The sequence below is a fragment of the Oncorhynchus gorbuscha genome, linkage group LG16 (genome assembly GCF_021184085.1).
Source record: "Oncorhynchus gorbuscha isolate QuinsamMale2020 ecotype Even-year linkage group LG16, OgorEven_v1.0, whole genome shotgun sequence".
Classification (NCBI taxonomy): domain Eukaryota; kingdom Metazoa; phylum Chordata; class Actinopteri; order Salmoniformes; family Salmonidae; genus Oncorhynchus; species Oncorhynchus gorbuscha.
Genome location: NC_060188.1, coordinates 45,608,856 through 45,753,034, shown reverse-complemented (window position 1 = coordinate 45,753,034; position 144,179 = coordinate 45,608,856). Strand labels below are relative to the sequence as shown.

The 144,179-nt window shown below is 42.5% G+C and overlaps 4 protein-coding genes across 8 annotated transcripts in view; 3 read left to right on the top strand and 1 right to left on the bottom strand.

Moving 5' to 3' along the window:
* Nucleotides 1-13,228, top strand: part of LOC124000502 (myelin protein zero-like protein 1) — a 19,433-nt gene extending 6,205 nt beyond the window's left edge. Inside the window, exons 5-6 of one of the 4 annotated variants that reach the window (XM_046306899.1) lie at nt 2,012-2,243; nt 12,053-13,228. In XM_046306899.1, coding sequence (XP_046162855.1) covers nt 2,012-2,243; nt 12,053-12,154 — 334 coding nt within the window. In that variant the 3' untranslated portion in view covers nt 12,155-13,228. Of the gene's footprint in view, nt 1-2,011; nt 2,256-12,052 lie in introns of all 4 variants that reach the window. The other 3 variants (XM_046306898.1, XM_046306900.1, XM_046306901.1) reach the window with 3 other exon arrangements.
* A 38,759-nt stretch (nt 13,229-51,987) lies between these two features.
* Nucleotides 51,988-63,964, top strand: LOC124000450 (transforming growth factor beta activator LRRC32-like). Of its 2 annotated transcripts, none has more exons than XM_046306809.1 (3): nt 51,988-52,127; nt 54,481-54,577; nt 59,380-63,964. In XM_046306809.1, exons 2-3 carry the CDS (start codon nt 54,485-54,487, stop codon nt 61,300-61,302), a joined length of 2,016 nt encoding a protein of 671 aa, XP_046162765.1. In that variant the 5' UTR covers nt 51,988-52,127; nt 54,481-54,484; the 3' UTR covers nt 61,303-63,964. The 2 variants fall into 2 exon arrangements, with proteins under 2 accessions (XP_046162765.1, XP_046162764.1); XM_046306808.1 differs by lacking the exon at nt 51,988-52,127 and adding an exon at nt 52,764-53,102.
* Nucleotides 63,965-100,401: 36,437 nt separating this feature from the next.
* On the bottom strand, nt 100,402-135,190 carry LOC123999765 (BRCA2-interacting transcriptional repressor EMSY-like). The gene is given in 22 exon segments (XM_046305792.1): nt 100,402-101,578; nt 101,715-102,149; nt 102,858-103,019; nt 103,021-103,422; nt 103,692-103,855; nt 104,413-104,571; nt 110,396-110,563; nt 110,926-111,073; nt 111,162-111,254; nt 111,787-111,966; nt 117,294-117,430; nt 122,864-123,037; nt 123,233-123,382; nt 123,573-123,791; nt 129,598-129,841; nt 130,297-130,556; nt 130,796-130,951; nt 131,142-131,317; nt 131,444-131,518; nt 131,654-131,753; nt 131,897-132,005; nt 135,009-135,190. Coding segments are annotated over 21 exon segments (3,873 nt in total). The 5' UTR covers nt 131,967-132,005; nt 135,009-135,190; the 3' UTR covers nt 100,402-101,377.
* A 6,583-nt stretch (nt 135,191-141,773) lies between these two features.
* Nucleotides 141,774-144,179, top strand: part of LOC123998642 (zinc finger and SCAN domain-containing protein 31-like) — a 14,092-nt gene continuing 11,686 nt past the window's right edge. Inside the window, exon 1 of the mRNA XM_046303700.1 lies at nt 141,774-142,043. Coding sequence (XP_046159656.1) covers nt 141,851-142,043 — 193 coding nt within the window. The 5' untranslated portion in view covers nt 141,774-141,850. The remainder of the gene's footprint in view (nt 142,044-144,179) is intronic.

Sequence of the window (144,179 nt, the reverse complement as noted above, 5' to 3'; positions counted from 1 at the left end):
GCTTCTCTCTTTTCTCTCTGCATCACATGATTGGTGTCAAGGTTTTTTCATGACTTAGGCCTAATATAAAGCATTAGTTGACGCACCTCCAAATCAGTAGGGCAAGTGCTGACTAACGGAATCGTAAACTTAGCGAAAGTCGTAGACTAAGACGGACTCCTGATGATTTAATGCAGGAATGGGCATTTGGCGGCAGCTCCCCTTTCCCCCCCCAACTCAGTAGGGGTCTCCGCTTAATGTTGAGAGTTAGAATAGTAGGTGCAAGTTCAAAATTTGATTGTGCATCAGCAGTTTTCTCATGCCAGGCACTTGCAGTCACTCTATTAGCCCATGTCAGCTTATATTTTTAAGATTGGTAAATTTGTCTTGCCAGCTATCTAAACTTGTAGTAATCATGGTCAAATTACTGAAGGGGGACCACATTTTTGATTTTGTTAGTCACTCTCACAACATATTAAAAACTGCAAACATTGCTCTCCGCCCTATGACAAAATCAGTATAATTGCTTGAAATTAATTATACAATTGCAAAATCTTCCCTCAGCCCCATGGTAAAATGTGTAGAATTTCAACAAACTTGCTTTAAAACGGCAATATTTTCTCTACGCCCCATGGCAAAATGTATAGAATTGCAATACTGCCCCCAAAATGCTAGGGGCAGCTCTGACTGCAAGCATGGATGTGGGTACACAGACCCGCAAGCAACTACGGCTCCTCATAAGTTCAGATTTTGTGGCCCCCAATGCCATCAAAGTTGGCCCTCCCTAATTGTAATGGGTATTAAACACCAATGTCTGCAACTTTATTTTTTCCTTAAATTATCTTGGCTAAAATCATTTTGTTTGGGTGGATATCACATTAAATTAAAATAGATAATTTTTTTAACACTGCGATTAAAACTGCATTGACTCAATTCGGGACTTTTTAAAAATAATTAGCCTATCATCCAATCCACCATAATTATTGACAACTATGTAGAAAGACGAGAGAGAGCATGTCTGTCAGTGCCCACAGTGAAGGATAAAAAGCGCATCGTTAAGCTTGGCTTGTCATCTAACGTTCATGTTGTCTGCCACTCACATGTCACTCATCGACTACTAACCACTAATCCCTCCCTCTTCTGTCTCACTGTGATATGTTTCCTCTAACATACCTTCTGAACGACATGCATATGTTCAAGTCTCACAAAAAACTAAATGCTAACAGTTTCAAGATGACCTTTTAGTCACTTACCTTACAGGAGCAATTAGGGTTAAGTGCCTTGCTCAAGGGCACAACTACAGATTTTTCAACTTGTCGGCTCAGGGGTTCGATCCAGCAACCTTTCGGTTACAGGACCAACGCTCTAATCGCTAGACTACCTGCCACCTCAGATTAATTTCTGGAATCATTTTTTAAATGTATAAATTATATTTTATGTATTTTAAATCAAATGTACATAGTTTATCCTACTCTAAGACGCTTAATACATCCCCTGGTTAGATGTGCGCTGAGAGATCTTGTAGAGTGAACAAACTGATCCTATTATTCAAAATGGAGGATATGGGGTTGTGTCTCAATTGGCACCCTATTTTCTATATTGTGTGCACTACTATTGACCAGGGCCTATAGGGCTCTTGTCAAACAGTGCACTATTTAGGGCATATGGTGCCATTTGGGACATATACATGGTCTGTGTGTTTCTTTTAGAGTGCCATGTTTGCTCTTCAGTGTTTAGTGGACGACTGATTGACATTGGTATGTACACATCTGAATGTACACACAAATAATCTCTCAAGTTGGTGACCAGTTGATCAGTTATTGTCTTCCATAGGATGAACGACAACCTTTATTTGAATTTGCTCCTGGTGCCCATACAAATGCTTTGTTAAACTTCCAGTACATTGTCTGTACCCAATGCCTGTCACTCCTGCAAACCTCTCCTCCCAACCACTAGGAGCAGTCATTTAAAAATGTGCCACATAATCCATGCAGAATTTGCCCATTTCTTATTTGCATTTTTGTCCCGTAAGTCTTCTCCTGTGTGTGTCTGTGTCTATCTTTCCATGTCGCCTATTTCTCTGTGCGCCAACGCTTCCTGAACTGCACAAAACAAACCTCTGGTTTGCAAACCCCTCACCCGGCGCAAAAACTAGCTGCACGTCAGTGGAGAGTGTGAGCTCCCACGCCACACGCCCGGGGGGGAAGAAACCAGAGTCCAGCTTGGAGGGCTCCAGGTGTAGCAGCCACTCCACCCCGGTCCAGGTAGGAGCTACAGTGAGTGACAAACCAACCATCCACACCCACTGTCGCCCAGGGGACACTTACAGGGTGGAGAGGGATCCTCTAACTAACTAACTAACTAGAGCTGAGATGCACTATATTTGACATGTTTTGTAATTTAGCCGACACGCTTATCCAGAGCAACTTACAGTTAGTGCATTCATCTTAAGATGGTTAGGTGGGACAACCACATATTACAGGCATAGTAAGTTTCGTAAGAGCTTGGACTAGGAGCTGGTCTCCCGTAGGGGTGGGAATGCCAAGAGACCAGAGGTTGCAGTACGGAGTGCTCAGGTTGGGGTGTAGGGTTTGAGCATAGCCTGAATGTAGGGAGAGGCAGTTCCTCTTGCTGCTCCGTAGGCAAGCACCATGGTCTTGTAGTTGATGCAAGCTTTGACTGGCAGCCAGTGGAGTGTGCGGAGGAGTGGGGTGACATTGGAGTACTTAAGAAGGTTGAAAACGCTGCAGTGGCAGGTGTTTGATGGCACTAGCGTGGAGCCCAGCCAACAGCAAATTTCAGTAGTCCAGATGGAAGATGACAAGTGCCTGGATTAGAACCTGCACCGCTTCTTGTTTTTAGGTAAGGTCGAAGGCAGCAGATAGACCTAGGAGGATGAGAACAGAGGAAAGAGTCGGCTTTGGCAGTGCAGAGAGCCTCTGCGACACAGAGAAGAGCAGTCTGTTGAGTGATCCGTCTTGATGTCTGACTGGTTTGGGTCAAGAAGATCGCTCGCTAAAGTGTTTTAGAAAGAAGGGATACAGGTCTATAGTTCTTGACGTCAGATGAGTCGAGTGTTGGTTTCATGAGAAGGAAAGTGACTCGGGCCATTTTGATGTCAGAGGGAATGCAGCCAGTGGCCCGAGATGAGTTGATGAGGAATGGGAGAAGGTCTCCAGAGATCGTCTGGAGGAGGGAATGCAGCCAGTGGCCCGGGATGAGTTGATGAGGAATGGGAGAAGGTCTCCAGAGATCGTCTGGAGGAGGGAATGGGGTCGAGCGGGCAGGTTGTCTGTCTGGCAGCCAAACCTTGCTAATCGCAGGATTTCATCTGCACTACAGCATTACCCTCACCCAGATCTATTTGTGCTCTTGCCAACTCTATTATCATCATTGACAAGCCAACATTTGACTACTACAGCATAGGGTTTCAAGCTGATCTCCTTGATGGCTTCTTTAGTTTTTCATACATCTGATTTCAGACCTGGAAAACCAGGGTCGTATTAAATACAGGAACATTGTAACAAAATGTTGAAAATTCTATCTACTGAACACAACCCAGATGGACACACTCCCTAACCAATCACAGGTATTAATACACTCAACTGTAATTTGTCATTTGTTTTCAGACCTCAGAAAGTAGTCTAATGTCGAGATGAGTCCATGTCCCAGGCCATGTGTTTTATAGATCCAGCTACAGTGGCAAGAAAAAGTATGTGAACCCTTTGGAAATACCTGGATTTCTGCATAAATTGGTCATCACATTTGATCTGATCTTCATCTAGGTCACAATGTTTGTCTATTGTTGTGACTTAGATGAAGATCAGATAACTTGTTTACTTTATGCAGAAATCCAGGTAATTCCATAGGGTTCACATACATTTTCTTGCCACTGTATATGCCTCAAACTAAAATCAATGGAAAATATAAGCACCATTTTGCATTGCTTGTCTTTCCCATTCATTTGGGGTTGACACGTAGATGGATTTACACAACAATTGGCATTGGATGTGGACTAGAGTGATATGGACATAATATAATCACAGTATTTTATTTTTATGTTGACAGTATGACTATAAAAGTTATACGTTTTGCTTTATGAGTGTGTTACCCTAGGGTGGCAGCACATACATTCTAAGTTAATTTAAGGGGTCTTTATCCAGTCTGATTGTTTTATATAGTTCAGTTCAACTTAAAACAATGAATACATTTCTGCATTTCCTGCACTCATTTGAGATAATTTATGATGCCACGTAGGGCTGCAGGATACGGGCAACCAATCTAGACCTTATTTTTAACCAAATATTGCAATTGCGATTTGACTTCCGATTTAGAGCAAAACACTTGAGTGAACATTGAATGTTTTCTCTTAGCTACTTCATGTAGCTAACATACTTACGTATTCCTCTTTGATTTAGAAATCACTGTTGCACAAACAACATGCAGGTTCTACACCATTACTGGTACTATCGGGCTGTATAGCTAGTTATGTTTACTCTGAATCTACATTTATTAGCTAGGTAGCCAGCTAACTAGCGATTTTAGTATTAGCGGCTAACACGATTTAGGCCCAACTTGCTAAGAAAAGACAAACCAAGCCTTTTGCAGATGTAAGAAACACAAACGTATAATTATAGAACGCTAGTGGATTTATATTAAGAAGCAAAGTGAAAACAGCATCGTCATCAACATTGCTGCTTGTGCTGCATTTACCATGCAGACTGAACCCATGCAGACTGCGTGGAATGTGTCATGGAGATATACAGTGGGGCAAAAAAGTATTTAGTCAGCCACCAATTGTGCAAGTTCTCCCACTTAAGATGAGAGGCCTGTAATTTTCATCATAGGTACACTTCAACTATGACAGACAAAATCCAGACAATCACATTGTAGGATTTTTAATGAATTTATTTGCAAATTATGGTGGAAAATAAGAATTTGGTCACCTACAAACAAGCAAGATTTCTGGCTCTCACAGACCTGTAACTTCTTCTATAAGAGGCTCCTCTGTCCTCCACTCGTTACCTGTATTAATGGCACCTGTTTGAACTTGTTATCAGTATAAAAGACACCTGTCCACAACCTCAAACTCTACTATGGCCAAGACCAAATAGCTGTCAAAGGACACCAGAAACAAAATTGTAGACCTGCACCAGGCTGGGAAGACTGAATCTGCAATAGGTAAGCAGCTTGGTTTGAAGAAATCAACTGTGGGAGCAATTATTAGGAAATGGAAGACATACAAGACCACTGATAATCTCCCTCGATCTGGGGCTCCACGCAAGATCTCACCCCGTGGGGTCAAAATTATCACAAGATCGGTGAGCAAAAATCCCGGAACCACACGGGGGGACCTAGTGAATGACCTGCAGAGAGCTGGGACCAAAGTAACAAAGCCTACCACCAGTAACACACTACACCGCCAGGGACTCAAATCCTGCAGTGCCAGACGTGTCCCCCTGCTTAAGCCAGTACATGTCCAGGCCCGTCTGAAGTTTGCTAGAGAGCATTTGGATGATCCAGAAGAAGATTGGGAGAATGTCATTTGGACAGATGAAACCAAAATATAACTTTTTGGTAAAAACTCAACTCATTGTGTTTGGAGGACAAAGAATGCTGAGTTGCATCCAAAGAACACCATACCTACTGTGAAGCATGGGGGTGGAATCATCATGCTTTGGGGCTGTTTTTCTGCAAAGGGACCAGGACGACTGTACTGTGTAAAGGAAAGAATGAATGGGGCTATGTATCGTGAGATTTTGAGTGAATCTCCTTTCATCAGCAAGAGCATTGAAGATGAAACGTGGCTGGGTCTTTCAGCATGACAATGATCACAAACACACCGCCTGGGCAACGAAGGGGTGGCTTTGAAAGAAGCATTTCAAGGTCCTGGAGTGGCCTAGCCAGTCTCCAGATCTCAACCCCATAGAACATCTTTGGAGGGAGTTGAAAGTCCGTGTTGCCCAGCAACAGCCCCAAAACATCACTGCTCTAGAGGAGATTTGCATGGAGGAATGGGCCAAAATACCAGCAACAATGTGTGAAAACCTTGTGAAGACTTACAGAAAACGTTTGACCTCTGTCATTGCCAACAAAGGGTATATAACAAAGTATTGAAATAAACTTTTGTTATTGACCAAATACTTATTTTCCACCATAATTTGCAAATAAATTCATTAAAAATCCTACAATGTGATTTTCTGGATTTCTTTTCTCATTTTGTCTTTCATAGTTGCAGTGTACCTATGATCAAAATTACAGGCCTCTCTCATCTTTTTAAGTGGGAGAACTTGCACAATTGGTGGCTGGCTAAATACTTTTTTGCCCCACTGTAGCAGAGAGAGATGACTCAAGTAGCAGTGTAAACTATAAAAATGGACGTTGCACACAGTCTATCACATTTAACAAACCAAACATTCAAATACCGTTATAGAAGGTACAGTAAAAACCCAAACCGGTCCGTTGCATCAATACCGGTGTATATAGTAAAATACGGTATACTGCCCAGCCCTAATTTGGATTTATCTTGAAGTTGGATTACTTTTAAGGTCTGAAAACATTTGAAAGCTTTGATTTTGAAGTGTAATGTCCCTTTAAGTCTAAGATGGAGGCCTGTAGACATTGCAGCCTTTAAGTAGTGTAGGTGAATACCCCTTCACTACAGACTGACTTCAGTGGTCACTGAGCCTGGAGCAGGCTTTTGTTCTATCCCAGCAGTAACCCACCTGATCCAAATAGTCATCAATTATTATTGAATTGATGAGGTGCTTTGGTGCTGGATTGATACAAAGGCCCACACATCAAATCAAATCAAATGTTATTTGTCACATACACATGGTTAGCAGATGTTAATGCGAGTGTAGCGAAATGCTTGTAGCTTTCCAGTACTATGATTGGTGATTAACAAGATACAATACTTGTTAATGTACTATGAGACCTCTCATTTAGGTTAAACTCGAAATGCTTATGTCAACAACAGCAGGCCGGAGTGTCACGGCATATTCTTTTTGCGAAGCTGCTGTTGCTGACATAAGCATGCATAAATGTTCATTTAGTGCCTATGAAGGTGTTATGCATTGCTTATGAACGTTCATAGGAGTCCTCTGATTTAAACTGATATTGAAGGATTATGGGGAAAAAATTACCTTGTGCTTTGTGTCTCTCTGAGAGGCGTTTGTTTACGGTCAACTTTGCCAGTCGACTTGTTTCGTTTGCTGATCTTGTGAGGGACGTCATGAGAGGCGCATCTCCCTTATTACATTAAGAGACGTGTCGGGGCAGATCTGTGGTGGCTACATTCCTGTGTACTGTACTGTACTTTTCAGTTGTTTGTGTGTTGTTTCCTCACCATCTACAGTGCCTTCAGAAAGTATTCACACCCCTTGACTTTGTCCACATTTAGTTGTTACAGCCTGAATTGAAAATGGATTAAATTGAGATTTTTTTTGTCACTGGCCTACACACAATACCCCATAAATTCGAAGTGGAATTATGTTTTCAGAAATGTAGACAATTGTTATTTTTATGTAAAGCTGAAATGTTCAACCCTTTTGTTATGGCAAGCCTAAATAACTTCAGGAGTTAAAATTAGCTTAACAAGTCAAATAATAAGTTGCATGGACTCACTCTTTGTGCAATAATAGTGTTTAACATTTTTGAAAGACCTCATCTCTGTACCCCACACATACAATTGTCTGTAAGGTCCATCAGTCGAGCAGTGAATTTCAAACACACGTTCAACCACAAAGTCCAGGGAGGTTTTCAAACGCTTCGCAAAGGACACCTATTGGTAGATGGGTAAAAATGAAAAAAGCAGACATTGAAATTCCCCTTGAGCATGGTGAAGTTATTAATAACATTTTGCATGGTGTATCAATACACCCATTCATTACAAAGATACAGGTGTCCTTCCTAACTCAGTTGCAGGAGAGGAAGGAAACAACTCAGGGATTTCACCATGAGGTCAATGGTGATATTAAAGCAGTTACAGAGTTTAATGGCTGTGATAGGATAACTGAGAATGGATCAACAACATTATAGTTACTCCACAATACTAACCTAAATGAGTTAGTGAAAAGAACGAAGCCTGTACAGAATTTAATATTCCAAAACTTGCATCCTGTTTGCAACAAGGCACTAAAGTAATACTTTTAAAAATGTAGCAAAGCAATTCACTTTTTGATGTGAATACAATGTGTTTGGGGCATATACAAAATAAATATTACTGAGTACCACTGTACATATTTTCAAGTGTAGTGGTGGCTGCATCATGTTTTGGTTATGCTTGTGTAGTGACATGACTGCTATTAATCTGATTTATGTATCGAATCAACTAATTCTGTTTTAATTGTTGCTCGATTTTAAAAATACTTGTGTAAAATGTACTCATAAGGACTAGGGCACCACGGAAGAAGTTGTTTAACGAGTTATAATCTTGAGTTTAATTCGGAAGATAAATCAGTTATTTATTGATAAGTCACTTATTAATCAGTACCTCATATCAGTCTCATTCTGAACGTCGCAGACCTCTTGAATCCGCAAGAACACCAGCCTTTTGTGATTATCCAGTACAAATGTATTTACTTACTAATTAATGAAATAATAACACAGAATACACATACAAAGGTCCGTAGTGGACTGACAAGATGACTGCTTATTACACAGAGGGATGGAGAAAGGGACATTTATCGTGGATACATTTCTATAACTATTCTCACATTAATCATATGCCTTGCACACGAACAACCACCTGCTTGGTAAGAAAGTAACAAATGTATTCATGTGGTGAATGCCTTCTTTCGTCTATCTCGGTCAGAACCAAGCCCTGTCGGAAGGATGTGGGCTCTCCCATGGGTGTAAGGCTCTGATTGTCCATCAGAGGTCACAATGTCCTTAGTTGTCTGTTGCTTTAATGATTCACCAGTGATTGTCTGAGGTGAGCTTCTTTCTGCTTTTCTTCCTCGGGTAGATAGTCAAAGTTCTAAGACCACTTTTACATGCACAGATTAAGGCTGTCAAATGTTTTGGTCTTTATCTTCACCTCGTGTGGAGAGTTAAAGTTCTAACCATTTTCAGCCTGGCTACACATTTTCTGGATTTAGAGTTTCAACCATTTCAACATTTAGCTCATGCTTCACTTCTGCTGGTCCATTAATCCTTAGCGAGTCCTTTTGAGCACTCTGGTCGAAAAGGGTGGTTCCATCACACTGACATGCTCTTCTGACCTCATTCGGGGCGTGGCTTAGTTTTCATGTCCGTTGCACATTAACCTCTCTGGGATCGTTCGGGACGTGAGCATCCCACCTCGCCAACAGCCAGTGAAATTGCAGGGCGCCAAATTCAAATAACAGAAATCTCATAATTAAAATTCCTCAAACATATTATACACCATTTTAAAGATAAACTTCTTGTTAATCCAGCCACAGTGTCCGATTTCAAAAAGGCTTTACGGCAAAAGCACACCATGCGATTTATGTTAGGTCTGCGCCTAGCCACAGAAAACCATACAGCCATTTTCCAAAGAAGGAGAGGTGTCACAAAAGTCAGAAATAGCGTTAAAATGAATCACTAACCTTTGATCTTCACCGGATGGCACTCCCAGGAGTTCATGTTAGACAATAAATGTGTGTTTTGTTCGATAAAGTATATCTTTATGTCCAAAAACCTCATTTGAAATTGGCGCGTTATGTTCAGAAATGCATTGTCTCAAACAAACATCTGGGGGAAATTGCAGAGCGCCACATCAAATTACAGAAATACTCATCATAAACATTGATGAAAGATACAAGTGTTACACATAGGATTAAATATAAACTTCTTGTTAATCCATCCGCTGCGTCCGATTTTCAAAAAAGATTTACGGCGAAACCACACCATGCGATTTATGTTAGGTCTGCGCCTAGCCACAGAAAACCATACAGCCATTTTCCAACCAAAGAGAGGTGTCACAAAAGTCAGAAATAGCGTTAATCACTTACCTTTGATCTTCATCTGATGGCACTCCCAGGTCTCCATGTTATACAATAAATGTTTGTTTTGTTCGATAAAGTTCATCTTTATGTTCAAATACCACCTTTTTTGTTTGCTCGTTTAGTCCAGTAATCCAAATGCACAAACGAAAAGTAAAAAAAAGCTCCATTAAAGTTCATAGAAACATGTCAAACGATGTATATAATCAATCTTTAGGATGTTTTTATCATAAATATTCAATAATGTTTCAACCGGACAATACTGTTTTCATTAGAAAGGGAATGAACCTCGCGCAAGACTAAACTAATGTCTTTCAGCTTGACCACTTGTTGAAACAGCTCTTATTCTCTCCCCTTTCACAATAGAAGCCTGAAACAACTTCTAAAGACTGACATCTACTGGAAGCGTTAGGAAGTGCAATCTGACCCCACAGACACAGGATATTGGATAGGCAATCACTTCAACTACAATCCTCAGATTTCCCACTTCCTGGTTGGATTTTTCTTAGGTTTTGCCTGCCATATGAGTTCTGATATACTCAGACATTATTTTAACAGTTTTTCTATCCAAATCTTCCAATTATATGCATATCCTAGCTTCTGGCCTGATTAACAAGCAATTTACTATGGGCATGCATTTCATCCAAACTTCCCAATGCTGCCCACTATCCCAATGAAGTTAACTATGATCTCGTTAGAAAACTAAAATCACATTCCTATCTTAACAAAAAATAGTTGAATTGTTCTTGATATTTCCTACACAATGTAAAGGATGTAAACCTGACTCTTCAAGTTACAGTAATTTAGTTTATACAGTTTTTAATAGCATCACAAAATAAGCAATATGACATGATTATTCTTTAGATCCTCACTGACCATTCGTAGCTTAGAAATATTGTTTCAAAGTTCACTCTTTGGTCGTTAGAGTTTTTGGGTAGCAAAATGTCTTTGTAACAAAGACATTCCAATCTTGATACTAGAGACCAAAAGGAGTTGTCTGCTGCATACAATTTATGATTGGCGTGAGGTGTCATAAAACGGGCCCAGCCCTCCTCTCCTATAAGAGAGAGGGGTCTGGCTATCTGTCAGCCATTTGCCAAGCTAATCTGAGGCCTTGGATCCTTGACCAGGAGAGTCATGACACTTGTAATCATTAAGGACCTGACAAGTTTTTTCATTTTTTTTTAAGTAAATGTAATGGAGCTAACCACAGGCAAAATTCTAAGAGGAAAACATGGTTCAGTCTGCATTCCACCAGACACTGGGAAACAAATTCACCTTTCAGCAGGACAATAACCTAAAACACAAGCTGAAATATACACTGGAATTGCTTACCAAGAAGACTGTGAATGTGGCAGAGTTACGGTTTTGACTTAAATTTGTGGCAATCTTTTTTTCCCATTTAACCTTTATTTAACTAGGCAAGTCAGTTAAAAACAAATTCTTATTTACAATGCCGGTCTACACCGGTGGGCCAATTGTGCTCCGCCCTATGGGACTTTCAATCATGTCCGGTTGTGATACAGCCTGGAATTGAACCAGGTTGTCTGTAGTGACGTCTTTAGCACTTGATGCAGTGCCTTAGCCCGCCGCACCACTCAGGAGCCACAGCTCTTAGATTTACCCAGGAAGACTCACAGTTGTAATCGCTGCAAAAGGTGCTTCTACAAAGTATTGACTCGGATGTGAATACTTATGTAATTGGTTTCACATTGCCATTATGGGGTCTTGTGTGTAGATGGGTGAGAATTTTGAATTCGGGCTCTAACGCAACAACATTTTGAATACTGTAAGTCAAGGGGTATGGTTATTTTCTGAAGGCACTGTATGTTTCCTCTGATTTTGTTTTTGTGTGTGTGATTCTTAGGTTAGTGCTCAGTGGGGGTTAGAAATTTCACCATTAAGATGACAAGAGCAGCCCAGGTGTAGTCCCGGGGAGGGGGTGGGTTATTTTGTGCTACAATCTGGCGTTGTTACAGGCTTCCATCTGCAGTCGGCCATTTGAACTTAACAGCTGAACCAGTCTGACATGTTTTTTACTAACACAGCCTTCCCCCCTCCCCTTTTCCTGATCTCCCCATCCATCCATATGCTCATCACAACAGGGACCGGTGATATACGCCCAGTTGGATCACACAGGCACCAAGAACCCCAACTCATTCCACAAGATGGAGCCAGTGGTCTACGCTGACATAAGGAAAAACTGAAGAGAACTGGAGACCAAAATGGACAGGCCACCATAGCTCGCTGCTTTGGGATGGGTGGGTGGGGGTTGTTTAAATACAAGGTTAGAATTTATGCTGTTTTGAAAGATTGTTTTTTTGTCATTAATTTGTCCTTTTGTCTGCTGAAAGCATTCATTGCATGTTCATGTGTGTGGTAAAACAGTTACGCTACCAAGGATTAATACAATAATACAACACCGAGATTAGAGAAGCACTGTCTTCAGAAAGTATTCATACCCCTTGATGTCCTCCACATTTTATTCTGTTACAGCCTGAATTCTAAATGGATATGTTTTTTTTGTTTTACCCAGCTACCCACAATACCACATGACAGTGAAAACATGTTTTGTTAGCAAATTTATTGAAAATGAAATACAGAAATTCTCAATTTACATAAGTATTCACACCCCTCTGTCAATACATGTTAGAATCACCTTTGGCAGTTATCACAGCTGTGAGTCGTTCTGGGTAAGCCTCTAAGAGCTTTGAATTGTACAGTATCTGCACATGTATTATTTAAAAATTCTTACATTTCTGTCAAGTTGGTTGTTGATCTTTGCTAGACAGCCATTTCTAAGTTTTACCATAGATTTCCAAGCCCATTTAAGTCCAAACTGCAACTAGACCAATCAGGAATATTCAATGTCGTCTTGGTAAGCAACTCGTGTATATTTGGCCTTGTTTTTAGGTTATTGTCCTACTGAAAAGTTAATTTGACTCCTAGTGTCTGTTGGAAAGCAGACTGAACCAGGATTTCCTCTAGGATTTGTGCCATTGCTTGGCTCTATTCCGTTTATCCCCCCCAAAACTCCCTAGTCCTTACCAATAACAAGCATGTTACCTGTAACATGATGCAGCCACCACCATGCGTGTTACTCAGTGATGTGTTGTCGGATTTGCCCCAAACATATCTCTTTGTATTCAGGCCATAGTTAATTTCTTTGCCACATGTTTTGAAGTTTTACTTTAGTGCTTTAAACAAAATGCATGTTTTTGAATATTTTTATTCTGTACAGGCTTCCTTCTTTTCACTCTGTCACTTAGGTTAGTATTGTGGACTAACTACAATGTTGTTGATCCATCCTCAGTTTTCTCCTATCACAGCCATTAACTGTTTTATAGTCACCATTGGACTCATGGTGAAATCCCTGAGCGGTTTCCTTCCTCTCTGGCAACAGAGTTAGGAAGGAAGTCCATGCAACTTATGTGTCTTGTTAAGCACATTTTACTCCTGAACTTATTTAGGCTTGCCACAACAAAGGGGTTGAGTAAACTCATTGTAAGAATTTATGACAACATAATTCCACATTGACATTGTGTGTAGGCCAATGACACAATCTCAATATAATATTTTTAAAATTCAGGCTGTGAATACTTTCTGAGGGCACTGTCCATTAACTGCATGTGTAGGAAGTGTAAAATACATAGGCTTTGGTTGTTATTTTGTTTTACAATCCAGGGACCATGATAACATGTTAACCATCAGCTCAGTCCCAACACATTGGATGTTAAATTGATGGTTTAGATATAGGATAACTGAAATGCATTGGTGTTTTGTCTGCAATCATGTTGCCTTCACAAAATTGTTACCTTGTAACATATTTAGATTAACTCCATATATCACGCCGGTATACAGCTGTGGAAAGCCTCATGGTGCATTACTTTGGTGTATTGTCCTATAGGTTGGCACATTGCATTGATATATCCATGACTAAAACCCTACCTGCCACTGGCCTAGAAACTGAACTGTTAAATGGAAACATAGACAATGACCATTTTTTTGACATTGCTTTTATTGAATAGATATTATACACTGTTTACATGTAATTTATTAATTAAGCACAACTAATTATGACAAAAACCCTGTTTGACATATTTTCGTTTTGACATCTGTTTTAGATTTCGTGATCATGTGAGACTGATAATATCATGTGCCAAATATCTTCCATTAACAACTCTACTTTGATGTTTCACTGTGCTTTAAATATATTCAAGGTTCACATTATAAGACTTATTTTATGTTACAAAGCCAAATGTTTCTATTCCAATGAGTCAATCATGTTTGATGGAAGAGATGCATTAGTAGTCCGTTTAAAGAGCAACTGAACGTAATAAGCAACTTTCCCTTTTGAGAAGAGGCTATGTGGCGTCTATGAGTCAAACATTTATTTTAGTGTCAGAATTGACTACAAAGTGTAAATAGGATAATTTGGGTCAAAGTCAGTCTCTTACAAAACAGATTTGTGAGACAATTTTTTCCTAATTATATGTCATGGAATGAAGGGTACCATAAACTCAACCCCAGGATAACTGTTATTGCAAACCTGTGCACAGCTGGAAGCGCCCAAGTAATCATTAATTTGGAGCGCAGCTGCACGTGACCTGATTTAATGTTCATGTTGAATTTGGTTTGACATTAGATATCCTTATGAGGGTAGTTGGGGACCATCAGTGAATTACACGATGTACATGGGACAATATTTTTAAATGCAAATAGCTCCAAATGTCAATGACTTGACCTCAAACCAAGTGTAAATTGTTGAAATTCATGTACAAATATTCACAGCAATTAATGAGACAATTAAAAGGTGTGCAACAAGAAATTTTGGTTCCATTTATATAGTGTAATTTATTGACAGTCCCTAACTAGCCCCACAGATGGGCTATCCAAAGTCAAACCAATTTTGCCAAGGTCTCACACCAGCTAGCTGAAGCTAATTGGCAAATTAAGTTGACCAGCTTGCTAGCTAGGCTAGGCTACTTCCAGACGCAATACCTGGTTACACTGTTTCAAGTTATCTAGAAAGGTGAGTGACTGTAACTGTGTACTGTTCCGGTAGAGTGAAAGTGCAAACTCTTCCCATGTTCAAAACACACACTAGACACCCACATCAAAGCTCGTTTTCAGTCGCATTTCCTAATGAGGAGAATTGAAACCAAGTCTAAATCAGGACATTCAACCCCTCTTAATGTTTTCCTTGATTTCTAAATGCAGTTGTCTTACCCCGACCAACATGTATGTATATGGATAGTTTAATGTACGTAAAATATAGTGCTCCTTACTGTAATCCATTCCTTTCTGCTCAATGGTAGTATCTCTTGGTGTTTTAACAAAATAATCAATTATGCGTTTCAGAATTCCAATTTAAAATTGTGTATCTTTTATTTTTATTAAATGCTCTGTCTTGATGCTGAGCCCTCCACTGTCATGTCTTAAAAATTTCGCTGTTGACAAAATGGTTTGATCACCGTAAGAGTGCGAGAGGAAGCGTCATTTCTTTATTCCAAAACTGCCTTATCCACTAGTCCTGCAAAATATAGCAAAAGAATTGACAATTTACATTCCAAAAAATACATAAAATACTGTAACTTATGCAGTATTAGAGGGTGTGTGTGTGTGGTAATAGTTAAGGTAGTATTGTCCTTAATAATGCATTATGAAAAAGCGTTTTGTTTACAGTCCGCTCAGATTCTCAAAAAATGATGGTGTCAAAGTTTGGATAAGTACAGTTTACAAAACGCATTCCACTGTTACGTGTCTTAAGTGTGAAGTCGTACTTTTAGCAATATAGTATGTGTCATTTGGTGCTTGTTTATATAATATTATATGTTGCAAAACCTGCACTATATCCTGCATATCAAAGACCACAAGCACTATATGATTTTTTTGTTCTTCTGTTCGATGTCTTAACTGGAATGTAGTACATTTAGTGCCTTTTGTATTTCATCTACCATCTTGAACACCTGCTCTCGCTCTTTAATTGTTTTCTAATTTATTTACTTCCTTCATTGTATGTATGTTTTTTTATACATATAGAAAAACATAATCCTCTGTATCTGATGTTCAAATGTTATATAAAAGCCATTTCCTGATTTAAATGACTTTGTCATTGTTTACAAATATTGTATTTTGGGTTGTTTACCAGATGGAATTCTGCAAGTCAAGCATTTGAAGTCATTCCAAACTTTGCTGCGGGGTGAAGTTTTCCCTAGCGTCTAGGGGAAACTGTACCCTACTCTTACCCAAACACATTTTGCATGTCAGAGGCCAGCAGCCAGGTAAGTCACAAGTGTGGCCACTGCATACATTATAACCACGTGTTTTAAACATAATTGACAAATCCGAGTATTAAGATACAAGATCTTCCACTTGGAGATTTTAAATGGCAGTAGGAAAAAAATGGCTTCTTGATTGCCCATATGGACAGTGATTAAAATATGTACGTAACCTGCCTATTTGTCGCCATCATCCTTCTGTTCTGGAGAATTATATTAGCCTTACTATCAACATCTGTTCTGATTATGCATGGAAGAGGCCTGTTGACAGCATTGTCACATTTTCACTGTTAAGCTATTACTACCAAAATTAAATCTCACGTAGCCACTAATTGGAGTTCAGAGGAACAGCAATCAGAAATACATTTTGTCAACCACCAGAGTCCTCAACCCAGAAGCTCTGATGGTTATCACGTGACAAACTGTCTTACCACTGATGTTTGAGTATGATAAGAATGTGTGTGTTACTGCTCTAAGTGCTGGAGATATTATTTGTCATCTCAGTTCTCATTTCCATGGAAGAGGCCCGTTTTAATTCCAGTGAAGGCCGGCACTGTTGCACTCCACGGCATTGCTATCAGACCAAATAGTGGTTTTGGATATCTATGTTTACTGCTCTGGTATTTTAGGACTGATGTATGGGAGAAAACAATCCAGGTACCATCTCACTAACTTGGAAGTTCCACAGAACTTCAGAGGGAGGTTACCTTAGGTTTTCTGAGAGAATTATTCGGAAATGGTGAAATGGAATATGTTCTCATGTAGATAGGAATATCTTCTTAAGAAAGTAGAAATGTGTCGAGGCTTAAAGTGTCCATAAGCTTCCAGCTAAAACAGTTCAGAAGAGTTTGTGCATATATTATGACTACATTTTGTGCTGTTTCAGACCTCTGTGAGGGTTTTATCGGCTGTTTTGGCCACATTTTTTCTGAAGACAAGCTGAAGTTCGGACCCGAAGTCTACGCCCCTTTGTCAGTAATTGGTCAACAGTAGGGATTCTTCAATATTCAATAAAGTCTTTGTTGTCATTCCACAAGAGACGACTCATTTTAATGCATGTTTTTTCATTGAGAAACACTGCACCAAACATCTTGGATGTAAAGTTGCGCGACTAAGATCTCGGCAAAAACGTTTCTTGAGTTAGATTCATTCCGTCTATGGCTTCTCAAAATTGACAAACCGTACCCTATGCTGCATTTTAATCGTTTTTCAAGCAAAGGTATTTTAAGGGAGTGTGCGAGTGTAATCTTTGGCTCAGCTAGCCGACAGCCGTGATTGAAGCATGCTGACACTTTTTAGTGATGCGATATTCCCCCCAGAGTATTTCTCCATTGTTCTCTATGCCCTGTCGGATTGTCCCGTTTTGAATATCTATTATGTCTATTACTAACCACTTTTCTATCCACAGTTATGTGAGTAAAGTCGTACCGTATATATATACAACAACAAAAAACACCTGTAAGGGAAACGGGACGTTTCGGTACATTTTATAAATGCAAACAGATCATTTGTTTGTTAGACATGGTGGGATCTTTTTATGTCGGTAAAATGAATTAAGCGAGAAAGGGCGGTGGAAACATCTTTATACTGAAATATTGATATAATAACCATCATATTGAAGTAAACTTGGAGTAAAGCGATAATATGGTGTGTGGTCCGCCCACAACAACTTGGGAAACCAATCACTGGGCACACTGCCTGAATCAACGTTGTTGTTGTTTCTGTGTCTCTAGGTCGGCAGGTAGCCTAGAAGTTAAGAGCGTTGGGACAATAACCGAAATCTATCAATGTGCCCTTGAGCAATTGCTCATGTAAGTCACTCTAGACAAGAGCATCTGCAAAATGACTCAAATATTTTTTTTTACATGAAATTACATTGAAGAACCAATGTTGAATTGACATCTGTGCTCAGTAGGATGCAGTTTATTAGGCTACAGATTAAATAAATTAATAACTTTACAGGGTGGTAAAAGTGCCGTGTGATGAGCTCGATGATGCCTTTTCTGATAAATATCGAAGGTCTTATTCTGCTGACATGATGATTGATGCTTGACTGCCATTTGACAAACAAATATTATTTGTGGTGTGAATTCCGATTTGGGCTCAAGCAAGATTAAACTTAATTGTGAGAAGAAACACTTGAGTCAAGAGAGAAGAACTGTGGTCAAGCAAGCAGAGGATGGGAGCCGTGAGCACAAATGTATCTTTCTCCCTCTCACACCAATTTTCAAATTTTTTGCTATCCAAAATCCATTTTGCTCTCGCAACTGCTTACTATAATTTTATAACGGGGAAATTCTAGCCATTGAACATAGCCTGTAGCAGTCTACTGAAACACAATTGGTCAGGTTTTTGGACCAATCACGGCTCGACTGCTCTCTAACTAGATTTTTGACCATAGAGATGAAAGGGGACTGTGAAAGGTGGCTGACAAAAATAGAGGTAAGTTGGCTATCTTATCGGGAGAAGTTGCGATGGCGGAAGCAGAAGTGTTGTTTGAAGATGAAAGCGAGTCGAGTAGTTTGTGAGAAAGATGAAGTCCAAGAACAGTGAAGTCCAAGAATGGAACAAAAAGGGCTAACATTTCTTGTGGAAAATGAGTCTGATGAATCGTTGCTTGTTGGAATATGTTGTTTGGATAAGGATGTTCATTTGGGAGACCCTTTTGAAGTCACAGGGATAGTGAGGAAGGTGTTGGGAAAAGTGGACACAGTCAAAGTAACCAGGAGTGGTATGGTGTTGATATTGTGTGTATCCCAAGAGCAAAAGGAGCATGCATTGTGGCTCGCAAAACTATCAATGCAGGAAGTGGACAGCTTTGATTTTTGGAGCAGGGCACCGGTAAAAGGTGTTCTCTGGCATCCTGTTGGATATTGAAAAAAACAATATTTTAGGCAAGAAATTCCAGGAGTAGGTAATGCTCGTCACTTGACCCGTATGGGGAAAAGGGAGAAAAGTTTGTATTGATGTTTGAGGAAGAGTATATACACCACCTAATGTAAAGCTGGGATGTATGTGATACACTGTAAGAGCGTTTGTGCAAAACCCAATGCAAGAAGTGTAAAAAGTTTGGCCACATGTCAAGTGTTTGCAGACAGAAAGAATATGTTATTGAAGAGTCTGAATGTAAAATGTTGCAACTGTGGTGGGGATTATATTTCTGAATTCCCTGAGTACTCGGGTTAGGGTTAAATAGACCACAGGCTGTCATTTCAAATGGGAACATATGAGTTATAGTGGGCAGAACAAGCAAGGAGGGGGACAGAGCCAAGCACAAGTGTTACGTACGCTTCTTGGAGAGGGAACGCAACACCCTGCTACAACAGCTCCCCACGGAGTGAAAGAGGTATGGGATTGTAAGTGCATGTAATGATGACAAAAGGCAGAGAATTTACCGTTTACTGGGAATTTATTCCTTCACACAGTAAATTTGGAAAAAAGGGGCTGAACGGAATCAAGCAAAGAAAGTAAATGTCCAAGCCCCCTCTCCTACCTTACCTACCCACTACTTACCACCACCTGGTGCGCTAACCAAAATACAGGGGGTGGTTCACCCAGGTCTTACCTAGTGTGTACTATAGGTTATGCAATACCTCAGGCCTCCTGCCTACACACTCCCTAGGTCTCTTCCCCCCTGGGAATAAATGACAGAATAATCCAAACGTAAGTAAACAATTTAAAGAATCAAAAACACTGTCTTTTTGACCCACACAGGACATACCAATCAGCTCTCTCTCAGCAACAAACACAGAACATAACCATCAGCTCTCTATCAGCAACAACCAACACAGGAGAGAACTGATTAATATGTCCTAACAAAGGAACACTTGCTTTTCTAGCTTCAGAAGGAGACTGTAATAGGATACAGCTGTATCCTCTGACGAGAGGGTGGGGTCAGCTCCAATCATCGATGGGGCCGACCAATCAGCTGCTTGGGGGAATTTCAGGAAGCCATTCTGAAACACACACATACAAACAAAACCACAACACTGAAACTGGGGAACGTAACAACGAGCTAGTGAGATCCTATTGGTGCGTTTAATCATACATTTGCATATTCCATTAGGGAACGACTACTCTGTGAAGTGCGCATGTGCAATAACTCAATTCGCCTTTACACTCCTAATCAACGGGGTAAAGTCTAGAAAACTTAGTCCACACTGTTTGTAACAGATTATAGTTTTGAGAACAGAAAACTAAATTGAGATCAACGGTTTCATCAATGACAAAATTATCAGAATGTTGGGCCAAAATCCATCTTGTTCCATCTTCTCCCACTGCTGGCCACTGGGTTTCCTCTCACTACCATATTTGTGACTTGTATGTCATCAGTCACTACTTCACAGAAAAGGCATTTAAACGTGAAATTTAAAAAAATAATCTAAATTATTTTTGGGGTGCAGCAATTACTTCTGGAACATGTGAACATACATGTGCCAAAATAACAAACTTGTATGCCATCTGTAAACATGAATAAATATGTTCACTTACAAGCCTAGTTGGTTTAGCCACTGAATTCAGGAACCTTCCCGCTTACCATGATTGGCTGAGATAATGGATGGGCTGGACATGAGTTTGGATTGGTCTGCCATGTAGCACGCTTCTGTCTATAACATAAGCTGGGTCAGTATGTGTCGGTAATGCTTTCTAATGCAGCTTTCTTTAAAGATATCACGTAGTAGAACTGCAAAAGTGATGCTCTCCATTTTCTAGAGGACTGAGTTTTGAAATCAGTGGAATTAGAGTATGATAGTTAAGGAGATGGAGAAAATTCTGCCATTTGATTGGAAATAAGCACAGGGGGTCGAAAAGAGAACACACAGAAGGCTGTTATATAATACACCCGTCTCCGGATTACATCTTCAAATTAAGGGCAACCATGGAATCTGTGACAGAGAGGAAGAAGCATCCATCTGTCATGCCCTCATCTGTTTCACCTGTCCTTGGTATTGTCTCCACCCCCCTCCAGGTGTCACCCATCTTCCCCTGTGTACTTTTACCTGATTTTCTGTCTGTTGCCAGTTCGTATTGTTTGTCAAGTTTACCAGCGTTTGTCCTTTCACCTCCTGCCTTTTCCCAAGCTCTTTCTTTATTGTCCTCCTGGTTTTTGACCCTCGCCTCTGACCCTGTACCCGCCCAACCACTCTGCCCGCCCCTGAGCCTGCCTCCTATCCGGTACCTTTGATCCACTTCTGGATTACTGAACTCTGCCTGAGCCTGCCTGCCATCCTGTACATTTACTCCTACTCTGGATTATCGACCCATGCCTGCCTTGACCTGTCGTTTGCCTGCCCCTGTGGTTACATTAAACATTGTTACTTCACACAGTCTGCACTTGGGTCTTACCTTGATAATTTTTCAGCATATGTGGGTTTGATTACAGGCTCAAAATGACGAGAAACAAAATGAGCCTGTAAACAAACCCACAATTGCAGATGCTCCAGATACTCAACTAGTCTAAAGAAGGCCAGTTTTATTGCTTCTTTAACCCAGAACAACAATTTTCAGCTGTGCTAACATAATTGCAAAAGGGTTTTCTAATGATCAGTTAGCGTTTTAAAATTATGAACTTGGATTAGCTAACACCACGTGCAATTGGAACACAGGAGTGATGGTTGCTGATAATGGGCATCTGTACGCCTATGTAGATATTCCATTAAATGAAATCAGTCATTTCCAGCTACAATAGTCATTTACTACATTAACAATGTCCACACTGTATGTATGTTCAAATTGATGTCATTGTAAATGGACAAAAAAATTGCTTTTCTAAGTGACTCCAAACTTTTGAACAGTAGTGTATATTTTATATTTGAGATTCTTCAAATAGCCACCATTTTCCCAGATGACAGCTTTGCACACTCTTGGCATTCTCTCAACCAGCTTCATGAGGAAGTCACCTGGAATGCATTTCAATTGTGGAATTTCCTTCCTTCTTAATACGTTTGAGCTAATCAGTTGTGTTTTGACAAGGTAGTATACAGAAGATAACCCTATTTGGTAAAGATATGCATTTCTATAGGGTACTATCCAAATAAACGCTCTACTCGGTATGAGAATGGCAACTCGAACACTATAAGCAGCACGTTTCAGTCAGACAGTTGTGTATAGTAGTAGCAGAAATGTTGGTGACCTTATTTGACCTTTTCTGCTGCTTTTGAGACACGGTTTGATCCCTCCTTGGGTCACTACTTTTTGAGTAAATAAAAAAACGAAATAATCATAATACAGTAACTATTGGTCACTCAATTATGTATTATTATAATATGGATTAATTATATAATTGTGGCAGTTATTAATGATAAACCTTCTAAGTGCACTCCTCCCTCCCTCCCTAGCCCTCCCCATCTCTATTTCTCAGCTCCAGGTGACAAAACACACACTCCAAGGGTTGCAGGTCTGCCGACTTCCTTTTGGCTATACATTGTATTCGGAGAGAGATACAATAAACTAAAGACATTGCATTAACTGTGAATGTACTTTATTGCATATATTTTCCAAAAATAAAATGGAGCATCCATAAAATAAACAAGTTATTACAATTGGATTCCCAAGATGGCATAGCAGTCTGACGTCCTTTGTCCTCGTCTTGTCGTGTCCCGTGTATATAATATTTACATATTTTCTTTGCATATCTTTTAATATTTTTTCTTTCTAAGAAACTTAAACACTCTCCTGCAACCCGCCTCACCAATTTAAAAAAAATAAGTATTATTCACCTCAAATCTGAAATCCACAATAGAAGCTAGAGAGAAGCAAGCCAGAAGCTAGCCAGTTTACTGGCTAACATTAGTATTCAGCTAACCACGGTTGGTGGTCATCAGCTATCCTTTAGCTCGAAAAGCTATCGGCAGTTTTGTACAACGAGACTCAGACCAGAGCATACAGGACCTATTTTCTCTCCATATCCCCAGATTTCTACCACAAGCTCTGGACATTTACACCTTCCGGCGCCGACAGAGATGGCCGCCTCGCTTCGCGTTCTGAGGAAACTATGCAGTTTAGTTTTTTTACGTTATTTCTTACATTGGTACCCCAGGTCATCTTAGGTTTCATTACATACAGTCGAGAAGAACTACTGAACATAAGAGCAGCCTCAACTCACCATCAGTATCACCAAGAATATGACTTTCGCGAAGCGGATCCTGTGTTCTGCCTTTCACCAGGACAACTGAATGGATCCCAGCCGGCGACCCCAAAAACCGACTTCGTAAAAGGGGAAAACGAAGCGGTCTTCTGGTCAGACTCCGAAGACGGGCACATCGTGCACCACTCCCTAGCATTCTCCTCGCCAATGTCTAGTCTCTTGACAACAAGGTTGATGAAATCCGAGCAAGGGTAGCATTCCAGAGGGACATCAGAGACTGTATGTTCTTTGCTTCACGGAAACATGGCTCACTGGAGAGACGCTATTGGAGTCGATGCAGCCAGCAGGTTTCTCCACGCATCTCGCCGACAGAAACAAACATCTTTCTGGTAAGAAGAGGGGCGGGGGCGTATGCTTCATGGTTAACGTGACGTGGTGTTGCCACAACAACATACAGGACAACATACATTCTGTTCACCTGATTTAGAATTCCTCACAATCAAATGTCGACCGCATTATCTACCAAGGGAATTCTCTTCGATTATAATCAAAGCCGTATATATTCCCCCCCAAGCAGACACATCGATGGCTCTGAACAAACTTTATTTGACTCTTTGCAAACTGGAATCCATATATCCGGAGGCTGCATTCATTGTAGCTGTGGATTTTAACAAGGCTAATCTGAAAACAAGACTCCCTAAATTTTATCAGCATATCGATTGCGCAACCAGGGCTGGAAAAACCTTGGATCATTGCTATTCCAACTTCCGCGACGCATATAAGGCCCTGACCCGCTCTCCTTTCGGAAAAACTGACCACGACTCCATTTTGTTGATCCCTGCCTACAGACAGAAACTAAAACAAGAAGCTCCCGCGCTGAGGTCTGTTCAACGCTGGTCCGACCAATCTGATTCCACACTCCAAGACTGCTTCCATCACGTGGACTGGGATATGTTCCGTATTGCGTCAGACAACAACATTGACAAATACGCTGATTCGGTGAGCGAGTTCATTAGAACATGCGTTGAAGATGTTGTTCCCATAGCAACGATTAAAACATTCCCAAACCAGAAACCGTGGATTGATGGCAGCATTCGCGTGAAACTGAAAGCGCAAACCACTGCTTTTAAATCAGGGCAAGGTGACTGGAAACATGACCGAATACAAACAGTGTAACTATTCCCTCTGCAAGGCAATCAAACAAGCTAAGCGTCAGTATAGAGACAAAGTAGAATCTCAATTCAATGGCTCAGACACAAGAGGTATGTGGCAGGGTCTACAGTCAATCATGGATTACAAAATGAAAACCAGCCCCGTCACGGACCAGGATGTCTTGCTCCCAGGCAGACTAAATAACTTTTTTGCCCGCTTTGAGGACAATACAGTGCCACTGACACAGCCCGCAACTAAAACATGCGGACTCCTTCACTGCAGCCGACGTGAGGAAAACATTTAAACGTGTCAACCCTCGCAAGGCTGCAGGCCCAGACGGCATCCCCAGCCGCGCCCTCAGAGCATGCACAGACCAGCTGGCTGTTGTGTTTACAGACATATTTAATCAATCCCTATCCCAGTCTGTTGTTCCCACATGCTTTAAGAGGGCTACCGTTGTTCCTGTTCCCAAGAAAGTTAAGGTAACTGAGCTAAACGACTACCGCCCCGTAGCACTCAATTCAGTCATCATGAAGTGCTTTGAGAGACTAGTCAAGGACCATATCACCTCCACCCTACCTGACACCCTAGACCCACTCCAATTTGCTTACCGCCCAAATAGGTCCACAGACGATGCAATCTCAACCACACTGCCCTAACCCATCTGGACAAGAGGAATACCTATGTGAGAATGCTGTTCATCGACTACAGCTCGGCATTTAACACCATAGTGCCCTCCAAGCTCGTCATCAAGCTCGAGACCCTGGGTCTCGACCCCGCCCTGTGCAACTGGGTACTGGACTTCCTGACGGGCCGCCCCCAGGTGGTGAGGGTAGGCAACAACATCTCCACCCCGCTGATCCTCAACACTGGGGCCCCACAAGGGTGCGTTCTGAGCCCTCTCCTGTACTCCCTGTTCACCCACGACTGCGTGGCCGCGCACCCCTCCAACTCAATCATCAAGTTTGCGGACGACACAACAGTGGTAGGCTTGATTACCAACAACGACGAGACAGCCTACAGGGAGGAGATGAGGGCCCTCGGAGTGTGGTGTCAGGAAAATAACCTCACACTCAACGTCAACAAAACTAAGGAGATGATTGTGGACTTCAGGAAACAGCAGAGGGAACACCCCCCTATCCACATCGATGGAACAGTAGTGGAGAGGGTAGTAAGTTTTAAGTTCCTCGGCGTCCACATCACAGACAAACTGAAGAAGGCGCAGCAGAAGGCGCAACAGACAGCATTGTGAAGAAGGCGCAGCAGCGCCTCTTCAACCTCAGGAGGCTGAAGAAATTTGGCTTGTCACCAAAAGCACTCACAAACTTCTACAGATGCACAATCGAGAGCATCCTGTCGGGCTGTATCACCGCCTGGTACGGCAACTGCTCCGCCCACAACCGTAAGGCTCTCCAGAGGGTAGTGAGATCTGCACAACGCATCACCGGGGGCAAACTACCTGCCCTCCAGGACACCTACACCACCCGATGTCACAGGAAGGTCATAAAGATCATCAAGGACAACAACCACCCGAGCCACTGCCTGTTCACCCCGCTATCATCCAGAAGGTTAGGTCAGTACAGGTGCATCAAAGCTGGGACCGAGAGACTGAAAAACCGCTTCTATCTCAAGGCCATCAGACTGTTAAACAGCCACCACTAACATTGAGTGGCTGCTGACAACACACTGACTCAACTCCAGCCACTTTAATAAAGAGAATTGATGGGAAATTATGTCAAATATATCCCTACTCACTTTAAACAATGCTACCTAATATAATGTTTACATACCCTACATTATTCATCTCATATGTATATGTATATACTGTACTCTATATCATCTACTGCATCCTTATGTAATACATGTATCACTAGCCACTTTGTTTACATACTCATCTCATATGTATATACTGCACTCGATACCATCTACTGTATCTTGCCTATGCCGCTCTGTACCATCACTCATTCATTTAACTTTATGTACATATTCTTTATCCCCTTACACTTGTGTCTATAAGGTAGTAGTTTTGGAATTGTTAGCTAGATTACTTGTTGGTTACTACTGCATTGTCGGAACTAGAAGCACAAGCATTTTGCTACACTCGCATTAACATCTGCTAACCATGTGTATGTGACAAATAAAATGTGATTTGATTTGGATCTTGCAGCTAGCTAACTGCTATCCGAGTGACTACTGGCTTACGTTGGTCCTGGATCAAACACCAGTTATTCCGGAGCTAGCCAGCTGAAGAGTTCCATCAGCCACTCCTGGGCTACAATCACCTATCCGGACCCGTTTTACTGCCGACGCGGAGCCGCACCGGGCCCTCAGACTGGACTACCGACGTTGTCTGCCCGAGGGAGTTATTCAACTGGCCCCTCCGTTGCGACGTTACCTGAACGCCCATCTGCGGCCTGCTAATCGTTAGCTGTCTTATCGGCTGCTATCTTAATAGGTCTATCTGACAATTTTCTTGGGTCACTATAACTGTTTTGCCAATTGCTTTGGTCCCCTCTACCACACGGAACCCCACTATTCTACTGACAGAAACCCATGAGGTGGCTAAAAATAGACCTCCATCCTCTGCCAGCTTGCTACTGATGGCCTGGCTAGCTGTCTGAATCGCCGTGACCCCAACCAACCTCACTACTCACTGGACCCTTATGATCACTCAACTAAGCATGCCTCTCCTTAATGTCAATATGCCTCATCCTGGCTTATTTCACTGTAGAGCCTCTTGCACTGCTCATTATACCTTATCCAACCTTTCAGTTCCACCACCCACACATGCGATGGCATTACCTGGTTTCAATTATGTTTCTAGAGACAATATCTCTCTCATCATCACTCAATACCTAGGTTTACCTCCACTGTATTCACATCCTACAATACCTTTGTCTGTACATTATACCTTGAAGCTATTTTATATCCCCCAGAAACCTTTTACTCTCTGTTCCGGACATCCTAGATGACCAATTCTCATAGCTTTAAGCCGTACCCTTATCCTACTCCTCCTCTGTTCCTCTGGTGATGTAGAGGTGAATCCAGGCCCTACAGTGCCTAGCTCCACTCCTATTCCCCAGGCGCTCTCTTTTGATGACTTCTGTAACCGTAATAGCCTTGGTTTCATGCATGTTAACATTAGAAGGCTCCTCTAAGTTTGTTTTATTCACTGCTTTAGCACACTCTGCCAACCCGGCCGTGTCTGAATCCTGGCTTAGGAACACAACCAAAAACTCTGAAATCTCCATCCCTAACTACAACATTTTCAGACAAGATAGAACGGCCAAAGGGGGCGGTGTTGCAATCTACTGCAGAGATAGCCTGCAGAGTTCTGTCCTACTATCCAGGACTGTACCCAAACTATTTGAACTTCCACTTTTAAAAATCCACCTCTCTAGAAACAAGTCTCTCAACGTTGCCGCCTGCTATAGATCACCCTCTGCTCCCAGCTGTGCTCTGGACACCATATGTGAACTGATTGCCCCCCCATCTTTTTTCAGAGCTTGTGCTGCTAGGTGACCTAAACTGGAACATGCTTAACACCCCAGCCTACACTCTAAGCTTGTTGCCCTCAATCTCACAAATTATCAATGAACCTACCAGGTACCACCCCAAAGCCGTAAACACGGACACCCTCATAGATATCATCCTAACCAACTTGCCCTCTAAATACACCTCTGCTGTTTTCAACCAAGATCTCGGCGATCACTGCCTCATTGCCTGCATCCGTAATGAGTCAGCAGTCAAACGACCTCCACTCATCACTGTAAAATGCTCCCTGAAACACAACTACAAATACTTAGGCGTCTGTTTCGACTGTAAACTCTCCTTCCAGACTCACATCAAACATCTCCAATCCAAAGTTAAATCTAGAATTTGCCTCCTATTTCGCAACAAAGCATCCTTCACTCATGCTGCCAAACATACCCTCGTAAAACTGACCATCCTACCGAGCCTCGACTTTGACGATGTTATTTACAAAATAACCTCAAATACCCTACTCAATAAATTGGATGCAGTCTATCACAGTGCCATCCGTTATGTCACCAAAGCCCCATATACTACCCACCACTGCGACCTGTATGCTCTCGTTGGCTGGCACTTGCTTCATACTCGTCGCCAAACCCACTGTCATCTACAAGACCCTGCCAGGTAAAGTCCCCCCTTATCTCAGCTCGCTGGTCACCATAGCAGCACTCACCTGTAGCACGCCCTCCAGCAGGTATATCTCTCTGGTCTCCTCCAAAACCAATTCCTCCTTTGGACCCGTCTCTCCTTCCAGTTCTCTGCTGCCAATGACTGGAACGAACTGCAGAAATCTCTGAAACTGGAAACACTTATCTCCCTCACAAGCTTTAAGCACCAGCTGTCAGAGCAGCTCACAGATTACTGCACCTGTACATAGCCCACGTATAATTTAGCCCAAACAACTACCTCTTCCCCTACTGTTATTTATTTATTTTGCTCCTTTGCACCCCATTATTTCTATTTCTACTTTGCACATTCTTCCATTGCAAATCTACCAAGGCCACCATGGCCTTTATCTCCCTTATCTTACCTCATTTGCTCACATCGTATATAGACTTATGTTTCTACTGTATTATTCACTGTATGTTTGTTTTACTCCATGTGTTGTTGTGTGTCGAATTGCTTTGCTTTATCTTGGCCAGGTCACAATTATAAATGATAACTTGCCTACCTGGTTAAATAAAGGTTAAATAAATGTATTTACATTAGGTCTAATGTAGGTGTCTGAGAGTCATGTTTATTGTGTCTGTGTGGGAGAGCGAGAGAGAGAGAGAGTGTGTGTGTGGCATCTTGTTTTCCTTGTCAGCCACCATCTCTCCTAACCATGACTTATCCACCAACTTTGAGAAAGTACAACTGCACATGTCTGTTGTTGGAAATGTATAACACAATCTGTAGGCCTAAATATCTCCAATCCTGAAATAAAAGAGCATACATGCAAAATAAACAAGTAATTAAAATATATTGACATATTTACCTACTAATGAGTGTGTGTGAGAGAGTGTTTGTGTATGTTTTCTTTGTTAGCCACCCATCTATGCTTTTCTGCTTCATAAATAACTGAGCCTGGAACTCCATCCAGGTCATCTCGCTCTCCATTCCTTGGCCTTGGTCGCCTAATGACTCGCCCTGAATGTTAATCGCTATATACATTCATTGTGGAGAACAAACTGAGCGATTTGGATGGGTAGCCAGGGAATGGCTTTGGTACAAAAAACATTTTTTTATGTAGGCAGGTTTGCCAATTTCTTTTTGATAATTCATTTTAATCAGAGAAAAAGACAATAAACCAAACTATTGCCTTAACTCTGAATGTACACAGTCCTCAAATAAAATGGAACATACATGAAATAAACAATGTATTTACATTGGGTCTAATGTGTGTGTGTGAGAGAGGGAGGCATGTTTTTCAACTCAGAAGAAAGCACACAGAATAACCTCACACTGTACAAATGAAGCCATAGTATTTTACAATATTATACAATATCATTCAATCAGATCAAGCATTAACCGGCAATAGCCGACACCCGCATAGCTGATGTTTTGGTGGTGTCTGAGGTGTAACTGCGTTGGATCTGTCAAATCGGTAAGCAGCAGCTCTTGATCATTGTCACAAAACTACACATGTCCTACTCACGTTACAAATTCAGAACAAGAAAGTGTAGGTTATATAGAAATGTAAAATCATTCAATTAAATCATGAGGATTTCTATCAGCCTATCGAGGTGTAGATTACATGCCAAATTGTAAACAGGGCTACATGAGATTTCTGTTAATGCGACTCCATGCAGCCAATGACAATGTCCGCTTTAGGTATAATGCCACAAGCCACTTGTGAATTTGACAGCTCTAACACAGTTCCACCTCAGACACCGCCAAAACAACCGCTATGTGGATGTCGGCTAAAGCGGATGTGATTGAATAGAGCCCCAAGTGAGGGAGAGTGTGCATGTGTGTATACATGCACGTGATAATTACCTGTATCACCTGCCGTGGCCGGTGTAGGAGATGCAGAGGCAGAGGTTGAGCTAATAGGAGTGTCAGATCTAAAAGAGAGAGGAACAATTCTCATGTTAAAATAATAATACAACAAAACAGAGTGAGGGATTGAGTGAGTGTGTATACGTGTGTGTGATAATTACCTGGACCACATCACACTGCTTAAGGTCTACAAGCCCCTGGAAGTTCCAGTTTGCCACTCCATGCCTGGAACAGCTTGGTGGAAAGACAGATACCTGTCACCCACCAAGCAGGTTGGCAGATCTGAAAAATAGGCACAATATAATTTTAATGACAAAGCCTTGACTACACACTAACCTAAACAGAACAGACTATGGGAGGCGCACAGTTTTACATAGAGCAATGATTACTTGGAACTCCTTTTCCACATCAAGTAAATTATGCAAGCAGTAAAATTAGATTTAAAAAAACAGATAAAAATACACCTTATGGAACAGCGGGACTGTGAAGAGACACATGCATACACATGATAACATACACACTGTACACACACGTGCACATGGATTTTGTGTTGTAGATATGTGGTAGTAGAGTAGTGGTCTGAGGGCACACACTTAATGTGTTGTGAATGTATTGTAATGTTTTTAGACAACAATCTGGTCAAAAATGCAAAGACTCCTGGTCCTATCCATTTATGTCTGTAAAGTACGCTCCGGACACAGGCCATGCAATCTCTGTTGTTCACTGGAAGCAAATGGAGGATGTGAGAAAGGGAACAGCTCTAAAGCCAGGGACCTGTAAGGCATAAGCATAACCTTGACAGCAAAAGATCCATTAGAACGTAACCTCACTTTCGAGTTGCCAGGCGCAAACTCCAAACAGGAAAGTGTACTGATAGAGAACCCCAACACGCTTGGCCGACACCAAGGCCATGAGCACGGAAGTCTTGTAGGAAAGGACCTTCAGGTCCACAGACTTCAATGGTTCAAATGGTGGCTCAACAAAATCATCCAGCACCAAAGCCAGGTCATGATGGAGGCCAATGGTTTCTTGGGGACCTTTAGTCCTGCAGAAATGTTTTGGTACCCTTCCCCAGATCTGTGCCCATACACAGTCCTGTCTCAGAGTTCTATGGACAATTCCTTCGACTTCATTGCGTGGTTTCAGCTTTGACATGCACTGTCAACTGTAGGACCATATATAGACAGGTGTGTGCCTTTCCAAATCATGTCCAATTGAATTTACCACAGGTGGACTTCAATCAAGTTGTAGAAACATCTGAAGGATGATCAATAAAAACAGGATGCACCTGAGCTCAATTTCGAGTCTCATAGCAAAGAATCGGAATAATTATGTAAATAAGGTATTTCTCTGTTATTTTTAATACATTTGCAAAAATGTCTAAAAGCCTTTTTTTCTCTGCATTGTCATTATTATGGGGTGTTTAGGTTGCTGACGATTATTATTTTTTAAATCCATTTTACAGTAGCCTGGCGAGCGTTCAACCTCTTGGCTTCTTGAATGGAGTCCAAGTTCTTATGGTCTGTCCAGATCTCGAAAGGATGAGGTGCCCCCTCCAACCAGTTTCTTCACCCCTCAAGAGCCCACAACTGCCAAGAGCTCCAGGTTGCCTACATCGTAGTTGAGTTCTGCTGGCGAGAACCGCTTAGATAGAAAGTTGCATGGGTGCAGTTTCTTAACCTCCTTCTGCTGTGAAAGGACCGCCGCTGTGAAAGGACCGCCCCTGCTCCAGTGTCCGAGGCGTCCACCTCCACCACAAAGGGACGAGTCGGATCAGGATGAACAAGGATGGTTCCAGAGGTGAAACATCCCTTGAGCTCCATGAATGCCCTTTCAGGCTCGGGGTCCATCAAAAATGGGTCTGGGAATTGCGGGTTAGGACTATGAGAGGCACTGCCACCACACCAAAGTTGCGTATGAAACACCTGTAAAAATTGCCAAACCCGAGGAACCGCTGGACCTGCTTGAGTTGGTGGGACGAGGTCAGATGGCGACCTCCTCAATCTTTACGGGGTCCATTTGGATGTCTGCGGTAATGATAAGGAAACCTGGGATATGTGGAACTCACACTTCTCTATCTTGACATAAAGTTGACTCTGCAGGAGGTGTCTCAGGACTTGGCGGACGTGCAGTATGTGTTCCGGAAGGGTCTTGGAGAAGATCAAGATGTCGTAGAGGTAAAAAGAAAAGACGAACCGATTCAACATACCCCTCAGGGTGTCATTGACCAATGCTTGAAAGAATGCCGATGAGTTCGATAATCCGAAGGTCATGATTAAATACTCATAATGGCCACTAGGAGTATTAAAGAGTCTTCCACTCATCTCCCTCCCTGAATCTAACCAGATTGTAATCGTTGCGGAGGATCAGTTTGATGAAGAATTGGGCCCCTTGGACCAACTCCAATGCGGAGGACATCAGGGGTAGGGGGTAACAATTCTTGATCATAATCTGGTTCAGCCTCTGTAATCGATGCAGGGACACATCATAATTACCTACCAAGAAGCCATTTCAGGCTATCAATCAAGTTAGAACAGCTTGTCTAACTATCTTAGTTCAATGGCACAGTCGTAAGGATTATGAGGGGGAAGGGTAGCGGCCTGTCAATTACTGAAGGTCTCCCGGGGGTGGAAGTATTTGGGAGAGAGAGCGGAAAAGTCTTGGTCTTCAAGGGATGCAGGAGGACATGGCGAGGCTCTTGGTGGGGGTCTTAGACATTTAGTCTGGCAGTTCTTACCCTAGTGTAGTAGGTGTCCCGTGGATCTGGAAATTAGTGGATAATGTAGAGCTAGGCAGGGGTACACTAGGATAAGGGGGTTCTCGGGAGCAGTGATCAACAGAAACCTATGAGTCTCAGAGTGGCTCACCCCAACCTGCAGTAGAGTGTGCTTAGTCCGATATTCCATCTCCATCGAGGGCTTGAATCTGTAGAGGGATGGGACATTTCACGTAGGGGATCTGTAACTCTCTGGCGAAGTCTTGATCAATGAAATGATCCGCGGCCCCAGAGTTCACAAAGGCTTGAATCTCCCGCTGACGGTTGTCCCAGTGGAGTGTTGCGGGTAAAAACAGACAGTGATTGCACAGCTCGTCAGGGTCTCCCCCCTGTCCTGGCGAGCCCTGGCGTTTCCTTACAGCTATCGGCAGGTAGCACGGAGATGGCTGAGACCTCCGCCATAGAGGCAGCAGCGATCGCACACTTGTCACAGACGTGTGCGTCCCATTTGCATGTGATCCTCGATGCTGGGCTCGGTGGACTTAGGGTGCTCAGGAAACTGGAATGCTGGAGTGGTGTCAAAAGGCTGCTGTCTCAGATGCGGTTGTCCATCCTGATTGCCAGCATTATCAAGGACTCATGGTCCTCTCCCATTTCCAGAGCGGCCTCTTTGATGGAGTTAGACAGACCCTGGTGGAAAGTGGTAATTAGTGCCTCCGTATTCCACCCACTCTCGGGGACAAGGGTGTGGAACTTAAAGGCGAAGTCAGCCACTGGTCTGGCCTCTAGGCGGAGGTAGAACAGTCGGCTGGCCACTTCACATCCACCGACTGGGTGGTTGATGACTCGTCGCAGCTCGACAGTGAAGGCTACTATAGATCTGCAAGATGGTGGCTGCTGTTCCCACACCGCCATTGCCTACGCCAGGGCCTTGCCCGAGAGTAGAGAGATGATGTAGGCGATCTGGTGCCAGGAGGAACCATGACAGTGGTTGGAGTTTTTTATGTTGAATTTGGCAAACAGTCCTGCATGTCACATCCTACATATTCTTTTATATTCCTTTGGAAGTCGGGTAGGATGATTATTTGACAGATATTTACTGTGGGTAGTTGGCTGTGATTACGGTCTGGGGCAGGCCCAGCAGGAGATAAATAATATATGCCATTTAGCACACGCTTTTATCCAAAGCGACTTATTGTCGGGTGGTCCCAGGAATCAAACCCTGGAGTTACAAGTGCAGTCCTCTACCAACTGAGCTATGGTTGAGGAGGATGAGGAGCGCGACAGAACCTGTAATGGTGACCTCAGATTAACTAGGTATTACTTAGATTGTAGGTCATAGACTACGGCTATGAAGTGTTGCTTATGAGGGACGCAACACAGCTCCACACACAGAGGTGGTGGAACTGTTCAAACATGGTGCACAAAGACCACTATCTCAAAGTCAATCGATCACATACAGCATGTTTTTTTTTTTTTTTATTTTTTACATTTGGCAATCCTAATGGGTCTCTTGTTTGCCATAGATGGCATTATGTCCTTATTGGGATGTTAGCATTACTGAACAGTTTTCCAGACCAGTTTCAGAGTCACCACAGCATGAGAGCTCATTTTTCGCATGCGAGTCCAGTTCATGTGTCACATAGGCTGGCCAGACAGGTGGTATCAAAATAGGTAAATATGAGGACAATTCACACCAGCACTTTCCAGAAGGCATTTTGGCTGTTGAATGGCCTCCTGACATGTGGCAGTTCAATTCCATCATGTCTCTGTCTTTATTAACTGCCAGAGGGTGGACTGATGGTGGAGTATGCTTATTGAGGACAGTTCGGGGAGATTCATGATGGGATTGATATTGGTGAACTCCTGCCTTATGAGCTTGTCATTATGTGTGGTTGCATCCTCCCTAGACACCATAATGTCACCAAGTCAACATGTACGGCAACTCCAGGGCAGACTGGGAGATTTAGGATGGCATTGATGATGGAGAGGTGCAATTCCTATGACATGTGAAGGCCCACTAACTTGATGGCATTTATTGTCAATGAGTGTCAGGTTGTGTTGTTGTTGACCAGTTGAAGAAGGATTTTATTAAAATGGATAACACGAATAAAGACAAACGCACAGCTCTACAAACAGCTGTTAATGATGATGGCATATTCAATGAACTGATGAAAACTAACCAAGCGCTCCAGGACAAGTTGTCTACAGAAATAAAGGAACTTAAAATCAAGAAATTCAACCAAGACAAAAAAGAAAAGGCCGATGGTACAGTCTACATCTGGAGAAACCCTGACAAAAGAGGTCCCGCTCCCCCTCTCCATGACAGATGCCGCTTACTTCGATCCACCCCTGTCTGATCAACGCTCTACAACCAGTGCCTCATCGGCTCATCAGTGGTAGTTTTTTATTCAACGAGAGACTGGACGGACGGAAGGGAGGTGGCCGCAGGCACAAGCATCGACGAGATGCCGAGAAGAAACGACTATCAGAGGCAGAGGAGACCGTTCACACGGTCCCAGAACCCACTGGACTGAGTGTCTAATTTATCAAGCAAGATATTGAGCCCTGCCCATGTCTCTTTGCTTAATAAAGGGTTATCTTTTGTGCCTACAACCCAGTGCAACGATTTTGATGTTAAGGTAGACATGTTTAAGTTTTTTAGAAACATCCGTTTAAGGGAATACTTTAGCTCCCCTAATTCTGACACTTCTATTGAACCAGTAGGTTGCTCTCCTGCACATACTCCGACATCTTTTAGAAGCAAGAGTTATTTTATACCTCCAGCCAATCGCAAGCACTCTATCGAGACATATTGCAGACTTATGGAAAATGATGTTGGACATCTCCTTAATAAATCCTCTTGAAACTAGCAATCCCGGTTCCGGGATCGTAATCATAGCCTCAAACGAATTAGCATAACGCAGCGGACATAAATACCCCTAGAAACTTTTCCTATTCATGAAAATCGCAAATGAAATTAATGAAATATATTCAAACACAAGCTTAGCCTTTTGTTAACAACAGTCATCTCAGATTTTCAAAATATGCGTTACAGCCAATGCTAGACAAGCATTTGTGTAAGTTTATCATGGCATAATGCTATGCTAGGCTCCGCTGGCAGCAGGCAACATTTTCACGAAAATAAGAAAAGCAACCAAATGAAATCATTTACCTTTGAAGGACTTCAGATGCTTTCACTCAGGAGACTCCCAGTTTGATAGCAAATGTTCCTTTTTTCCAAAAATATTATTTCTGTAGGCAAAATAGCTCCCGTTTGTTCATCATGCTTGGCTGAGAAATCGACCAGAAAATGCTACAACCCCAAACCTTTTTCAAAATTAACTCCATAATATCGACAGAAACACGGCAAACGTTGTTTAGGATCCATCCTCAAGGTGTTTTTAACATATATATTCGATAATATATCCGTCGAGGCAATTCGTTTCTCATAAGAAGCGATTGGAAAAATGGCTACCTCAGTATTTTACACAAGATTTTCTGCGGGAGACACCATGTGACCACTTGCTATATATGGTCCCTTACGGCTATTCTTCAATGGAAATGCGTAAAAAGACGTCACAATGCTGTAGACACCTTGGGGAATACGTGGAAAACGTAAGCTCATTCGTAGCTCATTCACAGCCATATAAGGAATCATTGGCATGAGGCTGTTTCAAAGAATTTAGCACTTCCTGGTTGGATTTTTATCTGGGTTTCGCCTGTAACATCAGTTCTGTTGCACTCACAGACAATATCTTTGCAGTTTTGGAAACATCAGCGTGTTTTCTATCTGGAGCTGTCAATTATATGCATAGTCGAGCATCTTTTCATGACAAAATATCTTGTTTAATACGGGAACGTTTTTCATCCCACAATTTTAATAACGCCCCCAAATGCATAACTGGTTTTAAGAATAAATAGGGGTCCAAATCTTTCCATAATTTACCTAAGGATGAAAAACAAGCTTTGCTTGATTTACAATCCGATACGTCAGTCCTTATTCGTCCTGCTGATAAGGGTGGGTCGGTTGTACTCATGGATAGGACAGTTTATGTACATGAGTGTTTATGTACATAGACAGCTGCTTTACAACACCTTTCACAAGAAACTCAGAAGTGACCCTACTTCCCAATTTCAGAATACTATCTTTACTGTCCTAGATGGGTATTTAAGTTCTGGTCAGATAACCAAAAAAATAACATGATTATTTTGGCTATTCAACACCCTAGAATTGCCACTTTCTATACTTTGCTGAAATTACACAAGAATGTTACACAACCTCCAGGGCGCCGTATTGTAGCGGGCATTGATGCAGTAACGGCCCCTCTATCTACTTTTGTTGACTTTTTTAGCTCCCCTCCTTTGTAAAGGACACCAGCAGTATGATCTCTATCATTGAATCTCTTGATCCTCTACCTGAGAATACGTTGTTAGTTACTTTTGATGTTGAGTCGTTATACACAAATATTCCACACGAGGCCGGTATTGAAGCTATGGAACATTTTCTTCTGCAACGTGACCCTAATGAACTACCTTCCAGTGCATGCATTATGACATTGGCTAAAATAGTACTGACACATAACTATTTCATGTTTCTAAATGATTTCTTTATTCAGACGAAGGGTACTGCTATGGGATCCCCCATGGCTCCTAACTATGCTAATTTGTATGTGGGTTACATGGAGAAACAGTCTATTTTCAATCCTCTCAAAAATGTTTTCTCGCCTCACATCATTATTTGGAAACGGTATATTGATGATATTTTTGTTCTATGGAGGGGTGATGCAAAACAGCTCCAGGCATTCTATGCTTTTCTTAACTCCTGTTCTGATCATTTGAGATTTACTATGCAATCTGACACACTTCAAATCAGTTTTCTTGATCTTCTGATCTTGTGTGAAGATAATGTTCTATACATTGATCTTTACAGGAAGCCTACTGATCGTAACAGTTTGTTGAGGGCTGATAGTTGTCACCCACTTCCCTTGAAAAATAGTTTGCCCTGCAGCCAATTCTGTCGAATCAAAAGAAATTGCAAAAAACAATCAAATTTCGACAGAAATATGGCTGAGACGCAAAGAAAGTTCAAGGAGAGGGCCTACAAGAATGATCAGATTAATATTGCCATTGATAAAATTCAAAACAAAACGAGACATGACCTTTTTCAAGGTCAGTCCCGCAAAAAGACGCATTCTTATGTTCTAACTACCTGCTATTCAAAGTGCTCTGAACAAATTAAGGGAATTGTTCACAAACATTGGCACATCCTAAAATCCGATGACAGTCTCGGTAATGTGTTTTCGGACCTTCCCTTGGTCGTATTCTCGCGGGGCAGAAATCTCAGAGACCAATTGGTACACTCTGATTTACCACCCCAATATATTCCTGAACAACGTCTATTTGCGCCCCTACTGGATGGAAATTACAAATGTAATGGCTGTGCTCAATGCAATGGCACTTATAAATGTAGATCCTTCAAACACCCACAAACAGGGAAATCTATCCCAATCAAAGGTGTTATTACATGCTCCACTAAGACAGTTATTTATCTTATAACTTGTCCTTGTGGTAAAATATATGTAGGTAAAACAAAGCGCAAATTAAAAGTACATATCCCAGAGCATTGTTGCACCATTAGGTGTAGAAACTTTACTTACCCAGTTGCGGCCCACTTCTTGGAGGCAGGCCACTCGATTTCGTCTCTGCGTTATATTGGCATGGAACATGTCACTCTCCCAAGGAGAGGGGGTGACCTTGATAATTTATTGTTAAAACGAGAGAGTGCCTGGATCTTTAACTTAAAGACCCTTGCGCCCTTCGGTCTCAACGTAGACTTTGATCTGAAGCCTTGTGTAGTCAAATGAATTTATGATCGTGTGCTATCCATTTGTTGTTTGTATGCTGTTCTTTGTATGACATTTTAATATTTGATAATTAACCAATGATATTAGGCCACTCTTGCCATGATTACAGACACCTGTGTCTTTTGACACTATATAAACGAGTCATCCCGCAGTGTTTGTGATTATACCCTGATTTACATTTACATTTACATTTAAGTCATTTAGCAGACGCTCTTATCCAGAGTGACTTACAAATTGGTGCATTCACCTTATGACATCCAGTGGAACAGCCACTTTACAATAGTGCATCTAAATCTTTTGAGGGGGGAAGGGGGGGGGGTGAGAAGGATTACTTTATCCTATCCTAGGTATTCCTTAAAGAGGTGGGGTTTCAGGTGTCTCCGGAAGGTGGTGATTGACTCCGCTGTCCTGGCGTCGTGAGGGAGTTTGTTCCACCATTGGGGAGCCAGAGCAGCGAACAGTTTTGACTGGGCTGAGCGGGAACTGTACTTCCTCAGTGGTAGGGAGGCGAGCAGGCCAGAGGTGGATGAACGCAGTGCCCTTATTTGGGTGTAGGGCCTGATCAGAGCCTGGAGGTACTGAGGTGCCGTTCCCCTCACAGCTCCGTAGGCAAGCACCATGGTCTTGTAGCGGATGCGAGCTTCAACTGGAAGCCAGTGGAGAGAGCGGAGGAGCGGGGTGACGTGAGAGAACTTGGGAAGGTTGAACACTAGACGGGCTGCGGCGTTCTGGATGAGTTGTAGGGGTTTAATGGCACAGGCAGGGAGTCCAGCCAACAGCGAGTTGCAGTAATCCAGACGGGAGATGACAAGTGCCTGGATTAGGACCTGCGCCGCTTCCTGTGTGAGGCAGGGTCGTACTCTGCGGATGTTGTAGAGCATGAACCTACAGGAACGGGCCACCGCCTTGATGTTAGTTGAGAACGATAGGGTGTTGTCCAGGATCACGCCAAGGTTCTTAGCACTCTGGGAGGAGGACACAATGGAGTTGTCAACCGTGATGGCGAGATCATGGAACGGGCAGTCCTTCCCCGGGAGGAAGAGCAGCTCCGTCTTGCCGAAGTTCAGCTTGAGGTGGTGATCCGTCATCCACACTGATATGTCTGCCAGACATGCAGAGATGCGATTCGCCACCTGGTCATCAGAAGGGGAAAGGAGAAGATTAATTGTGTGTCGTCTGCATAGCAATGATAGGAGAGACCATGTGAGGTTATGACAGAGCCAAGTGACTTGGTGTATAGCGAGAATAGGAGAGGGCCTAGAACAGAGCCCTGGGGACACCAGTGGTGAGAGCGCGTGGTGAGGAGACAGATTCTCGCCACGCCACCTGGTAGGAGCGACCTGTCAGGTAGGACGCAATCCAAGCGTGGGCCGCGCCGGAGATGCCCAACTCGGAGAGGGTAGAGAGGAGGATCTGATGGTTCACAGTATCGAAGGCAGCCGATAGGTCTAGAAGGATGAGAGCAGAGGAGAGAGAGTTAGCTTTAGCTGTGCGGAGCGCCTCCGTGATACAGAGAAGAGCAGTCTCAGTTGAATGACTAGTCTTGAAACCTGACTGATTTGGATCAAGAAGGTCATTCTGAGAGAGATAGCGGGAGAGCTGACCAAGGACGGCACGTTCAAGAGTTTTGGAGAGAAAAGAAAGAAGGGATACTGGTCTTGGCTGTCGAAACGTTGGTAATTACATTTTTGGATCTGAGCTCCTAGAGTGTGCTGCTCTTTTATTTTCAGGTTTTCTACTCCGCTAGCCAGCACCTCGCCTAAATAGGTGTGCCTTTCTTTTTCTTCTAGATCATTGTGTTGTAGTGAACACCTTATTGTAATGAACACCTACCTGCTTTATGCGCTTGTCATCATGTGTGGTTGCATCCACCCCATACACCATAATGTTACTATAGCCTCGCTTATACCTTATGTGAGTTTCTTGATCTGATCTACGATCTATCTATCCAGTCACTGATCAAGGTTTGATGCATCTACACATTGTATTAAAATGTCTCTTATCTGTCCACTATGTATGCATTATGACAAGATTTGCAGGTGCCTCACTGTATGCAAATAATTTGACAGATGTTCTTTTATTTATTGTAAGACAGTTAATGATGCCATAAGTCACGGGTGCCATCTGTCAATGATTTTTAGAGGCCAGTATAATAATGTTTAAAATGGTTTGACCATCTAAAACTGTTTACACTTGATTGATATCCAGAAACAATGTGTGCCTGACTATCCCGGGAGGCCAGCTGAGACTCTGGCTTAATCCTATTCTTTAAGTTTTATTTTTGGTTTCGTTGGAACGTGAATCCGACTTATAATTTGTTAACTTGTCGATAAGTTAATAAGCTATTTACTGTATTGCGAAAGATGCATATTTTGTGTCAGTGACTTAGTCGGGTGTTAAATCCAGTTTTTATACAAATGAACATCTCCATCTCAATTAAACGTATGTTTGATTTGGTTTAGTTCTATTCTTTAACTTACATTTTTGGTTGAGATGGAGATGTGAATCCAGCATATCCATTATTAATTTGTAGACTAACTGGAATTAAAGCCAGACTAAGTCGTTGGCACGAAAGATAAATGGTGGCACAGTTGGAACTATCCAAGCAGAAGTTACATCTCTGTCAAATGTTGATATTTGATTGGGAAGACAACCAAACACAATTCAATATCCAGTTTGTCTACAAATTAGTAATTGATTTGTTGGATTCACTTATCAATCAAAAATGTAAGTTAAAAAATAGGACTACATCTAATCAAAGTTTAAATGCACTTTCAATAGCATTTGATTGTATTTAGTCCTATTTTTTTACTTTGAATTTTGGTTGAGATAGACAAGGGATACAATATATGAATTATTATTATTACATCTAAAATCAACCAAAGCTTGAAACCCTAAGCCTACCCATAACACATCAATTAATAGCTTGGGTGTGTATTTGCTTCAATCACTAAACATAACCGTAGTTATTAGAGACAGGCTTCTATTTAAGCCAGGCATCTATTTCCTTAATGCACACAGCTTTTTCTCAAAATGTTGAGATGACTACCACAGATTTAATTGATCAGTATAAACCAGTATAACAATTATAAAAACAAATTGATTGCAGATCAGACTTACAAAGACTAACTGGTCCTTCTGTAGCTCAGTTGGTAGAGCATGGCGCTTGTAACGCCAGGGTAGTGGGTTCGATCCCAGGGACCACCCATACGTAGAATGTATGCACACATGACTGTAAGTCGCTTTGGATAAAAGCGTCTGCTAAATTGTTTTTTGTTGCGTTTATATTATTGTTCAGTGTACATTTCATGAATATCATTAAAAAATATATATTTTAGCTAAGACTTATAGATGACCTGGAGCCAGTGGGTTTGGCGACAAATATGTAGCGAGGACCAGCCAACGAGAGCATACAGGTCGCAGTGGTGGGTAGTATATGGGGCTTTGGTGACAAAACAGATGGCACTATGATAGACTGAATCCAATTTTCTGAGTAGAGTGTTGGAGGCTATTTTGTAAATGACATCGTCGAAGTCAAGGATCGGTAAGATAGTCAGTTTTACGAGAGTATGTTTGGCAGCAAGAGTGAAGGAGGCGTTGTTGCGAAATAGGAAGCCGATTCTAGATTTAATTTTGGATTGGAGATGCTTAATGTGAGTCTGGAAGGAGAGTTTACAGTCTAGCCAGACACCAAAGTATTTATAGTTGTCCACATATTCTAAGTCAGAACCGAGTAGTGATGCTGTCGGGCGGGCGGGTGCGGGCAGTGATCGGTTGAAGAGCATGCATTTCATTTTACTAGTATTTAAGAGCAGTTGGAGGCCACGGAAGGAGTGTTGTATGGCATTGAGGCTCGTTTGGAGGTTTGTTAACACAGTGTCCAAAGAAGGGCCAGATGTATAAAGAATGGTGTCATCTGCTTAGAGGTGAATCTAATAATCTAGGCAAGAGCGACATCATTGATATATACAGAGAAAAGAGTCGGCACGAGAATTGAACCCTGCGGCACCCCCATAGAGACTGCCAGAGGTCCGGACAACAGGCCCTGCAATTTGACACACTGAACTCTATCTGAGAAGTAGTTAGTGAACCAGGTGAGGCAGTCATTTGAGAAACCAAGGCTGTTGAGTCTGCCGATAAGATTGACAGAGTCGAAAGCCTTGGCCAAGTCGATGAAGACGGCTGCACAGTACTGTCTTTTCTCGATGCCGGTTATGGTATCGTTTAGGACCTTGAGCGTGGCTGAGGTGTACCCGTGACCAGCTCGGAAACCGGATTATGTAGTGGAGAAGGTACGGTGTGATTCGAAATGGTCAGTGATCTGTTTGTTCACTTGGATTTTGAATACTTTAGAAAGGCAGGGCAGGAAGGATATAGGTCTGTAACAGTTTGGGTCTAAAGTGTCTCCCCCTTTGAAGAGAGGAATGACCGCGGCCGCTTTCCAATCTTCAGGAATCTCAGATGATACGAAAGAGAGGTTGAACAGACTAGTAATAGGGGTTGCAACAATGGCGGCGTATAATTTTAGGAAGAGAGGGTCCAGATTGTCTGTCCCAGCTGATTTGTAGGGATCCAGATTTTACAGCTCTATTTAGAATGTCAGCTGTTTGGATTTGGGTGAAGGAGAAGCGGGGTTGGGGTGCTTGGGCCAGTTGCTGCGGAGAAGGCAGAGCTGTTGGTCGGGGTTGGGGTAGCCAGGTAGAAAGCATGGCCAGCCGTAGAGAAATGCTTAATGAAATTCTTGATTATCGTGGATAATCGTGGATAATCAAGGAGGTGCTCTTATTCTCCATGGACTTTACAGTGTCCCAGAACCTTTTGGAATAAGTGCTGTAGAATGCACATTTCTGTTTGAAAAAGCTAGCCTTGGCTTTTCTAACTGACTGTGTTTTTTCCTGACTTCCCTGAAAAATGGTATATCGCGGGGACTATTCGATGCTAGTGCAGTAGGCCACAGGATGTTTTTGTGCTGGTCAAGGGCAGTCAAGTCTGGAGTGAACCTTTGGCTATATCTTAGTTCTACATTTTTTTAAATTGGCATGCTTATTAAGATGGCGAGGAAGGCACTTTTAAACAACAACCAGGCATCCTCTACTGATGGGTTGAGGTCAATATCCTTCGAAGATACCCGGGCCAGGTCGATTAGAAAGGCCTGCTCTCAGAAGTGTTTTATGGCGAGTTTGACAGTGATGGGGGGGTGGTCGTTTGACCGCAGACCCATGATGGACGCAGGCAATGAGGCAGTGATTGCTGAGATCTTGGTTGAAAACAGCAGAGGTGTATTTAGAGGGAAAGTTGGTCAAGATGATATCTTGGGTGCCCATGTTTACGGATTTGGGGTTGTACCTGGTAGGTTCCTTGATAATTTGCGTGAGATTGAGGGCATCTAACTTAGATTGTAGGACGGCCGGGATGTTAAGCATATCCCAGTTTAGGTCACTTAACAGTACGAACTCTGACGATAGATGGAGGGCAATCAATTCACATATAGTGTCCAGGGTGCAGCTGGGAGCTGAGGGGGATCTACAACAAGCGGCAACAGTGAGGGACTTATTTCTGGCGTGATGGATTTTTAAAAGTAGAAGCTCAAACTGTTTGGGCATAGACCTGGATAGTATAACAGAACTCGTCAGGCTATCTCTACAGTAGATTGCCCCCTTCATAAATTCTATCAATTCATCAATCATAATGAATTTATCAAAAAGTTGAAGTCAACACTGTTGGTTTCTGATGCAGAGGGAATAATTTTGTCACTTGTCAGTACACTTGTAAAATATATTATATAAAACACCATTGTATACACCAGCTAACAATATCTATACCACAATGCAGTTGTAAGCATGCTCGGTATTCTATATCATACTACAACATCAGTCTAACTGAATATGGATGTTGTGTTGGTTGAATGTTCCAAAATGTTCTTCAGCTGGTGAACCTCTTCTTGTAATAACAGCTGGTATAGGTTAATGGCAGCTTGTGTTGGATTTGGGGACAGTGACTCTGGCTCCTTGTAGACAATCGTCTTGTCCTTTCTGCACTCAGGTAGACAAGCTTCTCGCACATTTTCTTCACCACCCACTGCTTCGACCTCTTGCAGAAGATTTGTCTCCCGGAAAGACATGCAGACTGATCATGAGGATGTGTAACCATACAATAAACCCATGTTCATCTATCTGTAACAAAAAAGCATACAGTAGACTGGTATGTGTTTTGTTACACTTTGAGTCAATAATGGGGCATTGAGACAGGCTGTTAGCAAAGATGTGAAACGGAGGATTTGACTTGTAGGCAGTCTAGTCATGTATTGTGTATGAGCACCTACAGTTGTGCTATTGAGTAGACAAGCAATGCCAACAATAGAGTGAATAGGCTAGAAGAGAATATTAACAGCCCCTCTCCTCCATGTCAAAGAACTGACTGCAAGTGTGGGAAAAGTTTGAGGCGCACTTGGCTTGTAGACAGTTTAGTCACAAGAGGGTATTGTGCTTTTATAAATAATGTACCTTTGGCTGTCCTGGCTTGTTTCAAAGTCAGATGATGTTGAGCTTGAGTTTATTCCAGGCTGAAAGCTTTCATGGAATGGGTCACAGACTATGTACTTATAAAGCTGGTGTCAAAGTAATCATCATCAGCAGCATGACTAGTCTTAACCAACATTTTACTACTTTGCCCCCACCAATACACACTCAAACAATGTACTATATCCACCCACCTCCCTCATGTCAATAAATCATGCATACTAACGTTCATAGAAAATACCCACCCCCCAACAGACACACATCAGTCACCCCCACCATCCCCTCCTTACTAATACCTCCATTCCTCCAATTTTCTCCAAGCCTTGCATGAACAATCAACGAAGCCTCCATAATACAGAGAAAACTACAGTAGAAGCTGTAGCCTACTTGTAAACACCAACTATAGCAACAAGACATGGACCATGCTTATTCCTAGCTCCAGTATATTTATTTTCTCATCATGGAGTCATGGAAAGATTGAGTAGATTTTAGAAGGTGACTTACGCTAGTTCCTGGTGCTGAGCTTAATGTTGATGCCTCTGCAGATGTTGATGGGATCGGACTCTAAATAGAATATAGTCATGTTAGCCTCCGGGGTAGTTAGATAGCTAGCTAGCTGTTAGCTAACGTAGCCTGATGAAGCTAACATTAGCATGCAAAGTTACATAGCAAATCGGCAGATATCAGCTGCCAAATTATATTGATATGCTTTGGAATGTCTAGCCAGCATATTATGAAAGCCAGCTAGCTAGATTTTGGTTTAGATAAACAAATGTAGTTCGCTAGCTAGCTATCCAGATAGCTACATTACTTCAGGTTGACTTATTTTCTGCTGCGCGGATGTTGGCTGATCAGATAGCTCCCTCTTTGAAGTGAAGGGGAAAATCGATAGAATAGCATCACTTTTCAACATTCGACTACATGGGAACCACATTTGAGACTTCAGTTCCATTTCGAAATCCTCTCGCTGAAAGTGCTGGCTACAAAGACAGACATTTTTATATTTCTCACACCTCCACGGCGCGGTCCTCCACATCCTAAAATCGTTATAAATTCTGGATATTGTGGTGTGCTTATAACCAGGCCATGTAGCTGGTGAGATGCGGAAACACTCATATTTGCATTTAATGAGGAAATTCTAAATGGTTATGACACATATGATATGTTAATTACATATTTAAGGACATATACACTCACAGGCCAGTTTATAAGGTAAACACATCTAGTACTGTCTTGGGCACCCCCTTTGCCTCCAGAACAGACTGAACACTTCAGGGCATGGATTCTACAAGGTGTTGGAAACAAGTGTTGCTCATTTGGTATCAATGGACCTAACGTGTGCCAGGAAAACATTCCCCACACCAGTACATCACCACCAACAGCTTGTACCAGGCAGGATGGGTCCATGGACTCAGGCTACTTACGCCAAATCCTGAGTCTGCCATCAGCATGATGCAACAGGAACCGGGATTCGTCGGACCAGGCAATGTTTTTCCACTCCTCAATTGTCCAGCATTGGTGATCACGTACTAATAGGAGTGTAACCTGGTGTGGTCGTCTGCTGCAGTAGCCCATCCGTGACAAGGATCGACGAGTTGTGCGTTCCAAGATGCTATTCTGCACAACACTACGCCGTTATTGGTCTGTTTGTGGCCGGCCTGTTAGCCTGCACGATTCTTGCCATTCTTTTTCGACCTCTATCATTAACAAGTTGCTTTCGCCCACAGAACTGCCGCTGACTGGATGCTTGTTGTTGTCACATCATTCTCTGTAGACCCTAGAAGGTGGCCGTTACTGGATAGATACTGGACCTGGAGCGCCGGAAATCGACGATCATACTATGCTTAAAGTTGCTTAGGTCACTTGTTTTGCCCATTCTAATGTTCAACCAAACAGTAACTGAATGGCTTGATGCCTGTCTGCCTGCTTTATATAGCAAGCCACTGCCACCTGACTCACTGTCTGTAGGAGTGATACATTTTCGTGAACCGGTGGTGTAGCTAATAAACTGTCCGGTGAGTGTATAGTGAAATAGAGCAGCTGTGATATTCTCCTTTAAGTATAGAGATGGGCACAAATTTTGCATGTGTATATAAGTAGATAATGTCCCCTTTATTATGTATTATTAGGATGTTTAGTAGGCCTATAGGGTTTTCTTATAATATATTACTTTTGGGGGCGGTTTCCTGGTCACTGATTAATCCTAGTCTAGGACTAAAATGAATGTCAATGAAGAATTTCCTTTGAAAGGGCTTTTTGCTCTAGGACTATTCTGTGTCTGGGAAATCGACCCAAAAGCACTGAACCTCTATGGAAAGTACAATCAAGGTCTTGTAAGAAAAAGATCAACTCTACATTTGACTAATACTACAGTATTGTGAGAGGAGTGGCGTAGACATCAGCAGGACAGCAGCTGATCCACTTGACACAAACAGTGTGTCAGTTTTGTAGGCAAATACTGAATGATGGGGTTCTTAATGAGAGAGTATGACAGTGTTTACAGTTTGGAATGCTTCTTGTATCCAGAATCCATTATAAGTATCGTGTTAAGGCAAGCTCTAAGGCACAAAAGAATAGCATATTTTTGGTTATAGTCTATACAATCCAATGAGGATTACAGTTTGGAGAACTTCTTCAAATGGATAATGTGTAAGTCGACAACATGTAACATGAGAGTAGGTAACATGATTCTGAAGGCGTTCTTTGTAAAAGGTAACATTGCATGAAATTCCACAAAACTTTCCCAAAAAGCCACAAAAGCAAAACAAGGCTCTCAGTCTCTTCTATGTCACAATTGAAGAACCTCGGTTGACATTTGATAGATCGACACAGGGAGTACTTGCTATTCCATAATCCAGCTATTGTTTGAGTTTATTAGCCTTTGTCTCAGTGCGGTGAAGAGTAGAATAACAACACGTGCTGGTAGATTATGTTATGTCAACTATCTTGCTATTCTGTTGCATTGAAAACTTTTGTTTTTGAATCCGTATTTAGAGTTGGGGTATGTTTGTCTATATTCACAAGTTCTTAAGCTTGAACTGGGGTTTCATGATATGTGTGAGGGAAATCAAATAGTTTTAATGTAATAGTTTACCCCGACTCTAATACCCTTTTCACATTTGCGGACAACAGTCAGACAGACAAACTTAGTACAATTCTTAATCTACACAGTCTAACATGGTCAAATTGCAAACCAGCCTGCTACAAAGATTTAGCCTGATATGCATTATGGTAGCCTGGTACCAGATCTATTTTTGCCGTATAGACAATAGTACAACCAGATATGGGAACAGGTCAGCATTATGGGAGAAATCCTAAGCACTCGCAACTCTGACTTGGACTCAATCACACGTGGATGTCAATGATTATGGGGCTTTGTATCCTCAATGGTAGGCAACTGGAACAAAGGAAGGCTTACCTTTCCAAGCAGAGCAGCCATCTTGTTTCTTCACCTGGCCTTGGCCAAGGAGGCGACGTGGACCGTGGTCCACCAGGGGCATTTACCTCCACACATCCGAGCTGTTCAACTGACCTCCTGCAAGACAATACAATCAGGTCAGGGACAGCATGTAGGCTATCAAGCGTTTCAGAGTAGGGGTGCTAATCTAACATCAGTTTTGCCATTTAGATCACAAGGAATAAGATTGCATGGACAGCTGATACTAGATCAGCACTCCTACTCTGACACTCTTGATTCACACCACCCCAGATTTCAGAACTGAGGCATGTGGACATGTTCAATAGCTTTGAAAAATGCCACTGCATTCCTGAGGGGAGAATTTCCTTGCCACTATATCGCCTTGGGCTTTCTTATAGGCTTTGGAAATGTCTGTCTGGGTAAATAAATCTAGGGCAGAAATAAAGTGAAAAGCAATTCAAAACAAACTGCATTGAACTACATTGAGGAAGAAAATGCAATTGACCTGTGTGTCCATCTAAGTAACATAATAAAAAATCCCCATCAAAATCTGTCAATTTAAGCATCCACCTACTGTACAGTACGTCAGCTTTACACGTCTGCGGTGGAAGTGGCTGAGTTACAGTGGTGTTTGTCAGACCATGAGACATCCCGAAAATCTGTCTATTCACGAAAACGTCTGTAGCGTCCGAACGATCTGAATGGCCTACAAACTAATATGACCACTCATGGAAAGATGACTCTCACGATGCTATTCTCCGTTTTGGTCTACGACCCCCAAAAGGCCCACGGGATTCGTCTGAAGTCGGCAATGCTGATGTACCAACTCGGGGTCTTCCTTTCCTGTAGCGGTCCTCATGAGAGCCAGTTTCATCATAGCACTTGATGGATTTTACGACTGCACTGGAAGAAACTTTAAAAGTTATTGACATTTTTCGGATTGACTGACCTTCATGTCTTAAAGTACTGACGGACTGTCATTTCTCTTTGCTTATTTGAGCTGTTCTTGACATAATATGGACTTGGTCTTTTATCAAATATGGCTTTCTTCTGTATACCACCCCTACCTTGTCACAACACAACTGATTGGCTCAAACGCATTAAGAAGGAAAAAATTCCACAAATGAACTTTTAACAAGGCACACCTGTTAATTGAAATTGCATTCCAGGTGACTACCTCATGAAGCCGGTTGAGAGAATGCCAAGACTGTGCAAAGCTGTCATCCAGTCAAAGGGTGGCTACTTTGAATAATCTCAAATATACAATATATTTGGTTTTTTTCACACTTTTTTGGTTACTACATGATTCCATATGTGTTATTTCATAGTTTTGATGTCTTCACTATTATTCTACAATGTAGAAGATGTAAAAAAAAGAAGAACAACCCTTGAATGAGTAGATGTGTCCAAAATTTTGACTGGTACTGTATATATATATATATATTTCTTGAGCTTTCTTATCTCATACCTTATCTCATATCTCCTAGACATAGGACAAAAAATAATAATCTGATACATTCATCACAAAATGGTTCAATGCAGTACTGTAATGAAGCTCTGTAAACATAAGCTCCGGGGTGAAGTTTCCCCTATAGGTACAGATTTAACCTTAACCATTAGTGGGGAAAGTGCAAAACTGACCCAAGATCAGCATCTAGGGACAACTTCACCATACTTTGTAATGTAAGAGGAAAAGGAAAAGAGGAGAGACCTCGCCACCAGGGGGGCCCACTGAGATAGGGTATAATGTAGGGGAGCTCCTAACTGTAGAGGGAGAGCAAATGATGGAGGGTAATTGTGTAGTGTGGTTGAATCTATGTGGCTGACTGGCTGTGTTTATTTACCTATTTCTTTCCTGTTGTTTGGCTGTTTATTAAAGCCATAATCTGTCATTCATTTTTCTGCTCCACCACTTTTACTTATTATTATTATTGTTTTTTTTAAAGCTAACAGGTACTTTAGAAATGTATGGAGCTATGGATGCAATAACTGATAGCTCATGACATCAGCACGATTTTTAAACATATTTTGAACATATTTTGAAACTAACATTGTTGTGTAGGCCGACCTCATATGACAGGGTCAGTGTTGTAGTAAATTCATGAGGGATTTATAAGTTAAAAACGTCACAAATCAAATTTAAATGACCACTGAGAAGCTTTAACCTTTTCAGATTACACAGGAGTCATTTTCAAAGTGAAGAATGGTTTTCAACATTCTATAGTATTTATGTGGAGCGGAGGTCACACATGTGCAATACATTTTCTTTGGCACTAGGGGGACACATATACCTTGATACTTAAAAAACAAAAATCTGAAAAGTTCTGTTTTCCACACAAACAGGTGTGTCTAGAGATGTTCACCCTTTCAACTTTTAGTGGGGTTAATTCAGAGCCAGAGTTAAGTAAAATGACAGATAGTGAATAAACTTCATAACCTGTCAACACTGGGTAAAAATGGATAGACCATAGACCATTATTATTGATAATGCACTGAAGACATTTCCCAGTGAGCACTGTCCAACGCCGATGTCCATACACATCTAAAAGACGTAATTTTGCTCACTTGGTGAGTACTGTCCCATGGATGTCTGAAATACGTCATTTTGCTTACAAGGTTGGATAAATGAAACCAAAACCGAAAGTGTGTCTATCCTACACTCTCAGAAAAAAGGTGCTATATAGAACCTAAAAGGGTTCTTTGGCTGTCCCCAAAGGAGAAACCTTTGAAGAACCATTTTTGGTTCCATGTAGAACTCTTTCCACAGAGGGTTCTACATGGAACCCAAAAGGGTTCTACCTGGAACCAAAAAGTATTTTTTACCTGGATCCAAAAAGGGCTCTCCTATGGGGACAACAGAAGAACCCTTTTTGAACCCTCTAAGAGTGTAAACTTGATAATCTAGTTTTATCCCTTAGGGTAGGTAGGCACACCATGTCATGGGATTCCCCACTGGGCTCAATATAACTGGACTGAGGATGCTGCCAAACGCACTGCCACTGACAGACCCTCACTTCAATGACTCATGCATACCTCCGGATGAACTAGAGGAGAGAGGAACATATTTCTGCCATTCAATTCTGGAACGGTACAACATCTCAGAAGACATTGTCTCCTTGGATGGAAATGGTGAGCCAGTGAATGTGTGTGTGTGTGTGTGTGTGTGTGTGTGTGTGTGTGTGTGTGTGTGTGTGTGTGTGTGTGTGTGTGTGTGTGTGTGTGTGTGTGTGTGTGTGTGTGTGTGTGTGTGTGTGTGTGTGTGTGTGTGTGTGTGTGTGTGTGTGTGTGTGTGTGTGTGTGTGCGCACTCGCGCACGCATGCGTTTGTATGTGCCTGTCTTTTACATCTTCAGTTGAGGCTTAAACAGTATTTGAAAGTTAGCCATATGTCCATGACATGTAACCTAATTGTACGTCTTGTAAATATGTTTGTTTATCATTCTCCGAAGAATAGAATAACAATCTGGTTAGCGTATGATAACTTGGCTGGCCACAGAGACCACATAATAAATAATCTTTCAACCGAGCGCTTTCAGAAGTTTATGTGTTTGCATGCCTAATTGTTTACAGAAAGGTACAAGGAATTTATAACCTCACTATGTATACAGCTGTTCCAAAATGAGCAACTGCCAACATGTGGGAATGACAAGCCACAAAGAAGTAGGACCCAGTTGTTCTGATTGATGAACAATAGATGAAGAGAGGGAGGAGAAGAAAGAGAGAAGAGAAAGATAGCGTGAGAGAGAAAGGAAGAGAGAAGTGACTAAATGGAGATAGCGAGAAGGTGTGTGAGAGAGAGAGAGAGAGAGAAAGGAAGAAATAGAGAGAGAAATGAGTATGATATTGGAGGAATTACGGCGAGAATGGACTTCCCAATCCCATATAAGGTATTTCCCTAAAAAAGGGAAGGGGGAAAGCAACAATGATGCCGGATATTCTCACAGGATGTGTTACCCCTTGACCAGCACTGAAAGGCGCAGGGTAGAGCCGGCTGTGTGTGTGAGAGTGTTTGTGTGGGAGTGTGTGTCAGTGAGGATGTAAGATTACCACAGGAGCAGCAGCATGAGCAGAAGACTGCAGGGGAAAGTAACCATTTCGAAGAGAGGTAAACACCTATGGACAACGATAATATACTGACGTGTGTGGTTTCTGTTACTTGCTGGTTAGGGTGAATGGTAGGAATGCCTTGGAGAAGGGTAGAATGGTCCTCAGCTGTGCAACAGAGGGCAGAGGAGAGGAGACTGAGATACTTAGCAGTGGTGGTTGTGGAGTAGGTAAAGACATGTCCTATGTAAAAGAGTAAGGGAGAGAATGAGAAAATGTGTGGATTTGTGTACAGATGAAGATATGAGAGAGAATGTGTGAGTTATGTTCTAATGGGCTATTGTGAAGTCTCTGAGGCGAGCGTTGTTCAATGAGGATTCAAAGGGTATTTCCCTGTTACCTGAGTGATGTGGATAATAGCATCGTGCTCATGTCAAAGAAAAGTCATGCAATGACAGTCTTGCTTTATGCGGTAGATGTATGACCCGACAATTCTATTAATTTCTGCAACTTTTTCATTCTACCTAAAAACAGTCTGAGACCTTTGAGGCTTTGTACAAAAGACAAATAGGGCACGGAGGGAGAATCACACTTTCATCTCTGGAATTAGTTTTAGCAGTCACATTATACTATTTCTGGTGAGGCAGTAAATATCTACGATTTTAAAAAGGTCAGCACTTCAGCTGTAAGAACCAAAACAAGTCATTGTTGTTGGTTGAAGACTACCTTTGTTCCAATAATAATTAATAACCTTTTAGATCTTGGCTTGAGTGATCAGTGGGAGATTCCTTTTGCGTCACTTAAGACTAAAAACAAGCCTGAGAGGAACAAGAACTAAATATAGTGGCATGCTAAAATGTTTTACCTATCCACTACACTTACTCTTATTTAGCAAACCAATCTCTCTTTTACTCTCATTCCTTGAAATATTGTAAAGTATTCCATATTTTCATGTAGGGTCATATTGTGACTGATTAGGTTTAACTGCTTTAATGTTGATGGACCCTAGGACCCCAGGAAGAGTAGTTGCCTTGGCAGCAGCTAATGGGGATCCTTAATAAATACAAAAAAAAGTTTGCAAATGAAATTGGTGGTCAGCAGACACCAGAGACATTGAGGTAACAAGCGTAATCATTTTCATGATTTAAGAAATAATCACAATTGAACTCTCACAGGATTTAATATTCCTGCAAAGTGCTTCCCAAAACGTTTTCAGTTAAGATCAGTAATGCATTTTTAGTACCAGCGATTTGACGTCACAAGTGGAATAAATGAACAATGACAAGTCAAACAAAGGCAACCGTGTCCAGAGAAACAACTTCCCTGTTAGGAATTCCTCCTGTGGATGGTCTCAGTTCATGTCATAACCCCATCATTGTGTTTCCTGCACTCATGTCTGCTCTGTCTCTTCTCTCCTCCCCTCTCTCTGTGTGTCACAGCACCATGGCAGCCTACCTCTGGCTGGTCCTGGCTATTGTCAGTGATGTGGCAGAATCCTTGTTACATCCCTCACGCCAGCTGTCCCACTGCCAAGTGGTAAGTGACCCTGAACTGAGTTGCCGCAGTAGCAGACTTTTTGAATGTTTTCATAGCTGTCAACCACAAATAAGTATGTCAGCTGAAACTACGTAATGTGTAAACTATGTAACTGCCATGTAAAATATGAATACATTTATTTGGAATGCACTTTTCACAAAGTGTTAATGTGTGCAATACAATAAATAGGTATTGGGGTACTTATTTTTATGTGGGACCCCTGATTATAGTTACACAGAGGGGAGGAATAGTGTTGATAGTTGCTGATAACTGATGTTTCTGTTATCGGTTTTGATAGAGTATCCTGTGTTTTATTGATAAATCTGACAATACTGCTTGTGTGTACCTTGATGTTATTATCTGAGAGTTTTGGCAGTTTTCTCATGTACTGTATATCCAAAATAATTCTAATTCTCTGGTGGCAGAGAACGTTTCTATTGAAGTCTTGTGATATGAAAGCGATCCTTGTTGTTATTCTAGCCATGCTGTTTCCTCATGCTCTGAACAGCAGATAACAGAACCCAAATGTAGTCGCACCTCTCCACTGTTTCATTTTGAGATGGAGAAGAATAGGAGTGTGTGTGAGAGTGCAAGATACAAGTAAACTATAGCCATAGAGGAGGCACATGTTCCATTACCTCACAGCTCTGCACTGTGCTTGTGATGTCTCAAATCACTTTCATACAGTGTGTTCAACTCTCATCCTCCAAGCACCTACATTAATGTACGTTTTTAGACATAGCTGGACATAAAGTCGGACTCTTCTTGGCATCTTCCTTGGGTAGACTGACTGACTAACTTCCTCGGTCTAAATGGTTGCCGTGACAAATGTGTAATCTCGGTCTAGCTCCGTATTTGGATGAAGCATCCCCAGGGCTGCTTTCCATAAGGGAATTTTCCCTCTCTCAGGAACTATCAATCTGGACCTGATGTTACACAATTTTCTTTGATAGTCTTTAACTAAAGGAGGCTCTGGCATACACTAGCTTTCTGCCCTGAGTCCATAGAACATTAAAGTCCTTTGGTGTTTTCCTTCTCTAATTTTTCCACCCTCTGCGAAGACACAAGAAAACAATATCTGATACGAAATTCATATTGCTGTAGTTCTGGGAATGTATTGCATTCCTGACTACTAACGACTAAACTGTATAAACAGGCAGGATGAATTGGAGCTGGGCAGGAAATTGGCTCTTTAGACTGCAAGAACAGATATCATAGCGTGCCAGTTTGAATGGAACGGACTAGAAGGAGATGTTTTCATTTTTAGAGGCAGTGTTCATTGTTTATGCATTCTCTACGTTTTATTTCATAGCTTTGGTACTATTTTCACAAGTATGTGATGCATTTTCTAAACTCTTAGAACAAAACTACAAACTGGTGACACTTTTAACACAAAAGCTTTCATTGTGCATACATTTTGTTTGTAGACATCTTTCACCATACAACCAATGTTTACTGTGAATATAATGAGTACATTAGTTTAGTCACCAAAGCACATCATAATGATATCTTCTCAATTTTGTTATTTTAAAAACCAGTTAATCCAACAACAAAACATGTAAGATACATATAGTGCTCTTCATAATTATTGAGACTGATAAGTATTTTTTCTTATTTTGGCTGTATACGTAAAACGTTTGGATTTGAAATCAAACGATGACTATGAGGTTAAAGTGCAGAATGTGGGCTTTAATATGAGGTTATTGTCATCCATGTTGGGTGAAGTCACTTTGCAGTCACTTTTAAGAATAGAATAAGAATAGGTATCGATATAAGCATCAATATTGTTTCTATGAATGTGGATGCTACCATGATTACGGATAATCCTGAATGAATCGTGAATACCCACCTTCCCCAAAAGAACGCTAAAAAAATGCTGTTATTGTCACGGTGAGAGGTTAGCATGTCTTGGGGGTATGATATCTGTTACTTTCTCACTCATCATTATTCACGATTCACTCAGGATTGTCCATAATCATGGTAGCATTCACTTTCATGTAGAAGTGTTTAGAAACCTATTCTATTCTTATTTTTAATAAAAGTGCCTCCAAAATGACAGGTCATTATTTACCATACATTTCTATTGGGTAAAAATATCATCTGAAATGCAACCAAATCAAAGAGGAAACGCGTACAACAAATGTGTAGAGTCACAAGCTTGATGTAGTCATTGCGTGCTATGAATATGGGAACAAATACTTAACTATTGACTACTTTACCACACATACAGTTGAAGTCGGACATTTACATAAACTGAGGTTGGAGTCATTAAAACTTGTTTTTCAACCACTCCACAAATTTATTGTTAACAAACTATAGTTTTGACAAGTCGGCTAGGACATCTACTTTGTGCACAAGACAAGTAATTTTTCCAACAATTGTGTAGTCAGATTATTTAACTTATAATTCACTGTGTCACAATTCCAGAAGGTCAGAAGTTTACAAACACTAAGTTGACTGTGCCTTTAATAAACAGCTTGGAAAATTCCAGAAAATTATGTCATGGCTTTAGAAGCTTCTGATAGGGTAGTTGGCATAATTTGAGTCAATTGGAGGTTCACCTGTGAATGTATTTCAAGGCCTACCTTCAGACTCCATTGCCTCTTTACTTGACATCATGGGAAAATGAAAAGAAATCAGCCAAGACCTCAGAAAAAAATTGTAGACCTCCACAAGTCTGGTTCATCCTTAGGAGCAATTTCCAAATGCCTGAAGGTATGGCGTTCATCTGTACAAACAATAGTACGCAAGTATAAACACCACGGGAACCATGCAGCCGTCATACCGCTGAGGAAGGAGACGCGTTCTGACTCCTAGAGATGTATGTACTTTGGTGCAAAAAGTGCAAATCAATCCCAGAACAACAGCAAAGGACCTTGTGGAAATACTGGAGGTGACAGGTACAGTATCTATATCCACAGTAAAATGAGTCCTATGTCGACATAACCTGAAAGGACGCTCAGCAAGGAAGAAGCAACTGCTCCAAAACAGCCATTAAAAAGCCAGACTGCGGTTTGCAACTGCACATGGGGACAAAGATCATACTTTTTGGAGAAATATCCTCTGGTCTGATGAAACAAAAATAGAACTGGTTGACCATAATGACCATCGTTATGTAATATAATAATAATAATAATAATAATATTTGGAGGAAAAAGGGGGAGAATACCATCCCAACTGTGAAGCACAGGGGTGGCAATATCATGTTGTGGGGGTGCTTTGCTGCAGGAGGGACTGCAGCAAAGTAGATGGCATCATGAGACAGGAAAATTATGTGGATATATTGAAGCAACATCTCAAGACATCAGTCAGGAAGTTAAAGCTTGGTCACAAATGGACAATGACCCCAAGCATACTTCCAAAGTTGTGGCAAAATGGCTTAAGGACAACAAAGTCAAGGCATTGGAGTGGCCATCACAAAGCCCTGACCTCAATCCTATAGAAAATGTGTGGGCAGAACTGGAAAAGCGTGTGCGAGCAAGGAGGCCTACAAACCTGACTCAGTTACACCAACTCTGTCAGGAGGAATGGGCCAAAATTCACCCAACTTATTGTGGGAAGCTTGTGGAAGGCTCTCCGGAACATTTGACACAAGTTAAAGAATTTAAAGGCAATGCTACTAAATACTAATTGAGTGAATGTAAACTTCTGAGCCACTGAAATTGTGATACAGTGAAGTCTGTAAACAATTGTTGGAAAAATTACTTGTGTCATGAACAAAGTAGACGTCCTAACCGACTTGCCAAAACTGTAGTTTGTTAACAAGAAATGTGTGGAGTGGTTGAAAAACAAGTTTTAAAGACTCCAACCTAAGTGTATGTAAACTTCCGACTTCAAATGTATATGACCGTGTATTGCAATGTGAAACATGTACAGTATTTCTAGATGAAACACTGATTAAGTTTGGTGAATAAGTGACTGTATGATTTTGTGTGTTATACTTAGTCAATTAAGTTTTGAAACAACTGTCTTTTTGATTATCTGTTTGGAGTTTTGTACTAAGCATTGTGAAAATGTACCACATACTTGTGAAAATTGCACCAAAGAGATTAAAATAGAATAATAAGTAGATGGAAACATCAAGTTGGGGTTTTACGGATGTGCTGTACCTAACTTTCTTTCTCTTTCTGTTATAACATCTTTAGATCTTATAATGATATATGACCCATGATAGCTTTATTGTATAAAAACAATATAATCATATATTGTTATGATTTGCAGGCTATTTCAATTATACATCAGAAATGTATAAGGTAACATTTGTTCATAAAAGCCAGAAGAAAGCATTCAAAAAGCTTGACATTTTGCAAAAAAAAAATGAAGGCCTGCTACTGACTTCAAATGTTTGACATGAACCTAAATCCACTTTGTTTTATGTGAGTTGAGTGTGTGTGTGTGTGCGCGTGTGCACGTATGTGTGTTTTATGGGCTGTATTTAGAGAGAGGGCTTATGCCATATGGTTTAAATTACCAGCCACACTGATAAGTTAATCGTTGAATGTTTGAAATAATAATGGAAAGAGACTCTTTGTCAACCAGGCGTTCTGAAAATCCCTGGGTGGAAGAGGGGGTGTAACAAGAGCTTGTTTTATGAGGTGAAAACCCCACAACAAGCCTAACAGTCTCCCTTGACTGCCAAAAAACACAGATACAATGGCCAATAAAACAACTCTCTACATGTGCCAAACCATTTGGTTTGTGAGAGTGAAAAGTGTCAAGGTGACTTGCAGTCATTTGGGAGTGTGCAGTGGTGCCGTGAAGTTCAAAGCTCATGTAGTTATCTCTCCTTGTTTTGTCCACAGGTACAGAATGATGTGTACTGCAACGATCTGAACCTGAGGACTGTTCCGGCCAAGCTTCCCCATGATATTCAAAAGCTGGATCTATCTCGGAACCTTCTACAAAACCTTACCCAAGAGGTTCTATCAATCTACACCACCGTTCATCATCTGAACCTCCACTCCAACAAGATCCAGTTCATCCAGCCGGGTCTGTTCAAAGACATGACCAATCTGCAAGTGCTGGACCTCTCCAGTAATTACTTGGATGTTTTTGCTGTTTTGAAAACCAGCATTGGGCCTCTTGCGGCCGTGAAGAGGCTTGACCTCTCAGGCAATGGCCTGTACACAGGGATGACTGACTTCTTTCTCAGTGAAGCCCCAGAACTCATTAACCTTTCTCTGAATGGCAATAGTATCACCAAAGTGGGCAAGGATACCTTTTGTGGATCTTTGGCCTTGAGAAACATTGACCTTCACAACAATGTCATCTTAGAGATCGATGATGGAGCATTTGACTCGCTGATCCATCTCTCCGAGCTTGATTTGTCCATTAACTCCATCACTTGTATCACTGACTTTAACCTTTCCCAACTGAAGGTGCTGAACCTCAGTAGGAACAGCATGGAGTGCTTCCAAACCACAGACTCAGACCTAGAGTACGAGCTCCTCTACCTCGACCTGAGGGAAAACAAGATCCACTACTTCCCCGTTCTCCCAAGAAAAAACAAGCTCATGTACCTGGATTTGTCCAGTAACCGCCTGATGAGCATCAACACCACGGGGACAGCGGATGAGATGGAGCACTTCAGAGACACGTTTGTGCCTCACACACAGTCAGGTGGAACCAGCCTACACCAGGACCTCTCAAGGCTTATGTACCTCAACATGAGCTACAACCAGATCAATAGCATACCGCAGTCTTTCTTCTGCAGCATGGTGTCCCTTGAGCACCTCAACATCAGTAATAATTGTATCAGGACCTTTTCTGTAGATCAGGAGAGCCCTCTGAACTCTCTGAAGACCCTGGACCTGAGTTACAATGCCCTACAGAAACTCTCATTTGGGGAGAACACCCTAAGGTCACTGCAGGAACTCTTCTTACAAGGGAATGTTCTCAGAAACATGGACTCTGGACCGTTCCAAAGACTGCCCAGCATCAGAGGCCTTCACCTCCAGCAGAACTACCTGAAAGTCTGCCCCTCACAGCGAAAACCACCACAGACAGACCACAACTCCCAGGATCCATCAGGCTGTGTCTCCTTTGCATCCATCCCAAGCTTGCACTTCTTGAACCTCTCTGAAAACAGTCTTGAAGTTCTGCCACCGTATGCCTTCAATGGCACCATGCTCAGGTTGCTGGACCTGTCCCTAAACCCAGGCTTGGATATTCACCAGAATTCTTTCTCTGGTCTGGAGAACTTCCTAACTCACCTGTCATTGAGAGAGAACCACATCACAGAACTGAACACAGACCTTTCCCTGCTAAGCAGTCTCAAATTTGTGGACCTGTCCACCAACAAGCTGAGCACTCTCCCCTTGTGGAACAAGGAGCCCTCCATAGAGTCCCTGAACCTGCAGAACAACAACCTAGTCACCCTGGAGTACGACACAGTCGTGGTCCTGGAGCGGACGCTCAAAACCCTTTACATGGGCTCGAACCCCCTCAGTTGCTGTAGCAACCCCCGCTTCCTCAACATGCTCCAACGCTCCAATGTGGTCGTCCCGGACATCGCCACAGTAACCTGCCATTACATGGAGAATTCAGAGCTAGTGGAGTTGAACATTAGGAGCGTGACGCAGGAACAGTGTCAGAAGCTGGACAGTAAGAGCGCTAGCATCATCGTCATTGTGGTGATGGCTTTGGTGCTGATCGTGGTGCTGGTGGTGCTCTCCAAGGTGTGCCACCTCAGGAGGCGTAACCTCAACAGTAGCTTCAGGGCCTGAAGAATGTGTCCTGTGATTGGGGAGAAAGAGATGCTGGAAATGTGTCTCCTCAGAGGGACTACTAAGCAGAGAATTTTCAATGTGAAGTGTGCACTATTTCCTCATTTTAACTCTGGAACATGGCAGCCAAGTCTTCAAGTTAAACGAAAAATAAATACACAAAAACCATGACCACAACAACATGACTTTATTACATTTTATCATCCAGGAAGTACTGTGACTCATTTTGGGTCAGATTTGTGGTTTATAGAAGTATCATAAATTGAAGATGTTGTTCTCTTCTTCTAGGGAATAACAGACAGTCATGTGAAAACCCAAGAGTATGATTGTGGTCACTTTTATTAATTAGCATCATCATGTGCACATACAGTTTATAGACATTTAGCCATTTCCACTTGGGCAAAATATTTTATGACTGCACAGGGTCAGCTGATGTGCATTAGATTTGCTGATCCAGATTTATGGCCAAACACCAAGGCCTCTCTTTATCAATGCTGTAGTTTGCACTTTCATTTGATTGTATTTGTCTTTTTTTTACATTATTAACCTGCTTTTGAATGTGTGTTTGATGCCACTAAATTACACTAAGTAGGGAGCGCATAACGCAAACATCCCCACCAATGCCATGTAATGGCAGAGTGGAGAGCCAACTAATTTCAACATCAGCACATCATTATGAAACCACAGGGTTTGAAGGTTATGGCTGCAGTTCTTTAGATGACTGTGACACTACAATAGTATACACTTTGTGTTTTATAGAATTTACAGTTCCTATTTATGGGACATAAATAGGAAGTACTGTATAGAAGTGAATTGTTTCACCCTCTGTAGGATAGTTACAGTGAATATTATTTTCATAACAGAATGTTTGTATTTTTCACTGGTAGATGTACAGTAGGTATGGTGCGGTAAGTGGAGACCAAAAACAGGATTGAAGCAATAACTCCAGAGGAAGCAGTACTGTCGGAACACCTGCAGTAAAAAAAAATGTAGCTTGTTTTAACAGCTTGTAGGGCACTGCAGATACCTTTCCTGTTTTTGATGAACTCACTTTCGAAAAAGCCTGTACTAAATAATTATGCGCAATTTTACAACGCTAGGGTCCAGCAATGTGGTTTTCCCCTTGATATAAAATATATTTCCCCCCCGAAATCCTCTCCGGTTGCTACCATACATGGAGAGGCTGTGAAGGCAAATGAGCGGTTTGATAAATTAAGTGATACTGTGGATCAGTGAGGCTTTAACAGAAACAAGGACCTGTTTTGTTTCACTGGAGAGAAGAAGCCTTTTTAATGCATTCTAATCTGGCCCTTAGTTCTTTAGGTTTTCTCCCTACAATATGTCAGTTGAATGACAGAGTGGAGTGAGAGACGATAACACCAACCCAACTCTTTCTTCACAGAGAATTTGGCAAAGCTTAATCAATGCTGCAGTGAACCCCTGCCAGACTGGAATCCTTAATTGCGTAGCATTCAGCTTTTCCCACCATCTCCATGATCAACTTCATATCAATCAAAATCGTGTAATTGCAAGGATTCGAGACAATCAATGTTGTTTTTGAAGATAGATTGCTTTGCTATTCATGTGGAAGCTATCCATGTTGCATTTGTTCTCGTAAAGAGATCTTGCCCTTATTACCTGCATAGGCCTAGCCCACAAGACCAATCATGAACACTAGAAATTCCCCAATTATGGATTGTCCTTACCCAACACTTGCCCCAGCAGGTCAGTGAGAATGATGAGGAGGAGAGCTTGTGACAAGAACAATGCAGTTACAAAGTGACAACAAGGACTGACCAACCTGTAGAGAGTTCATTGAATTACATTTGTTTTAGCTTTCTGCCTTTTATATAGGACATTGTTACATACATACTGAATTCACACAGTTGTCATTCCTATTAAGTCTGTATTACAGTGCATTTCTAAGTTGAATGTCATAGAAGGTAGGATATGATTCCTTACTTTATTTTGTAATGTTAGGGACTATTTTAAACAAGAAAAACAAGCCATGGGAAATCCCTGGTGAGGAAAGTATGTCCTAAACCATATGAATAGATATTTATTACAGAGATAACACTAGAAGAAGAGCAGTTCCATCCTGTTTTTGACTGTGACATGCTGAGTCACAGTCACTGCATTTGGGGTAACCCTCTTGTTCTGCTTTTTTCCCGCTCGTATGACTGAACTTCAAGTGAAACCGCCAAAGGTCAAACTAATGTATAGAGATGACAAGATAAGTCACCTGCTGCTTGAAGTGACATCCACCATTGACTACAGTCAATGACCAACATTTTACACAAATTGACACTACAATGATAATAAAATATCATAAGTCACACGTGTATCAAAATGTTAGGTTGGCTGTTTGGATGCCATGCAGGCAAGTCAAAGCTACGGCTGTGCATGTTACAGCTAATAAAGAAAGAATATTAGCATAAATGGAGAATGGTTTTGATGGTGTCATGTCAATTTTGTGACAGTGTTACGTACAGTTTTATGCAATGTTCAATTGAAGTTGCACTCTTGCTTCTGTGTTTATCTGTTCACTGTGTTTTACATGTACAGCATTTGAAGGATATTACAATGATTATATTATGAACTACTGTAAAATATATATTTATATTGTTTGTATTTTCTTAAGTAAATTATCTATGTAACAGAATATATTGTCTTGCTTTTTTTATATGAGCTTTAAGAGCTATGCAACTAACCAGAATAATTTTTATTGGGCACAAAACAACCGAAAAAAGAGAGGAGGGACTACCTGGATTTTGTCCAATAAGAAACACTCATTTGTATTTTCTATTTGATGTTGTAAATCATTTCCCACAGAATGCCCTAAATGAACATGAACCAGGTCATTCATTTCCCTGAACAGATGAGACAGGGGCTTCTAATGCAATTGAACCAAGTCTAGCTTGGAAAAGAGATATTATCTCAATGAGAAAAAACATGTATAAATACATTTTTTAAAACCCTGTCATGGTTATGGGAAGACACTTAATAATAGAACTGACACCGTTGCCAGTAAAAGGTTCTCTGATTTGTTTCCCTGGGCACAGATAGCACAGTGTACTATATTCTCCACTGAGAACAGTGGCCTATCATCTCTATTTGTATAACCTAAGGGTCTGAGATCTGCTGATCTGGCAGCCATAAAGCAGCACAAGTCCCCTCGAACCCCTCAAAACAGGATGCAGGCTCATGGGAAAGACCTCAGGACACATAAATATAAACTGACATCTTATTGGCTGATTCATTTCCAAATGGACCGACCCCTATCGGTTTGTTGTGTTGTTTTGGGTTGCTTCCTTCTTTTGTTGTGTTCTTATTAACCTCTCACTGTGGTTAACGCCGCATGGTGAAAAGGTGTGCTGCAAGATTCCATTTCTAATAGTGTGTTTGGATCCTGTCATGGTCAAAAGTGTCCCTGCTTACCCACAGAAAACCAGGGGTGTGTGTGTGTGTTAAAATAAACCATTGTTTCTGAGGTATTTGTGAAATAAGGCCTGTGTTATTGGATGTGACACCCACAGGGATCATCTTAGTAAGATTATACTCTTTCGTCCTGAAACCCTAAAGGAGCACACACTTATTTTGTGCATCCTCTCAAAGCCTGAGTTGAATGTTGCACTTTAGGCCCTGCACTTTTTAATTCAAATAAATTCACCCAACTCCTGTGTTAGATTACTGAGGTAAATTCCAAACTGAGGGCCAGCAAAAGTTACAAAGAACCAAACTTGGTTCTTATTTATTTGGTTACATGTACTGTACCATTACCTCGCCGATAACCGTTTGACGATTTCTTTAATAAACTAGACCTTTCTTTCAACATGAGCACAAGGGCTTGACAGCTCTATGTCTGGTAGTCTGTTCAGGTGATCACAAACTCCGGAAGTCCCGGAGTACCAAAAGAAGTTCTTGGAGCGACCATTACTACTAGAGTAGTTAGCAGGGTGAGTGTTCTATATCATTATTCAAGCTGGCCCCAATCCAAAGGGCCCCTATTGATTGCGCAGTAAGGGCCACTTTTATAGACTAGTGACAGAGGCCTGGGGAGGCTCACCATCACAGACTGAGTGCTGCCTTCCCTCGGCCCCTGGGACCTGTGACTCAAAGATCCCCCATAAGCAGGACAGGCAGTTAGGTAATTTACTGTCTGAGCAGTCATTTGGTACATGTACCATGAACCTATCAGAGGGAGCAGTATTTGATGTTGGGTGGGAAATGCCTGTGCATCTGTGTCATGAATGGCGATAGGAGGGACACCACAGTCGATGAGCAAAATGATTAACATATTAGTAAGGGCGTGTCATCAAAATATTTAAGCCACAGTAAAGCTTTCACTTTCTGCCAAGTCACCCCAAATGTATAAGTAATGGTGAGTGTGTATATAACAGATAAATAGCGCCTTGATTCAGATGTTACTCATAAGTCAGATGTAATGTCTCAAAATAGTTCCAACTCTTTGGCCTTCCTTACAGTAGTGTACTGTTTCAATAACAGAGGTAGGTGGATAATGTTATTCTGCAAAGCAGACAACTCATTTCTTAAACACATTAGAACATATTATGTCTTTGCTGCTATACTAACTGTCATGTCATTATCCGCCCTACAAATACCAGGATTTTGTGGTTTTCCCCATCTAACCTAAACAATGTGAGAGATGACATTGAAACCTCAACACATGGAGATTTGGATACATAAAGGTGGGCTTTAGTGCCACAGGAGCCCCAAACGAAGACTGTTTACATGAACTAACAGATGTAATCTACATCCTCATCCTCAGAATCCAAAATCTGATTGGCAGGAAGATCCAAACAACTGCTCCAGACTCAATTTGTTTGAAAATTGTGTCTCCCATCCACCCAAAGTGTCTAGCAGTCCCACGCTGGGGAGTTAACTCCATGTTAAGTAACCGACAATCAACACTCTGTACGTGCATCTCACAATCCAAGCACACAGTATTACACAGAGCCATGACTACATGGAACTCTATTCCACATCAAGTAACTGACACGAGCAGTGAAATTAGATTTTTTTTTTTAAACAGATTAAAAAACACCTAATAGAACAGTGGGCACTGTGAAGCAACACAAACATTGGCACACACACACACACACACTATACATACACATGGATTTAGTACTGTAGATATGTGGTGGTGGTGGAGTAGGGGGTTGAGGACACACAGTGTGTTGTGAAATCTGTGAATGTATCGTAATGTTTTTAAAATTGTATAAACTGCCTTAATTTTGCTGGATCCATAATAAATACAAATACAACACTACATCAGAAAGACCTCGGGTGAATCTTAAAAGTCCTTCCTCAATTCCTTGAATCTATGATTCCTTGATTCCTTGATCTCCTTCTCATAACCTCATATCGTCTCCTTCATTGCATTTTGAGGAGGTCGAAGAATCAAGGAATCCAGGACAGACTTTTGAGATGTACCCTTCAAGTGTCTTTGCTTGATGGCAATTGGAGGTTTGTCCTAGGGTTTTACTGCTCTCTGGAATTGGTGGTGGCACTGGATTGCTATCCTCTGACATTATCCATGTTCCTGGAGCCAATACAAAGTGCTGTCAATCAGCCACACCACAGGCAGCTGGTGACACCTTATTGGGGAGGATGGGTTCACAGTAATGACTGGAACATAATTAATGGAATGGTATCAAACACATTAAATACATGGTTTCCATGTGTTTGATGTCATTCCATCTACTCCATTCCAGCCATTATTATGAGCAATCCTCCTCTCACCAGCCTCCTGTGAGCCACACACTTCATGCCTTTTTAATCTTTTAATAATATTCCAAACCCTGAAAGGATAACGATATCTTGTAGAGCACTCAAAAAGCGAGAGACATTTGAAAAGTGCCCTGTGTTACATAAAAAGTCCAGAGCAGGTCAGGGTGTAAGCCGCCTCATTGTTTTCCTAAACTCAAAACTCATGAATTGATATTAGTTGAGATTTAATAAAGCAGAGAGAATTTCTTACGTTTTGCAATTCCATGACTTCAACATTTCTCTCATTTTGTTTTCTGGATTTAAAGGGGGTCCACTCTGGCCCTCTCTGTGTTTGCCAGTTCAAATACACAGTGAGGCAGAGGCTCAGGAGCAGTGTGAGCACCACCTCCAATGCCTATCTCACAGATAGCAACTCTTTCTCATGCCCCAGACGAGTTGAACCCATTTTACGTTCTGAAATCCTCTCCAAAAAAAAAATCACTTGTGGCCCAAGCATATTGTTTGGGAAACCCTGTTCTAGAGCTTACAGACCATCTCCAATTAATGTTTTGAGTTTTGTGGAAATGCACAATATCCTGACAAATTCTGAATCCATATGTGTCTTATAGACATATACAGTGGCTTGCAAAGGAATTCACCTCCCTTGGCATTTTTCCTATTTTGTTGCTTTTACCACCTGGAATTTTTGGTGGGTTTGTATCATTTGATTTACACAACATGCCTACAACTTTGAATATGCAAAGTATTTTTTGTGAAACTAACAAGAAATAAGACCAAAAAAATAACTTGAGCATGCATAACTATTCAAATACAAAGTCAATACTTAGGAGAGCCACCTTTTGCAGCAATTACAGCTGCAAGTCTCTTGGGGTATGTCTCTATAAGCTTGGCACATCTTGCTATTGGTGATTTTTGCTCATTCTTCAAGTCAAAACTGCTCCAGTTCCTTCAAGCTGGATGGGTTCTACTGGTGTACAGCAATCTTTAAGTCCTACCACAGATTCTCAATTGGATTGAGGTCTGGGATTTGACTAGGCCATTCCAAGACATTTGAATGTTTCCTTTTAAACCACCCGAGTGTTGCTTTAGCAGTATGCTTAGGGTCATTGTCCTGCTGCAAGGTGAAACACTGTCCCAGTGTCAAATCTCTTGAAGACTGAAACAGGTTTCCCTCAAGAATTTCCCTGTATTTAACGCCAACCATCTTTCCTTCAACTCAGTTTCCCAGTCTCTGCCGATGAAAAACATCCCCACAGCATGATGCTGCCATGGTGTTCTCGGGGTGATGAGAGATGTTGGGTTTGCGCCAGACAGCATTTTCCATGATGATCAAAAAGCTCAATTTGAGTTTCATCTCACCAGAGTACCTTCTTCCATATGTTTGGGGAGTCTCCCACATGCCTTTTGGCAAACACCAAAAGCAATGCCTTTTTTTCTGGCCACCCTTCATAAAGCCCAGCTCCGTGGAGTGTACGGCTTAAAGTGGTCCTATGGACAGATACTCCAATCTCCGCTGTGGAGCTTTGTAGCTCCTTCAGGGTTATCTTTGGTCTCTTTGTTGCCTCCCTGACTAATGCCCTCCTTGCCTGGCTTTTGAGTTTTGGTGGGCGGCCCTCTCTTGGCAGGATTGTTGTGGTGCCATATTCTTTCCATTTTGTAATAATGGATTTAATATGCTCCGTGGGATGTTCAAAGTTGCAGATATTTTGTTATAATCCAATCCTGATCTGTACTTCTCCACAACTTTGTTCCTGACCTGTTTGGAGAGCTACTTGGTCATAGAGCCACTTGCTTGGTGGTGCCCCTTGCTTAGTGCTGTTGCAGAATCTGGGGCCTTTCAGAACATGTGTATACACTGAGATGATGTGAGAGATCATGTGACACTTAGATGGCACACAGGTGGACTTTATTTAATCTTTCTAGGGCAGGCGTTCCGCTAGCGGAACCCCTCGACAACATTCCACTGAAAAGGCAAGCGCGCCAAATTATAAAATATATTTGTTAAATATCTAACTTTCACACGTTAACCTTTTGGGATAGGGGGCAGCATTTTCACTTTTGGATGAATAGCGTGCCCAGAGTGAATTGCCTCCTACTCTGTCCCAGATGTTAATATATGCATATTATTATTAGTATTGGATAGAAAACACTCTGAAGTTTCTAAAACTTATCAACCATCTTTAGATATCATATAAAGGAGGGGCTCATGAGACCAGTTTGAGTCAGTGGTCTGGCAGAGTGTCTCAGGCCCGTGACGCGCACTCCTGACAGAGTTAGCTCTCGTTCCAGTGCTTTTCTTCAGACATAGCAATTCTCCGGTTGGAACCTTATTGATGGTTTATGTTAAAAACATCCTAAAGATTGATTCCATACATCGTTTGACTTGTTTCTACGACCTGTAACTGAACTCTTCGAGTTTTTGTCTGGACGAAGTGCTTGCGCCTCATGAAGATGGATTACTGGGCTGAACACGCTAACAACAAGTGGCTATTTGGACATAAACTATGGACTTTATGGAACAAATCAGTCATTTATTGTTGAACTGTGATTCCTGGGAGTGCCTTCTGACGAAGATCATTAAAGGTAAGTGAATATTTATAGTGTTATTTCTAACTTCTGTTGACTCCAAAATGCCGGATATTTCTCTGGCTGGATTGGGCTCTGAGCGCCGTACTCAGATTATGCTTTTTCCGTAAAGTTGTTTTGAAATCTGACATCTTACATTTGGTATGGTTACATGAGATAGGTTACTTAACCCTTTAACCTAACTCCTAACCCTTAACATATCATATGAATTGTAATTCGTAACATATCATACTAAATTGAGTGTCTCGAATTTACATACAGAATAATCAATCAATCAAATGAATTTATAAAGCCTTTTTTACATAAGCCGATGTACATCAGCTGTACAGAAACCCAGCCTAAAACCCCAAACAGCAAGCAATGCAGATGTAGAAGCACGGTGGCTAGGAACAACTACTACAATACTTAGGAAGAAAGCTAGAGAGGAACCAGGCTCTGAGGGGTGACCAGTCCTTTTCTGGCTGTGCCAGGTGGAGATTATAACAGAACATGGCCAAGATTTTCAAAGGTTCATAGATGACCAGCAGGGTCAAATATTAATAATCACAGTGGTTCTAGAGGGTGCAACAGGTCACCACCTCAGGATTAAATGTCAGTTGGCTTTTTATATCCGATCATTCAGAGTTAGAGACAGCAGTTGTGGTAGAGAGAGGGTCCAAAACAGCAGGTCCGGGACAAGGTAGCACGTCCAGTGAACAGGTCAGGGTTCCACAGCCGCATACAGAACAGTTGAAACGGGAGCAGCAGCATGACCAGGTGGACTGGGGATAGCAAGGAGTCATCAGGCCAGGTAGTCCTGATGCATGGTCCTAGGGCTCAGGTCCTCCGAGAGGAGAGAGAAAGAGAGCGAGAGAGAGAGAGAAAAAGAGAGATAATTAGAGAGAGTATACTTAAATTCACACAGGACACCGGTAGAGACAGGAGAAATACTCCAGATTTAACAGACTTACCCTAGCCCCCCGACACATAAACTATTGCAGCATAAATACTGGAGGCTGAGACAGGAGGGGTCGGGAGACACTATGGCCCTGTCTGACGATACCCCCAGACAGGGCCAAACAGGCAGGATATAACCCCACCCACTTTGCCAAAACACAGCCCCCACACCACTAGAGGGATATCTTCAACCACCAACCTACTACCCTGAGACAATGCCAAGTAGAGCCCACAAAAATCTATCCCACGGCACAAACCCGGCCAGGAAGATCACGTCAGTCACTCAACCCACTCCAGTGACGCACCCCTCCTCGGGACGGCATGGAAGAGCACCAGTAAGCCGGTGAATCAACCACTGTAACAGGGTTATAGGCAGAGAATCCAAGTGGAGAGAGGGGAGCCGGCCAGGCAGAGACAGCAAGGGCGGTTTGTCACTCTAGTGCCTTTCCGTTCACCCTCACACCCCTGGGCCAGACTACACTCAATCATAGGACCTACTGAAGAGATGAGTCTTCAATAAAGACCTAAAGGTTGACACCGAGTCCGCATCTCTCACATGGATAGGCAGACCATTCCATAAAATTGAGCTCTGTAGGAGAAAGCCCTGCCTCCAGCTGTTTGCTTAGAAATTCTAGGGACAGTATGGAGGCTTGCATCTTGTGACTGTAGCGTACATGTAGGTATGTGAGGTAGGACCAAATTGGAGAGATAGGTAGGAGCAAGCCCATGTAATGCTTTGTAGGTTAGCAGTAAAACCTTGGAATCAGCCTTAGCCTTTAACATAAAGCCAGTGCAGAGAGGCTAGCAGTGGAGTAATATGATCACATTTGTTGGTTCTAGTCAAGATTCTAGCAGCCGTGAAAAGCACTAATTGAAGTTTATTTAGTGCTTTATCTGAATAGCCAGAAAGTAGAGCATTGCAGTACTCTAATCTGGAAGTGACAAAAGTATGGATACATTTTTCTGCATCATTATTGGACAGAAAGTTTCTGATTTTTGCAATGCTACGAAGATGGAAAAAAACTGTCCTTTAAATATTATTGATATGTTCGTCAAAAGAGAGATCAGGGTCCATAGTAACGATGAGATCCTTCACAGTTTTATTTCAGATGACTGTACAACCATCAAGATTAATTGTCAGATCCAACAGAATATATCTTTGTTTCTTGGGACCTAGAACTAGCATCTCTGTTTTGTCTGAGTTTAAAAGTAAACATTTGCTGCCATCCACTTCCTTATGTCTGAAACACAGGCCACCAGAGAGGGCAATTTTGGTTTCATCGAAATGGACAGCTGTGTATTGTCCGCATAGCAGTGAATGTTAACATTATGTTTCCGGATGACAATACCAAGAGATAAAATATATAGTGAAAACAATTGTGGTCCTAAACAGAACCTTGAGGAACACCGAAATTTACAGTTGATTTGTCAAAGGACAAACCATCCACAGAGACAAGGTCATTTACAACCTTCATGAGTGCAGTCTCAGTGCTATGATTGGGTCTAAAACCAGACTGAGTCGTTTCATATAAATTGTATGTCTTCAGAAAGGCAGTGAGTTGCTGCGTAACAGCTTTTTCATTTTTTTTGAGAAGAATGGGAGTTCAATATAGGCCGATAGTTTTTTATATCTTCTGGGTCAAGGTTTGGCTTTTTCAAGAGAGGCTTTATTACTGCCACTTTTAGCGAGTTTGGTACACATCCGGGGGATAGAGAGCCGTTTATTATGTTCAACATAGGAGGGCCAAGCACAGGAAGCAGCTCTTTTAGTAGTTTAGTTGGAATAGGATCCAGTATGCAGCTTGAAGGTTTAGAGGCCAAGACTATTTTCATTAATGTGTCAAGAGATATAATATTAAAAAACTTGAGTGTCTCCCTTGATCCTAGGTCCTGGCAGTGTTGTGCAGACTCCGGACAACTGAGCTTTAAAGAGGAGTTCATCATTTGCTTTCTAATGATCATGATCTTTTGGTCAAAGAAGTTCATGAATTTATAATTTCTGAAGTGAAAGCCATCCTCTCTTGGGGAATGCTGCTTTTTAGTTAGCTTTGTGACATTATCAAAAATTAATTTGGGATTGTTCTTATTCTCCTAAATTATGTTGAAAAATTGGATGATTGAGCATCATTGAGGGCTCTTTGATACTGCGCGGTACTGTCTTTCCAAGCCAGTCGGAAGACTTCCAGTTTGGTGTAGTGTCATTTCCGTTTCAATTTTCTGGAGCTTGCTTCAGGGCTCTGGTATTTTCTATATACCAGGGAGCTAGTTTCTTATGACAAATGTTTTTTTTTGTTTTTAGGGGTGCGACTGCATCTAGGGCATTACGCAAAGTTAAATTTAGTTTCTCAGTTTGGTGGTTAACCAATTGTTGTACTCCGACATCCTCCAATTTCAATCTTGTCTCATAGCTTCAACTCCCCAACAGGCTTAGGAGGTGAAGGTTGAGTCATGCGTCCTCTGAAACATGACCCGCCAAACCACGTTTCTTAACACCCGACCACTTTAGGCAGAAGCCAGCTGCACCAATGTGTCAGAGGAAACACTGTTCAACTGAAGACCAAGGTCAGCCTGCAAGTGCCCAGTCCTCCACAAGGAGTCGCTGGAGAGCACGATGTGCCAAGTAAAGTCCCCCAAGCCCTCCCATAACCCAAACGATGCTGGGCCAATTGTGTGGCGCCCTATGGGACTCCCGATCATGTCCAGTTGTGATACAGCCTCGGATTGAACCTGGGTCTGTAGTGACGCCTCAAGCACAGCAACGCAGTGCTTAGACCGCTGTACCACTCGGAAGGCCCCCTTCAAATACATTTGAATTTGACCTTTTGAACATTTCCACTACAAAATAATGTAACAGCTTGAAAAATAAAATTGGCTACGTTTGATAGGCTTTTACAGAGATCTATTGTTGAATTACTGTCATAAACTAAATGTATCACTTCACAAGAAACCATTGCGTAAATTCTATCAGTAAATAGCCACTGAAACGACCTAGAGGACTTCACCTATTTTTAACAGTTGTATGTGTGTGTGTAAGCAAGTTCAATGTACTTAGTAGTCAGTCATCACGCAATGAAGCTCTCTATAACCATCAAAATGACACTGATCAAGTCTTTGGCTAGAGACAATAACCCCCCTTTTTATTTAACTAGGCAAGTCAGTTAAGATGGTCTAGGAACAGTGGGTTAACTGCCTTGTTCAGGGGCAGAATGACAGATTTGTACCTTGTCAGCTGGGGGATTTGATCTAGCAACCTTTACCGTTACTGGCCCAACGCTCTTTTTTATTTTTATTTTATTTCACCTTTATTTAACGAGGTAGGCAAGTTGGGAACAAGTTCTCATTTACAATTGCGAACTGGCCAAGATAAAGCAAACAGTTCGACACATACAACAACACAGAGTTACACATGGAGTAAAACAAACATACAGTCAATAATACAGTATAAACAAGTCTATATACGATGTGAGCAAATGAGGTGAGATAAGGGAGGTAAAGGCAAAAAAGGCCATGGTGGCAAAGTAAATACAATATAGCAAGTAAAACACTGGAATGGTCGATTTGCAATGGAAGAATGTGCAAAGTAGAAATAAAAATAATGGGGTGCAAAGGAGCAAAATAAATAAATAAATTAAATACAGTAGGGAAAGAGGTAGTTGTTTGGGTTAAATTATAGGTGGGCTATATACATGTGCAGTAATCTGTGATCTGCTCTGACAGTTGGTGCTTAAAGCTAGTGAGGGAGATACGTGTTTCCAGTTTCAGAGATTTTTGTAGTTCGTTCCAGTCATTGGCATCAGAGAACTGGAAGGAGAGGCGGCCAAAGAATGAATTGGTTTTGGGGGTGACTAGAGAGATATACCTGCTGGAGCGTGTGCTACAGGTGGGAGATGCTATGGTGACCAGCGAGCTGAGATAAGGGGGGACTTTACCTAGCAGGGTCTTGTAGATGACATGGAGCCAGTGGGTTTGGCGACGAGTATGAAGCGAGGGCCAGCCAACGAGAGCGTACAGGTCGCAATGGTGAGTAGTATATGGGGCTTTGGTGACAAAACGGATTGCACTGTGATAGACTGCATCCAATTTGTTGAGTAGGTTATTGGAGGCTATTTTGTAAATGACATCGCCAATGTCGAGGATTGGTAGGATGGTCAGTTTTACAAGGGTATGTTTGGCAGCATGAGTGAAGGATGCTTTGTTGCGAAATAGGAAGCCAATTCTAGATTTAACTTTGGATTGGAGATGTTTGATATGGGTCTGGAAGGAGAGTTTACAGTCTAACCAGACACCTAAGTATTTGTAGTTGTCCACGTATTCTAAGTCAGAGCCGTCCAGAGTAGTGATGTTGAACAGGCGGGTAGGTGCAGGTAGCGATCGGTTGAAGAGCATGCATTTAGTTTTACTTGTATTTAAGAGCAATTGGAGGCCACGGAAGGAGAGTTGTATGGCATTGAAGCTTGCCTGGAGGGTTGTTAACACAGTGTCCAAAGAAGGGCCAGAAGTATACAGAATGGTGTCGTCTGCATAGAGGTGGATCAGAGACTCACCAGCAGCAAGAGCGACCTCATTGATGTATACAGAGAAGAGAGTCAGTCCAAGAATTGAACCCTGTGGCACCCCCATAGTGACTGCCAGAGGTCCGGACAGCAGACCCTCCGATTTGACACACTGAACTCTATCAGAGAAGTAGTTGGTGAACCAGGCGAGGCAATCATTTGAGAAACCAAGGCTATCGAGTCTGCCGATGAGGATGTGGTGATTGACAGAGTCGAAAGCCTTGGCCAGATCAATGAATAAGGCTGCACAGTAATGTTTCTTATCGATGGCGGTTAAGATATCGTTTAGGACCTTGAGTGTGGCTGAGGTGCACCCATGACCAGCTCTGAAACCAGATTGCATAGCAGAGAAGGTATGGTGAGATTTGAAATGTTCGATAATCTGTTTGTTGACTTGGCTTTCGAATACCTTAGAAAGGCATGGTAGGATAGATATAGGTCTGTAGCAGTTTGGGTCAAGAGTGTCCCCCCCTTTGAAGAGGGGGATGACCGCAGCTGCTTTCCAATCTTTGGGAATCTCAGACGACACAAATGAGAGGTTGAACAGGCTAGTAATAGGGGTGGCAACAATTTCGGCAGATAATTTTAGAAAGAAAGGGTCCAGATTGTCTAGCCCGGCTGATTTGTAGGGGTCCAGATTTTGCAGTTCTTTCAGAACATCAGCTGAACGGATTTGGGAGAAGGAGAAATGGGGAAGACTTGGGCGAGTTGCTGTGGCGGGTGCAGTGCTGTTGACCGGGGTACGAGTAGCCAGGTGGAAAGCATGGCCAGCCGTAGAAAAATGCTTATTGAAATTCTCAATTATGGTGGATTTATCAGTGGTAACAGTGTTTCCTATCTTCAGTGCAGTGGGCAGCTGGGAGGAGGTGTTCTTATTCTCCATGGACTTTACAGTGTCCCAGAACTTTTTTGAGTTAGTGTTGCAGGAAGCAAATTTCTGCTTGAAAAAGCTAGCCTTGGCTTTTCTAACTGCCTGTGTATAATGGTTTCTAGCTTCCCTGAACAGCTGCTCTAACCACTAGGCTACCTGCTGCCCCACTTCACAAAAACTGGTTGAATCAATGTTGTTTCCACATCATTTCAACCAAAAGAATCAATGTGATGACATTGAATCAATGTGGAAAACTGATTGGATTTGCAAAAAGTCATCAACTTAAAGGAATTTAGTATTTTCTTCACCCAAATTTGAACCTAAATCCAATGACATGGATGTAAACCAGAACTACACGTTGAACTGACATCTGTGCCCAGTGGGGACTTCATTGAACCAAGTTTTCAGTGGACACCTTCTGAAGCTCTGGTATAGTTCTGTGTCCAATGTCCTGTACAAATTGAAAAGATGAACCAGTACTTCTGTGCTCCCATCTCCACTACATTACAGTAAGGCCGCATACAACAGTTTACAAATGGCATCAACTGGAGACTACTTGCCAAGGCAGCCTGTTTTATATTTTTTCCATGATATGACATCCCCAGGGCTGAGCCCAGACAGACAATAGAGGACCCTTTCTCATAGCCTCCTTCAGATTAACACATTCCTCAGGACCTTCTGTTTTGACAGGTGTCCAGTGCTAAAGCCCGTACTAAAACTCCAGACCGAAAAAACAGAATTTTTATCTTGTTCTTCTGTTCATGGCAAATATCAACGCGGATGTCACAAACACTTGCAGACTTTCCCAGACACTCACCACTGCCATTCTCAAACCGAGTAGAACGGTTCTTTGGAAAGTACCCTATAAGAATGCATATCTAGAAGGCATTTCTACTTTACCACACATAGAGTTGTAGTCGGAAGTTTACATACACTTTGGTTGGAGTCATTAAAACTCGTTTTTCATCCACTCCAATGTATTGTTAACAAACTATAGTTTCGGCAAGTCGGTTAGGACATCTACTTTGTGCATGACACAAGTAATATTCCCAACAATTGCTTACATACAGATTATTTCACTAATAATTCACTGTATCACAATTCCAGTGGGTCAGAAGTTTACAAACACTAAGTTGACTGTGCCTCTAAACAGCTTGGAACATTCCAGAAAATGATGTCATGGCTTTAGAAGCTTCTGATAGGCTAATTGACATCATTTGAGTCAATTGGAGGTGTACCTGTGTATGTATTTCAAGGCCTACCTTCAAACTCAGTGCCTCTTTGCTTGACATCATGGGAAAATCAAAAGAAATCAGCCAAAAAAAAGATTGTTCATCTTTGGGAGCAATTTCCAAATGCCTGACATGTACCACGTTCGTCTGTACAAACAATAGTACGCAAGTATAAACACCATGGGAACCACGCAGCCGTCATACCGCTGAGGAAGGAGGCGTTCTGTCTCCTAGAGATGAATGTACTTTGGTGCAAAAAGTGCAAATCAATCTCAGAACAACATCAAAGGACCTTGTGAAGATGCTGGAGGAAACAGGTACAAAGTATCCATATTCACAGTAAAACGAGTCCTAATATCAACATAACCCGAAAGGCCGATCAGCAAGGAAGAAGCCACTGCTCCAATTGGAGTGGCCATCACAAAGCCTTGACCTCAATCCTATAGACATTTTGTGGGCAGAACTGAAAAAGCGTGTGTGAGCAAGTAGGCCTACAAACCTAACTCGTGTTACACCAGCTCTGTCAGGAGTAATGGGTCAAAATTCACCCAACTTATTGTGGGAAGCTTGTGGAAGGCTACCCAAAACATTTGACTCAAGTTAAAGAATTTAAAGGCAATGATACCAAATACTATTTGAGTGTATGTAAACGTCTGACCCACTGGGAATGTGATGAAAGAAATAATAGCTGAAATAAATAATTCTCACTACTATTATTCGGACATTTCACATTCTTAAAATAAAGTGTTGATCCTAACTGACCTAAGACAGGATTTTTTTTACTAGGATTAAATGTCAGGGATTGTGTAAAACCGAGTTTAAATGTGTTTGGCTAAGGTGTATGTAAACTTCCGTCTTCAACTGTATATACTTTACTCACCATGAACGGCGATAAGCGTTTACCCATCTATTTTTGTACCACTACATCACTGTCAATATCAATTTGTAAATGGCAAATGGTGTGATTTCTATCTGAAAAAATTAAGTAGATGTTGTTCCACTTGGAACCCTGACAGATTACTTAATCTTATTCATTGTTTCATCGCGCACAGAGGTGGTGGAATTGTGAGGGAATTAAGTCAAGGTCAGAATACGGCTTATCTGTAAAGACACCTCTGCCACACCTTAATTTCAAATCAAATCAAATGTATTTATATAGCCCTTCGTACATCAGCTGATATCTCAAAGTGCTGTACAGAAACCCAGCCTAAAACCCCAAACAGCAAGCAATGCAGGTGTAGAAGCACGGTGGCTAGGAAAAACTCCCTAGAAAGGCCAAAACCTAGGAAGAAACCTAGAGAGGAACCAGGCTATGTGGGGTGGCCAGTCCTCTTCTGGGTGTGCCGGGTGGAGATTATAACAGAACATGACCAAGATGTTCAAATGTTCATAAATGACCAGCATGGTCAAATAATAATAAGGCAGAACAGTTGAAACTGGAGCAGCAGCAGTCAGGTGGACTGGGGACAGCAAGGAGTCATCATGTCAGGTAGTCCTGGGGCACGGTCCCAGGGCTCAGGTCCTCCTCTTCTGGCTGTGCCGGGTGGAAGAACATGAGATGTTCAAATGAAAATGACCAGATGAATTAGAGAACAGTTGAACCTGGAGCATATGTGGGGTGGCCAGTCCTCTTCTGGCTGTGTCGGGTGGAGATTATAACAGAACATGGCCAAGATGTTCAAACGTTCATAAATGACCAGCATGGTCGAATAATAATAAGGCAGAACAGTTGAAACTGGAGCAGCAGCACAGTCAGGTGGACTGGGGACAGCAAGGAGTCATCATGTCAGGTCGTCCTGGTGCACGGTCCTTGGGCTCAGGTCCTCCGAGAGAGAGAAAGAAAGAGAGAATTAGAGAGAGCATATGTGGGGTGGCCAGTCCTCTTCTGGCTGTGCCGGGTGGAGATTATAACAGAACATGGCCAAGATGTTCAAATGTTCATAAATGACCAGCATGGTCAAATAATAATTTCTTTGATCTCCACCCCCAATGAGTGAATAGCATGTTATTATCAGGTTTAAGTTCATGGGCAGAATACATGTATAAAAGGGAATTATGCTCCTTTTAAACGCATTTAACTCGGGTTCGGAATTTCCCGAGTGTTTAACAAACATACAAATCTAAAGCTGCACAATCCTGTATGTCATCTATGCTTATCTATTTAACTGAAATCTATTTTTGTTAAAGTGAGTTAAATAACCTAAGGCTATGTCTCACAATTATCCACATAAAAGTAAGTAAGCACCAAAAACTCTTTTCAATGCTCCAAAATGAAACTCACGCATTCTTTCTCACATGTAAGCACACAACCCTCATGCACCTTGTTTTCTTCTGTTCCTTTACCAGACAGATGTTTTTGGCAACTTCATGCCACCCCGCCCTAAAGGCATCATTTCCTTTGACGCAGATTTCCTGTCTTGATTTCTTTTCTCCTACAGTATTTGGACTTGTTTATGACATGGCCCGAGATAAGAGCGGAGTACAGGAGATGCTTGCAGTTTCTTAATTGGAAGCAGACCTCAATCACGTTCGTCTTTGGCTGTGACTCAAGTAGTGTTGAGTCACTGGACATCAGTCACCACTGAGTCAGGGGAGAGAGTATTGTTCATGTCAAACTGCACCACACTTCTATTCAGGGATGGACTGGGCAATTCTAACACACCATCCCTTTATTGACATTTTTTTGAGGCCCCTTATTATCCAATTAATCATATTTCTGCACTGAAGATTGACAAGCCCATCGGCCATTTGCCAGAATTGCTCTATGGCCAGTCCATCTCCGCCTCTACAGTATACCTATCTCAAAGGGTGAGCAGCCCGCTGAACATACCATGTCTCATGATACAATTGACTTTCAAATGGTGAGCTTCAAAGCATATACTTCCCTCTGGACAGTTTGTTACCACATCATTAACAAACTATCCAGAAGGGGCCTGGTCTCCGTGGGACACAAGGAAATTTCAAAAGCACGTCAAAGTTGATATTTTTATTTACAAAAGGGAAGTACAAATACAAAGATCATACGGACAATAGCAAACCACTCATATATACAAATAATGACTTGAGTTATGAATAAAACGCCACCAAAATTGTTTTATTTCACTCTTGAAGATCAAACGATCCCATGTTAAAGAGGTAGACACTCCTTTCCTGCTTTTGCCCCCGAAGCTGAAGTTGTCTAGTGAAGTCAGCCTGGGTTTAAAACTGTAATTATGATCAAACTTAGCATCTGTTTAGATTTAGAGGTGCATTATCCCAAAAAAGCCTATTTATCTATAAAACCTGTATAAGGTGAAACGACCCGAGTTAACTCTTTAAAGAGGCTGTAGGGAAGTTCAGTTACAAATTGTTCACGTCAAATGGATTGAATATTTCCTTAATGGTACTTATAGACATATGATATAACAATAATCAATGAATGAAACCTTAGTTTTAGGTTGTGCCCCTTTCTGTCCAATGAGGTCATTTCTAGACAATATTTCTATCCATTTTAGGGGACACCTTTTGGCTTAGGTGCACCCACCCACAGAGGCAAACGTACTGTATAGCCTCTAAGAAAGACTGGTGGATTATGGCCATTGTTGATTAGTCATGTTTTTCAAATAGTGACTATTAAATGAAATCTTAGCACATGTGATTTGGCAGGATTATTAGATTCTTTAGCAGGCATTACTTTCCAGACTCCGGTAAAAGACCATTAAAATGCCATGCAAAACAATAAACAGACAGATCCAACCTGGTTTTCATAAAGCGCAAGTTCTTGGACACACCTCAAAGAGAACAAACCAAATGTTTGGAATTGTGTTTTTTTGTTTTTCATGCAAACAACTGATTCATCAAGGAACGCTAAGCAGCATATGGTTTGATTCCATTATCCTGAGTCTTCTTATTTGTGTTCCACCCTGTCACGTTCGTCATAACGATGAGGAGACCAAGGCGCAGCGTGGCAAGCGAACATAACTCTTTAATTAAAGAAAGAACACTGAACAGAACTAAACAAAACAACAAAACAAACCATTTGGGGTTTTAGGCTTGGTTTCTGTACAGCACTTTGAGATATCAGCTGATGTACGAAGGGCTATATAAATACATTTGATTTGATTTTGATTTGAAGCAATATGGCTAGTGCAGAAAAGGCAACGAAACATAGAATAACAACCTACAAACTATCCAAGGAATATGGCTACCTAAATATGGTCCCCAATCAGAGACCACGATAAACAGCTGCCTCTGATTGAGAACCAATATAGGCAACCATAGACATATAAACACCTGGACTAGAAACCCCCATAAACATACAAAAACCCTAGACAATACAAAAACGACACAAACCACCCTTGTCACACCCTGAACTAACCAAATAATAAAGAAAACAAAGATAACTAAGGTCAGGGCGTGACACACCCTCCCATCCCGATGTTTGAATATGGATCTGAGACTCACAAGAGCTGTCTGCTAGTAACTAGAGTCTTAAAGATACTAGGGTAAAACATTTTCAGATGAAGTTTAGAATGAAACACTTCATTGTAGAAGCGTGAGTGCGGATAGGGGTTAAACCATACATGAGGTCACCCTTGATCTCTCCCATGCTCCTTGGAGATAAAGAAGGGATGGGGTGAGGAGTGGTGAGATAAGAGATGAGTATGGGAGCTCTATGATATAATGCCATGAGTAAAGGAGCGCAAGGTTTGCTCTACGTGAATAATATGAATGTGTATATGTCTCCTCTCAGTCTGCCAACCCTATGAGAGGGAGGTAGTCAGAGCCAGGGGGCCCGGAGAGCAAGGAGCCAGGCACAGCCAAGGCTATGCACACACACACAAGTACACATGCTTTCCTGACGTGAAACAGATGGGCAGTGGACCGAGTCATCATCAGTCACGGACTCAGAACCTTCTCCCGGTCACGCACTTGTAAGTACATACTAATATGCCGACATTGCACACTCACACTTTCTCTCTCCTTGCACTATACAAATGTAGGATCTTAATTTGAGCCAGTTTGCTACAGGAGGTAAATAATCCTACAGTAACAGGAAATGTAAATGATTATGGAGATTATAATTCATGGACATTTTTTGTAGGGGTTGATACATTTTTCACCAGGGCAAATCAAGTCTGAAATTAAGCTTTATGTGCCTTTTTAAACCTTGAGTACACTACAAGTTTGCATTTCCTGCCATGCAGGAAAATTCTCAGCAACAAAAGAGTGATCAAATTAAGAACCTACATCTGTATAGGGAATAGGGCGCCATTGGAGACGCAGCCATCATCTCCCACTACAGAAACCCATTAACTTTTCTACCAGGTCTTGGGCGGATCCTTGAACTTTCTCATTCAGTACATTTTTCCCTTGTTCTTGAAATGTGGATGCGTCAAAAGTGGTCAGGGGCATTGCACTCTGCATTGGCTGCACGTCGTGCACGGATACTGCAGGTCAAACTGACTTAGTTATGTGGTGTGTTAGTCAGAGACAGGAAAGGAAGTGGGACTCTCCAATCACTGGCTGCGACTGTTACTGACAGAGTTTGTCATTCACTGAAGGCCTCGTTAGAGATGTTATGCTGAAAACAGACCTCCGGACAGAACTCTACCTACTTTACTGTATTATGATGACTCGGAGCTGTAAATGGAAACAGATGCTGTCCTGCTCCTTAAAACAATTTCGCAAGGGCAATTAATACCAAATAGGGCGGACAACTAACCGACTGAAGACAAGCAGATCCATAGAGAAAATGTAACCTAACATGGTTACAAAAACAGGGAGTTTTCCAACAAATGTGCAACAGGGATCTTAGTAGGTGACAGCATGTAAGAAGTGCATAATAGCTTTTCTGAAGGTAACCAACTGTCTGCCGTTGGTGTAAAGGAATCTTGTAATCCATAGTACAGCAACGCTAACGATTGCTTTGCGTTACAGGCGAAAACTACACATTTGGCTCTTGAGGTCATGAACCGCTACAGTACATAGTTGCGCTGGCTGATTACATTTACTAGACCATTTCTTAACAAATAGAGCCCAACATCCTTTTTTTGCACAGTCATGCCAGCCAGACAAAACATTATTACAGTCTAAACTCATTTCTGTAGGCCCGTGGACCAATTTCCCCCCCTAAAATGTACAGTGCTCTCCCTATTTATTGGGACAGTGAATCATGTAATTATGTTGGCTCTATACTTCAAAAGTTTGAAATCAAACAATGACTGAGGTTGAAGTACAGACTGTCAATTTTCATTTTAGGGTATTTTAATCCATATCGGGTGAACTGCTTAGAAATGACAGCAGAGTAGTAAAAAGTTAAGTATTTGGTCCCATATTCATAGTACACAATGACTACATCAAACTTGTTAGATGCATTTGCTGTTTGTTTTGGTTGTGTTTCAGATTATTTTGTGCCCAATAGAAATGAATGGTAAATAATGAATAAGTTAGAAGCACAAATATCATAACCCCCCAAAAATGCAAACCTCCCCTGTTATTGTAATGGGGAGAGGTTAGCATGTCTTGGAGGTATGATTTCAAATGCGAACCTCCCCTGTTACTGTAATGGTGAGAGGTTAGCATGTCTTGGAGGTATGATTTCAAATGCGAACCTCCCCTGTTACTGTAATGGTGAGAGGTTAGCATGTCTTGGAGGTATGATTTAAATTGCGAACCTCCCCTGTTATTGTAATGGTGAGAGGTTAGCATGTCTTGGAGGTATGATATTTGTACGTCTGTAACTTTGTCACTCATCATTAATTACGATTAATTCAGGATGATCCGTAATCATGGTAGCATCAACATTAATGTAGAGGTGTGTAGAAACACATTATATTCTTATTTACAATAAGTGACTCCTAAATGACACAATAAATTATTTACCATTCATTTCTATAAAAGGAACAAAATAATCTGAAACACAACCAAATAAAAAGAGCAAATCTATCCAATAAATTGTGTGCTATGAATATGGGCCCAAATACTTAACTTTTCTACTTTAATACACATAAGTGAATTTCTCCCAATACTTTTTCTATGTACAAAAAGTGATGTACACCCAGTATGGATGAAAATACCCTCAAATTAAAGCTGACCGTCTGCACTTTAACCTCATAGTCATTGTTTGAATTCAAATCCAACCTTTTGGAGTGTAGAGCCAAAAGAAGAATCAATTATTCACTGTCCAAATAACCACGGGGGTACAGTATATATATTATATATATATAATATATATATATATAAACTTTTTGGGGGGGTCTCAACTTACTGTCGAGTTAGATAGAATACACAAGGTGCAATTTTGAAATTTGGTTGTGCATCAGCAGTCACTTAATTAGCCCATGTCAGCTTAGATTGGTAAATTAGTCTAGCTGTGTCACGTGTGCTCCCTCTCCGGCCTCTAGGTCACCAGGCTGTTCGTTATGGCGCACACCTGTCACCATCGTTACGCGCATCAGTGCATAGTGACACTCACATGGACTCCATCACCTCCTTGATTACCTGGCCAATATATGTCACTCCCTTTGGTTCCTTCCCCAGGCGTCATTGTTTCTGGTCCTGTGTCTTGTCTGTGCGTTGTTCGGGTTGTTCTTGTTTTGTATTATGTTACGTTTATTTATTAAAACACTCACTCTCTGAAATTGCTTCCCGACTCTCAGCGCACATCGTTAGAAGTGGCCATGGATGTAAGGACACAGAACCACGAGCCACTGCGGCCCCTCATGACGAGTTCCTTTTTTTTGTGGCCCCCGCCCCTATCAAACTTGCCCATCCCTGGTCTATAGAGCTCCGCTCCACCGTTCTCTAGGAGGGCCCCTTGACGGAGATGAGAGTCTAAGGAGGGTAGAATTGTTATGTTTGCATCCCAAATGGCAGCTTATTCGCTATGTAGTGCACTACTTTTGACCTGGGCCCATAGCAAATATTAAACCAATGTACTGCATTACTTTTGACAAGGCCTGTAGGGCTCTGATCAAAAGTAGTGCACTATGTTAGGAATAAGGTGCCTTGTTTCCTCTCCAGGATGATCAATACATTTCCCGTTCTGAAAACTTTTCTGAAAGTTTTGCCGGTCCTTTTGACTGGTTTAATTTGCGCTAGATAAAACATATCTTCTGAGTCAGCCATAGCTGGTTAGTGTGCACCTTTAAGCCACACTGATAAGACAGTCAGTGATCCTATGTGTGTAAATAGGGATTGTCTGTCAAGTTTAAATCACATGGAGAGACGCTGTCAACGGCGACAAAATTTGCATGCGAGAGTAGAGAGCGTCAATTCACATACACTGTGTAGAGTATGCCAACCTAATTGTCATGATAAACATTTGTATTTGTTATGTTCGCTATGTAACCTTGGTAAATTATTGTGTGTTTTGACTCACCTTATATGTCCTACGAGAGCCAGCGTACCTGCCTGCGCGAAACAGTTATTTTGTTCGCTTACGAACGTGAGAGTTGTAGCTAGTACAGCTGAGCAGTTTATGAAGAATTTAGCTAGTCTCGTTCGTTTACCTGCCAGTATTCTCTAGTTCCTCTAGTTTTCGAGGCGTAGCCTGCCTAGATTATACAGGTAGGTTGCAATGATTTTAGAATATGTAGCCTATTTGACTGATAAACCGTAGTTTACAGCCTAATACATTTTAAACAACATCTTTAGTCTACTTAATTAACATAGGGAAGATCATACCAATTCCTCTAACTCCGTTTATACAAACGATCCACGCAATGGATCCGTTTATTTTACCCCAGCTCCGCTGTGAAAAACAGACTTGCTTTTTCATTTCATACGCTATGATGCCATAGCAGATACTCCCAGCGGAGTTGTGCATTCTAAATCCAGCATGCACACACTGGATTTGGATTTAAGGCTAAATGGATGTGGATATGTCATCGAGAGCAACAATACCCAGATTTAGCAATTTAGAGATAGTTTGTGGGCAGAATTGTCACATACTTATGAAACAGTGAGGAAGGGTGCTAATTAGATACACTTACACAACTATGTGAAGTGCAGTGTGCTAGAAAGCTGGATTGTTTTTACAAATTGGCAGCTGACAGGACCCTGCTGGACATGCTGCAGGACGCTGCTAGCAGTTCATAGATTAGTTAGGCAGCTCAGATAGGTTGAGGAGCAGATAGAGACCAAACAGTTGGCCCATACTGTATCCTCCCTCTAGCAGGTGTCCATAAGACCTTGGACATAAGGGAGAGGCATGCAATATCAAAACCAAGGACACGTGGTTAACCCCTTATTGTATACTGTAGCGACCCGCACAGACCGCTGTGTGTTATGTGTTAGGCTAGGAGGTGGTTGTGTTGTACTGACCAGTACCCGGTGTTCGCGGGGTCCGACATGTCAATCAACCTGCTATCTGCCAATCACGGGAATGCCTGGAATGTTCTGATGCCGGGGATCCTGGTGGCTGGCGGAGTGGCGTGGAGGGGGGTTGGGCAGGGGGGTGGAGCATTGGAAGTTAAGACCAGGTTCAGCCTTTGTTCTCTCTCTCTTCCGTCTGGGCTTCACAAGAGAAGGTCACGATCTGTCATCTATTTGGCGTGTGCTACGGCCCAAACAGTAGCCTGTGTAAAGTTGGTTTAATAAACCATCAATTCGCAAACTCAAGCCTCTGTTGTTCATTTATGATCTAGTCAGGTCAATTGTTCATTTATGATCATTCTAGTCCCGGGGATCGAACCCACTACCCTGTCATGCTCTACATTGGTGTCAGAAGTAAAAACGTTGATACAAGTTAGCCAGCTAGCTAGCTGACTTATGTGGCTAGCTACCGTAGGTGAGAACGGGGATTGAAAATGCTTCGAGGGATTCCGAAAGTGAAGGTGGAGGTAGGGGACGATTATGGCCAAGGAGGTGCGTGTGAATGGACGTCGGGGGTTCTGTCTGAGGAGATCGCCAGGGCGTCGGAGCGCAGAGGCCGCTTGAGGGAGGACGTTAGAGCGATGGCGGCTGAAGCGGGCATGAGTGCTTCGTCGACTGTATTTCGCGCGGATTCTGGTGGGCGGACCGAAGTGGCGACGTCGACGCGGCGTGACGAGGAATCTGGGGCTCAGGATGTAAACAAACATGGCGGCTCCCAGTTCCCGGCTGCGTCCGTATCTGTTAAGACCCCGAAGTATTCCGGTAAGGCGGATTGGGGAGCTTTTCATGCTCAGTTTGAACTGTTAGCTCATTTTAGGGGGTGGTCGGATGAAGAAAGGGCACTGCAGTTGGCTTTATGCCTCACGGATGAAGCACTGGCCTGTTTGATATTGATTAGCCCCGAGGACAGGCATGATTATAGTGCTTTAGTGGGAGCACTGAGGAGGCGCTATGGACAGTGTGTACAGCCCGGGCTACTGCGCTCCGAACTGAGTAATAGACGCAGGCAGCCTGGAGAGCCTCTACGGATGCTAGCTAATGACATTGAGAGCCTCTCTCGGTGGGCATATGCTCACATGCCCCCCTCCGTGCAGAGCGAGCTAGCACGGGACCAGTTCATACAGGCGCTCTCTCCTACGGAGCTGCGCATACAGACCCAGCTGGCTCATCCTGAGTCATTGCAGACAGCCTTGGAGATGGCTTTGGAGAGGGAGCTGGTGTGGGCTGGGGCTTCAGCTGGGGCTTTGGTGGGGGTGCAGGGAGACACCCCCTCTGTGCGAGCTGGGGGGCAGAGCAGCCCGGAGCCGGAAAAGCCTGCTTGGGTGGCCGAAATGACAAAACTCATTCGTGCTGTGTCGCTACAGGCGGCACGAAACACACGCCCTGGTCCCAGGGTCTGCTGGGGTTGTGGCCAGCCAGGCCATCTGCGCCGAGATTGCCCCATGTCCCCCAGAGCTCAGGGAAACGGCTCGGGGTCCGCATAGACCGGGTAGTGCGGACCCCTGGCTTTCTATCCCAACCACCATCATCTTCAGGAGGAGCCCACCGGCACAGACGGGGAAGCAAGGCTCCACTTCCCCCAGAAGCAGACGAGGGCAAGCGGATGGAGCCTGTTGTTGTGGTGGGCCGGACCTGTGTTGAGGACTTTTGTCATGTCCCTGTCACTGTGGAGGGGGTGCCCTGCTCCGCTCTGGTGGACACTGGGTCCACAGTAACCCTGGTGAGGCCAGATATTGTGCCAGGTTGGACTCAGTGTGAGCCTACAACTGTGCAGCTCCGCACAGTCACAGGTGAGCTGGCACCCATGAAAGGGAAGGGAATAATGACTCTGACAGTAGGGGGCAGGACTGTGCGTCATCCTGTGTGGGTGGCGGCTGTGCAGGACCCTTGTATCCTGGGGTTGGACTTTCTTAGGAGCACAGGCTGCCAGTTAGACCTAAATAGGGGCACACTGAGCTTCCAGGGAGGGACGGAAGTCACCATGGCCCCCCCTAATGTCATATTCACTCAACCCAACAAACCCTTTACTCCAACAGTTAAAGGAGCAGAGACTCATGGCTGCGCCCCTCCCCCACAGCTGTGTGTGACTTTTCCCCAGTCCCCCTGTCACCTACGGCGGTGTGTTACATTCCCCAGCTACCTCCATGACACAGCCCTCTGTGAGCCCGGGCCGCACCCCCCCAGCCCAGCTACCCCAGATGGGAGAGGAGAGGACACTGTCTGCAGTGAGGGAGATATGGGGGAGGAACTGTGTTGGTCTTGACCCCGAGCAGCAGGAACAGTTGTGGCAGTTGCTGTTTGAATTCAGAGACAGCTTTGCGTTGAGTGAGGAAGAGGTGGGTCAGACTCATCTGGTGCAGCATAAGATCGACACAGGTGATGCTCGACCCATCAAGATGCGTCCCCGCCGTATCCCGCTGGCACGCCAGGAGGCGGAAGACAAGGCTGTGTTGGAGATGCAGCGGGCTGTGCCAGTCGTCATGGTTCCGAAGAAGGGGGGCAAGCTGAGGTTCTGTGCGGACTACAGGCGGCTGAATGAGGTAACCAGGAAGGACTCATACCCCATACCACGTATCGATGAGTCGCTGGACCTGGTTAGGGGGTCCTCCTGGTTCTCCTCACTAGACCTCCGCAGTGGCTACTGGCAGGTGCCCCTCTCCCCAGAGGCCAGAGCCAAAACTGCGTTCTCCACTAACAGAGGACACTGGCAGTTCAAGGTCCTGTGCTTTGGCCTGTGCAACGCTCCAGCTACTTTTGAGCGTTTGATGGACAGGGTGCTGGATGGCATCCCCCGACAGCAGTGTCTGGTATACCTCAATGACATCCTGGCCCATGGCAGCTCCTTCCAGTCAGCCCTGGGGGCGCTACGGCGTGTGCTGGAGAGGGTGGCTGCCGCAGGTCTGAAGCTCCACCCCGAGAAGTGCCACTTCATGAGGAGAGAGGTGTCCTTCTTGGGCCACCGAGTGGGGAAGGAGGGGATCAGCACCATGGAGGACAAGGTAGGGGCTGTCAGAGACTGGCCCACCCCCACCGACCAGCGTCAGCTGAAGAGCTTCCTGGGCCTGGCCTCGTACTACAGGAGGTTTGTACGGGGCTTCTCAAGCGTTGCTGCTCCACTGAACCGCCTGCTGCCGAAGGACAAAGCTTTCACTTGGACAGTGGAGTGTGAGGAGGCGTTCAACACCCTCAAACGTGCACTGATCGAGGCCCCTGTGCTCGCCCCCCCTGACCTCACCTTGCCCTTTATCCTGGACACAGACGCGAGCAATGTGGGCATGGGTGGGGTGCTGGCCCAGGTGGGGCCAGAGGGGGAGAGAGTGGTGGCGTACTTCAGCAAAACATTTGACAAACATGAGCGCCGCTACTGTGTCACCCGGCGGGAGCTCTTGGCTGTTGTGGCTTCCGTCAAACACTTCAAGTACTACCTGGGTGGTCTGCCCTTTACTGTAAGGACTGACCACTCTGCTCTCCAGTGGCTCATGTCTTTCAGAGAGCCAGAGGGGCAGGTGGCACGCTGGTTGGATGAGCTTCAGCCGTATGACTTCACGGTGGTGCACAGGGCAGGGGCACGCCACTCCAACGCCGACGCCATGTCCCGTCGGCCCTGTACTGCAGACGGCTGCCGCCACTGTGAACGGAGAGAGGGACGGGAGAGAGAGCTGCGGGCAGAGGAGAGTGTCTGTGCCACAGTGTGTCGGGCGAGCGGGCCTGTCTGCTGTGAGCTGCAGACTGTCGACGTGGCTGAATGGCGGCAGCAGCAGGGACGGGACACAGACCTACAGCCAGTGCTACAGTGGGTAGAGGCGCAGGTGAGGCCACCATGGGAAGAGGTGACAGCGCTCTCACTCGCGACCAAAGGGTTGTGGTCGAAGTTTGAGAGACTGCGGCTGGCTGAGGGCGTGCTACAGCGGGCATGGAAGGAGTCAGCTACGGGAGAGGAGAGGTGGCAGGTGGTGGTCCCAAAAGCATTGCGGGAGGCTGTGCTCCAGAGTACTCATGGGGGGGTGGGGACTGGACACTTTGGGGTCACAGAAACACTGCGCCGTCTCCGTCAGGGCTTCTACTGGGGGCAGCACAAGAGGGATGTGGAGGACTTTTATCTCCGCTGTGACAACTGCACAGCGAGAAAGGGCCCCCCAGGCCGCTCTCATGCTCAGCTCCAACAGTTCCCAGTGGGGGCTCCCATGGAGAGGGTGGGAGTGGATGTAGTTGGGCCGTTCCCCACCACAGACAGTGGAAACCGCTGGGTGCTCACGGCCATGGACTATTTCACAAAATGGCCCGAGGCCTATGCTCTGCCTGACCAGGAGGCAGAGACCATCGTCGACGCCCTGACAGCGGAGATGTTCAGCAGGTTTGGAGCTGCAGAGTCCATCCACAGCGACCAAGGCAGAAACTTTGAGTCCCGTGTGTTCGCCACCATGTGTGAGAGGCTGGGTATGCACAAGACCCGCACTACTCCTCTCCATCCTCAAAGTGATGGCCTTGTGGAGCGCTTCAACAAAACGCTTGGACAGCAGCTGGCCATCGTCTCATTTACATTTACATTTAAGTCATTTAGCAGACGCTCTTATCCAGAGCGACTTACAAATTGGTGCATTCACCTTATGACATCCAGTGGAACAGTCACTTTACAATAGTGCATCTAAATCTTAAAGGGGGGGGGGGGTGAGAGGGATTACTTATCCTATCCTAGGTATTCCTTAAAGAGGTGGGGTTTCAGGTGTCTCCGGAAGGTGGTGATTGACTCCGCTGTCCTGGCGTCGTGAGGGAGTTTGTTCCACCATTGGGGGGGCCAGAGCAGCGAACAGTTTTGACTGGGCTGAGCGGGAGCTGTACTTCCTCAGTGGTAGGGAGGCGAGCAGGCCAGAGGTGGATGAACGGTCTTCCAAACACCAGCGTGACTGGGACAAGCACCTGCCTATGGTCCTCATGGCATGCCGCTCCGCTGTCCAAGACTCCACCTCCTGCACGCCTGCCCTCCTCATGCTGGATTGCATTTGGTCGGCCCCTGGATAGCCCTCATGTTCCTCCGGGGCCGGAGTATGCCCGGAGACTCCAGGACCGCCTGGAGACAGCCCACACCTTCGCCAGAGAGCAGCTGGTGAATGCAGGTGTGAGGCAGAAAAGGAACTATGACGTGCACACCCGGGGAAGGCACTTTGTGGCTGGGGAGCTGGTCTGGGTCTACAGCCCCCTAAGGAAAAAAGGCAGATGCCCCAAGTTGGACAGTCACTGGGTGGGACCCTGCAATGTCCTGGAGAGGGTAGGGGAGGTTGTGTACCGGGTGCAGCTTCCTCCCAGGGGGAGAAAGGTGGCACTGCACTGGGACAGGTTAGCCCCATACAGAGGGGCCTCTTCTCCCCAAACCCCAGGAACCCCCAAAATTCCCCTCTCTGGCAATGACATTCTCCAGGCACCCACCCTCAGGTGCCGCAGACAAGGCTCCAGACAGCCCACTCCCCCGGTCTCCCCCCCTGTGTCACCGCGTGGTTCCCCAGAGCCACGGACTGTATTACCCGTTCCCGCTTCCTTGTCCCCCATATCCCTGCCTTCATCCCCTGGTTCCCAGAGGGGCACTCTGCGACCATCACGGCCACGCAGGCAAAGGAGACCTCCGGGTCGCTTCAGAGACTTTGTTTGTTCCCTCGGGGACGAGGGACTTTGTGGTGGGGGGGGCTGTGTAGCGACCCGCACAGACAGCTGTGTGTTATGTGTTAGGCTAGGAGGTGGTTGTGTTGTACTGACCAGTACCCGGTGTTCGCGGGGTCCGACATGTCAATCAACCTGCTATCTGTCAATCACGGGAATGGCTGGAATGTTCTGATGCCGGGCATCCTGGTGGTTGGCGGAGTGGCGTGGAGGGGGGTTGGGCAGGGGGGTGGAGCATTGGAAGTTAAGACCAGGTTCAGCCTTTGTTCTCTCTCTCTTCCGTCTGGGCTTCACAAGAGAAGGTCACGATCTGTCATCTATTTGGCGTGTGCTACGGCCCAAACAGTAGCCTGTGTAAAGTTGGTTTAATAAACCATCAATTCGCAAACTCAAGCCTCTGTCTGGACAATTGTTCATTTATGATCTAGTCAGGTCATTACAATACATTCAGGGTTTCCACAGGCTTTTTTTTGTTGCCTGATTTGCATGATATTTTGGTAATAATACGTTCACATATCAGTTTGCAAACAAAATGTAAAATAATGTTCTCTTCTCTTTCTTAGTAAGGCAGCTCCAAAATGCAGGTGTTTCAGCTAACCTCAGTGCTTTCTGTGGTGGTGGGGCAGCCAACTGAAAATACGGAGTTTAGGGGTTGGTAATGTTCTCTAGTTGCGCCGTGATTGGCTCAGTGTTCTGTCACTCTTGGGGACACTAGGTCACCGCAAAATGTACAGGGAGAGCTCAGAAATCCAAGCGCCTTGGGTGCTGTCATGAAGCCACAGATAAGAGGACATAAAATCATGTTAGATCTACCGTAGCTTTGATTAGACTGATCATATCAACATCATACTTTCAAAATCTTAGCTCGCAAGCTAACAGTCATCATCATGAATCAAGTCGACAATCTACTGGCAAATCCTTTTCAATCCTTGTCATATGAAGATAAATTATGAAGAGAAATTATAGATAAATCGTATCGGTGCTCATTGGCCATTGGACATAAACATTACACAACAAACGGGAAATGGCAAATTCAACAAGGAGTGATTTAGAAGGAATCAGTGGCTAACTGCATGTGTTGCAAAGCAATCTCACGCCTGCTATTCAGTGGAGTGGGTGTGTGGTCCAAGTCTGAGTTTAAGGGTCTCTTTTCCAAGCTTAAATGGATAAACATTCAACATTGGCCATGCTGTCAATCATCCAGCATGATTTATGCAGTGTTCAAACCAACTAGAAACTCAGAGCTGGGAAATCTCAGACTTCAGTGAGTTCAAGACAACTGGCAACTTGGGGAAAAATAAGCTCAGACTGGGAAAATACGCTTTGAACGGTCATCGAACTCGAAAATGAGGCTGAATGAATTGTTTCGCTGCGAGAGAAAGCTCGCTGATAGCCAGGTATAGCAGTGGTAAGGATTCGCTCCATGGTGCTGAAAAGAAAGCTCTGCTGTTGAGACAGATTTATGTAGGTTTAACAGGGTTGGTTATGTTTCCACTTGCCTCTAAAGAAATGTGTATTTCATGTTCAAGCATTCTTATTGGTTAGTTCAATTCCGATGGCAAAAAGGCGTGTTGTTATTGGCCCCGCTTGCAGATAGGGGGAGATCGCAAACGTCAGGTCTCTCCAGTATGAAAATGTGATGCAAGGGGTAGGTCACAATCTAAATACTGTATTCTATGTGATGCAAGGGATTTTACCCACGACAGCCATCAACACCATTAAGACCTGCACAACTAATGTGCTGTTTCCTATTCAACTACAGATAATAAATAATGCTCAACTGGGACCTCCGGCTGGGGTGATTTCTTTGAACACAAAGCAAGGAGAGTACAATTAGCATCTGTTACATAGGCCCTAACAGTTTGTGGGCACCGTTCCAGTGCAATTAATGTATTGTTTAATGTTGTGTAGTGGCTTTGCTGGCATGCATCTAAAACATGTTTGGAGAGTTTGCCCCCCCAAGATTTACATGCTCAAATCGCCACTGCTTACTGTAACACTTAAAATGCTGCAAAAAAATTACTGAGGTAAAAACTTTGCTAAAACACCAGTCAATTAAGACAAAATTAGTTGACCAATCAGAACACTCATAATTACACACATGACTGCAATGCTTGAATGGGTGGAAAAGTACTAGGAACTGGATGGTTTGGTAAATGACTGATGAAAGAAACATACACAAAACAACTTGCTCTTAAAAAAATACTTGAATAAATGTGCAACAAATAAATATTGTACCATGAAGTGGCTCCTTAATGTTTTTGACAGTGGTCTTGAGGCATACAATGACCAACATGGAAATATTTTGAACACTCAAATCGATATAGAACACACTTTTTGCTCTGTCATAGTTCACTGAAGCGCTGTGCCATTGACATTTAGCTTTTCTTTCACTCGTACTGTCCCTAACTTTGTTCCACTATGCTATTCACTAGAAGTAAATGTTACACCCACTATCTGTCTATGTAGAATGTACCGACCCTATGTCTGTGGCCTTTATTGAGTGTGTGGGAGAGGGGGAACCGGATGGCATTTCTCACATAGGGAAGGACAGCAAATGCTATGAGGGGACTTCCTTATTGTTAAGTCAATGGCACCCTATTCCCTACAGAGTGCACGACTTTTGACCAGGGCCCATAGACAAGGACATACACACAAAACCTTATCAGTGTTTTGTTAATTGTCATGTTTTGTGTTTTTTCTTGTGGACAGTAGAAAGAAAATATGCTGCCTTTGCAAAAGCTAATGGGGATCCAAATAAACAAACCAAATAATAATAACAATAATGAATACAATAAAAACTATATAGGGAATAGGGTGACATTTGGGGTGCAGACAAAGGGTATTCTACCTAAGCTGAATTAACTAACTTGCTAACAATTGCTACCTCTTTGGCAGAGATCTCCCACCTCCTCCTCAAAACAATAATGGGACACTTGAGATAGTTGAGGAAGTTGCTACAATATAATCCTTCTGACATAAGACAGATAGTAAATAGCACAAACACACACTACCAGAGACGTAGAAAATCATTCAAGATCGTCTGCAAAATAAAGAAATGACCATACAATGTCGCTGTAAAACAAGAGACAACAGAGACATGATGGCAGAATCTAAACAAAATACATGGAAAATGTCCATTCACATTTATCAAACACTGCTGACTGTCTGACCTCTTACAACCTCAGAATATATGACAGTGAGGAGCTGAGTCTGTCTCTGGGAGGGAACATGAGAAACCAAGAGGTCAAAGGTGACCTTCAGACAGAGTTATTTATGCCCTCTGCTGTTTCCCTTCCCAGGCAGACTCGCTTTGGCCCTTTTTTTTGCCGTTCTTCAGCAAATGCTTTCCAGAGGTCATTCCCCCCCCCCTCCACTCCATCTTCCTTTCCTCTTCCTCATCCTTCCCTTACTTTCCCTCCAACTCTTCCCTCTCCTTGACTTTATCTCCCTTCTTCCTCTCCCCTCTTGCTACTGACCCCTTACCCTCCTCCTCTCCCCATCCTCCTGATTTCCCTGTCCTCCTCCTCTCTCCCTCCCCCTCTCTGTTCACTGTGGGGGTGCAGTATAGCACAGCCTCATTCCGGTAAAACAGCATGCTCTCTCTCTGACCAATCCAGGGCAGTCTGTGTTCAGCGGGGCAAAACTCATTCAGTTAGAAAAATATTATATTGAACAAACATGCTTCTCTGACATGTAGTATAAAGAATCATGTCACCTTATTTCTAACATTTCTAACTGTGAAATTCCACAACGTTTGCTTACTGAAAGTAGACTAAAAGAGTTTGCTACAGAGAGCCTCAATGTTGGATCAACGTGGGTTTGAGGCCTTTAAACATTATAGGCATTGACACACTGTCTGATAATGGTTAGCCGTTGATAGATTGTGTTATAAAATGGGCGCTACACTAGCTGTCCACGCTGATGAGGTATAAAACGTTTAACTTTATCTTAAGTGTTGATGGCTTTGGTAACTCTGTCCGGCAACGTGTCTCATTTACTTGGAATCACCATGAATCAGGACGTGTTATAACAATAAAATTTCAATTGGAGCAGTAAAGTGATAAAAAACCCAGAAAAGGCTTTTAAAATGCCCTGTGGATATGTTTACCTCACCAGCCCAGTACATGTCGGTCACAGATGTTGGCATACACTTCACATGTTGACAAGAACCTAGATGGTGTTCCTTTTTTGAATGATATATCGGAGAAGATGGGAGTTGCCACCTAGCAGCATGCTCACAGAAATACACAAATATTCAAATACACACACACACACACACACACACACACACATACTAAACCAAATAAATATTATTTACACAACTACTACAAAGCTATGAGTTACAGCTGGAAATTCCTTCAAAGAGGGAATATAAATTAATCTGCTGACCCAAGCGAAATCTTAATCTACATAAACCAAGACCCTGCCTGTGTTCTATCACACACACACAGACACACACACACACACACACAAGGTCTGGGATTCATTTCCATTAAAAATAATTCCTATCCCTGTTATACCATGCAAATAAAGCGAGTGGAGGAGAAAGAAAGAAAGAAAGAGAAAAAGAGAGAGGGCCAGATGAGGGTTTAGTGTGTCTCTTTCACCCGGGTGAGTCAGCGAAGCGAGGAAAGCCGTGTCACACACTGGGACTTGGCACATTCATCACAGCTTGAGGAGTGACCGCGGAGGGCAAGAGGGAGAACGGTAAGTCAGCTTGCCCCTCAATAGAGCCACACTTCTTAAGGGCCACTTCCAACCATGTCTGGGCTGCCGGCTAGATCTCAGCCCCAGGAGGACATGCTCAACCCTCAACCCAGGATATCACTTCCAAAGTAGGGGAGAGGCAGACCAAAAGCGGGCCAGGTCAGTGCATACAAGGATACCCAAAGAAAGACGCTCCTCTAAGCCTGGACAAACATCGATATGAGGGTACAAAAATGGTGACACTCCCGAATCTACCAGGGAGAGAGCCACAGCAGATGAATACAGGGTGGGATATCATATCCGGGTCTGTATACATCAAGAGTCTCAGAGTATGAGTGCTGATCTAGGATCAGGTCCACCCTGTCCATGTGGTCTTATTAGTTGTGATTTAAAAAGAAAATCTGACCCTAAATCAGCATTCCAACTCTGAGACACTTGATACATACAGACCCAGATGCCCAGTCATCTCCCCCCACAGACACCACAGTGAACGTGTTAAAGCCCTGGGAAAAGGTTAACCAGAAGTCTTACCACAAACCAGATTCTAGATGACCCATATACACTGAAGTTATACAACTGAGGTACAATGCATTTGGCACAATGGTTGTGATACAATGGAGTGTTTCTTCACAAAAACAATGACACAAACATTGTGGAGAGACAGGACAATGTTTGTGTAAACTTGTTTGTGCACACAAACTATTGTATCAAATGCATTGTACATCAGATGTACAACCTGAATGTGTATATGAGGCCATTGAGGAGCAAACCAGAGCAGGATAAACTGAACTCACTCCCCTAATGAATACCCAGCTGGTGGATTTTGTACTATGTGAATTATTGTTCTAGAGCTGCCAGTGGATGTCTTAGAAGGACGAGCTTGATGTAATCACTGCGCGCTAGGAATATGGGACAAATACTAAACTTTTGACTACTTTAGTACACACAGTTGAAATTTCCCAATACTTTTGGTCCCCTAAAATAAAAGCGGTTCACCCGATATGGAGTCTGCACTTTAACCTCATAGTCATGGTATATTTTCAAATCCAAAGTGCTGGAGTACAGAATCAAAAGTAATAATAATAATGTGTCACTGTCCAAATACTTTTGGATCTCATTGTATCTTGTAGTGAACCGAAGCTAAATGATCTGAACCTAAAGAAAAATGATCTATGTGTGAGTGAAATAAATGCACACTACTGAGCTAAGCCAAACCGAACAAGCCACACTGTATTGGGCTGGTCTGGTTACGCATCCACCAGAGTTGCTGGAATCATACTGGAAAGGACAAGGTGAAATGAAAATATCTGAGCCAGTACAGTACAGTTTAAGGTCAGCGCGGTTAGGTAAAATATTGAGGCACACCTTTAGGCTGCCAAGAATGCTTGCTCACCCCAATGCTGAGGTAGGGAGCGGAGTTGAGTGGTTGTGTTAAAGTTGTGGTCACACTAGTCGATATGTGGTGGCAAAGTCTTATAATACACAGAGGTTTGGGAGCCTGAACCACAAGCATGGCACTGAAAGTGCTCTCAGTTCCTCTTTATGAAGTTATATTCAGCAGTTGAGACTGCTGAATATAACTTTGTATTCAATGGAAAATGGTATTCAATGGCATAAATTGGAACAGGGTTCAGATAGAGTGGATACTAAATGACATTCATCATGACCAAACAAATAGTTAAATCAGCTTTTGCTATGACATCCCACAAGGGGCTTCCCGTGTGACCTCACTTCCTTATCTCTCTTAAGCCTTGTTCACACTGCAGGCCTTAATGCTCAATTAAGTTTGGTTTTTCATATCCCTTTTGGAATACTGACTGTCCAAACAGCAAGTTACATGTGACCAAATCGGATGTGTGTGTTCAGACAGCAGTCATTTGCTGACATGGCTACGCTAATAGTAATGACAGGTGTGTGCACAGTGGTGTAGGCTGATTGGTGGTGGTGCCTTGTATGGGTGTAAACCCCAATACATGTTTATGTCATCGTCACCAATCAACTGCATTACAGTTCAAAATGACTGATCACGACCACCGATTTGTCTATGCTACCAATTTATACGAATGGGAGTTCGCATTTAGCGGTCACTTCTTCTAAACCTGTAAAGGGACTACTTTTAAATGTTATGCAGCAATAAAACAGCCAAATATATCCAAATTGTATTTTAGCAACCACATTGCGGGCCTGTTACAACACATCAATCATGACAGATTTGACAAATATCCACTTTGTAATTAAACCTGGATGAACTGTGCTCTTTCTAAAAAACAGATTCAAAATCACCAAAGTTTATTTTATTCCTAAATAAAAAGACAATGATGATTATGTATGTGGTTCACCATTCTTACAAAACACCCTTGTTTTATTAGTATGTGTAACAGTTTAGCTTCTGTCCCTCTCCTTGCCCCTACCTGGATTTGAACCAGGGACCCTCTGCGCACATCTACAGCTGCCTCCCACGAAATATTGTTACCCATCGCTCCAAGAAAGCCGCGGCCCTTGCAGAGCAAGGGGAACAACTACTTCAAGGTCTCAGAGCGAGTGAAGTCACCGCTTGAAACGCTACTAGCGCGCATCCCGCTAACTAGCTAGCCATTTCACATCAGTTACATGTACTTACATACTTAGTTTTCCAAAGGCTTTGAGGCATGATTAGCATGCTGCTATGATTCATGTGAATTTTGGGGTATCATTTATTTTTATTTATTTACAAAACAGGCGCTTGTCACATGTTCAGCCAGAACCACCTTTTGACGACTGATGTCATTTGTTAGCACACAATGCTGACCTCTCCTCAACAAAGTCAATGAGGGGAGAGCTAGTTGTAGGCCTACGTCATCCTGCCTTGGGTATACTCCCTGTGGAATATGCTTCAGCGATATCCGGATATGGAAAGTCCCCAGACTTACATGGGAAGATTTGCAGAAGCCCAGTGACAGAGCGCAAAATCACCCTATGAACCAGTTGTACACTGATGCTCTGTGGGCTAGTTAGCACAATGGTAAGCCTCTAACCCAAATTGCTAATTACATAGCACTTAGCCCAACTATGTGGTGAACACTCACAAAACCTATATAGCTTGCCATTATACAATCCACACTATTATAAGGGTGCTGGTATCCACCGAAACTTCCAAACGTACACATACCTTAGGCTAGAAACTGTATGGCTTACATCTAGCCTCCACCACTTGCCACAAAGTTCTCAATTGATGCTTTATTTTTACCCCTATGATATGACTCAGCATCTACTATGGCAAACAGTGACATTAACGTTTTTTTAATTCAGCCAAAAGAAAATGTTTGGCTTAAACATGGGTGATTTCCTCATGTTGACAGGTTGTTTCATTAATATGGACTATTGGTCCCCGGGTTATGTACAAAACTAAATTCATCAAGGGAACGCAAAATTGTGTGCAGTAAAGGTAAATGACAGAGCAGAAAAACAGTTCCGTTTTTGTATAAAAGTTTATGCAGTTAAAATTCTAAACGTTACACCAAGAGAGAACACAAAACAGAAACACCATTGAAGGAACATGGGCGAATATTTTTTTTCTTCTTCCAACAATGTCCTTACCAACAGTATCAACTACAAAGTGCTAATTCCTCAAGGCTAACTACAAGCACTTTATCATTTACATTTGTGTTATTTAGCATGCACGTGCCCACTATAAACAAACTGTATGTGTACAATTATGTCATGTATTAAAATGTACCTTAGAAAACAAAAAAAGGCTTTGCAAATCAAAAATGGTGGTGTTCAACAAATACCGCTATGCAAGCACGATGAATCAGCATAATTACAGCAAGGTCAGTCCAATCTCCTCTACTTATTTTGTTGAGTTAAGTAGATGAAGTTCTTAAAATGTGGTGATGTTTCAGGCTAGGTCCTATTTCCAGTTTTCAATATTGCCTTGCTATAAAAGTGTTAAATATAAAATAAAATGACTAGAAGAGCCACATCAACTTTTTAAGCTCCTGAGCACAGCATTGCTTTACTAAAATGCCAATTCAGTGAATACAAAATGTACACTTTGAAATTTTCAAAAAACATTGTCCGGTGTTTCCTGGATGCAGTTCCTGGCCAACTTCACCTGTACACAAGGCAGCCGTTCAGCTTAGCTAGGGTTAACTTAGGTCTCCCTTTGACTCTTTCATTTTTTACCCCTTTCCAGGTCTTTAAGTTCTTCACAAAGCCTTATCTGAAATCATCCAGGCATATTTATGAAGTTGCTGCTCAATTAAATAAAAAAAACAGAATGCAGTTATCACACATTTGTGTCCGCTTGCTGTTAAGTCCTTAGAGTTCCAGCTGCATGAGGAGGTAACCACGATGACAGAGTCATGACCATTTCCAAATCTTCCCTGTCACACGAAGATCATCTTCACACAAAAGCCACAACGTCATTCCCGTCACAAGTGTTGGTGTCACTGGGACTGGTCGGGGCAGCCCTCCTCCATGGGGCTGATAGCGGTGGCCTCGTCGTTGCTGCTGTCCACCTCCTGCTCCATGGCGCTCTCCTCGTCCAGCCGCTGGCTGGTGTAGTCTGTGATCTCCAGGAAGCCACTGGGCTCCACCACCACGTTTGACTGACTGGAGTCTGGCATGATGGAGTACTGAGGGATCACCTGGGGAGTGGAGTAACACATGTTTAGCTTTTATTGTTGATCAATGTTTAAAGCTGAGATGATATAGTCTGATGAGTGGTGTTCTATAAAAAGATAAGTTTCAGAAATGTTTATCATATGGCTCACAGCAATTTACCTCAATGACGTCCATGTTTTCTTTGCTCTTGGCTGCTAGGCCCTGGATGCGGCTAAACTGTTCATGCAGGGGCTTGGAGTGGGACGAGTGATGCAGTGAGGCACCTGAGCTGCTTATGATCGGGCCTGAGCCCCCAAGCACCCCTGAGCCTCCCCCTGCCCCCATGCCCAGGGCCTTTATGTAGGGGCTGCAGTCACTGGACGAGTCCACCACCATGGGCTCGGCGCTGGGGTCGATCTCCGCCTCCATCATGGAGATCTTAAGGATGTCCGAGACAGAGGGCTTCTCGCCACCGGACGAGCTTGAGCTGGTGGGCTCGGCAGGGACGAGCTTGGCAGTGGCCTCACCGCTGCTGGATACGGGCGGGGACTGGTGGCTGCTGCTACTGCCGAAGGTGATCTTGGTGACGCTGGCGCCCTGGGTGATGATTGGCACCTGTGTTCGGAGACAGAGGCAAAAACAGATGTGGTTGGAACCATAGAAATATAATTATTCAAACAGATATTGACATTCAAGTCAACATTTTGTAATGAGTGGACATGCAGCCATATTGAATGTACCCATGAGTGTTAGTCAAATTGCCATGGTCTGAAAGGGCTTTTTACCATTCTAGTAATTATATTTCTATGGTTGAAACTAGAGTAGGGCATGGGAAAACTCTAAAACCCAGGTGCTTCTTTTGAAAGAAAAACAATGGGAATTTCTTTTCAGGTGGTTATAAGTGGAGGGCTTTGAAGGTTTTGTCAGGCTCCCTGCCCTGCTGTACAAATAACGATGATGTGATTGGAAGGGAATTGAGCATTGAGGCACGGTGCTCAGAGCTCCATCTTATCTTTTTTATCTTAAAGACATATCAAGGGACAGGTGCTGTGAATAAGCACAGGATTAACACGTCTTATTTCTGTATGGAATGGGAACTATGTACATCTGTGTATTGCAAATGCTTTTAAATGCGCAGGACAGAATCCATCTCGAGGGTAAATAAAGTTTAAATGAAGTTCTATTCTAAAGCATTATGGCACAATGCATCTGACTATTGATGATTCACTGTGTCAACCGGATCTGTCCCGGACAAATAAAATGTCAAAATAAATCAATTGGGCACATGACCCTGGATGTGCATCAAAGAGGGAGGGTACTCACCTGGCTTGTGGCAGGAGTCTTGTCTGCACCCACCGGGTGGTGGGCCTGTAATGGTGGTGGCTGGGACAGCTGTGTGTGGATGGGCCTGTGGTGGGAGGTGGGTGCCTGCTGCAACTTGGGGAGCTGGGGGGGTAAGTGAGGGAGGCTTGGTGGGGGTGCCCAGGCTTGCCAGCTGGGGGGATCCTGAGGCAGACGAGGGCCTCTCCTTCAGGCCCTGCCCTGGAGCCTGAGGCTTGGGCTGGTACTGCTCTTGGAGCTGGGGTGGCTTCTTCGCCACGGTGGCGGTGGAAGGCAGGCTATTCTGGGGCTTGCTGTGTAGCTGTGGGGGTGGGGTTTGGGTGGAGTGGCGTATGTGTCTGCCCTGCTCCAACTGGGGCGCCAGGTGTGACTGGCTTTGGTGGTGGGGGTGTGTGTGGGGCTGGGGGGCGGGGGGCTGGGCTACAGCGGGTTGGATGGAGCGGTAGAACAGGCCCGTCTGGGGGTCCAGGGTGTCTCCCTCCAGTTCGCCCTCCTCCATCCCAGTTTCCTCCGCCTGCTTACTGTGGATCAGCTGGCCCGCTGAAGCCTGGAATAACAATGTACTATCATTGAGACTAGTGTCACAAGTCAAAGAAAATAATGCATACCAGAACATGTAATACTGGTAGATGGATACACTGGAACACTTACCCAGTGAACAGTGGGATCATATGACAGTGGGATAATGAGTATTACATCCACTATCTATAAACTATATCATTTGGAGAAAAAAAATACTTGATAAAAAAAAAACATAGGTGAAGAAGAATACAAAGACTGACAAGGTCATGCATTCTAGGTAGGCATTTCTCTCACCAGTTGGACAATGCGTGTGACGGTGACTGTAGAGGAGGTAGGGATGGAATTAACCACCACGGGGGAGTGACTGGTGTTTTGCGAGGGCGCCCCCTGCTGCTGACTAGCGGTCATGACCACGTCCCCCAAGCCTCCAGAGGATGGTCCGGCCCTGCTGGCTTTACCTGCACAAAGTTAAGATAGTCATACACATGGAACAAAACTAATCGACGTGAACTGCATCACTTCGAGCCATTCCTTAGTGAGCATGGGGAAGTACCGAACAGCCTGTTGTTTTTTCACTTAGCAAATTTTAGCCGGGTTAGGGCGGAGGCAACAATTGTGTGTATACCCCTGAAGAATACATTAGCAGAAAAGTGCATTATTTTACATCCATGGTGTAATACCATTATTAAGTGGTGACTAAGTATGATATACTTCAATGTATTTAACAACACATTATGAAAAGGCAGTGAACTACATCCATTTAGGGCCGAAACACTTCTGGTTTTCATCCTCTCCTAATAAGGGACTAATTCAGACCTGGGACACCTAGTGAGTGCAATTCACTACTAGGTATAAACAAAAAACAGAAGTGTTTCGGCACTCCAGGACCGGAATTGAACAGCCCTGCTCGATATAGTGCAGTACTGTATAGGGAATAGGGTGCCATTTGGGAAATACTGAGTGGTCAAGTCACGTACCGGCAGTGATATATTTAATGGGTGGTCAAGTCACGTACCGGCAGTGATATATTTAATGGGTGGTTCAGTCTCTACAGTGGACATCTCGGGGGAGCCTAGGGCCTGCTGCTTCTTCTCCTGGGCCATCTGAAGGGGAACAGCCATCTGGCTCAGGTCTATGGTTTGCTGCCTGGGCTTGGCCTCACCTTTCTCCTTCACTGTGTGGGCAACAGAGATTGATAGTGACAATCATCTCATAACCGACTCCATTTATATTGGCGGGAAGTGGGGCCACAAAGGACTGTCGCTTATAGGTGAATTAGAGTTCGGAGCAGTCTGAATACTCATGTGTCGGGAGCTGGGACTTTCGTCCCAAGTTGAAGTTTAATTGTCACATGCACAAGTACAGTGAAAAGCTTAAATTGCATACTCTGATCCAACAGTGCAGTAATCAATATCAAAATAGTATAACTAATACATGTTTTATGTGTTGATATAATATATTTTGATGGAACCTCCTTTGATAGTTTATGTAATAACCAAATTAACAAAATATAAATCATCATCATAAGTGATAAGAGGAAGGAAATGTTGATGTCTGAAGAGATTGAATGAGACAAGATGTACAATTCAAATCATTGGTTCCTGTATACATTATGATAGGAGATAGGAGACAGCGAGAGTAACATGCATGAACCAAACGTTAATGATGAATATATTATGAATAAGTTAAAATCATGCAAGTATAACTTGTCTGTGTTAGCAGTATATAAGAGAAATAACTGGTCTGCCCCGGCAGAGCTCCTGACAGATGGGTACAACTATGATGCATTAAGTTTGTTGGAACCTCTCCAGCCCTCTGATAATAAAGAATGATACATGTAATATTGGACTTCAGGTGTCCCTGTGTTGAATTTCCACGACAAGACTTACCCAGAAAGACTCCCAGATGAAGTCACCTTTGGCAGGATTACATCATGTATTGACTCAGGGGGGTTGAATACTTATCTAACGAAGATAGTGTTTTATTTTGAACCAATGTATTACAAATGTTAAAAACCTTATTCCACTTTGATATGAGTATTTTGTGTAGACAGTTGTAAAAAAATACATATTTTTTTATCCCACTTTGTAACACAACATGTGGAAAAAGTCAAGGGGTGTGACTTGTATGTATTGTACATGTAGGAAGGGATTAGGAGAAAGTGACTGTTAGCAGGATACATAATAATAATAATACATATGGAGAAAGCATAAGTGGTGGGTGTGTACGTGGTGGTGAGTGTGTGTATATAAGTGTAAGTGGTGGGTGTGTATGTGGTGGTGAGTGTGTGCATATAAGTGTAAGTGTGTGGGTGTTGGTGGGAGTGTGTGCAAGAGTGACAGTGTAGGCGTGATAGGCGGTCCTTCATGGTTGGAAAGTGACTGGTAGCAGTAATATATAAATACTTATGGTAATACACTAATGGTAATATATACATGCAAACAGGAGTAATAGTGATCAGTAGCAGGATAAAGAGAGATACTGGTAATCAATAAACAGCAGCATAGTGGTAGCGGTGTAGGTGTGAGTAGTTGTTAGCCATTTAACAGTCGTTTGTATTACAATTCAGCTTTAGGGCTCAGACACACCAATAGTGTTTGCTGACCGAGAGTACTTAGCACCCCTGAACGTAATTTGCGAACAGAGTGTGTATCAATTTTACATGAAGTGCTTTAAAAAAAAATTGGCAGTCAGATGTCTACAGCGGGTGGTCCCTAAAACACATCGCAATGAACGACTGGCAGACGAACGCCAGATCCACATTAGATCACACTTAATTAAACCAATCATGGTGTAGAAACTAAAGATCCACATTCATTGATTCAGGTGGTTAATTGAATCAGGTGAGTTATTGCTGGGCAAGCACAAAACATTCTATGGCATTCGAATTCCAACTTGTTTCATTAAAAGAAATGCACCCCCCTCCAAATGTAAAAATTATTCATATAATGAATAAAGATCAATGTTTAAGATCACACATAACAATAGATATATATATATATATAGATAACAGCTGTAGCGAACCTGTGTTTATAAACGTGGATCTGAAAACATTTTGATGCCATATTTAAATGTTCATATTTAAAATAAAAAATGATAGATGCAACACATTTTCCACCAACAGGTTCCTGTGGCAATGCACCACACAACCACCTAACAAAAACATACAGACTTTGTGCACAAAAATATCCTGGTTTGCGTTTAACACCACAATACATTAACTCTGTCAACCTCAACAAACAGAAAACACATCCGTCCCTACCTTAAGCTTACCCAGTATTAAAGGCTTGGCCTCACAAAATCGGAATGTCATTAAAAACGTTTGTGTTTTGCAACAGATGTCTCTTTCCAGTCATCAAATTGCTGCTACAAAATTTATATTGATCGACTGATTTTATTTGTTAGTAAAATATTTATAAAAAAATCTATCAATTTAAAAAAAAAAGTATTTATATCAGTATTCAGACCCTTCGCTATGATACTCGAAATTGAGCTCAGGTGCATCCTGTTTCCATTGATCATCCTTGAGATGTTTCTATAACTTGATTGGAATCCACCTGTGGTAAATTCAATTGATTGGACATGATTTGGAAAGGCACACACCTGTCTATATAAGGTCCCACAGTTGACAGTGCATGTCATAGCAAAAACCAAGCCATGAGGTAGAAGGAATTGTCCATAGAGCTCAGAGACAAGATTATGTCAAGGCACAGATCTGGGGAAGGGTACCAAAGTATTTCTGCAGCATTGAAGTTCCCCAAGAACACAGTGGCCTACATCAATGGAAGAAGTTTGGAACCACCAAGACTTTTCCTCGAGCCCGGCCAAACTGAGCAATCGGGGGAGAAGGGCCCTGGTCAGGTCAGGGAGGTGACCCCGATGTTCACTCTGACAGAGCTCCAGAGTTCCTCTGTGGAGATGGGAGAACCTTCCAGAAGGACAACCTTCTCAGCGCACTACACCAATAAGGCTTTTATGGTAGAGTGACCAGATATAAACCACTCCACAGTAAAGGGCACATGCCAGCCTGCTTGGATTTTGCCAAAAGGCACCTAAAGACTAAGACCATGACAAACAAGATTATCTGATCTGATAAAACCAAGATTGAACACTTTGGCCTGAATGCCAAGCGTCACATCTGGAGGAAACCTGGCACCATCCCTACGGTGAAGCATGGTGGTGGCAGCATCATGCTGTGGGGATGTTTTTCAGCGGCAGGGACTGGGACACTAGTCAGGATCAAGGCACAGATGAACATTGCAAAGTAGAGAGAGATCCTTGATGAAAACATGTTCCTGAGCGCTCAGGTCCTCAGACTGGGGTGAAGGCTCACATTCCAACAGGACAACGACCCTAAGCACACAGCCAAGACAATGCAGGAGTGGTTTCGGGACAAGTCTCTGAATGTCCTTGAGTGACCCAGCCAGATCCCGGACTTGAGACCTGAAAATAGCATTGCAGAAACACTCCCCATCCAACCCGACAGAGCTTGAGAGGATCTGCAGAGAAGAATGGGAGAAACTCCCCAAATACAGGTGTGGCAAGCTTGTAGCGTCATACCCAAGAAGACTTGAGGCTGTAATCACTGCCAAAGATGCTTCAAGCAAGTACTGAGTAAAGGGTCTGAATAACTATATAAATGTGAATTTGAAAAAATCCAAAAGGTCCTAGACGTGCTCAATGGGATTGAGATCTGGGCTCTCGCTGGCCATGGCAGAACACGGACATTCCTGTCTTGCAGGAAATCAGACAAAGAACGAGCAGCATGGCTGGTGGCATTGTCATGCTGGAGGGTCATGTCAGGATGAGCCTGCAGGAAGGGTACCACATGAGGGATGAGGATGTCTTCCCTGTAATGCACAGCGTTGAGATTGTCTGCAATGACAGTCCAATGATGCTGTGACACACTGCCCCAGACCATGACGGACCCTCCACCTCCAAATCGATTCCACTCCAGAGTACAGGCCTCGGTGTAACACTCAGTCCTTCGACGATAAAGGCGAATCCGACCATCACCCCTGGTGAGACAAAAACGCGACTCGTCAGTGAAGAGCACTTTTTGCCAGTCCCTTCTGGTCCAGCGACGGTGGGTTTGTGCCCATAGTTGACGTTGTTATCTGGTGAGGACCTGCCTTACAACAGGCCTACAAGTCCTCCGTCCAGTCTTGCGGACAGTCTGAGCACTGATGGAGGGATTGTGCGTTCCTGGTGTAACTCGGGCAGTTGTTGCCAGCCTGTACCTGTCCCGCAGGTGTGATGTTCGGATGTACCGATCCTGTGCAGGTGTTGTTACACGTGGCCTGCCACTGTGAGGACGATCAGCTGTCCGCCCTGTCTCCCTGTAGCGCTGTCTTAGGCGTCTAACAGTACGAACATTGCAATTTATCGCCCTGGCCACATCTGCGGTCCTCATGCCTCCTTGCAGCATGCCTAAGGCACATTCACACAGATGAGCAGGGACCCTGAGAATCTTTCTTTTGGTGTTTTTCAGAGTTAGGATACTAAAGAGGCCTTTCTACCAAGTAACTGTGACCATAATTGCCTACCGTCTGTAAGCTGTTAGTGTCTTAAGGACCGTTCCACAAGTGCATGTCCATTAATTGTTTATGATTCATTGAACAAGCATGGGAAACAGTGTTAAAACCCTTTACAATGAAGATCTGTGAAGTTTTACTAAATTTTTTTAGTAATTTTTTTTACAACTAAATATCTTTGAAAGACAGGGTCCTGAAAAAGGGACGTTTCTTTTTTTGCTATGTGTGTGTGTTTATGTATGTATGTATGTATGTACACACACACACACACACACACACACACACACACACACACACACACACACACACACACACACACACACACACACACACACACACACACACACACACACACACACATAAAGAAAAGGAAGATAAGGTTAGGCCTATCCCCAGTGAGATAGAGATATGCCAGATGCTATGACACCGGCATATATAAACTTACAGGAGGTTAATTCGTACATTTTCAATCAGAATATTTTGTATAAAGATAAGTATTATATTGTTCGATTATAGGAGTAACTCTGGTAGGCTTGAAACATTCTTCGTCATCACAAATTCGACTGTGGTAGTCAATGGGATTGCTGGTGCGCACTGCCTTCATATCACAGGTTTGCAGTAGCTAAAGCTTAATAGCCATACCAAACCTTTACAAAATGTTTCTGAACTTTATTAGGGTAATATCAAAAGTAAGTTAATCCATTATTTATAACGAATATAGGAGCAGGCTATAATATTGCGCAAACACAGCATGACAAATGGAACTTAATTTGGCCAATGAAAATGTCTCAACAGAATTAAATATTTTAAACCTTAAAGTTCTCAACAGGATATGTCAGCAATGACCAAAATTAGGCAAGTGCCCACCTTACAAATGACTGAAATAGACGGATGTTATTTATTTTACAACAAACCCTTATAACCAATCTTAAACTAAATTTGGAGCACCAATTAAAAATACAGATCTAATTTAATTTAGCCAATAAATGTCTCAACAAACAATTCTCAGACTGGATATTTGGCACTGCTTTGGTAAGACTCTTACCTCTGTCTAAATTGTTATTTTGCTTTGTGTTAATTATAACGTATTTATTCAAATAGACTATAGCAAATAGGAATATAAGCATTTTACTCAGAATGTCAACCATGCACTCCCCTGCTGTGCGCTCCCTGATCCAATTCTGATCGGAGTAATTGTTTGATAGTGATTTTGGGGTGATTCTTTTTTTAATCTATATTCTGGATCTCCTTCAATTATTTGATTTACTTGCCCCGCACAAGTCATAATTTCGTGCCCTGTAGAGTGTATGCTTAATGACTAAAATGTAATGTTCACATGAGAGAGAGAAGAGTTAGTGGCAGGGCCAATTCAAATTCAATAAATTCAGTTTCTGAATTTAAATGGAATTGACCCCAACCCTGGTAAGTGGCGTGATAGTTGTCATGATGACGACGGTCAGTCACCTGTGGTCTGCTGCAGTTCCAGCAGGGCCTTGATGGTCGAGGTGGCCGACTGGGACATGTCACCCGTAGACACGTCCTGGTAGATGATAGTTGGGCTGGACTCCACCGACACCTCGTGCTGCTCAGCCCAATCCTGCCCACTGGAGATATGCACTACAGACTGGGAGTCTGATCGAAGATGACAACCATTACAATTCATGTTTTATATCAAATTGGGTTAATTCCCTTTAGATTCCAGACGATTTGGACATGGCATTCAAGTAGAAGGAAATAACTGAAACAATTATATTATGTGAGTGGACCTTCCACCATTTAAAACTTGAAAGTGAAGGGAAATGTTGAAGTTAGCTAAATACTAGTGAGAATAGATACACATTCATACTAGGGCTGAAGTAGTAACGGCTGTGTGAGACCACAACGCAATAGCTATACACAGCAGTTTTAACTTGACCATGACTGATGTTCCCGTAATTAGCCTGCAGACTATATTACGGATTTCTTGCTCTGTGATGTAGAGTGACGCAACGTACCGTGACCGCTTCCGTTTGAGTCCTCGGCAGGCGGGGACCTGCCCTCAGCGATGGCACCCGACTCCTCCTTGAGTGCCCTCTCCTGTGCGTAAGCAGGACCCACATCGGACCCCTGAACTGCTCGCAACCCTGCTCTGGGGCTCGAGGACTGCAAGCTCCGGTTCCATGCGGCCACTCCTGGACGCCTGCAGTCCTTTTTATTGACTCATTCCATAATTCCAAGCTGGAGAACAAACAAGTCGCTGGTGTCCAGCCCTCTCGCTCACCAGCTGCCTGGTCTGCTCGCTCACAACCGCTGTTTGGAAGATGGGCTTGGGCTTGATCAGCACCTGGAGAGGCATAAAAGGTTAATAAATATCATTCAATATTACACACGTAGAATAGTCTCAGAGAATGGCACCAGGGAAATTGTTTTTTTTTTTATTGTACTTTTTCCATAATTTAAAGCAGAGATGAGAACATCGTCAAGTGTCCTGGCTGGTGTTCCTTTTTTTTATACATCATACAGTTAATTAATGTGCCTATATAAAGTAGTTGAGACTTAGTATCTTAAAGCTACAGCAATGATTTGTTGAATTATAGCTCCACTGACTTAATGTATTGGTAATTCAAGACAGAGATTTAAATATATCCAAGACAAAGGAGCTTTGAGTGCTAACTCCACACTTGTTGACACTACTTGTTGGGTGGCTGAAACTCTACGGGGTGAAGTTTCCCCTGGGTACAAACAGATAGAAGATCAGTTTCCACTCCCCCAGTCCTAACCATTAGTCGGGGGAAAGACAAAAACAGACCCAAGACCCAGCGTCAAGGGGCAACTTCCCCCTACACCGGCTGAGACGTCGCTGGTCTGGTACGGACCTGGGTCTTGCCCTGCTGGCCGTACACTATCTTGGTGGGGATGATCTTGGAGGTGGTGGTGGTGGGCTGCACCCCGGAACCCATGCCTTTGGGCTGTGTCACAATCATCTTGGTGATGGGTCTGGAAGCTGTGATGATGGCTGGCTTGGACCCTGGAATACCCTGCAGGGGCTTCTCACCCTAAGGCACAGAAGAATTAGGATTAGGGCTGTCAAATGATTCAAATAATAAATCGCGATTAATTTCTGCTCATATTTGGTGCCAAATAAAGATTTTTCCATAAAAAAATAGTTATAGGCATGTAAGGGACGAACACAATCATTGTGGGTTGGCTCTAAGAAAAAAACCTGTCTCTATGGACACAAAGAGCAAAAACCTGTCCAAGAACGTCACGAATTCCACAGAACATAAACCTGTGACTATACATTTCAGACGTCCTCCTATTTATTTTGACTGAGCCAGTTACAAAGTCAAACAAGCCTGTTGACATGATGATAAAGCTGCTCCCTTCTTTTGTAATATATGTCCAGAGAGTGAAAACAACAAGGCACTGATGTGGCAGGCATTGCCAGGTACCTGGGTGCAATGCAGGCCAGCCTGGTGTGTGCACCTGCATAATATGACCACCACTGTAGTGGACATTCCTCCATGTTGATGCTGGGCTCTGCTTTGAAACACCCCATATATTTCTCAATTGACTCCTCTTCATCAGGTTCAGAATAACTCAAGAAAAGGGCAGCTTTATTCTTTGGAGGCTCTGACTCTGTTGCTTTATCAGGTTGCTGTGCAGGCCTCTCTTCCTCCAGCAAGTTGTTGACCAAAGCCCACACCTCACCCCTGTCAGGCTGGAAAGGCACTTCAGGTCCTTAAACCTTGGGTCGAGTGCTGTGGTGATCTTCATCCATGTGAGGTTGGTGTTTTCCTTGCATTTCTCCAGGTCTGTTGTGAATGTCAGCATGAATCTTACCACTTAGGCAGAGTCATCATCAGAGCTCTCCATCACCCGAAGGAGGTGGCACAAAGCAGGCACAAAGCAGGCAACACCACTGAGCATGAAATGTAGTTCAGTCAAATGCCTGAAATGGAAGATCATTCAAAATCACTTCAGTCAATTGTGAGACTAATACAGGCACACCACTCTCTTTCTCGCACACACAATTTACACACAAAATATTATTATAACACTAACAGTGAGATAAAGATAACCGGCAGGGCTCCAGTAGCGTCTCCAGCTTCTGCAGTTTGTCCAGTTCAGCTGTGGTTGGCATGGTGACGTCCGTTTTCTTTTCGGCCAGTGCATCTCTCAGTGGTTGTTGGTTTCTATGGACACGCTTTACCATTTGCAAAGTGGAATTCCATCTTGTTGTGACATCTTGTGCAAGTGACAACTCCTTTTGCCCATTTGCAACTTGCTGTTGTCCTAGTTCTGCAACGTTTGGTGGGTTGTGTTTGAAATGCCCAAAAATAATTCAGCATTTGGCTAGGGCATTGTCACACCTGCTGTTCTGTAGGGACACTGATGGCCCTTTGGAGACTGTGCATGGTGCAGGGCAGGTGTTCAAAAGGAAGATGTCTCGCAGCTGCAATCATGTTCCATGCACTGTCTGTGCAAAGTGTGGTAACTTTGTTTTCAATGTTCCCACTGATTCCCACATCCATGAAATACTTGGCGTACGTTTCAGCATTGTGCCTCTTCTGTCTTCATTATGGCCAGAGGGTGTGAATGCAGCATCCAGTTTTCACTGCTGTGATGCGCAGTAACCCCAAGGTAGTTGTGGTTACTCACCAAAGTAGGTGGCAGGTAGCCTAGTGATTAGAGCGTTGGACTTGTAACCGAAAGGTTGCAAGATCGAATCCCTGAGCTGACAAGGTAACAACAAGGCATTGTTCCTAGGCTGCCGTTGAAAATAATAATTTATTCTTGACTGACTTGTTAAATAAAAGTAGAATAAAAATAAATAAAAAGTCTATTGGTCTCAAGTGAGAAGAGCAGCCGCTGCATGTTTCAACTCCTTTCATAGCCCTCTCGCTTTCATACAGCTTGTGAATTCTTGTGGCTCGAGGGTAACTCATATGTTGAGTCATTCGATGAGATCCGAATGATATCCCTCATGCCTTCTACCTCCACAATGTCGACTGGCCTGCAAGCTGTAGCTATCCACTTGGCTATTGCTTATGTGCTGCTCGTCGACTTGTCCACAGGACTCCTGCGTGCATACCCTTCTAGCTTAGCCTGCCGAAGATGTCCTACATTGCTCACGTTACTTGTATTTCTGGCGTCTGTTTCGGTTGTAAATTATAACAAAGACTCAATGTACTTCGGTGGTAAACAAATGCAGCCTTGCAGTAGATACAAATGAATTTGGTTTTTATCCAGAGAGCCATCTGGGAGGGTTTTAAAATAGAATTTGCCATTTACTAGCATTATCCATCATTCAAACAAGTAGCTAGCTTTATAAACTAGTTGTCAAACTAGTGCATCGGCTGCCGGGCTTGAATTTGAAATAAGGATTTTTCAGGGGGTCAAACTAAGAAAAATGTGTTAATGGCGTCAACAAAATGAAATACATTAAAATTGTAACGCATTAAAGCTAGCATTAACTTTGACAGCCAAAATTAGCATACGTACCAAATGGCACCCTTTTCCCTATCTAGTGGACTACTTTTGACCAGAGCCCTATGGGCCTTGGTCAAAAGTAGTGCACTATATCAGGAATAGGGTGACATTTGACGCTACCATAGTCATTTGCCTTTCTTGCACCAACACTTTCACTGGTCTTTTCTTAACCTTTTGCGTGAAGGGGGCAGTATTCTCGTTTTTGGCTAAAAAACGTACCCATTTGAAACTGCCTATTTCTCAGCCCCAGAAATTAGAATATGCATAATTTTGTCAGATTAGGATAGAAAACACTAACGTTTCCAAAACTGTAAAATTTTGTATAACAGAACTGATATTGCAGGCGAAAGCCTGAGGAAAATCCAATCAGGAAGTGCCTCTTATTTTGAAACCTCTCTGTTCCTATGCATGCCTATCTTCCATTTAAAGGGATATCAACCAGATTCCTTTTTCTCTGGCTTCCCTAAGGTGTCAACATTCTTGACATAGTTTCAGGTTTTTGGGGGGAAAAATGAGCATGAAGGATCACATTGCGTAAGTGGATAGGTGAGGGCTCTCGGAGTGAGTTTTGCGCAAATGAGTAAAGTGGTCATTGCTTCTCCCGCTGTTATTGAAAAAGCTACACACTCGGTTGATATATTATCGAATATATATTTTTTAAACAAATTGAGGATTGATTATAAAAAACGTCTGACATGTTTCTGTGGACCTTATGGACATTATTTGGAATATACGTCTGCGTTGTGACCGCTCTTTCCTGTGGATTTCTGAACATAACACGACAAACAAACGTAGGTATTTTGGGTATAAAAATAATCTTTATGGAACAAAACGAACATTTGTTGTGTAACTGGGAGTCTCGTGAGTGAAAACATCCGAAGATCATCAAAGGTAAACTATTTTTTTATTATTGCTTTTCTGATTTTCGTGACCTAGGGATAGGGATAGGGCTGTCTACTGCCCCCGCTGGAGTAATTGCGTGCCCATGGTAAACATAATTATTTTTTGTCAAAAGTTGCTAATATATGCAAATAAAAAATATTATTGAATAGAAAACACTAAAGCTTTTAAAACCGTTTAAATTGTGTCTCTGTGTAAAGCAGAACTCTCAAAATATGCATTCTCCCAAACTATCTCTTCTCATCAGAAAACTTAGGCCACCTTTGACGTCATCACAGACACCCTCCACAAACAGTTACCGCTCCCAGAACAGTCTCCACGTGTTCAGCGTGATCTCAGCTTTCAATGGGGCTTGTCATTGTGAGAATCGCCCGCTCGCGAGAGTTTGAGCACGCGGTATGCTCCCAGTCAATCAAAAACAGCTGTCACTTTTCTGTGCGCAGTGGTAAAGTACTCTCTTTCTTCCAAGATCGATTGAACGGTGCCTGTGTTTCTGTTTGTTCTCAAAATTTCTGTACACCTTTATAACATGTTAAAGCTTGATTATGAAGTTAGTTTGACAAGTTAACTAGACATATAATATATAATTTCAACGTTTTGGTGCGCAACTACATCAATTTTGCGTAAATTTAGACCGAAATGTGGGTATTTTGAGAACCGAAAGACGTAGACTTGAAAACTAAACGCTGGTTTGGTAAGTATAATCCCTTCCAGGTCGTTTGATGGAAGAACAACAAAGGTAAGGGAATATTTAATGTATTAATTTTGGGTTTCTGTCGACTCCAAGATAAAGGAGTCATCATGCTACTGTGGGAGCGCCGACTCCATATTATAGTCTAGTGAATGCAAAATGTAACGTTAAAATTAAATGTAACAATGCAATTGCATTTAGAAGAAGTGTATCTTGCTATACATATGTAAAACATGCATATTTAGTCAAAGTTTATGATGTGTATTCCTTGTTTGCTGACGTTATCTGCCGGGGCTATCGTCATTTCTCAGGACATTTGGGTAGCATTTTTTGAACGATGCATCATTGTAAACAGAGATTTATGGATATATATAGCATATTATTGAAAAAAAATGAATGTACTGTGTAACATGTTATATTACTGTCATCTGATGAAGATTTCAAAAGGTTAGTGAAATGATTTTTCTTTTAATCCTGCGTTTGTTGATTGCATATTTTTTCCAACTTGGCTATGCTAATGAGCTATGTCTGCGGTGGTGGTTTGACATAAATATGTGCTATGTTTTCGCTGTAAAACATTTTAGAAATCTGACTTGCTGGCTAGATAAACAACTTGTTTATCTTTCATTTGAGCTATTTCACTTGTTAATGTGTGGAGGTTAAATATTTTTAGGAATATTTCTTGCGTTCCCTGCGCCACATTCCAGCTGGGGGGGTGGGGGCGCGTGTCCAAATGGGAACTGGTGTCTCTAACAGGTTAATGATTAGTGTACATAATGTTATGTTATGCTATCGATAAATGTAAACGCTCAGATTGCTTTCGCTGTAAAGCATAATTTCAAAATCTGAGACGACAGGTGGATTAACAAAAGGCTAAACTGTGTTTTGCAATATTGCACTTGTGATTTCATGAATATTAATATTTTTTAGTAATATTATTTGACTGTGGCGCTATGCTATTCAGCGGTTACTGATGACAATTATCCCGGTACCGGGATGGGTAGCGTCAAGAAGATAATAGCACTGATTTACTATGACTGTGATGTGGTTGTCTTAATCTAAGTCGCTATTAATAATAGTGTCTGCTAAATGACTAAAATGAAAAACCTTCACGTATAATATGAAGCTTAAAGCAATAGACTGATCAGACTGTAAGGCTAAACTAGAACTACCTGTTAACCTAAAATAAGTTGTCGGGTCAATACATTTGAAAGATTCTGAAATAAATCATTACAATCTAGATAAAAATGTAACATCACAAAATAGCTTAATTAATAATAAAGAATATGTTGAACTGACCCCTGCGTTCAATAATGTGGTGACCACATTCTTGCCAGGCAGACCCTGGATGGTCGTTCCTTTGCCAGTAGTCTTCTGCACCACGATAACATTGGGCTTGGACGTCATGGGAATGGTGGTGATCTTAGTTGTTGTACCTGCAATGGAGGGGCAAAGAAGATCTAAAAGGTTTGCCAAAACACAAGCGTTTAAGGTCACTATAATTTGAACATTCAGTTGCAGAATTGTCTGTCAGAATTGGTAACACTTAGGGTTGCAAAACACCCGGTAATTTATTAATATTATCAGAATTTAAATTATTTTTTTGGTGATTAACAGATAATATTGGTAACCTATGTAAACGTTGGTTAATTACTTAACTTTTTAAAATATGTATCAATATATTTTTCTATATCTGTGTCCATGAGTTTCTTCACTAGTTAGGGTCCAAAGTATTTACAACAAAGATATTATGTACTAAAATAACACACACAGAAATATTTGTATTAAACAGCAATGTTAATGGGTTATACATAAGATAATGTTTCACAGCTTTGTGATTCTATTTTTCATATTAAAAAAAATATTTTACATGTTATGACAATTACCCCAAATCCTTGAAAGCTTCCAAAATCATGTAAACGTTACTGGTTATATTACTTCTCTTTTGCAACTCTAGTAACACTATTAAGGTAAATTCCAATATTTTTTTAAACATTATGTTCCTTTAACCTCTTGAAGCTAGGGGGCACTATTTTTATGTTTGAAAAAACAACGTTCCCAAAGTAAACGGCCTATTTCTCAGGACCAGATGCTAGAATATGCATATAATTGACAGATTAGGATAGAAAGTACTCTAAAGTTTCCAAAACTGTCAATATATTGTCTGTGAGTATAACAGAACTGATATTGCAGGCGAAACCATGAGGAAAATCGATGGATTGGAAGTGCCCTTTTATTTTGAAACCCTTCTGTTCCTTTACATGCCTATCCTCCATTTAAAGGGATATCAACCAGATTCCCTTTTCTCTGGCTTCCCTAAGGTGTCAGTCTTTAGACATAGTTTCAGGCTTTTATTTTGAAAAAATGAGCGTGAAAGATCACATTGCGTAAGTGGATAGGTGGGGGCTATCAGAGTGAGTTTTTGCGCTACAGAGTGAAGCCGCTATTGTCCTTCCCGCTGTTATTGAAAAACCTACACACTCTGTTGATATATTATCAAATATATATTTTATAAACTACCTGAGGAATGATTATAAAAAACGTTTGACATGTTTCTGTGGACATTATGGATATTATTTGGAATATACGTCTGCGTTGTCGTGACTGCTCTTTCCTGTGGATTTCTGAACATAAATACCGCAGTTTGTCGCGTTTGGGTATAAAAATTATCTTTATGGAACAAAAGGAACATTTGTTCCTGGGAGTAACTGGGAGTGTAACTGGGAGTCTCGTGAGTGAAAACATCCGAAGATCAAAGGTAAACGGTTAATTTGATTGCTTTTCTGATTTGTGACCAAGCTTCCTGATGCTAAGTGTACATAATGCTATGCTAGGCTATCGATAAACTTACAAACGCTTGTATTGCTTTCGCTGTAAAGCATCATTTCAAAATCTGAGACGACAGGGTGATTAACAAAAGGCTAAGCTGTGTTTCGCTATATTTCACTTGTGATTTCATGAATATGAATATTTTCTAGTAATATTTTTTGACTGTTGCGCTATGCTATTCAGCGGTTGCTAATGACAAATATACCGGATCCGGGATGGGTAGTTCTAAGATAAGGAAAGAAATTCCACAAATTAACTTTTAACAGGCACACCGGTTAACTTCTTGGATATAGGGGGCGCTATTTTAATTTTTGGATGAAAAACGTTCCCGTTTTAAACAAGATATTTTGTCACTAAAAAGATGCTTGACTATGCATATAATTGACAGATTTGGAAAGAAAACACTGACGTTTCCAGAACTGCAAAGATATTGTCTGTGAGTGCCACAGAACTGATGTTACAGGCCAGATAAAGATCCAATCAGGAAGTGCCGCATTTGTTTAAACAGCCTCATGCCAATGACTCCTTATATGGCTGTGAAGGAGTCAGCTTACGTTTTCCACATTTTCCCCAAGGTGTCAAACGTGACGTTTTTTGCCTCCAAAAATATTATTTTTGGAAAGAAGGAACATTTGCTATCTAACTTGGAGTCTCCTGAGTGAAAGCATCTGAAGTTCTTCAAAGGTAAATTATTTAATTTGGTTGCTTTTCTTATATTTGTGAAAATGTTGCCTGCTGCCAGCACAGCCTAGCATATGCTAAACTTACACAAATGCTTGTCTAGCGTTGGCTGTAACGCATATTTTGAAAATCTGAGATGACAGTGTTGTTAACAAAAGGCTAAGCTTGTGTTTCAATATATTTATTTAATTTAATTTGCGATTTTCATGAATAGGAAATGTTGCGTTATGGTAATGCGCTTGAGGCTATGATTACGCTCCCGGATACGGGATTGCTCGTCGCTAGAGGTTAACTTCTTTGGGATAAGGGGCAGCATTTTCAATTTTGGATGAATAACGTGTCCAGAGTGAACTGCCTCCTACTCAGTCCCAGATGCTAATATATGCATATTATTATTGGATAGAAAACAATGCATTTTCTAAAACTGTTTGAATGATGTCTGACTATAACAGAACTCATGGCAGGCAAATACCTGTGAAAAAATCCAAACAGGAAGTGGGAAATCTGAGGTTTGTAGTTTTTGAACTCACCCCTATCGAATTCACAGTGGGATATTGGTTATGTTGCACTTCCTAAGGCTTCCACTAGATGTCAAACGTCTTTAGAACGTTGTTTCAGGCTGCTCCTGTGAAGGGGGGCCAGATGAGAGCTGTTTGACTAAGGGGTCTGCCTGCAGCCTCATTCTCAGTCATGTGCTTTCACATGAGGTATCTCTCGTTCCATTGCTTTTCTACAGACAATGGAATTCTCCAGTTGGAACATTATTGAACATTTATGATAAAAACATCCTTAAGATTGATTCTATACTTTGACAAGTTTGTTCGACCTGTAATATAACGTTTTGAACTTTTTGTCCGGCTGGACCAGAACGCGCTTTTGGATTTGTTTACCAAACGCCCTAACAAAATAAGCTATTTGGACATAAATGGACATTAGCGAACAAAACAAGCATTTATTGTAGAACTGCGATTCCTGGGAGTGAATTCTGATGAAGATCAAAGGTAAGTGAATATTTAGAATGCCATTTATCACTAATGTTGACTACCCAACATGGCGGATATTTCTCTGGCTGGTTTGGGCTCTGAGCCCCGTTCTCAGATTATGCCTTTTCTGTAAAGTGTTTTTGAAATCTGACACAGCGGTTGCATTAAGGAGATGTGTATATAAAATTCCATGTATAATAGTTGTATTTTCATCAACATTTATTATGAGTATTTCTGTGAATTCATGTGGCTCTCTGCAATATCACTGCATGTTTTGGAACTACTAAACGTATCACGCCAATGTAAATTAAGATTTTGGGATATAAATATGAACTTTACCAAACAAAACATACATGTATTGTGTAACATGAAGTCCTATGCGTGTCATCTGATGAAGATCATCAAAGGTTAGTGATTCATTTTCTCTCTATTTGTGCTTTTTGTGACTCCTCTCTTTGGCTGGAAAAAATGGCTGGGTTTTTCTGTGAGTTGGTGGTGACCTAACATAATCGTTTGTGGAGCTTTCGCTGTAAAGCATTTTTGAAATCAGACTAATTAACAAGAATTGTATCTTTAAAATGGTGCCTAATACTTGTATGTTTGAGAAATTAGATTTATGAGATTTCTGTTGATTTATATTTGGCGCCCTGCAATTTCATTGGCTGTTGGCGAGGGGTTCCGCTAGCGAAACGGGGTTGAGTCATAGACAGGTTAATTGAAATGCATTACAGGTGACTCCCTCATGAAGCTGGTTGAGACAATGCCAAGAGTGTGCAAAGCTGTCATCAAGGCAAAGGGTGGCTACTTTGAATAATCTCAAATATAAAATATATTTTGATTGAACAATTTTTTGGTTACTACATGATTCCATAAAAACCCTGGAATGAGTCAGTGTGTCCAAACTTTTCACTGGTACTGTCTAAATACGCCTAGCTAGTGCAAGCTAGCTAACTTCTCTCGGTTTGATGCAGTCAAGACAGACACTATGTAATCAGATGAGATGATAACTAACTAGCAATAAGTTAGTCTGCCAGCACGAGTCGGCTTAGTTGCCCCTCCCGGCACCCCTTGTTACTCACCACATGATGTGAGTAACTCTGCTGCTTCTCTCCCTCGTGCATTAAAGCTCCGGTTAATAAAGTAGAAAAAATATATATTCTCCTCCTAAAGTTACAGCTTTGTTGGGTTAATGTAACCTCTTGGGGCTAGGGGGCAGAATTGTCACTTTTGGATAAATAGCGTGCCCAATTTCAACTTCCTGTTACTCATGCCAAGAATATAAGATTTGGATAGAATGACGTTTCTAAAACTGTTTGCATCATGTACGTGAGTATAACAGAACTTATGTAGCAGGCAAAACCCTGAGGACTAACTGTTCATTTTTTATTTGCTTCTCTCTCTGTTCCTTGACTTATTGCCAAGAGATATTTCTTAGGAACCCAGTTTTCAGTACCTACCACTTCCACTGGATGTCCCCAGTCTTTGGAATTTGGTTGAGGTTATTCCTTTGTGCAATAAAGTAGGCCAACTAGGAACTGGGTACACTTTTGTGAGTTGTGCAAGACGTGAGAAGTGGCGCTGGTTTGTTTTCATTCCTGTATTGAACACAGATTTCCCAGTCTACAATTTGATCGATTATTAGCGTTTAAAAATACCTAAAGTTGTATTACAAAAGTAGTTTGAAATATTTTGGCAAAGTTTATAGGCAACTTTTGAAATATTTTGTAGTGACGTTGCATTGTTTTGTAAGCCGTTTTTTTTCTGGATCAAACGCACTTTATAAATGGATATTTTGGACCAATTGTGATGTTTATGGGACATATTGGAGTGCCAACAAAAGAAACTCGTCAAAGGTAATGCATGTTTTATATTTTATTTCAGCGTTTTGTGTAGCGCCTGCAGGGTTGAAATATGCTAACTCCTTTGTTTACTGCTGGTGCAGATGGTGCAGTCTATCAGATAATAGCTTCTTATGCTTTCGCCGAAAAGCATTTTAAAAATCTGACATGTTGGCTGGATTCACAACGAGTGTAGCTTTAATTGAGTATCTTACATGTGTGATTTAATGAAAGTTTGAATTTCATAGTACTTTATTTGAATCTGGCACTCTGCATTTTCCCTGGCAATTGGCCAGTTGAGACATTTGCGTCCCGGCCTATCCCTAACTAGTTTTAAGCATTTGTTTATTTAACTTTTTTTTCCCTATGATGTTAATCGGGACCTGTTTTATGATAGTTTTGTGATAACTGCACTGTGAATAGAATTTGATATGTTTTTCAGTTGGGATTTTGTCTTCAAATTAAAGATGACAATTATGTTTAAATGTTTAAACTTTCACACCCCTAAACTGTATAAAAATTATAATACCAGTCTCACCAGACACAATGCTGCTGCTGATGATCTTGCCGCCCAGTGTGGCTAGAGTCTTCGGGACCACCGTGATGATACTGCCACTGGTGGTCTTGACATAGGTGGCACCACTGGCCGACGTTGCCATCCTGGCTCCAATTGTGGAGCTCATGGCGGGCCTCGAGTAAGAGGCCTGGGTGCCTGAACAAAAACAACGTTTTTCCTCAATTTAAGTAGGGCCTTGCTTGGCACAGTCTTATTTCACCACATCAATATCTATAGATAGTATATAAAAGCACACAGAACAACACCTAACCAATTAACTTAATTGAGTATTTTATACATGCTTGGACGAGATTTCTGTCTGTTTAGTGAGTTTTCTATGACAAATTACACCTGTGGGCTGGGACACCAGCTTGGTGGTCATGATGGCCCCGTTGCTACTGACGACCATGATGGGGGAGGAGCTGCTGCTGGGCATGCCTGCAGAGGAGGGCTTAGGCAGGATCTTACTGGGCTGCATTTGCTGGGTGATGATTTTTACACCTTTAGGAACAATTAGACAAGTAAGTAATTACATAGGTCACATATTTGTCCTCACTCCAGATTTTCTGTACACTTAGTTCAGGCGAGAAGGTCCAGAAAATGAAACATTGCACACTCATTAGAAAGACGAAGGGAAACTCAGTGTAGAGTACTAATGCCAGTGGGTTTGGGGTTTACGCCCTGTACTCGCCTGACTCCTGCTTGATCTGGATGATGGGCTTGGAGCTGGGGGGAGTGTTGGAGACCTGGCCCATGGCGCCAGACCCCATGGGGGAGCCCTGCTGCAGCTGCTTGGGGGACTGCGGGTGCTGCTTGGGGAACTGGGACAGAATCTGGGTGGGAGAGCTCACCATGGTCTTAGGAGAGGGGAGCCTGGCAGAGGCCACCTTCACGCCTGCCGATGAGCCACCTGGTACAGGGAGAAGAAAGGAAATAGTGTCCCAATCAGAGATGCACAATTCCAGTTTAAAATGGGTATTTAATAGATAGATGGATACAAAAGTATGTGGACATCTCCTCAAATTTGTGGAATCAGCTTTTTCAGCCACACACCATTGCTGACAGGTGTATAAAATCGAGCACAATCATGCAATCTCCAAAGACAAACATTGGCAGTAGAATAACTTTACTGAAGAGCTCAGCAACTGTCAAAGTGGCAAAGTCATAGGATGCCACCTTTTCAACAATTCAGTGTATTACATTTCTGCAGTGCTAGAACTGCCCCGGTCAACTGTAAGTGTAGTTATTGTGTAGTATGTGGAAATGTCTAGGAGTAACAATGGCTCAGCTGCAAAGTGGTAGGACACAAAAGCTCACAGAACTGGACCGCTGAGTGCTGAAGCACGTCAAAATCGTCTGTCCTTGGTTGCAACACTCACTACTGAGTTCCAAACTGCCTCTGGAAGCAAAGTCAGCACAAGAACTGTTCATCAGGAGCTTGAGGAAATGGGTTTCAGTGGCCGAGCAGCCGCACACAAGCATAAGATAACCATGCGCAATGCAAAGCATTGGATGGAGTGTCGTAAAGCTCACTGCCATTGGACTCTGGAGCAGTGGATACGTGATCTCTGAAGTGATGAATTACGCTTCACCGTCTGACAGTCAGACAGACAAATCTGGGCTTGGATGATGCCAGGAGAACACCACCTACCCCAATGCTTAGTGCCAACTGTAAAGTTTGGTGGAAGAGGAATAATGGTCTGGGGCTGTTTTTCATGGTTCAGGCTAGGCCCCTTAGTTCCTGTGGAAGGAAATCTTAACGCTACAGCATACAATGACATTCTAGACAATTCTGTGCTTCAACTTTGTGGCAAGTTTCGGGAAGGTCCTCTCTTGTTTCAGCATGACAATGCCCCCGAGCACAAAGCGAGGTCCATACAGAAATGGTTTGTTGAGATCAGTGTGGAAGAACTTGATTGGCCTGCACAGAGCCCTGACCTCAACCCCATCAAAACATTTCAGATGAATTGGAACACTGACCACGAGCCAAGCCTAATTGCCTAACCTCATTAATGCTTGTGGCTGAATGGAAGCAAGACCCTGCAGCAACGTTCCAACATCTAGTGGAAAGCCTTCCCAGAAGAGTGGAGGCTGTTATGGCAGCAAAGGGGGGGCCCAATTCCATATATTAATGCCTATGATTTTGGACACCAACTCATTCCAGGGTTTTTCCATTATTAAAAAAAATAATTTTCTACATTGTAGAATAATAGTAAAGACATCCAAGCTATGAAATAACACACATGGAATCATGTAGTAACCAAAAGTGTAAAATCAAAATATATTTTATATTTGAGATTCTTCAAAGTAGCCACCCTTTGCCTTGAGAGCAGCTTTGCACGCACTTGGCAATCTCTCAATCAGCTTCATGAGGTAGTCACCTTGAAAGCATTTCAATTAACCGGTGTGCCTTGATAAAAGTTAATTTGTGGAATTTCTTTCCTTCTTAATGTGTTTGAGCATATCAGATGTTTTGTGACAAGGTTGGGGTGGCATACAGAAGATTACCACAAGGTTAAAGACCAAGAACATATTATTGCAAGGACAGCTCAAATATGCAAAAGGAAATGACAATCCATCATTACTTTAAGACATGGTCAGTCAATTCAGAACTTTGAACGTTTCTTCAAGTGCAGTCGCAAAAACCATCAAGCGCTATGATGAAACTGGCTCTCATGAGGACCGCCAAAGGAAAGCAGGACCCAGAGTTACGTCTGATGCAGAGGCTAAGTTAATTAGATTTACCAGCCTCAGAAATTGCAGCCCAAATAAATTATTGAAAGATCAAGTAAAAAAACATCTCAACATCAACTGTTCAGAGGAGACTGCGTGAGTCAGGCCTTCATGGTCAAATTGCTGCAAATAAACCACTACTAAAGGACACCAACAAGAAGAAGAGAGTGGCTTGGTCTAGGAAACGAAACATGAGCAATGGACATTATACAGGTAGACATCTGTCCTTTGCTCTGATGAGGCCAAATGTGAGATTTTTGGTTCCAAACACCGTGTCTTTGTGAGATACAGAGTAGGTGAACGGATGATCTCCGCATGTGTGGTTCCCACCATGAAGCATGGAGGGGAGGTGTGATGGTGCTTTGCTGGTGACACTGTCAGTGATTTATTTAAAATACAAGGCACACCTATCCAGCATGGCTACCACAGCATTCTGCAGCGATATGCCATCCCATCTGGTTTGGGCTTAGTGGGACTACAATTTGTACTTCCTCAGGACAATGACCCAACACACCTCGAGGCTGTGTAAGGGCTATTTGACCAACCCTTGAATGGTACTGTATATAAAACGGTCTTGGTAGCTACAACAAATGCTTTCCCTAATTTGGCAAAGGGTGTTAATATATCCTGAGTAAAACTCTTCAATTCAACTGACATCTGTTGTACACTGCTGGAAGGAACACATTTAGCACTCACTGTCATCAAAGTGCTTTGTGAGGCTAGTTAAGGATCATATCACCTCTACCTTACCTGACACTAGAACCACTTCAATTTGCTTCCCGCCCCAATAAATCCACAGACGATGCAATTACCATCGCACTGCCCTATCCCATCTGGACAAGAGGAATACCTATGTAAGAATGCTGTTCATTGACTACAGCTCAGCATTCAACATCATAGTACCCTCCAAGCTCATCAGCCAGGGGCCCTGGATAACTGGATCCTGGACTTCCTGACATGCCACCACCAGGTGGTGAAGGTAGGAAACAACACCTCCACTTCGCTGATCCTCAATACTGGGGCCCCACGAGGGTGGGTGCTCAGCCCCCTCCTGTACTTCCTGTTCACCTATGACTGCATGGCCACGCACGCCTCCAACTCAAACATCAAGCAAGTTTGCAGACGACATAACAGTAGTAGGGCTGATTACCAATAATGACGAGACAGCCTACAGGGAGGAGGTGAGGGCCCTGGGAGAGTGGTGCCAGGAATATAACCTCTCACTCAACGTCAACAAAAGAGCTGATCGTGGACTTCAGGAAAGAGCAGAAGGAGCACGCCCCTATCCACGTCGAAAGGACCACAGTGGAGAAGGTGGAAACCTTAAGTTCCTCGGCATACACATCACCGACGATCTGAAATGGTCCAGCCATATTTGGACAGTCTTTGACCATTTAACTTGCCATTTACAAAAACAAAATGTGTTAGTGTGTTTATAGGACTGCTCTTTTTAAATCAATACATATATATATGAGAAGTCCCATTTATGTATTGAAATCAACAGCGCCTCTTCAACCTCAGGAGGCTGAAGAAATTTGGCTTGGCCCATAAAACCCTCAAACTTTTACAGATGCACAACTGAGAGCGTAGCCTGGTACGGCAACTGCACCGCATGCAACTGCAGAGCTCTCCAGAGGGTGGTTTGGTCTGCCTAACGCATCACCGGGGACAAACCACCTGCCCACCAAGACACCTACAGTATCCGATATCAAAGACATCAACCACCCGAGCCACGGCCTGTTCATCCCGCTATCATTCAGAAGGCGAGGTCAGTACAGGTACGTCAAAGCTGCGACCAAGAGACAGAAAAACAGCTTATCTTAAGGCTATCATATGGTTAAATAGCCATCACTCGCCAGCTTCCACCCAGTTAAGCAACTCTGCACCTTAGAGGCTGCTGCCAAGTGGTGCAGCGGTCTAAGGCACTGCATCTTATTGCTAGAGGAGTCACTACAGACCCTGATTCGATTCCAGGCTGTATCACAACCAGCCGTGATTGGGAGTCTCATAGAGCGGCGCACAATTGGCCCAGCATCATTCGGGTTAGGGTTTGTAAATAATAATTTGTTCTTAACTGACTTGCCTTGTTGAATAAAGATTCAATTAAAATATACATTGAATTACTGGCCACGTTAATAATGTTTACATACTGGTTTACTCATCTCATATGTAATGTATTCCATTCTAATGTATTTTGCTCGATCTAATATATATATATGTGAAGTCGGAAGTTTACATACACCTTAGCCAAATACATTTAAACTCAGTTTCAAACAAAAATCCCTGTCTTAGGTCAGTTATGATCACCACTTTATTTTAAGAATGTGAAATGTCAGAATAATAGTAGAGAGTGATTTCTTTCAGCTTTTATTACTTTCATCACATTCCCAGTTGGTCAGAAGTTTACATACATTCAATTAGTATTTGGTAGCATTTCCTTTAAATTGTTTAACTTGGGTCAAGCGTTTTGGGAAGCATTCCACAAGCTTCTCACAATAAGTTGAATTTTGTCCCATTCCTCCTGACTGAGCTGGTGTAACTGAGTCAGGTTTGTAAGACCTCCTTGATCGCACACGCTTTTTCAGTTCTGTCCACAAATTTTCTATAGGATTGAGGTCAGGGCTTTGTGATGGCCACTCCAATACCTTGACTTTGTTGTCCTTACACCATTTTGCAACAACTTTGGAAGTATGCTTGGGGTCATTGTCCATTTGTGACCAAGCTTTAACTTCCTGACTGATGTCTTGAGATGTTGCTTCAAATATATCCACGTAATTTTCCCACCGCATGATGCCATCTATTTTGTGAAGTGCATAAGTCCCTCCTGCAGCAAAGCACCCCGACAACATGATGCTGCCACCCCCGTGCTTCAGTTTGGATAAGGTTCTTCGGCTTGCAAGCCTCCCCCTCTTTCCTCCAAACATAAGCATGGTCAATATGGCCAAACAGTTCTATTTTTGTTTCATCAGACCAGAGGACATTTCTCCAAAAGTACGGACTTTATCCCCATGTGCAGTTACAAACCGTAGTCTGGCTTTTTATGGCGGGTTTGGAACAGTGGCTTCTTCCTTGCTGAGCGGCCTTTCAGGTTATGTGGATATAGGACTTGTTTTACTGTGGATATAAATACTTTTGTACCCGTTTCCTCCAGCATCTTCACAAGGTCCTTTGATGTTGTTCTGGGATTGATTTGCACGTTCCGCACCAAAGTACATTCATATCTTGGAGACAGAACACGTCTCCATCCTGAGCAGTATGACAGCTGTGTGGTCCCATGGTGTTTATACTTGCGTACTATTGTTTGTACAGATGAACGTGGTACCTTCAGGTGTTTGGAAATTGCTCCCAAGGATGAACCAGACTTGTGGTGGTCGACAATTTTCTTTCTGAGGTCTTGGCTGATTTAGTTTGATTTTCCCATGATGTCAAGCAAAGAAACACTGAGTTTGAAGGTAGGCCTTGAAATACATCCACAGGTACACCTCCAATTGACTAAAATGATGTCAATTAGCCTATCAGAAGCTTCTAAAGCCATGACATCATTTTCTGGAATTTCCCAAGCTGTTTAAAGGCACAGAGAACTCAGTTTATGTAAACTTCTGACACACTGGAATTGTGATACAGTGAATTATAAGTGAAATAATCTGTCTGTAAACAATTGTTGGAAAAATTACTTGTGTCATGCACAAAGTAGATGTCCTAACTGACATGCCAAAACTATAGTTTGTTCACAAGACATTTGTAGAGTGGTTGAAAAACGAGTTTTAATGACTCCAACCTAAGTGTATGTAAACTTTCGACTTCAACTGTATATATTCCATTCTTTTACTTTTAGATGTATTGTTGTGAATCGTTTTTAGATACTAAGGCACTCAGATACTACTGCACTGTTGGAGCACAAGCATTTCTCTGCACCCGCAATAACATCTGCTAAATGTGTATGTGACTAGTAAAATTTGAAATTGCGGGACACTCAAACCTACTCTGCGCTATGGTCGACATGAGCACAGACGGGCTGGAGGAGACCACGGTGGTCACAGCGATCGTGTTGGGAGCCAAGGAGGGACTTGAGCTGGCCGGGATGAACACCGTCTGTTTCTGGCTGGCCGAGGTCAGCATGGAGGTGGAAACCAGCTTTGACATGGCCGCCGCGTAGTTGTGCGAATGAGACTTGGACAGGATGTTGGGAACGAAGTTGGAGCTTGGAGAGGTCGTCACAATGATTACCTGACAAATCATATATTATACAGTAAGTTATACAGCCACATACAATCAAGTTCATATACTGAACAAAAATAGCAACGCATCATGTAAAGTGTAGGCTGAAATAAAAAATGGGATTGTCCTGGGGGGGGTGATGAGGAGTATTTCTATCTATAATAAAGCCCTTTTGTGGGGCCCCAGGTCAGTCAATTAAAATACATAGGGCCTAATGAATGAATTTCAATTGACCTTATATGAACAGTAACGTAGTAGAATCTTAAAATTGTTGCTTTATATTTTTGTTCAGTGTATGTACAAAATCACTTGCACATCAAGTTCACAGACATTATGCGATAATTACGATCATACAAAACATATTCAAACATTCCTATAGTATTTGTCTCACAACTCACTATATTGACTCTGATTATAGAACAAGAGGCTTTCTTACGAATTACGGACAGTTCTCTCCTGCTCACCTTCTGCGTGGTGGTGTTGGTAGTCTGGGTGGTGGGCTTGGTGAAGGTGATCTTGACGGGGGACATGTGCGGTGGCAGCGAGTTGGCGATGCTCTGCATGATGTTGCTCATCTTGGGGCTGCCGCTTACTGGCACGGTGATGGTCTTGGACAAGGGAGGGGCAACCTTGGCCAGCTCCTTCAGCACCACAGGGGAGGAGCTCGAGGAGTTGGTCCGCCTCCGCTTGCGTGGCTTCTCGTCCTCGTCAGAGCAGCTAACGCCTGGGAGTGAAAGTTTGACAGAGGGAGAGAAAAACTAAACATACAGACAGAGACAAATGGAATTTGAGACAAAAAAATGTATTGATACATTAAGAGTTTCTGCATTATTCTGATTTGCAGGCTCTGTTTAAGGAGTGTTACACCAGAGAACCCTTAAACAATGCAATGCTCTTAAACAGCTATTTTTCTTTCCAAAGTAAAGGAATAAACAAACATGGAACCTCTGTTTTGACACTCACTTTTCACATAGACAGTGCTCCCGCTGGGCAGCACCACCACGTTGGAGGCAGGGCTGGCCGGACGGGGCGATTTCACTGTGGCTGTTGCACTGCCGCTGGGCGCCGTGGCACTGGTGGGGGTGGACGTGGTGGTTGTGTAGGAGTAGCAAACAACCACTGCAAACAAAACAAAAAATACACTATAAGGAGAGATAAGTCATTGATCGTCTTCCTCCCCCTTCCGTTGATCCTGCAGGTATATTTAAAAAAATCTCCAATACCCTCCAGTTATGATTAGGAGTAAAGTAATCTGATCCTAAACCTGTGGATAAGGGCAATTTCCACCTTGAGCTGTCGGTGATCTTACCTTCTTTATTTCCTGTTTCCACAGGCAACAAGAGAGAAGCATTCTGATTGGCTGTGGCGTTGGCCACTGAGTTGGCAGTCACGGTGAACGCCGTCTGGGGGACCAGTCTGGGCATCAAGGGGACCAGCCGACGTCCCTCGATGGACCACTCTGAGGAGCTGTTGGGACCCGACATGCTGTGACAAAAGAGAATTGTCATGGTAAATTGATGGACTGATGAGTGTACTAGTATTTGGTAGTAAGTCATAATGTGTATGTCGTTTTAGTATTGATCATCTTGGGGGTGGGTTAACATGACTTACTGATAGGCAATGGTGGTAAGGCGCTCATCGTTGACGGCCCTACGGACCTCGGCACGATGACGCTCTGTTGAAATGCTGTGGGAGACAACCATACGATTAGCTAAGTAAGAATGAGCAATTAAGTCACATGCAAAGTTTGTTTTTTACAAAGGGACCCATATTTCCTAGGTTCCTCTAGCAATGGAAAGAAAACAGTGACTGCGGGTTTACCTGAGGACTTTAGTGAGTTCTCCGAGGAGGTCCTTCTTGTCCTTGGTGAGGTCGCCTTGAGCTCGCAAAGCACTGATTACGCCGGCGTACGCTTCCAGCTCTGTTGAAGCAATACAGGCTATCATTAAAAACAACTTTGCTTTCACTCTGAAACATCAGTAACATTTTGGGTCCTTTGAAAGTGACATGTCACTTAATGCATGAGGCAAGCCAGAGAGGCCGGAGAAGTTTAAAGGGTCTTACCAAGTTTACGGAGAATTCTCTTACACTCATCCCTGCCCAGGTCAAGGAGGGTGGGCCACACCACAGGCATGGTGCCGGTCAGATGCGGTTTCACCTGCTGAATCATCAACTACATTTAGAGTGAGCAGAAGAGAGGACATGGCACATATGTCATCTTCTAGATCGGTGTTTCCCAACCCTCGTCCTCAAGTATCCCAAAGGGTACACATTTTTGTTGTAGCCCTGGAAAAACCCAGCTCATTCAGGGCTTGACGATTAGTTGACAAGTTGAATCAGGTGTGCTTGTCCAGGGTTACAATAAAAATGTGTTCCAGATTATCCATACAATACAAATCCTTAATTTGAAATATGAGTTTCTTCAATTCTGGATGTTACTATAAACAAGCACGGCCAGCAGCTTCCAAATCAGGATTTTTCCCCCACCTTTATTTAACCAGGTAGGCAAGTTGAGAACAAGTTCTCATTTACAATTGCGACCTGGCCAATATAAAGCAAAGCAGTTCGACACATACAACGACACAGAGTTACACATGGAGTAAAACAAACATACAGTCAATAATACAGTATAAACAAGTCTATATACGATGTGAGCAAATGAGGTGAGATAAGGGAGGCAAAGGCAAAAAAAAAGGCCATGGTGGCAAAGTAAATACAATATAGCAAGTAAAACACTGGAATGGTAGATTTGCAATGGAAGAATGTGGAAAGTAGAAATAAAAAATCATGGGGTGCAAAGGAGCAAAATAAATAAATAAAAATACAGTAGGGAAAGAGGTAGTTGTTTGGGCTAAATTATAGGTGGGCTATGTACAGGTGCAGTAATCTGTGAGCTGCTCTGACAGTTGGTGCTTAAAGCTAGTGAGGGAGGATAAGTGTTTCCAGTTTCAGAGATTTTTGTAGTTCGTTCCAGTCATTGGCAGTAGAGAACTGGAAGGAGAGGCGACCAAAAAATAATTGGTTTTGTGGGTGACTAGAGATATACCTGCTGGAGCATGTGCTACAGGTGGGAGATGCTATGGTGACCAGCGAGCTGAGATAAGGGGGGGACTTTACCTAGCAGGGTCTTGTAGATGACATGGAGCCAGTGGGTTTGGCGACGAGTATGAAGCGAGGGCCAGCCAACGAGAGCGTACAGGTCGCATTGATACTAGCTTCGGACTGCAACTAGCATCTTGACATGATATTGGGCACATAATGTCCCGTCAAGATCCTAGTTGCTGTCCGAAGCTAGATTGAAACAAGCCAAATAACCTAAAAGGTATTTTATGAGTACGCTTATTCCCTGAGTTGGAACCTGCTGACCATGCTTTCAGTAAGAGGCTTAAATAAGCCAAAAATTAGGGTTAGCTATAATGCTACCATCTAGACATCAATGACATAGCTAGTTGGCTAGCTCTTTCAGTAGCCATGGGGCAATTACACAGTAACAGAATGATGGTGAGCTTCTGATTTCCCCCTTTAAAATGTATGCCAAACAAAATCCAAGGATTGCAAAGTTAACAGAAACCATACAACTCTATGCACATTGACTACTTTTAACAATTTCCACAGAACATTTTACAAACACACATTAACTTGAAAAACAGATGCAAAGTTTGACGGTATGTGCCGTCCAAACTTTGCATCTGCACTGTTATTCAAGTAAATGTGTTTTGTGAAATGTTCAATGGAAATTGTTAAATGTCGTCCTTGTGCATAGATTTATGGTTTAACTTTGCCTATGGGTCTAGCTTACGGGTGCCTAGCTTCGGACCACAAATAGGATCGACAGAACATTGGGTTCAGGATCTCTTAGCTTAGTTAACTCAACTCCTTCCAACAGAGTTTAGTTGCGATGAGTGTCAGTGGAGTGTACCACTGACTCCATCAAGTCTACCAGTCGATGTCCATTATTTCATGCTTTCCTTGTACCTATGGTTTGTCCTGTGTAACTGCAAGCTTTACTTTGGTTGCTAAAATCTGTAGTTTTTGATAAAAATATAATTTTAAAAGTGACCTCTGTCAATTGTTGACCTCTGCCATTGTTTGTTAATGAAGAAGGAGAAGCCCGTGAGAAATATAAGGTTGTACATAGGCTGCTGTTTGGCTGCAATAAGGAGAAACACTTTTTTTCTAGTAATGCATTGTTATTGATTATTGAATTGTTGGGTTTTGAGTTTGCAAGATAGGCATTTCATTGTACTTGTGCATGTGACATTAACTTGAAACGTACATGGCAACGCTTTTGTCGTATCTCGAGTCTGAAGAAAATGTTACCATACATGTGGGTGTCCAGTTGCAGGTGGCTCTAAAAAATGAAACAATAATAATATATAAATATATTAAATCCACCTTTTGCACTGACAGGAGTTCCCTCGTCATTTTGGCTGCCAGACATCTCGCATTTCTCAACATCTTTGCCGAAATTATTCGTTTCTATGAGACACCGTCACACGTAGAAGTGACAGCGTGTCACAGTGCAACCAAAACAAAGACCGACACACATGCATGAGGCATTCCTCACTTGAATTTAAAATATTTCTGAATTACTGTTTTTTTTAACCACATGCAACTGGACTGACATTTATAAAATACACTTTTCTTCCAAATCAAGAACGAAAGAAATATCGCCAAGAATATATTAGTTGAAACATTCCTTGCTAAACTTTACACTAGCGAAGCTGTAATTGCAATATGGAGACTCACACATCCCGATACGACTGTAGCTATCTACCTAGTCTAGATCCAAGTTGCGGTCCGAAGCCAAAGGGTGCCATATATAACTTACCAACTTTAAACATTACAGCAAATATACACGGTGTACAAAATATTAGGAACACCTGCTCTTTCCATTACAGTTTTTACCTGGTCAGTCAGATCCCTTACTGATGTCAACTTATTAAATCCACTTCAATCAGTGCAGAAAAACGAAAAGTTACAGGTTAAAGGATTTTTAAAGGGTGTAACTCAGTATATATTCGTATAATATCTTGTTAAACTGTGTTCGCATATCTGCTGTTATGAACGATTTAAAATTGTCCAAGCATCCCTCGGAAAAATCTAGCAAGCTAGCTAGATTCGTTACCGAAGTTATTCAGCTAGCTCGGAGTGAACTTCCCGTCTTCCAATTTACCATGCAGTGTTGAGACAAGTACAACGTCGTTATGACAGTCCTGAATTACAGGATCAAGCGATTCGCTACATATTAATCCAAAATCAGTTGCACCCGCCAAAACATGGCAGATACATGTTTTTCTTTAATGAGGATCCACCTCAGTTCAATAGACCTTCCATTCCGCCATGATTGAACGACGCCAAAACACTTGGACCTGAAATAATGCTGTCTAAACATAAGCCTGGATTTGATTGACACATAAACTTGGAAATTATCACCATTGTTTCGAACAAATATGGATCCAGTTAGGAATCGCTATCACCAATATTTTTTATTAGACACATAATAATTTAAAGACCTCTAAAAATAAACTCATAAAGTTATGCACAGACATCAATCCAAATAGGCGATTTTTCTACACCTCGTTTTAGGACCATTTACGTCACTGTTGACGTTCTTCGTACCACCATCTTCGGGTATAATTGCCGCGTTCAAAACAACTGGAATTGAGAAATCGCTGACTTCAAAGCGTTCAAACAACTAGAAACAAACAAAAAAACGAGCTCCGACTGGGAAAACGGTCATCCAACTCGGAATTCCAATTGATGGGTTCAAGACAACTGGGAACTCGGGGAAATAAACTAGGTCAAAAATTGACGTCAATGATCTTATGATAGGAAAAACCGATTCACTGCTTGGAAATTCCGAGCTCGTTTTGGTCCGAGTTTCCAGTTGTCCTGAACAACTCAAGTCGGAAACAGAGTTCCAAAGCTCGAAGTTGCTTTGAACTCGGCATAGAGCTCCGACTTTCCTATGAAACGCCGTTTGGTCTTTGCTTGTCAAAAAATATACGTCAAGTAAAATTAAAAGTTTATGTAACATATCAAATAGTGTTATTTGACGTATATTTTTATTGAACTGCAGTCATTTTCATTATTCTTAACAATGATTTAGGAATCATTGTGAGTAAGTATTATCTAGGTAACCACTTGTTCGCCTATTGAAATTCAACTTCACTCAGTCCCCCGAAAAGAGCTGTAACTCTAATATTTGTGTAAACTCTTCACAGTTGTGTTCTGTGGGTGTCACCAAGTAGATTGATACCCCATTTCATTGCTTCAAATTCCACCCTTGTTTGACATTATCTAGTCTAAATATGGCATTATTCCACGAATTGTAAACTTCTGCATCACTTTTAAATAGGTACTGTAACGACCCTGGGTTTATATCGACTGCTGCTTGAGCATGCTTTTGCAGCACAGCCGATAGCGCGCTGGACTTCGGGCTAGAAGGTCGAGGGTTCGAGACCTGCTCCCTGCTGTTACATTGGTGTCAGAAGTGACCGGACCTTGCATTCACGACAGTGTACGATGCTAATGTTCTCTGGGTGTCACTGAGTGGACTGATACCCCACGTCATTGATCCACACTCCATAGGTAAGGCTGTACAGTGAAATAAGTATGCCCCCAATGCAATTCTAAATTCTAATACATCCATTGTGATTTGAACAAAGTTTTATCAAATAAAAAAATTGTCTTTTGTTGATTTTATATAACATTCCAACATTCTAGTGTGATCTATTCAATTATGGCATAATTCTACTATTTGTATTAATTTGCATCACTGTCAATGACATACTTTTATTTTGAAGGCTAACAGTAAAGTCCACTACTGTGGCTAATCCTTATTGTGGCTAGCTTCACATAGATGGGTTTGACCTCCATTTATTTTACCTTTGTTTAACCAGGTAGGTTAGTTAAGAACAAGTTCTCATTTGCAACTGCGACCTGGCCAAGATAAAGCAAAGCAAAGCATTTCGACACATACAACAACACAGAGTTACACATGGAAAAAAACAAACATACAATCAATAATACAGTAGAAAAATCTATAAACAGCATGTGCAAATGAGGTAGGATAAGAAAGGTAAGGCAATAAATAGGCCATGGTGGCGAAGATATGACAATATAGCAATTAAACACTGGAATGGTAGGGTGTGCAGAAGATGAATGTGCAAGTAGAGATACTGTGGTGCAAAGGAGCAAGATAAATACAGTATGGAGATGAGGTAGATTGGATTAGCTATTTACAGATGAGCTATGTACAGGTGCAGTGATCTGTGAGCTGCCCTGACAGCTGGTGCTTAAAGCTAGTGAGGGAGGTAAAAGTCTCCAGCTTCAGAGATTTTTGCAGTTCCTTCCAGTCATTGGCAGCAGAGAACTGGAAGGAGAGGCGGCCAAAGGAAGAAATGGCTTTGGGGGTGACCAGTGAGATATACCTGCTGGAGCGTGTGCTACGGGTGGGTGCAATATTTCATATGCCAGTGTGAATGAACAGCCTCGGAGTAGAAAAGTCTCAAGAGAGTGCATCTTCCATAGCCCGGAAAGAGATTACATCATGCAACCCTCTCTGGTAGCAAATTATACTGAAAGAAAATATAAAAGCAACATGCAACAATTTCAACGATTTTACTGAGTTACATCAATTGAAATAAATGCATTAGGCCCTAATCTATGGATTTCACGTGACTGGGAATACAGATATGCATCCCAGATACCGCCTCATGCAACACGACACTTATCCTTCGTGTAAAGTTCATCAGGCTTTTGATTGTGGCCTGTGAAATGTTGTCTCACTGCTCTTTAATGGCTGTGAGAAGTTGCTGGATATTGGTGGGAATTGTATGGGCCTACAAATTGTATGGGCCTACATAAAGCTGTCCCAACAAATTGTAAGGGCCTACATAAACCTGTCCCAACAGCAGTCCCAACATCTGACCACTGCTACACCTGACTATAACCAAAGCCATGTCTGGCAGCAAAACAGTTAATTTAGCCTTAAAAAACATTTACTGCCTTAAAAAAACATATCTGATATGGCTGACTTGCTTAAAGAAATGTGGTTTCTACTGTTTTCTAATTTCGATTAAGACATTAACGAGCGAGCTAGGACGGACGTAGTCAATATAACTATTTCTTTAGCACTTTTGAAAATGTACAGCGACAGAATTCAGAACATCGGCGGTTCTTACAGCGTTCTCACTGTACACCAAGTCAGAACCGTAGGATAAATAAAGGGGGTATATAAGCAGACAATGAAAGTTCTTACATTATTCAATGATTATATTTCTCTAATAACAGGTTATAGGCTACATGTACACCACCAAGTCCGAACAGTAGACTAAATTAAGAGGGGTAAATAGACCAAATTATTAGGGTGAGGCATCTTACTACACAACATACAGTACACTTAGTATTACTTTCTTAGCTACAGTATACATATCTCCTTGGTATATTACATCATTTATGCAGCAGCATACAATACATTTTTGGACTCACCTTGTTGTGCTGTACTCACTTCACCAGAAAGGTTGCACGGCGGTCCTTCGTGGGCAAATGTATTCATCAAAGTCTGACATTCAGCATTTATGGTGCTTTCAAAACAACTGGGAACTCTGAAAAAATTGGTATATGTTTTTATTTATTTAACTTTTCTTTAACCATTTATGTTCTTTAATACATGGCCGACATACAAGTTCCTTACTTTTTCCCCCTTCTACCTTGCCTCTTCCATTTTTGTGGTAATGCTGCAATTAATTGGTTGTCATTTTGGGTAGAGCACACATTTCCATATATCTGAGTTAGCTGCATGTGTGACATCCATTCTAGTTTGTTGGTGATGTGGACACCAAGGAACCTGGTGTCCACAACCTGCTCCACTACAGCCCCGTCAATGACAACGGGGGAGTGCTTGGTCCTCATGTTCCCGTAGTCCACCATAATTTGCAAATAAATTAATTAAAAAATCCTACAATGTGATTTTCTGGATTTTTTTCCCTCATTTTGTCTGTCATAGTTGCAGTGTACCTATGATGAAAATTACAGGCCTCTCATCTTTTTAAGTGGGAGAACTTGCACAATTGGTGGCTGACTAAATACATTTTGCCCCACTGTATATAAACTGTGATGTGACATCATTTTATCTGTGGCAAATGACCTTGAGCCTTCTTGGATGGGCACTTCTAATGTAACCCTATGGCAGCACCCAAGGGGCTAGAATTTTCTAGCTTTACCCTTAGACTTGGTGGTGACGTAGTGTCCCCATGAGTGACAGAACACTGAGCCAATCACTGTTCAACGCTCCATATTGTCTGCTGGCTTGCCCCACCACCACAGAAAGCACTGAGCTAGGATGAAACACCTGCATTATGGAGACGCCTTACTCAAGAAAACAAAAAGAGTGTTGCGATATTGTATTTAGAGGTAGGTGAAGGAGTCAAGCGCAGGAGAGCAGAGATGTCCAAGTAGCGTTTTTTAATAGGCAAGTCCACAGCAATAGGGTCAAGTACAATACCAAATAAACGCCCATGACAAAAGAGAACACAGTTACTCACGGAAGGAGGAAAAACAACGCTCCTTAAACTTATACACAATTGGTATATATGTGAAAATAACTGAGGCACAACCTCAACGAGCAACATGACACAAATAATCCCACACAAACCTGAGCAGGCAACAGGGGTAATTATACACACAGAAATTAAAGCAAATGAAACCAGGTGTGAAAGAACCCAAGACAAAACAAATGGAAAAATGGATTGGTGATGGCTAGTAGGCCGGCGACACCGACCGCCGCCCAAACAGGGAGAGGAACCACCTTCGGTGGAAGTCATGACAGTACCCCACCTACTGACGCGCGGCTTCCGCAATGCACCGACCTCGAGGACGACGAGGCGCAGGGTGATCGGATATAGGCGGTGAAACTCCCTTAGCATTGATGGGTCTAATACGTCCTCCACCGGCACCCAGCATCTCTCCTCCAGGCCGTACCCCTCCCAATCCACGAGGTACTGAAGGCCGCTCATCTGACGCCTCAAGTCCAGTATCCAGTGTCCAGGGGGTGCGGAGGGACCTCCCACACCTCAGCTTCTTGAAGCGGACCAGCCACCACCGGCCTGAGGAGAGCCACATGAAACGAGGGGTTAATATAGTAATAAGGGGGATCTGTAACCTATAACACACCTTGTTTATTCTCCTCAGGACTTTAAATGGCCCCACAAACCGCGGACCCAGCTTCCGGCAGGGCAGGTGGAGGGGCAGGTTTCGGGTCGAGAGCCAGACCTGGTCCCCCGGTGCCTCACTGCGGTGGCGGTAAGTGCTTGCCTTCTGCCGCATTTCGGCACGTTTAAGGTACCAGTGGGCGGCCTCCCAGGTCTCCCTCGAGCGCCTCACCTATTCGTCCACTACAAGAGCCTTGGTCTGGCTCTGATGCCACGGTACCAGGACCGGCTGATACCAACACACACTGGACTGGTGATAGGTTTGTAGAGGAGTGGCGGAGTGAGTTCTGTGCCATCTCTGCCCATGGGAAGAACTTCGCCCACTCCCCTGGCAATACGACCGCAGAAATCTACCCACATCCTGGTTTACACATCCTGCCTAAATACTGCCATTCTACTGAAGATGTGGCCCTCTTTATTATTTCAATCTGATTTCAAATGATTCGTGCAGCCCTACCCGGCAGGATGCTCTCAATAGTGCATCTGTAGAAGTTCATGAGGGTCTTAGGGGCAGTGGAGTAGCGCTATTGAAAAATAATTAGAGGTAATCAATTCTCAATCAAAGTTTGTACCAATAGATGTAGCCTATTGAGTATTATTATAGAATATGAATAAAATGCATGCTCCAATTGCAACTTCTGCCTATGCCCAGACATATAGTCTCAATAAAATGTTTTTATTTTTAATTCCAAGTTAAGCATAACTCATTTCAAAATAGGCCATCATCACAGTCAGTCGTGAATGATAATTCTGCACGTTTACCGTTAAAATGTCCAAACTGCATCTACATGCCAATAATTTGATCGAATTTAGTTTCATGGGAATATGTATTTAGATCTTGATGAATTTAGATCTTCTTGAACTTTAAGCTCTTCACCCTCTCCACTGTGGCCACGTGAATGTGGATGGGGGGCGTGCTCCCTCTGCTGTCTCCTGAAGTCCATGATCAGCTCCTTTGTTTTGTTGACGTTGAAGGAGAGGTTATTTTCCTGGCATCACTCCGCCATGGCCCTCACTGCTTCCCTGTAGGCTGTCTCGTCATTGTTGGTAATCAGGCTCACTACTGTTGTGTCATCTGCAAACTTGATGATTGAGTTGGAGACATGTGTGGCCACGCAGTCATGGCTGAACAGGGAGTACAGGAGGGGGCTGAGCAACCACCCTTGTGGGGCCCCGTGTTGACATCTTGAAGCGAGTGGGTCAACAGACTGGGATAGGGAGAGATTGAATATGCCTCTAAACACTCCAGCAAGCTGGTTTACACATGCTCCGAGGACACGGTTAGGGGTGCCTTCTGGGCCGGCAGCCTTGCATGGGTTAAAGCACTTAGATGTGAATGTAAATGCATGAAAGATAACGAAAGGAGATACATACTGAATTGATGGTACCATATAATACCACCATAAGCAGAAAAAGTGTCCCCATTGTTGTCACTATCAAACACACATTATTTTGTCTTTTCATTGGGAACCTTGAAGGTTAATAATCAAATATCTCAGGCCCTTCCACTCAACCTGGCTTTCTGGAATTTATCTTCATAAAATCACATTTTAAACCTAACACTAGCCATACTGCTAACCTTATGTCCAGCCTTAAATTAAGACTAAATATATATATATTTATTTATTTTCATTCATGTTTACATAGCCAATTTTGACATTGTGGCTGTGGTAACTAGTGACAACCACACATCCTATTTGGATCACATGACGATGTTTGCGGCACATTGAGGTCACGTGGATACATTTGGGTTCCATCATATCTTGTTGATTAACGTTACTTTTACTTTACCTCCTGCAAAATGTCCAAACTACAGTTGTTGAATGTGTTTCTTACCAAGCGACTAACCGCGGCTGCTGTGGAGATATATGTGGAAGTGGAAAAAACCATAACAGAATACGAGAACGAAATGTCCAGTTCGAAGGAGGAGATCAAGCGTTTACGGCGGCTACTGGATTTGGTTTTCAATCCCGATATAAAATTACATCGAACAGGTTTGTAGCAACTACTGTGCAGAGTCACGATTTGAAACGTGTAACATTGAATTAGAATACTAACGGCAATTTAATAGGATCTATGTTGTAGGCCACGGCCCACAGCTTCTTCTATGGGGGCAAGGAGTCACTGAGTTTCCCAAGCAAAATATTAATTTATAAACATTTGAGCTATCCACAGATTTGCAGAGCACTGATTACCTACTTTATGTAAGAGGGATTCGGTGAGCACAAGACGTTGCGAATACGTCTTTTCAACAAAAAATATGTATTTAATGTCTTTTGCTCATATGAAAGGAGAAGTATTCGAACTAGGTCATCGTACCTGGGGTTTGTGAATACTCTCAAAGTCGTAACGAACATGTGTCAACGCATGTGCATCGAATGGTTTATGCTGGATGATTGACATGGGGTGATGTTTTGAAGCCACATCGCCTCCATCTTGGAACTCCCCCATATTGTAAAAAAATATATTTTGGAAGCAATATAAATGCATTTATTCATATCTGCATTTGTTTTTGCAGCGTTTATTCTATTACCAACACCTTAAAGGAGAATTTCACTATTTAGGACCCTATATATTATGTAAATGAAATGTTGTAGAACAAGGATCTCCAACCCTGTAACTTGAGAGCTTACCCTCCAGTTGTAATTAGCCTGGTTCAGCTGATCAACCAGCTAATTATTAGAATCAGGTGTACTATATTAGGTTTAAGTGAACCTACAAGATGCTAGCACTCCAGGAATAGGTTTGGAAAGCCCGGGTTATAGAAGGTCCCAAACTGAAGAAACGTACTTAATTAGTCTCATTCTGCAGGTCTTTAATGTTGTACACATGGCTAGGTTCACAATGTAAACTAGGGCTGGGCAATAAGGACTAAAACTCATCTTGATTTCTTTCAGATTTATGGCCGATTCATGATATCAAAAAGCTTTGTTGTTCAAATAAAGCTCAATACACTGCATTTCAAACAGTCAGGAATAATCAAATGAATTCAGGGAATGGAGAATTATACCTAGGCTAAATATAAGCCTTTGACAACCATAAGACCCACTAATAATTTAATTATCAAAGTAGTTTAACCTGCCTTTTTTGCAATAATCACTAATCTGGCTTTCAAGTCTGTCTATGAAAATGCCCTTTTTTGTTATAAATGTTACCAGAACCATGCACATTCACTGCTAATAACCGACTTCTTGTAGCAGGCATTATAGAAACTGGGTCTCATACACAATCTCTCAAGTACAAGGCCACGTGCTAGTGAATATAGCCAGCTAATCTTTACATATCAAGTCTAGCCAACTTGGATCTATTTGCTTTCTAACAAGGTAGAACAGTTGAACTGTTATGAATAGACCCTCCTGTCCATCTCCAACTCTCTTCCTTAACTCCATCTGATCCAGAAGTTCTGTGCGTCCATGAATCCGTAGGTAGTATAACTTTTTCATTACATTTCATTATAGCACAACGGTTTGATTTGTCTAAATCTTAGCAATTTCTTCTTAGCTAGCTACATAGCCGTCTTTGTCTCAAAGATAATTGCGTAATTATCGTATTTCGCCGTCCTAACGTAGTCTTCACTAGCCAGCTAGCTAACGTCCACTGATTAGCTGCACTGGAGAAACTATTACACTCAACTGAACGACTTGATTAGTGTAGTGTTAGCTAGCTACATAGCTGTCTTTGCTGTCTTCGTATCCAAGATAATTGTGTAGTTTAGAGTGTGTAGTCTTAGAGTGATTATCTTAATTTACTGAGGTTAGCTAGCCAGCTATTTGTCGTCCTTAACGTAGGAGACTCTGCTAGCTAGCCAACAGCTAGCCAACAGCTAGCCAACAGCTAGCCAACGTCTTCTGAATAGACTCAACAACCCGGTCGCATTCACAGGTAGTATCACATTTTCATTTTATTTCATTACAGTATAACGGTTTGATTTGTTTGATCGTAGCTAGCTACATAGCTAGCTACATAGCAGTCTTTGTATCAAAGATAATTGTGTAGTCTAGAGCGATTTTCTAGGTTAGCTAGCCAGCTATTGTCGTTCTTTTAACGCAACGTAACGTAAACAACACTGCTAGCTAGCCAGCTAGCCCCCGAATAGCAGCACTGAAGAAACTATTACACTCAACGGAACG

What these genes read in the sequence shown, in the direction of transcription:
- LOC124000450 (XM_046306809.1), top strand. Translation starts at nt 54,485, where the DNA reads ATGGCAGCCTACCTCTGGCTGGTCCTGGCTATTGTCAGTGATGTGGCA. An exon ending in AGCTGTCCCACTGCCAAGTG is followed by an intron (nt 54,578 to 59,379) that starts GTAAGTGACCCT and finishes TTTTGTCCACAG; the next exon opens with GTACAGAATGATGTGTACTG.